Source organism: Cetorhinus maximus, chromosome 3 (assembly GCF_964194155.1).
Source record: "Cetorhinus maximus chromosome 3, sCetMax3.hap1.1, whole genome shotgun sequence".
NCBI lineage: Eukaryota > Metazoa > Chordata > Chondrichthyes > Lamniformes > Cetorhinidae > Cetorhinus > Cetorhinus maximus.
In genome coordinates, this window is record NC_135881.1 from 140,956,183 (window position 1) to 141,100,361 (window position 144,179).

General features: G+C 45.2%; 1 protein-coding gene and 1 pseudogene across 2 annotated transcripts; one reads left to right on the plus strand and one right to left on the minus strand.

Moving 5' to 3' along the window:
- Positions 1 to 492: 492 nt before the first annotated feature.
- lrrc3b (leucine rich repeat containing 3B) lies at positions 493 to 116,461 on the minus strand. 2 transcript variants are annotated; one of them, XM_078539054.1, is made up of 2 exons: positions 115,756 to 116,461; positions 493 to 2,167 (listed from the first exon to the last, which is right to left on the minus strand). In XM_078539054.1, the coding sequence occupies exon 2, from the start codon at positions 1,999 to 2,001 to the stop codon at positions 1,222 to 1,224; it is 780 nt and encodes a 259-aa protein (XP_078395180.1). In that variant the 5' UTR covers positions 2,002 to 2,167; positions 115,756 to 116,461; the 3' UTR covers positions 493 to 1,221. The 2 variants fall into 2 exon arrangements, with proteins under 2 accessions (XP_078395180.1, XP_078395181.1); XM_078539055.1 differs by lacking the exon at positions 115,756 to 116,461 and adding an exon at positions 115,627 to 115,715.
- Positions 61,058 to 61,778, plus strand: LOC144678943 (exosome complex component RRP41 pseudogene; annotated as a pseudogene).
- Positions 116,462 to 144,179: the final 27,718 nt, after the last annotated feature.

Genomic DNA, 144,179 nt, shown 5'->3' on the forward strand with positions numbered 1-144,179 from the left:
GCTGACTCCTATAGCTCAGTTTGTTATAGATATCCAGCAAATGAAGTAGCAGATCTATTCTTGCTATTCTCTGGTGAATGGTTTTAATGTAGAACTTGGCAAAAATATTTCCTACAAATAGTTACCCTAGACTTTTCCTTCTCATTGATCTTTCCTTTTCTTTGATTTTTTTTTCCTTCTCCATGTGATTCTCATTTGACCGCCTATTGGTTAACTGAGCTACTTCAGTACCAATCAATACAGTACCACATGTGCCCAATCAGCTGCAACTGGAAACAGGCACCACATCCACCTATCTTACAGGTGTCAGCTGTGGCTCAGTTCATAGCACCCTCGCCTTTGAATCAGAAGGTTGTGGGTTCATGTCCCACTCCCGGAAACCAAGAACTGTGATTGTAGTTGAAAGAGTTGCAATCTGTGATTGTTGATAACTCAAAAGAGTATCCACCTATCTTGATATATAAAACTATCAGGAGATGCAGACTGTCTGCAATGAATGAAAGGGTGACTTCCCTGAAGTACATTAAGTTGGTCTGTCACTTTTATATTTTTTTTACCCCATTGCCAGCTCATATAACACGATCTACATGTCAATCTGCAGGATAAACTTTGTATCTGGGATGTATGCTTGTGAGTAGAGGCAGAGAAGTGACATTATAGGGTCACTTCAAAATTACCTTTCAAATTAAATATTTATCCTCAGGTCTACAGCACCATCTTAAAATACATGCAGGACAATGATTAGTCAAATTAGAAAATTTTGATTTTCAAAAAGCAATCTTACATATTATTCCACCATGAACTGATTATAGCCTATAAATGACTGTCAGCGATATTGACAGCTGGATGCTTAGCATGTTTGTATGTCATTCCTTTGTTCATTATTTTAATAGAAGTGTTAATTCATACAGTTTTAAAATACCAGGCAGAGGAACACTATATGAATACATGAAGCTTATAAAATCCTCAATTGCTATATACTTAGGGCCTGACTCTTGATTTTCCTCCTACTAATTAATACCATTGTAGAGATGCTAAAAGAAGCTTTTGTTCTTTTTTTTCACACGCACCATGAGTTTTCGACCACCTTGAAGCAGTTGAGCTCCACTACCTTCAATTCCATTGCAGTTAGATTTTCTAGCCACTTTGTTGCAAAGTGGAGATGAATTAAATATACACTTAAGAAACTCCGTTTCAAAACTTTTTCTTTAATTGAACAAATTACAGTACAGTACTAATGTCATCTGATTCTTCTGGCTTCTTTTGCTTGCTTGGAAGCGATTTTAAATACTCAAGATGCCTTCTTGCATCTTCTTGGTTCTGACGTACATAATATACCACGTAGGAGATCACCATGGTAAACCAGCCAAACATAGTGACCAGCATGGCCACATCGGTTGTTTTTTTAGACAGATTACAGAAGTCAGCCTCATTTGCAGCGCTGACAAAGGATTTCCCAGTATGTTCCTTCAAAGCTGCTGTCTCGCAGATGATGTTGCTGGCCATTTCATGGTTAGAGGGCATGCCATGCAGCACCTGCTGGAGGGTGCAGTCACAGTGCCATGGGTTGTCAGAAAACTGCGCCCGGCCTTTGAGTTTGCTGAATGTGTCTTTATGTACGCTTTTAATCTTGTTGTTCGAAAGATCAAGAGTCTGCAAGGTGTCAGCCACCCCTTTGAATGCCTGTTCTTCTATGGACTCGATAACGTTTTTGGACAAATTAAGCACTTTGAGCTGGTGCAGGTCCTTAAAAATCTCATTGGGAACAGACCTTATTTGATTTGAATCTAAGTAAAGTAAAGCAGTTTCAGGAGGAAGGTCTTTAGGAATCTCTTTAAGATTCGCATTGCTGCAGCTTACATTTAAGCTACTGACATGAGAACACAAACAGCCTTTTGGACACATGCTGGCTGAGTGAAAGCACAGTATCAGGAGCACAAAACTCTGCAGCAGAAAATACATAGAGAGGGGGCGAGCTAGGAATAGGTCCATCAGCTTCATGCTGGGATGTCTGCATAATCACATGGCCAATTACTTCATCCAACAATTAACGTACAGTGTGTGATAATAATTCTTTTTCTCTTCAGTAAGCAATTTAGACACCATGGTAAAGTTGCACATGTTGTCCACATTTATATATCGTTAATGGTGTTCAGAAGTATTATACCTGAAAGAGAAATACACACATTTTATATACAAATTTCATGAAGTGAAATTTAAAGGAGCAAACTATCCAATATAAATGAATGTAATTTTGATTAAATGCAATCACAACCATTAGTCATTGTTCCAGTCTTCTGCTGAGGTATAATGAAAGCCACATAGTCATGCAACGCCTAGAAAACATAATTGCTTTTCTTATATTCAGTGCATTTTGCATAATTTTGTTACGATTGTAATTTTGTGATATGTTTTTCTGCTGTAAGTGAGAAAAAACTAAATATCTGTATGTTGTTAAAAAGCCTGACTGGACGTCATTTTCATCATAAGTGCTGCTATGTCGGAAATCTTGCCCTGATTTCTGACCCTGATCAGACAAAAAAATACACATTCACCTTCCTCTAATTTTTCTGGGCAATCTTCCAGTGGAGGATCCTGCAGAACTCAGTCAGCGCAGGAAACCTCCGAGAGAGTGACGGAGAGAATCCGTGCAGAAACCACGCCCCCTTTTTACACCACTAACTGTTGTATTCTGGTAAGTAAAGAGTTTAAATGTCCCAAAGCTTCTTTGAAAAGCTATGGAGAGAAGTTAAGTGTATAAGGGGGTAGGGTGGCTGAGGTAAGTGGGTAAGAGAGTAGCGTGAGTGAGGACGTAGAGTGGCAGCTAGGTAGGGTGGAAGGTGGGTAGGTTTGTGAGGTTGGGTCAGGTCAGGTTTGGGGGGAATCGGGAGATCAGGTAGGGAGTTGGGGGGTCAATGGGGGAGTTGGGTGGTGAGGGCTAGTCAGGTTGAGTTGGGAGGGAGTCGGGGGTCGATGGGGGATTCGGGGGGGGGTCAGTGTGAATGATTGGGGGTTTACTTGTGTAGTTACTCAGGTGTAAGACTAGGTTTAATCTAACATTTCTTCAGCAACAACCAGGTATGTAAGTCGGAACCTTTTGAAATCTCCGACTCTAGCTCATAGTTGGAGACTTTTTCGGAGGGTCCCGGGGAGCAGGGGAATTACCCATCAAAATCCTTGTCATAGCTACACATTTTTCCATGGCCTAGCTTTATCTTTGTCTGCAACCTCTTGGAGCCCTCTCTCCCAGCCTGCACAGTCTGCTCCTCCGACTCTGGTTTATTGTCCATGCTACCCATTCCCCCACCCCCACCTTTACCATTCAATGCACACCCTGCGGGCATCATGTCCCTGTTCTCTGGAGTTTTCTTTCTAAACTCCTCTGCTTTTCTCCATATGCCACCAACTTTGAAAGGCTCCTCAAACCTTATCCTTCAGCCACATCTATGAATGTCTCCTCTTGCTCTTTTAAGTCTTACTTGCTGGTGATTTCCTCCTGAGAAATACGTTGAGAAATTTTGCAATGTTAAAGGTGTGACAAAATGCGCATTATCAGAATGAATTTTCAGTCCCCCTGACTTCTGGCAAAGATCACTTTTTTGAGGAGAAATGCTATAAAACAAATGGAATTGGACTAATCTAACCCAAGTGAAACAAAACCAGTCATCCAAAAATAAAGCAATCACATCAGAGGCTGCACAATCCAGAGAGTACGGTGCAGTGATTACTAAAGGATGTCGTATGCTGGCAATTTAAGTTCTTTTCTGTTCTTAAGAGCGAGAGAAAGATGAGAAAGCAGAGAGGAAAGCAGAAGGGACCAGGGGTACAATAAAAGAAATACAGAAAGCCATAAAAACAGGTCAGGCGTGGGATATATTAAAAAAAGAGTTAGATTATCAAACAGCTCGGGGTAGGCTTACATTGCATGTATGTAAAAACATAAAGTATTCTGGATAAAGCTGGTGAGCTAGATGCACATTTTGAAATGGAGATATGATAAAATAGCATGAACAGAGATGCAGTTTAGGCCAGGATGGGCTGAGAGGTGAACATTTCTGGCTACAAAATATTCAGGAGCTATAGAGTAAGAAACAAAAGGAGAAGGGACATTGCAGGTTTGGCAGTATTTACCAAATATTTCATGACAGCATTAAAACATAAGGGTGATAAATGAGATCATGAAAAAGCTGAATCTACATGATTAGAGTTAAGGAACAGTTATGGAACTTACTATAGGTTGCCGAATAGTGGAAAGCAGACAGACAGAGGAACATGTTAAAAAGAAGTATATGAAGAAATAACAGGGTCAAATAATGGGTGACTTTAATACTGAAAATAGACTAAAGTAAAATCAATGTGATTGCTCAAGAAAAGGGAGGATTTTTACAATGTGTCCAAGATTGCCAATTGGCCCATTCTGCCTTCAACTCTTTGCTGGATTAATCCCAGCCCCCATCTTCTCTCTCTATAGCCTTGCATCTTCCTCTGCTTCAAATTCATTGGTCTCTGCCTCAATACTCATTTTGGCAAAGGATGCCATGCTCCAATCAGGAGTTAAGGAGAAAATCTGTAAAATAACAATCTAGTAAATTGCAGTCAACATAATACTAATTCCACTGTTTTGATCTTCCCCATGTTCTTCCTGTACTTCAAAAATCTATCCATTCTTTTCTTAGATGACGCAATGGTCTCAAGCATTCTGTGCAAAACCAATTCATGCTGTAAAGAAATAATGTTAACCTCTCTTTTCAAGCTGTTAATGACAATATTACAATTGTGACGCTACCACTTATGCCTTAACCAGATGGAGTAGCCTCTCCCCATTCATCTTATCAAAACGCTTCACAACTTTAAAAAAACTATTAGCTATGCCTTTTTCGCTCTACTGGATGTTAAGACTTTTTTGCTCTACTGGATGTCCCTGTATGCCAAGCCACTCTTCATAAATATGAGTACTTTCAGAATACTGGTGAACAATAATGTGACAAAGGTCAAAATTCAAATTCATTAAAATAAACAGGCAAGAGCTTTATTTAATTCTTAAAGAACCTCATAATAACATGAAACAACAAAAATGTATTTTTTCAACGGCAAATTTACAAAAACTGCTTTGTAGCACACACCCTGTGTTATTTAACATTCATTACTTGGGGCAGAATTTAATGTGGGTGACGGGTGTCCCACACACTGGCTAAAGGCCTGCCTCATTATGTGCCAACCAGGCACTTAACTGGGCAGTGGCGGATCTTTCCTGGGATCAAGGACCCTGGGGGCAAAAGTCCCCTCTGGGTGTTTCTGGCTAATCAGAGGACAACAGCTTTTCAATGCACAGCAGAGCTACTGGTGGTGGGGCAATGGGGTTGGCAGGAGGGTAGGTCTCAGAGGGCCCCAACCTTCCCGATACTGGATCCCTCGAACAGGCACAGAGTGCATTTGAACAAGGGACCACCTGCCTTGGAAGCCTGCAGACAACACTGGCAGGTTTTGCTTTTCAAGCTAACTGCCTGGTGAGTCCCTCACCCACTGCTGGGTGAATACCAGTGGTAGCAGGATGAGGCCCTTAAGTGGGCATTAACTGCCCATTTAAGGGCCTCAATTGGTGGCAAGTCAGGAAAGTCACGGACCTAATCGGGACAGAGACAGGAAGGTGGTAGGCTCCCCACCTATAACCACCCCCCTGCCCGATTAAATGCCCCCTGCCACCAAACTCGCCGTGGGGAAGGTCACTAAATTCTGGCTGTTGTGTCCTCCAGTAACCTTATAAGCATGCAAATAATCAACTTTTCTAAAAGCCCTCTATGCTGATAGAATGTCATTTGGAATCGTAACATGGGGAAGAATTTTCCTCCTGTCAGGGGGGAAGTGCAGGAGCAGGCACGTCTCCGATCAGCGCCCCTGCTTGGGGGCGTGCTCCATTTTACGTGGGCGGGCCAATTAAGGCCCACCCAACATGATGTCCACCAGGAAGTTCTATGCGCTCCCTGTGCGGGCGGGGGGGGGGGGTGGAATTCCTCAGCTGAGAGTGTGCTTTTTCATGCATGCGCGCGAAAGAGCGCACTCATCTTCCTGAGGCTAAGTGCTGCCTCAGGGAGATCGGCACCAAATTTAAAAATGGTGAAGGTGCAAAAATAAAATTTCCCTGACATGTCCCCTCATGTGACACTGTCACATGAATTGGGACATATCCATAACTTTAAAGCATACATTTATTAAAATTTTAAAAACTCTCATGAAACCTCATCCTGTCCGTGGATGAGGTTTCATGCTTTTTCTGAAGCCCGCCAGGGCTCCCGGCCTGCCCGCCAACCTTAAGGTTGCATGGGCAGGTTCATTAATTATCTCAATTGCTTTTTAAATGGCCTCAGTTGGCCGTTGACAGGTCAGCGGGCACACAGCTGATTCGGCTGTGCCCCTGCCAACCTGAACATTGAAATGACGCGGGGTGACATTGGGAGTTCTGTCCGACGTCATCCCGTGTCATTTTACGCGTCGGCGAGCGGGCCTTAAAGATCCTAGCCATGAATTGTACAATCAAACTTCCCTTCATATAAACTCACCATGTTAAATGAACATCTAAAAAAGGACACTGTGACACGCATTACTCCAATGATGGAGACTTCAAGTATTTGCTGCTTCATGATCATTAATTCGGAATCATTATGTTTTGCCTTTAAAGAAGCTTTCTTTATCCTAGATTTTCTAACGATCAGTATCAGCATCTCTTAAAATACCTCCAAATTGAAACATCAGCTGGTACACATAACATTCATCACAGAAATGTTAGTGATATTCAGGACACCATCTAAATTTTTGAACTGAACTTTAATCATGTCCCATTGTAATCAGCTGAATGGAAATGCTATCAAAAGGATGAGCAGGCACTACTTCAAAAGGGAAAGAAACAGGAACAGTCAGGAATTCACTTTCGCTTCTCGCCAAACCTGATAATAGTCATAAAATCCTTGGACACCAGCCGCAACGACTGTTACCATGGTTTTATTAGTCTTGTATCTTGCCACTCCTTTGTGACACATCCATTGCTTTTTCTCAGGGTTATTGGCTACACTCTGATCACATTCTTCTTCTATTAGGTTGTTTCAACTGTCTTCTAATGAATGATCTTAATTGTATTGAAGTTTGTTTTTAAATGTCACATACTGGTGTCCATCTTTGATAAAAACTAGAGTGTAACTGAACCATCACAAACAGAATATTGCTTCAATGTGCACGATGTTTTCTTAGTTACATCCATCATCTATATGGTATCAAATGATAAAACAATTCTAATGTCCATTACTTAGACATTCCTATCAGATTAATTTTAATCTTAATCACTAAAATCTCTCCAGTATTGAAAAAATACCCGTTTAGTCTCTCATTTCTGGATCATCTTGAATGTATGTTGAATGCTCTCTCTGGCCTTATCATGCTTTATATAATGAGGAACCAAAGCACAGCATTGTAATTATGGTCTAAACAATATTTTGTACCAACTTATCATCACCTTTTTACCCATTTATCATATGCCCCTATTTATTAAACCCAAAATGCTTTTGGACTTTCTACAGGTTTATCTACCTGCATTTTCAAGAAATTATGGCCTGGATTTTCACTCTCGAGGTGGGTGCGCAAAGCTGGGAAATCTCCTGCCCGCTGCACCTGCCTCAGGAAAAATTGCCCCAAATGGTGGAATCTTCGTCCCAGGAAGAGGTGGGTGTGGGATGGATTTGGGCCTGCCATTTCCGGACGCTGATCAGGGACAGCCACATGGGTTGCTGGGTGCCAAGGTGGGCTGTTTAACAGATCCATCTCGATTCCCTGGGACTTCGTACCAATTGTTTTCATAAACATTAGGCGCTTACGCCCTCACCCCTCACATCCCCACACTCTCCACATGCCCATACATGCTAACTCATGGCAACCCATGCCTCCCACCCACCCCTAGGGTCTCTTATATCCTCTATGCCAACTTAGTGCCATCTTATGCAACCCATCCTGTCCACCCGCGCCCCCTCCCCAATGACCCCTTATAGTCTCTGAGAAAGCTTAGTCAACTCATGCCAACAATGCTCCCCATGTCCATGGTCCCTTGTAGCTCCTATGCCAACTTAGTGCCAACTCATGACCTCTGACCCACCCCCATGGCTTCTTACAGCCTCTATGCTGACTTAGTGCCACCTCATGCCCCTTTGCACCCTCCATGCCAACTCACCCAGTATCCACCATGGGCAGACCTCAGGTGAGATGCAATAAAATAAGGTTCTAAAAATCTATTGGAGATTTTATTATATGTAAAAAACACTCATTCATGAAAGTCCATTCAATACATTTGAATCTTCACAAGTACTTAATCCCTTATAAAAACAAACATTTCTATTCATAACCTCACATCAAAGACAGATAATCCTGTAATAAACTCATTGATTTGTCAATCAAACTGTGAAAATGATAGACTGTGGAAAGCAGTAAAGCATTAATAATGCTAAAAAATAGCACTTAGGCTTATGTCAACAAATGGCTATTAAAATTTCTAGAACAGATTTTTGTTTCAACTCAGACACAGGCAGGAAGTTTTTTTTAATTTTTAAAGGGCAAGGGATTTAAATAACTTGACAGCTTGACACTTCTACAGACCTTATATGCCCTTCAAGCGCACTTACGTCTACTCTAAAGATTTGCAACTCACGCACTGCAGGACCCGGTCCTTGCTCCAGTGAGAATTGGGCCTGTTTGAACTCAGCACTGAGATCAAATGGTTTTGCTGAGTTCTAACTTCCTTCATATGAGTCATGTCCTGCCACCCCTCCCCGCTCCCCCCCCACCCCCCCACCGGCTGTACCCAGCAACCACACCCGCCCATCCAATGAAAGTGTTTTCTGCCAGATATGGGACCAGAATTTCCGGATCTGGGGTCCTTCCATCATGTTAGATACGCTACAGAATCTCCATGACTCCATGAAAATCCAGGCCTATGCATTTTAACTCCTGGGCCTCTCTGTTCACCCACATCCTTTAGTGATTTTCCACTGAGCATTCTTTGTCTTTCCTTATACTTGCTGCAAAACAACAAAACAACTTGTTTTTAGATATCACCTTTAGCTTAATAAAACAGAATAAAGGCACTTCACAGGAGTATTATAAAGTAAAATTTGACATTGAGCCACATAAGGCAGATGAGCAAAACCTTGGTCAAAGAGGAAGGAAGGCTTGGGGAGGAAATTCCAGAGATTATGGGCTTGTAAATTGAAAGTAGACCAGCCATGAATGGTGAAACAATTAAATTAGGGATCCTAAGGTTCTCTTTCAGTTGTCCATCTGAGCTGACTTGCATACCCACCCATGCACTGATCGCGCTCCCATGCAGAACCTGTGCCTATCCAACACGTGGCTCCGCTCACTTTCGGTTTGAGAAAAATGGAAGTCATCACGTTTCTGCTCAGCCCCCCCATTCGTTCCCATTCCCCAGTCGTCCATGTCCTTTCCCCCATCACTGTTGACCCCCATGGCATCACTTTCCACCTCCCCCCACCACCTATCAGCTGGAACCCCTTTCTTTCTAGGATGTCCAGGTGAACATGCACGTTCCTTACGTTCCTGAGAATTCCACCTCCATCTACATTAACCTCCCCATTTTCCTCCTTCCCATCCCCAGGATCCGTGTCTGTCTCTGATTCCCCACCAACTATTCTCACCGTCCCTTCTACCACTACTGGTAGAAGTCGCGCCCTCACCCTCCCACCCTTCTGGCTTACTCTGTCCCCTCTCATACTCACTATTCCCTCCTACCACACCCACCCTCAGTTTGATCCCCAGCAGGCAGCCATTGTCTGCACAGACCCCTCCCTTGCATGTTCATTTGGGCATCGCCCCCCCCACCCTTACTCCTTCCTCTACCCTTATTCCCTCCCCCACCCTTACTCCACCCTCCACCCTTACTCCTTCCCCTCCAAACTCCTTCCTCCACCTGAACACCTTTCTCTGCCTGAAGTCCTTCCCCCTGAACTCCTTCCCCCTCCAAACTCCTTCCCTTACATCTTCCTCCCTCTTACACCTGCCTCCCCACTTGTTGCATGCTCCCCCATTACACCTTCCTCCCCCATACTCCCTCCTCCCCTTTGCCAACTCCTCTCTTATACACACCTAGACCTTCCTCTCTCCCCCATCACCGCTCATCTGTGTCAGCCCAAGGCCAAGGCCATGATGTTCCAAAGCAGACCCGAGGCATCAACACGGAGACTTCCCATCTTCTGAGAGCTGCTTCGTGGCACAGCCATGTCTGCAAGAATCCACTCAGTGTGCGGTGCACGATCCGGGGTCCGGCAGCTGTAGGGCCCCAGCATTTTCTGCTCCTTGGATGTCCATGATGTGAGCAAGGCCCTAACAGTAAGTCCCAACCTCTGCTCATCACACTTATCCAGACGTGTTCTAAGCTGACGTGTTTTCCTGCCGGCGTAACAGTAATTCTGGTGTGGGGGGGATGATTCTGGTCGGACTTTACTTTGCATTGCATTAGCGGGATGTAAAGCGGGTTCACGCTGGCCTCCAGTGTGTTTGGCGTTCCACCATGGCGGAGACCATTGGATGATCCCGCTGTGCTTTCACACCAGCATGAAAATGATTTTTGGCCTTCTCACCATATTTCGCCTCCCCGCCAGCCCCACCAGCCATGACCCCTGACGCCAACTGGGCCAGAAAATTCCGACCTATGTCTTCGGCATTCGTCTGTCTTGGGAGAAGGTGAACTGCACCTAGGGTGTATGTCACTTCTGTATTGTGCATCATCTGTTGTGGCTGCAGAGGCTGATATGCGAGTGGCAATCCCTTCCGCAGCTGGCACAGATGAACTGTGTTGGCCCGAAGTTGACTGCTGTTTTTCCCTTCCAACTCTTTTCTTCTATCTGGCAATTTTGTTTGCCCTTTGCTTTTTCCACACCCTTCCTGGCTGCTTGTCTCCAGGCACTCTGGTCAGCAGCAACTACTCCCAATGCATCACCTCCGGTCCTGGTCATCTTGAGGTCTCGCTTACTGACGTCCTTGCATTACAGGCGTGGGAGACCTGTTGGTCTCATGCCAATAGCAAGCTCACCATTATCCATTCAATGTATATGACCTGGCCATTGGAGTCAAGAAAGCAAACAGGCTGGGAATCCCTGCACACTGGTGTACTTTTGTATTCAGCACTCTGTCCTACCAGGACGTGCCCAATATTCATCTGAGGCAATGGAGGTGGAAGCTGTTCAGTTGCTTTTCTTGACTTGCATAAGTTATCCATGCTTTTCTACTGTAAAGGAGGGAGTTGAGAACACAAGCTTGGCACTTTGTATTTTCTAGAGCTTTGTATTTTTGGTTAATTTGTTGTTGGTCCACATCAACCTGCAGAGTGAGGTTGTCGATGTTGATGGAAGGTGGAGTCTCTTATGAAGCGCACAATTTTGGTCTTCTTGAAGCTGATTGTCAGTCAAAACTCCTTGCAAGACCGGGAGAACCAATCTACAAACTACTGCAAGTGAGCTTCAGTATGGGATGCCAGTGCGGTATCATCAGCAAACAGCAAGTTACAGAGTAGGACATTACATACTTTGGTCTTGGCACGCAGTCTAACCAAGACTGTGCTTCCTATATCTAAGCCCAAGTAAATCATGAATCTATACCGAGAACAGAAATGAACCAAGAACTGACCACTTGGGTACATCCCACCAACCTTTCTCCAATCTGAGCAACATCTATTTATTCTAACTCTGTTTCTCTCAATCGCCCAACTTTCTATCTACGCTGATATATTCCCTCATTTATCATTGTAATTTTTTACATTTCAACAGTGACTACAATTCAAAGAATTAATTCGCCATAAAGAACTTTGGAACACTCTGAAGCTGAGAAAGCTGCTATACAACATAAGATTCTCTTTTTTCTCACACAGCTGAAATTTTCTAACCTGCCTCTTGCCAGGCACCTCAATTAATGCGTTTTGAAAATCGATGTGCACTTTATCTACAGTATCCTGTCTATCACTCTAAGCACCTGCTACTTCAAAATATTCTATTAAATTCTCAACATGACTTGCCTGAAACAAATGAATGTTGGCTTTCTTTGCATAACCTAAACATTTATAAATGCTCACTAATTTTATTTTGAATGGGGATTCCAACAGACAAATTTTTCTGGCCCCATGGAGACCAAGTTTGTTGTAATTGCACAGAGGAAAACTACACATGCTCAACTGCAGGCAGCATTATCGAACAACTTTATTTACAACAGAAAGGGCAGCAGAGAGGACTCTACACTACTCCCTCCTCACTTAAAAAATAAAATGGCATATGTACATAATTTTCCAGAATACAATGATAAACCAACATCAACAATACTTGAAAATTTCAAGGGGTTGGGCCGCTTATTTATTTTTACTGTAATCAGAACTAAAACACATATCTCACTGATATTGCCAGAGTAATTTAGATTTTTTAAAATAGTCTTCCTTAAATCAGTATGTGTTTAACAAAAATATAACCATTTGGAAAAAGTAATGAAAAGGACAACTTATTTCTCCTTCCATCCTACATACTTCCAACTAACCTATCTAGTTTCTTTCTCTTCCTGTCTGGGTATCTCTTACTATTTCCATTAGCTTCACACTGCTCTTTCAACATCTCTGACTGTGTTAAACCTGAACTTTGATTTTGACTACCAGCTCCACTTAATGGTTGGGACTGCGGCATTGATTAATTTGTCTTAATCAAAGACCCTGGCTCATTTTTCTCTATCGGTGGATTCTGTGATACTAGCAAACTTTCAGTTTCTTTGTGACTTTCACTTTCTTCCTGATGTGCACTTGGGGCTGCTCTCCCTTTGTCAGGTTTCCTCGTTCAAGCAAATGATCGACATGACACTAACGTAGTCTCTCTCCAAGCTTCACTAGCTATGTAAACATACCTAGTTTCTTTATAACTCTGATCACATCTCTTATCACGCCAGTGGTTTTTCAGCATCACCTTCTGACTAGCATTGAATTCTCTAAGTTTCATGCCTCATGTATCATGACTCATCTTCACATTGTCTTGCTTTTCTCTTAGTTTGCTATTGATGTCAGGCTTAAGCAAACTTAAACCTTGTTCTAGGATTGTGTTTAAACACTAATTCTTAAGGGGAGCAACCTGTTGTAGACGGTGGTTTATTCTGTATGAGAACAGAAAATTGTCTAGCCTGTGTTGAAGAGAAACATGGGAGCTCCTGCGTAGCTGTTACCTAGCAAATATTTATGCGAAGGCTTTTTCACGATCTGTACACTTCTTTCTGCAGCATCATTCGATGCTGGGTGATATGGTGGTATTAGGGTGTGTTTGACTCCATCCTTACTTAGAAATATTTCAAACTCTTTTGATGTAAACTGTGGACCATTATCTGACACCAACACCTCTGGCAACCCATAAACTGTAAACCAAAAAAAGAAAGGTGTTGGCATTTGTGGTAATGTGCATAGGCTCAACATTTATCTATTTGCTATAGCTATTGACCAAACTAAGGTACACTTTCCACTTCAAAAAAATCAACATGTACTCGTTCCCATGGTTTCCTCGTGTTTGGCCCTGAAATGAAAAGAACCTTGGTTGGGTAATTTCTCATTCTGAGATACACTTCTCAACTTTTCACCAACTCTTCGATATCTCTATCTTTTCATACCAAAAATAGCTTCTTGATACTGCTTTCTGACGGATTATTTATGTGTGCTCGTGGTGAAGTTCCTCTAACAATCTCTCTATACCTTGTTGGAAAAATGCCTCTTAAATCCCATAGGAAACAGCCCTGATCTACAATCAGTTCAGTTCTATATGGGAAATACTGCAATTGAGTGCTGTACTGAGCATCACTTCCTTCAGAGTTTTCTCGCTAATTTATCTGGGAGATACTGGCATGCCATTTGTGTATGTCAAGTTATTTACATGTAACGCAATGGCTAAGAATGAACCAGTCTTCACGGGAAATCTTGAAAAAATGTCTGCATTTTTAAAATTCATTCATGGGATGTGGGTGTCACTGGCTAGGCCAGTATTTATTATCCATCCCCAATTGCCCTTGAGAAAGGGGTGGTGAGCTGCCTTCTTGAACCGCTGCAGTCCATGTAGTGTAGGTACACCCACAGTGCTGTCAGGGAGGGGGGTTCCAGCATTTTGACCTAGCAACAGTGAAGGAACAGCGATATATTTCCAAGTCAGGATGGTGAGTGGCTTGGAGGGGAACTTCCAGGCAGGCAGTGGTGTTCCCATGTGTCTGCTGCCCTTGTCCTTCTAGATGGCAGTCGTCATGGGCTTGGAAGGTGCTGTCTAAGGAGCCTTAGTGAGTTAGCAGAGTGTATCTTGTAGATGGTACACACTGCAGACACTGTTTGTGGATGGGGTGCCAATCAAGCAGGCTGCTTTGTCCTGGATGGTGTCAAGCTTCTTGGAGCTGCAGTCATCCAGGCAAGTGGAGAGTATTCCATCACACTCCTGACTTGTGCCTTGTAGATGGTGGACAGGCTTTGGGGAGTCAGGGAGTGAGTTACTCACCATAGGATTCTTAGCCTCTGACCTGCTCTTGTAGCCAAGTTATTTATTTATTTATTTATATTCATTCATGGGATGTGGGTGTCGCTGACTAGACCTAATTGCCTTTGTTTAGAGAGCATTTTAAGAGTCAACCACATTGCTGTGGGTCTGCAGTCACAAGTGGGCCAGACCAGGTAAGGACAGCAGATTTTCTTCCCGAAAGGACATTAGTCCTTTTTGGTCATTAGTGAACCAGATGGTATTTTTACAGCAATTGGCAATGATTTTTTGTGGTCATCATTAGACTTTCAATTCAAGATTTTTATTTCGAACCCGGGTCCCCAGAGCATTACCCTGGGTCTCTGGAATACCAGTCCAGTGACGATACCACTATGCCACTGCCTCGCCCCCCGCCCTGCGCCCCCTTTATATGGCTAGTCCAGTTCAGTTTCTGGTCAATAAAACCCCAGGATGTTGATAGTAGGGGATTCGGCGATGGTAATCCCATTAAATATCAAGGCGCAATGGTTAGATTCTCTCTTGTTGGAGAAGGTCATTGCCTGGTACATGTATAGTGTGAATGCTACTTGCCACTTGTCAGCCCAAGCCTGGATACTTTCCAGGTATTGCTGCATCTGGATACAGACTGCTTCAGTACCTGAGGAGTCAGGAATGGTGGTAAACATTGTGCAATCATCAGCGAACATCACCACTTCTGACCTTATAATGAAAGGAAGGTCATTGATGAAGCAGCTAAAGAAGGTTGGGCTTAGGATACTACCCTGAGGAACTCCTGCAGCGATGTCCTGGAGCTGAGATGACTGACCTCCAACAACCACAACCATCCTCTTCTGTGTTAGGCATGGCTCCAACCAATGGAGAGTTGAATGAGGTCAGGAGCTGAGTGACCCTGGCAGAACCCAAACTGAGTGTCAGTGAACAGGTTATTGCTAAGCAAGTGCCACTTGATAGCACTGTTGATGGCCCCTTCCATCACTTTACTGATGATGGAGAGTAGACTGATGGGGCGGCAATTGGTTGGGTTGGATTTGTCCTGCTTTTCATGTACAGGACTTACATGGACAATTTTTCACATTGCTGGGTAGATGCCAGTGTTGTAGCTGTACTGGAACAGCTTGTCTAGGTGCGCGGCCAGTTCTGGAGCACAAGTCTTATTGTTGGAATATTGTCAGGGCCCATAGCCTTTGCAGTACCCAGTGCCTTAAACCGTTTCTTGATATCACGTGGAGTAAATCGAATTGGCTGGAGGCTTGGCATCTGTGATGCTGGAGACCTTTGGAGGAGGCTGAGATGGATCATCCACTCGGCACTTCTGGCTGAAAATTGTTGCAAATGCTTCAGCCTTATCTTTTGCACTGATGTGCTGGACTCCTCCATCATTGAGGATGGGAATATTTGTGGAGCCTCAGCCTCTAGTGCGTTGTTTAATTCTCCACCACCATTCACGGCTGGATATGGCAGGACTGCAGAGCTTAGATCTGATCCGTTGTTTGTGGAATTGCTTAGCTCTGTTTATTGCTTGCTGTTTGGCACACAAGTGGCCCTGAGTTGTAGCTTCACCAGATTAACACCTCATTTTTAAGTATGCCTGGTGCTGCTCCTGGCATGCCCTCCTACACCTTTCATTGAACCAGGGTTTATCCTCTGGTTTGGTATGGTAGAGTGGGGATATGCTGGGCCATGAGGTTGCAGATTATGGTTGAGTACAATTCTGCTGCTGCTGAAGGCCCACAGCACCTCATGGTTGGTTAGTCTTGACTTGCTAGACCTATTCGAAATCTATCCCACTTAGCACACTGGTAGTGCCACACAACAGATTGGAGGGTATTCTCAATGTGAAGATGGGACTTCGGCTCCTCAATGATTGTGCGGTGGACACTCCTACCAATACTGTCTTGGACGGATGCATCAGCGGCAGGCAGGTTGGTGAGGATGAACTCAAGTATGTTTTTCCCTTTTGTTGGTTCCTTCACCACCTGCCGCAGGCCCAGTCTTGCAGCTATGTCCTTTAGCACTTGGCCAGCTCGGTCTGTAGTGGTGTTACTGAGCCACTCTTGGTGATAGACATTGAAGTCCCCCACCCAGAGTACATTCTGCACCTTTGCCACCCTCAGTGCTTTCTTCAAGTGGTGTTCAACATGGAGGAGCACTGATTCATCAGTTGAAGGGATGGTGGGGAGGGCACGGTGCGTGGTAATTGGCAGGTGGCTCCCTTGTCCATGTTTGACCTGATGCTATGAGACTTCATGTGGTCAGGAGTCGATGTTGAAGACTCCCAGGTAAGTCCCTCCTGACTGTATGCCACTGTGCCACCACCTCTGCTGCATCTGTCCTGCCGGTGGGACAGGGCATACCCAGGGATGGTGATGGTGGTGTTGGAGCATTATTCTAAGGTATGATTCCATGAGGATGACTATGTCAGGTTGTTGCTTGATTAGTCTGTGAGACAGCTCTTCCAATTTTGGCACTAGCCCCCAGATGTTAGTAAGGAGGACTTTTCAGGGTTGACAGTGCTCAGTTTGCTGTTGATGTTTCTGGTGCCTAGTTCGATGCCGGTTTGTCCGTCCGGATTCATTCCTTTTAGACTTTTTAGCGGTTTGATACAACTAAGTGGCTTGATAGGCCATTTCGGATGGCATTTAAGAGTCAATCACATTGCTGCATATAATGCCAACGTGGTGATCCCAATGCCCATCGAAAAATTAATTCCAAAGAATTTGCCCATAACTCTATTAGACTAATAGGTCTGTCCTCTCGGGTAAATGTGAAAGATCTTATAGCACTATTGAAATAGCAGAGGAGTTCTATCCATTATCATGGTCATCATTTACCACTCGATCTATATCACTAAAAGCAGATTACCTGCTGATGTATCTCACTGCTGTTTGAGGGACTTTGCTATGTGCAGACTGACTGCCATGTTTCTTTACATCATCACAGTAGCTACACGTCAACCAAATTAGCTGGCTATAAAGGGCTTTCCAGATGCCCTAAGGTCACGAAAGGCATGATGTAGATTATTTCTTCTTACTTTATTTAGTCACCCAGTCTATCCTTCTCAGATATTACATTTTGTTTAAGGCAATTTGCAAAAGAAACAATGGTGACCTGAGAAAATCTTTTCTCTGCAGTGAATGGTTAAGATCTGGAACGCACTGCCTGAGATTGTGGTGGAGGCAGAGTCAATCATGGCTTTCAAAAGGCAATTGGGTATTTATCTAAAGTGAAAAAAAATTGCAGAGCTATTAGGAAAAAGCAGTGGAGTGGCACTAGCTGAGTAGTTCTTACAGTGAATCAGCATGGACACAGCAGGCTGAATGGTCTTCTTCTGTCCTGTAGTTATTCTATGATTCTATCTATTCTTTAGAACTATGAAACAATTTGCATATTTAAGGTGCATTGGGAAAAATACAGCCAGAGTTTTTTCTACCTCCTGTCTGAATTTGTTCAACATCCTAGGCATGCCATCAGTCTCTGACGACTTTTCATTCAAAGTTCTCCAAAATTTTTCAGAAGCAATACAGCTCTGGTCCAGAAAAAGCTATAAGCATGTAACTACAAAACTGTCAGTCTAAAATTAGTAGTAGGTCAGCTTTTAGAAGTCACTGCACAGATTAAAATGAATACTCCCTTAGAAAGACAAGGACAACAGCACGGATTTGTCAAACACAAGTCATGCCTGACATATTTAGTAAGAGTCCTTTGTGGAAACAAGAAAGTGTGATATTAAAGGAAATGCAGTGGATGTCAGTTAAATATTTTTTCAAAGGCATTTAATAATGTGCCACATAGGAGGCTCCATGATTAATTTTAGGCACATATTAAAGGGAGGATAGGACGATAGCTAAAGGACATAAAACAGACAGTAATGGTTACTAATTTTTTTCAGACTGGAGGGATGTTAACAGTGGTATCCCTCAGGGATTAGGGTTGGGACCATTTCTTTTTCCAATTTTCCAATATAGATAAATAAGCTGGAATTGTGTGGAGAGGGCACAATATTATAATTTGCAAATGACACAAAAATAGAGAACATATTTAACTTAAACAGCTCCAGGAGAGTGTAGACAGGTTAGCAGATGGGGCAGATAGATGTCAGATGAACGTTCTGCAGTGAGATGTGGGGTGATACATTGTGGGAGGAAAATAAGGTGGAGAAATAAACACAAAATGGTGAATCCTGAAAAGAAGATTAACAAAGAAGTCAAATTCTCCACCTGGCTTCCACTCTGACCTCTCTATCCTCAGCCTCCTGGAATGATCCAAAGAAGCTAGACTTCATTGTTTAAGGAGCAGCACTTCATCTTTCAATTAGGCACTTTGCAGTCATCCAGATTCAACACTGAATTCAACAATTTCAGTTAGTAACCTCTGCTCCCATTTTGTTTCCTTCCTCTTTCCTCACTTTGATTCTTTTTGGATGGCAGGTGTTCATGATGCTGTCATTCACACCTCCTTTAGACACATCTGTGTTTTTTTTACTTGTCTGCTTACCACTCTTTCTTGCCTTGGACCCTCAACAAGGATGGGCTTCCCTTGAACTGTGTTGGGACTGGGGTCTGGATGAATCGGTTAACTAAGACTGTAGAGGGGGCTTTAAGCTAAATAGTGACAGAGAGAGTTCACATGAGGGGACATTTAAAAAGTTAATGAGAAAGGTCAAGGCAATAGTGCAGGGTAGCGACATGGGTAATGGTAAGTAGAGGGTGACAGGAAGGGACAGAGTACACTAACAAACAACCAACAAATATAAGAGTGTCAGAGTAGGAAAAATGTTAAAAAGACAGAATTAAAGGCTTTTTTATGCAACTGCACTCTTGTTAGAATCACATCTTTTAAAACCGATTTTTCTTTTAAAATATGGAGACATTGCCTTATCTGGACATTTGGAGGACGACCTGGAGTTTGTTTTAGAAAGGGTCATAAATTCACTTGGAATCAATAAGCATGTCTTATCCAAGAAATCGCCTGATCAGAATGGTACTTAAGAGCTGTTATTTGTTTTGAACTGTAATCACTTTAATTGATAGGGGGAAAAAGACTGGTAAAGGCACGGTCAAGTGATTTATTGCAAATCACATAGCAGAGGCAAGCTTTAAGTTTTGAACCTGTCATTTTGTGAATTCAATCCTGTTGGGGAATATGCTGAGCAGAAAGGCTACCCTAACTGACTCTCTCTCTCTGCCTTGGATGAAACTCTGTGTGTGGTTACAAACCAATAACCAGAGAATCCGCATCTGAGTGTAACTAGTCTGCATTTTGCACCTGCAAAGCTAAGACAAGAAGAATTGGTCCAGCTCTATATTTTCCTCCACACTGAAGCCATTGGTGAGAACTTCCAGACATCTACCAGGACCAGCAGCCCGTCTTGACATGAGAGAGCGCCAGATCTACAGCATCTAGACCCTGAAAGCTTTATCCTTTTTTATACCTATCTTCTAAATCCCATCTCTGCAGAAGACCCTATCTGTTTGTCCTTTGTTTGTTCGTTTGCATGCATGCGTGCTGGGGTATTTTTGAAAGGGATAGATAGTTATATTTCCAGAGTGAGTACAATTGTGTGTTAACCAGTTCTTGCAACTGGTTTCAAAAAAAAAATTGTTTTATAATAAATCAATCATTCTGAGTTTATTGAAAGAAGCCTGGTTAAAGTCTCTTTTAATCAGTAACAAAGGTCAATAATTTTGATGAATGAGTTAAACTTTTAAACTAATGGTGCGACCTGCAGAGTAGCGGGGCTAGGTAAACTGTGCACTCCTCCTATCCCGGTCATAACGCTCTGCATTCGTAACAAGATAGATGAATTGCTGGTGCAAATAGAAATAAATGGGCATGGTATAATAGCCTTTACAGAGATGTGTTTACAAGATGGCCAAGACTGGGAACTGAAGACTCAAGGATATTTGACATTTCAAAAGAATAGGAAGAAAAGGAGGTTGGGTACCTTTGTTAATAAGGGATGAGATCAGTACAAGAGTGAGAAATGATCTTGGCTCAGATGACCAGGATGTAGAATCAGTTTGGACAGCGATTAGGAGATTTTCTGGTTGGCCGGGGGAGTGGGGCGGGTGAACGGAAGCGGGCGGACTCCGGCCCGATCGCCGCTTACGATCGGGTCCACGTCGCCATTTTACATGGTTGGGCCATTTAAGGCCTGCCCAGCATACTTCATGACTCCCGTGCACAATGGGAGTGGGCGGGCGGCGGCGGGCGCGCTCAGGCCACCAGGTCCAATGGCAACCCGGCGGCCTGTATAAAGGAAGGCCCTGGCAGCCTTGGAAAGGCTGCGCTCAGTGTCTGAACAAAGGGCTGTGCAGAGGGGCAATGAAGTTCATGCAAGTCCAGAGGGTAGGCCAACGGAGAAGAAGGGTGGGTCGGGGGGCGAATGTGCCCCTCATTTCTTGAATGACTGCCTTGTTGCCCTCCTCGAGGAAGTGGCAGCGCGGCGGGAGGTGCTGGTTCCCCAGGATGGGAGCAGGAGGACCATCACATGATGAAAAGTGCCTGGGAGGAGGTGGTGGAGGTGGTGAGCTCCCGCGACGTGGTGCGGCGCACCTGGATCCAGTGTCGCAAGCATTTCAACAACTTGTTGTGCTCTGGCAAGGTGAGTACCATGTTGGCATTGGTCATTCATTCAACAGGTCGGATTGCCCCCCTGGCACCACTACCCCCCCACCCCCCCTTCCCAGAGTGTAGTGACTGCACTGAATCATTGACGGCATGTATCCTTTGCTGGGTGGGCCAGCAGATATTGCCCATACCGAGGTCAGCCTGAGAGGGTGATGAAGAGATGTGTATTGCGCCCACAGCATGTGTTACACTGAGTCTCACATAACTAGTTTGGGGCAACCTGCAGGAGCTACACCTAGGCGCTGTGCTTGAAGTCCAGGACATGTCCAAGTTAGGATGATGACATGCTGGGAGGGGAGCTTCAAGGTGGCGTGGCAACGAACCATCTGCTGCCCTCTGTGCTCCACGTGATTGCATCTCCTTGCTATGGAAGGATATACCGTGTGGTGCCTAATGTGATGTAGGCAGCATGTGGCCAAGGGCGGGGTGGGGAGCAAGCCTAGGATCTGTGTGTGAGTGTTCGGCAGCAGCGGGGTGAGGAGACACTGGAGCCCTGATATGTCCCACTCTGGTTGGGGTGGGCCGTGCGCGAAGAGAGTCCATGTGCAATTTTCGCTAATCAATGCTCGTCTCTCATTTTCAGGAGAAGAATGCTCATAACACGGCAGAGCGTGTGGGGACTGGCGGCGGCCAGGTACAGATCACTATTCTTAGCCGCTTCAAGCAGGAAGCCCCAGATCTGGAGTGGCGCCATGCGCCCAGGTCCACTGGTGTTGGTGAGGCTGGGGTGCCAAGGTCAGGTATTTATGCCCAACAGTGAGGTCAGCATTGTTCTCCCAACAACCATGGCAGTGCTGAACGTTAATTGATTGAATTTTGCAACATGGCTTGACCATTGCTTAAGGAAGGTTGAGCACATAATGATCCGGGGGACAGGGATGCACTTTGTCATTATCTCCACGTTAACTGATCCAATGTCCTTGTTCTTCCTTTCAGCATCAGCGGAGCAGGGCCGGGAGGAGGAGCAGCAGAGGCCCCCTCTCACAACTGAGGGCCCTGAGGTCTCACCAGCGTCACACCATCTCTGCCAGGCAGGCACCAGCACAGATACAAGCACTTCGGTGGGAGTTAGAAGATTGGCTAGTGCCCCGGGGCACAACGGTGAGGGCACTTCACAGTCGCTGGAGGAACTGGCAGAGACAGAGAGTGCCCATGGCGCCAGCAGTCGGAGGACTGCAGGGGACCAGGTACATGCTCAATCGGTGCTTGATGATGTTCCTCTGGAGTCGTCTGTGACGCAGCAGAGGCAGGAAATGCAGTCGGGTGCGCGGGAGCATCTGGGGGAGATACATGAGGCTATGCTTGGCTTGGTTTCCATGGTGGAGGAGTCGACGCGGACATTCACTGAAGCAATGAGCTTCATGTCCGAGCGCCATGCGTCCTCCATGGAGAGAGTGGCGACTCTCGTGGGAGAGGCTCCTCCAGAAGACCCGTCAGGGCCTCCTGGGGATGCGCTCTGATCAGCAAGCCCTCACATCGGCATTGACCTCAGCTGGTCAGTGCCAGTGTGGGAGATGGTCTGGGCATCAAGTTTCCCAGCTTGGTGCCCATCTATCCACAGTGAGCAGGGAGGTCTGAAGCGACCTTATGACAGCGCAGCAGCTGCCTGGCATCTCTGTGGGAACCTCTCAGGGCGCTCCAGATAAGGGCGGCAGCTCCTCCACCCCTCCCCCAGTGACCGTTGCATCCGGTGAGGCTGCGGCGACTGGGGAGATGCCAGCTGTGGAACTGGCAGCTCCCTCCCAGGCGGGGTCAGAACAGGCTCCACGGGCCAGAGGACGACCGCCAAGGTCATCGAGGCCAACAGGACAGCAGAGTGAGCAGGCTGTCTCAGGAGCCACTCTGAGCAAGGGGTCAGCACCAAGACGTAGCACCTGGAAACGTAAACATAAGGCACCTTAGGCACACCACGGGTTTATCACTGGTGCTATTTTTGTTGGCCCGAGATGAAGTCCTTATGATTTGTTCTGATTTGTAACACTATTGTCTTTTTTTTAACATAACTTTGTTTGCTTGACATATTAAATTCAGACCTGTCACCTTGGCTGAGTTGCCTCTTTTCTTTTATAGGTGGATGGTTACCAACAATGTTATGAGTGATTTCTGGGACATTCAGCTTTATTAACAAGGACCTCAGTTACTGTTCCTAACCTGGCAGATTTTGCACTTATGTATCGAGTATGGAGCCTACACCCAGGCTTGTCCTGGAGATCCATCTGTGGTGTGCTAGCTGAAGATTAAAGCCTCTTGGGTGTCCCTGCCTCCCTGCAGTATGCCCGAGTCAGCTTCTACCTCCTCATCATTGCCCTGTGCTTGCTCATCCTCGGACTCACTGCTGGACTCATCGTGTGCAGCAGCAGCCACTGCGTCATCGTCCACAGCGTCCCCCCTTTCCAGCGCAAGATTGCGGAGAGTGCAGCATGCAACCACTATCAGAGACACATGATCTGGGGGTACTGGAGTGCGCCCCCTGAGCGGTCTAGGCATTGGGAGCGCATCTTGAGAAGACTGATGGTTCTCTCCACCACAGCCCTTGTGGATCCGTGGCTCCTATTGTACCGATGCTCAGCTTCTGTTCTTGGATGGCGGAGAGTCGTCATGAGCCACCTTCTGAGGGGGTAGCCCTTGTCACCCAGCAGCCATCCATCCATCCGGGCTGGAGCACTGGAGAGACCCAGTACCTGGGAGTGTCTGAGGATGTAGGCGTCGTGAGCGCTGCCTGGGTACCTTGCACAGACTTGTAGAATCAGCATCCTGTGGTCACACATTATCTGCACGTTCATGGAGTGGAAGCCCTTCCTGTTGACGAAGGCACCAGGCTCACCTGCTGGTGCCTTGATGGCCACATGTGTACAGTCTATAGCACCCTGGACGCGGGGGAAGCCAGCAATGGCCACGAAGCCTCTGGCTCACTGTGTCTGGCTTGCCTGGTCCCAACGGAAATGGATGAAGGTCAATGCACGGCTGAACAGAGCATCTGTGATCTGCTTGACAGAAGTGTGGGCAGCTGATTGGAGACACCGCAAAGATTACCCACCGAGCCCTAGAAGGAGCCAGAGACGTAGAAGTTGAGGGCAGCTGTGACCTTCAGAGCCACTGGCATGGGGTGTCCACCCACACAGTTATCGGAGATCTCAGACCCAATCATCTGACAGATATAGTTGACTGTCTCCCTTGAGAGATGGAGCCTCTTTTGGCGCTGCACCTCAGACATATTGAGGTAGCTGCTTCGCTGCCTGTATACCCTGGCAGCGGGATAGTGGCGACTTCTGCGGCCCCTTCTGCCTTGGACTACCTCTTGGCCCTGCACCCCTTGTGCCTGTGCCTGCCTCTCAAAGGTGGCTCCCCTGGAGGCTGAATGTGCACTCCTGGCCTTTTCCCCCTTCTTGCCCTTCCTTCCTCCTCAGAGGAGCTGCCTCCAGTGGACAGTTCAGCTCCCATTCCCAATCTAAGGGAAGGCTTCTAGAAACCTGCAGGCCCAGAAAAGATGACTCACTGCAGAGCGCTGACCTGTAGGTTAAGAGTCCAGACAAAGCAGCTGGTATGTGTTTTGAAGTATTGCAGATCACACAGGCAAGTATCAGTAACTTTGAAAAAAAACCCGACAGTGCACACTCGCAATCCCAGTGAGCCCTCTTATCCCACCCGTGGATGAGGTTTATACAAATCTCTCCTTCCCAGCTGTCCTTTGCGCCCTTGCGCTGACCTGAAGATTGCACGGGCGTCAAAAAATCGTCATCAATTGGTGAGTCAAGGGCCTGAAGTGGCCTGTTAATTAATGGTGGGCGCGCATCAGACATCATCGTGCGCCTGCCCAACAAAATATCGCGATGCTGCACAGTGACGTCGGGATGCTCGCCTGACGTCACCGCGCGTCATTTTATGCATGGATGTGCAGGGCCCGTCCCCACACGCCAACGGGAAAATTCTGACTTAGAAATAGCAAGGGAAATAAGTCATTGTTGAGAGTAGTTTATAGGCCCCCTAAAAGTAGCTCCACTGCACAAATGGCTTGGGTTGCAGGGATGTGATCGGAGGCCCTCCAGACAAACTGTGTAAAGTTAGTGGGAGCACACAGCTGTGGAGGTCAATGCCAGGAACCAAATCCCAAGGGCCTAAATGCATTGCTGTGAGAGTAATCAAGGGTTGCACCTTCAAATGTCATGTCTTACCAATTGCACCACTAGCCTCAGTTGCTACATAATTCACCACACACCTATCACTCATCTAACAATAATCTCTATCAATCCATACTTATGCCTAACATTCACATGCTTCACTGTACCCTCATACACTTAGCACCGCTGCAAGCCTCAGACCCACCTCTCACAGCTTGCACACATTGCCAGCTATTCATGCATGACAGCCACATCACCCAAACAAATTGTACGGCACTCACTGATATACTTTGCTCTCTTACGGGATGAGGTGGCACACAACTGGAGATAGCAGGAATGCTAATGCAGTACTGAGGAAAACTTTAAGCTGAGACTTTAAACTGAGACCCCAAATGCCCTGTCAGGTGGATGTAAAAGATCCTATAGCACTATTTCACAAAAGGGTAGGGAGCTATCCCCAGAGTCCTCGCCAACATTTAACCCTCAGTTAATATCACAACTGTTGTTGGAGCTGCATTCATCCAGGCAAGTGGAGAGTAACCCATAACACTCCTGACTTGTGCCTTGTAGATGGTGGACAGGCTTTGGGCAGTCAGGAGATGAGTTACTCATCGCACAATTCCTAGCCTCTGACCTGCTCTTTATATTTATAGTTCAGTTTCCAGTCAATGGTAACTCCCAGGACGTTGATAATGGGGTATTCAGCGATGGTAATGCCATTGAATGTCAAGGGGTGATGGTTACATTCTCTCTTGTTGGAGATGGTCATTGCCTGATACTTGTGTGGCGCGAATGTTACTTGCCACTTAGCAGCCCAAGCCTAGATATTGTCCAGATCATGCTGCATTTGGACATGGACTGCTTCAGTATCTGAGGAGTCGTGAATGGTGCTGAACATTGTGCAATCATCAGCGAACATCCTCACTTCTGACCCTATGATGGAAGGAAGGTTATTGATGAAGCAGCTGAAGATGGTTGAGCCTAGGACACTACCCTGAGGAACTCATGCAGTGATGTCCTGGAGCTGAGATGATTGACCTCCAACAACCACAGCCATCTTCCTTTATGCTAGGTATGACTCACTGACATTCTAAGATAAATTATGATTACTTAAAGTTATGGGAACTTATAAATCAAGCATTCAATGTGTTAACTTATTGTATTCACAGTTACCCTGGGATTCTTTAATAACATTTTTTTTTGTTGACATTAAGATGTGGCAGTACTGGACAATGGAACATATTCCCCTATTTTCAGCCTCAAACATCTAGACGTTTTATTGGCCAAAATGTTTCACTGTGCATGTCGTGATTTAACCAGTTCAGAAGAGTACCGCCAGCTATCCCTATGACTGCTCTGACTTTGTTCCAAATTTAGAAACTGTCGAAGATTTCAGGTTCACTGGTGTCAGTTTCACTAGTAAGCAGATGGGCCGGAGTTTTAAATGCCAGTGGGGTAGGGACCAGGTGCGGGCACCATTTCAAAGTCATGATCCCGGAGGTCATCTCAGTGTGCCCACACCTCCGGGACAGTCTGAAATTTTCAAAGTGTTAGTGGCGGGGGAGGGAACGGGTAAACTGCTCACCTCCAATTAATGGCTCATAAAGGAGCTTGTCAATGGGCCGGGGAGGTCGGCACTGCAATACTTAAAGGCGATTTTGGCAAACACGTACAGTCTGGTGCATGCTAATGTACAGTTATTAGGTTTGTTGCAGGGGTGATAAAGATAAAATTGAGATACTGGGTCGAGATCTAGAATTTATCCAGGTGTGAGATTCCTGACCCCGTTTTGAAAATTCGGCCCCACATCCCTCACATTCCAGAGTTGGCTCAAACTGCTGAATGTTGATTTATAGCCTAGAGGATATAAAAACCCGTCCCTCTTGATATATGAACTCGAAAACACAAATTTGACCCTGGGCTCTCCCTTTTTTTGTTAATTCTGACTTCAGGAGGCAGAATCGCAGCAGGATATTCTGGCAACTAGTCCAGTTGGGCTCAAATGAATGAAGTTACTCCACTGGAATAAGTGCCAAACTAACTAACATTTGTTGAAGATGTACCCTGTCTGAATTTGAATCTTTGAGCTGGATTTTCCAGTGGGCGCCAGAGCCCCGACATTAAGCTGATATGGGGGTGCTGAGTCTGCCCCACGTTAGCAGCACACACTATGCTCTACTAATCACAACAAGCAGACTCCCGAGGCTGAGGCTGAGCTGGATGCTGCTCAGGCAGGTGGGAAGGTGAGCATCAGGGTGCCTCAACATAGAGGCGCCCTAAATTGACTGCATATTAGTAATAAAATAAAGAGACCCAAAGTGGGCAGAATCATTGGGGCGGAGGGGAAATTGACCCCCGCAGGATTAGTGGCAGGTGCGTTGTGGTCTTCCAACTCCGTGGCTCCTCAATGGGACATGCAGGCTCTGACTCCGATGGCCACCCAACCTTCTGGCCCAAGGCTGCCTCATTTGAGCTGGTGGCAGAGTGGGTGTGGGCTGCTCCGACAGCGGGAAAATATCGGCTCATAAAATGGCCCCGAAGTGGGGGTTTATTTGGATTAATTGGCTGCCCACCTCTGTGGGGTGAGCAGCCAAACCTGTTCCTAACCTGGCTTTGGGAAAGTCTCCCAGAGGTGGGAATGCATCGAGGAGACATCCCTACCGAGCTCTCCCCTATTTTCCTGCACGTCCAGCCTCCAATGCTGCTTTCAAACCCATCTCCACGGGGTGGGAAAATCCAGCCCTACTTTTCCCAGCCCTGCTGCCCTGCAACTTTAACACCTTAAGAACTAGGCTTAATTCAATAGTAGGCTTTTAAGCACACATTACACCAAGAACATTGCTGTAATATGAGCTGAGGAGCAGGAAAATACAAAAATGAAGAACTACAATATTAGCATTGGTAGGGGATGCAATTATAGTGTGTCAAGTTTACATAGGCAGTTTCCATTAGAAATGTGGACATAGAAATTTAGAATGAGAAAGGGTGGCGAACACCAAAGTGCCAAATACATGGCAAGATGAGATAGGGTTTTGTAGGCTTGATGTTTTCAATATGGATGAACTTATCAATACACTTTTCAAACAACTTTCAATCTTATCAAAGACTGGAATCCTGGTAATTAAAAATGTCAGCAACAGCTGTACAAAATAGGAGGCTAATATTTATTTACATATTCTGATTTATGTTTTATTTAGGAGCACAGTGGCAGAAAGGCCTTGAAGATCACAGTGGCAGCTGCTTGGGGAAGACTAATGTTAATAGTACAGGTATGAGGAGGGAGAGGCATGACATGAAGGGTAATAGTGCTGGCCTGGGGGGGAGAAGAGTCCTCACACAGCACCCAAGGTAGATCAATAAACCAAAAGATGTGCTTCTGGTTTGATCAAAACCGGTTGATTAATTTTTAAAAATTCTGTGGGAGTGAAAGTCAACTTCTGTAGGGATGCATAATGGGCAGGAGTAGATCTGCCTTCCCTAATATAACACACCCAATTTCCTTTCCATTATATTCAACAGGACAAAAATCGGGTCGAGTGTATAACATGCAACCAATCTGCTACCACCAATTTTGTGCCCCCGCTGAAGTTGAATTAAAGTAGATGAGCACAATGAAAAGACTGTAGCAAAACTCTCCTGTTGATAATATTGATATGGAACATTATAACATGGCTCACTTCACTGAGCACGGACTCTTGCCTATTGTAATCAAATATCACTTGCAGTTATTGCCATCACTCCGTAATAATCGCTACCAAATCTCAATTTAATTAGTTTTAGTAAAAGAACTTACATTTATATAGCACTGCTCACAGGGGAGATGGTGGTTTGGTGGTAATGTCATTGGACTAGTAATCCTGAGGCTCAGGTTAATGCCCTAGGGACATGATCTCAAATCCTACCACGGCAGCTGGTGGAGTTTAAATTCAATTAATAAATCTGGAATATAAAGTTAGTCTCAGTAATGGTAACTATGACTGTTGTAAAAACCCATCTGGTCCACTAATATCCTTTAGGGGAAAGAAATCTGCTGTCCTTACCTGGTTTGGCCCTCATGTGACTCCAGACCCATTGCAATGTGGTTGACTCTTAACAGCCTTCTGAAATGGCCTAGCAAGCTATTCAGTTGAAGGGCAATTAGATGTTGGCCTGTCCACTAACACCCACATCCCATGAAAAAGGAAAACAAATCTCAGGACATGCTGAAGTGCTTTACAGTCAATTATTACTTTTGAAGTGGAGTAATGTAGGTGTTCCTGGTGCATTCTTTGAAGTCATCCACAATAGTGGGATGTCTATGTTGCTCAAAGTGCTGTTTTAATATGACATTGTTAGGAATATATTCTGGCAATCCATTTTTGCAGTTTTAGCACATTCTGCACCTGTTAGCTGTGCTTGGTGTATTTCGTTTAGCTTCCATGTGGTTTCTGGTAAGAAGAAACACAGCAGCGAATTTGCACACAACTAGATCTCACAAACAGCAATGAAATAATCAACTAAATTCCCTGTTTCATTAAGATGTTGGTTTAGGAATAAATTTTGACCATGACAGCAGGAGAACGTTCCTGCTCTTCAAATAGTGCATTAGATTTTCAAACCAAGTGGGTTCTTAAAAGCAAAACAAAAGTTTAATTTGAGGCAAAAAAATAAATACCGTGAAGAAAAACAGGTTGTCACAGTCCAGTTTATGTCACGAAAAGATTGCAGTGCACCTAACCCCAAACAGAGAAAAAGAGAAGAGTGCTGTAGCCATCATTAGTGTGTTGTCATTGTGGCAGGAAAAGGCTGCATCGGTGTGAAGATTGCCCCACCCAAAATGCCGAGTGCCAGTTATGCAACAAAAGAGGCCCTTTTAACTCCGTTTGCCACAATAAACAGCTTTCAACCAAACAATTAAAGGAAAAACAGCTAAGATCATGTACCATTCAGGAAATTGAAGACATTCAAGAAATTGAAGAAGCAAAAGAAGCAAAGTACCGTTCTTGGGAGAAATTACAGGATCAAATGGTAACTTTTGGAGTGCAGACATTTTGGTCAATGGACATAAAACCAACTTCAGGTTAGACACTGGAGCAGAAGTTTCAATTCTGTCAGATACAGAAGAGTGGTTAAAACCAGAGATGCTCCGGCCATTAACCATAAGACTCCATGGTCCAGGAGGCATTCAGCTGAAAGTCAAGGGACAGTTGACTGCTCAACTCCAGCACAGAGGAAGAGAAATCAAAGAAACCTTGTATGTGATTCACAATCAAGAAAGCTCACTGTTAAGCTACAAAGCTTGCACAGATTTACAACTTCTCGTTAAAGGAGGTGAATCAGAAAATCTTGAGGAAACCAGACAGAAGAATTCCTTGGAACAGGAGATGAAGGAACCAAACAAATATGTACAAGACAAACAGCAAACAACAGCAGAATGCACTTCCTGTTGGAAAGCCTGGACAGGAGAACATAAATCTTGTTGAAGAGGTGGAGTCATACAGCTCACTCATAATGAAATTCTTACCAGCAACCACATGGAAGCTGGACGAAATACACCAAGCACAGCAAGCAGATGAAGAATGTGCTAAAATCAGAGAATACTGCAAAAAATGATTGCCAGAATATGTTTCTAAGAATATCATCTTAAAACAACACTTCAAGCAACGCAGACCATCTCAGTATTGTGGATGACTTACGAATCTCCAATGAGAAGTTAATCATACCAATGGCTCTCAGACTTGGAAATCCTTCAAAGAATACACCAGGGACATTACAAAGTGCCGTGCTAGGGCACAAAATTCAGTTTGGTGACCAGGAATTTCAAAATCACTAGAGGGCATGAGTAAGGGAGGAGGAGGATGAGTATCATTCAAATCTGACAAAGAATTACAACCACTGCCATAGAGTGTAGGAGTTACCTGAACTGCAACCAAGCAAACCAGCCTGGATTAGAGACTAGAACAGAGAAGACCAAGTACTGGAAAAGACACAAAATCTAAGATCTTGTCTGATTGAAACAGAGAATGGAATAGTGAGAAGAAATAGAAGCGCACTCATATCAACAAGAAGATGACCATGAATTGAATGGACTTACTATCCATATGATCAGGAAGACAACTTGAACAGAGAACAAATAGTCTCTGAAGATTGACAAGCTTCTCAACAGAATCCAAGAGAGAACAGTGAGAACCTGAATCCTACGTGACCTCAGAGAGAGATTCGAACAAGGTCAGAGAGATTGGTTAAACCACCAATGCTTATCTCTGTTAACCATAGATGAAGACAGAGGCTTGGGGAGTGGGGGCGAGGTAGGTACATGTGGGATTAAGTAAATAGTACTTATTGAGTCAGAGACTTGGGGAGAGATGTAATATAAAGAGTTAAAGTTGTATACATAAATCTATTGGGCTGAATAATACGCTGGGGCGCCGAGGGCAGGTTCTGCACCCAGAGGTCAGTGGCCTTTCGACTTCCAGGCCCGCCTTCAGAATGCACCCAATAAATCATCAGTTGGGGTTTATTAATTTCCAGGGCGGGTTTGAGGCCGTCATCCCGCCCAATCAGTGTTGGAGTGTGGGATGTCCGGCCTCCGAGTTGGTCATGGTCTGCAACGAGGTCACGGCCAGTAGATTAAAGGGCCCCCTGGCATGGGACAGTGTCAGGAGATCCAGCAAATGCAGCATCGCTTCAAACTCTGTAGGATAACTTGTCATTGAGCAGGCTTCTAAAGTGAATGCATTTTATTTTGAGTTCTGCTGTCCCTAAAGCTTGGCACTGATCAGAGGTGACATTCTTCTTTAATCTGAACAAGTTAACCACTTATTTGCATGGAGGAGTTGTCTAGTTGTTGCATGTTTCCTTTCAGAGATATCTGCACCATTGGACTGAGGGGAAAGACTGGGGAGAATGGCCAAACTAGCCCCTAGATTCAATGAAGATTCCCTCAGAACTCTCCTATGTGCGGTCTCCGACCGACATGTGTAGCTGATGCCTACCCCTGGTAAGAGGCAGACACATGCAGCCTGGGGGGGGAGGTGGCCAAGGAGGTCAACAGTTTGGCTGGTCAGAAGGAAATGGTCCCCAAGCCAGAAAAGGGTCAATGACCTCATAAAAATGGCCAGTGCAAGTAAGGCTGTGCCACAGGACATGATCACGAACACAGGAGGAAAATGAGTTTGGCTGGACCTCAAAGACAGCATGGTACAAGAAGAATATGGCTGTCTTTGACGATGTCATTATGCATTTAAAGCTTTGGTCCAGTTGTAGGGTGGGTGGTTGGCAGAATGAGCAAATTATGGATGAGCACTGCATCCAGGCTGGCACGCACTTTGCTAATAATGGGGTAGGCAGCATGCTATAAAATAATTTGAAACTGTTAATGAGCGCACTTTTACACATTTTTCCAGGGAAGTGAAACCATAATGCCTATCTCTCTCAGATACTTTATAGCCCTGAGAAATGGCCAGGGACAAAATATAGCACTCAGCAGAGCACTCAGCTGCTGAGAGATGGCCTCTAACTCACATGATTTTAAAATGGAAAGTCTGCTCATTCAATTAAGCACTCCCAGTAGTAACAGATCTACTAACAGCTAAGCTGAGACTCATGGCTCAGCTGTAGCTTTTAAATGCACCCTAAAAGGTTGCTCCTTAAAAAAACAGGAACTACACATGGATTTGACTCTAAAGGCATATTATAACGTGCGCATTGTATTATGGTAGTCAACTGGGTCATTAGTGACCTTAAATACACTAGTAATTGACATTTACATAATGTGGGCGGTGCTCCGACTTTTAAGCCTGCCCACCTGCCATATTATACAAAACTAGCACGATGATGTCGGGAACGGTGGCCGACATTATCACGCCTGACAATATGGCCAGAATTTTTCCCGCGTCGGGCGGGCTTGGCGGGATTGGGCGAGGGCAGTCACTGAGCCAACCACAGCCTGCGATCGGCTCTGTGCCGTCATTTTACGCGGGTGGGCCAATTAAGGCCCGCTCAGCATAAGACGCAAGCGATAGCGCTCAGCGCTACCAGTTTGGGCGGGGGGAGGAGGGAGAGTCAGGGCCAGTGCCCTTTCGCGTATGCACGTGATAAAGTGCTTCAATCTCCCGGAGGCACGGAGCTGCCTCAGGGAGATTGAAGCGATTGTTAAAGACATTAATAAAACCAATGAAAATTTAAAGAAACATGTCCCCTCATGTGACTGTGTCACATGGGATGGGACATGTTTTTATTTTTCAGAAAAACTTTTAATTTAAATTTTAAAAGCTTCAGGAAGCCTCATCCCGCTCATGGATGAGGTTTCCTAAAAAGCGTGAAGGCCGCTTGGCCTTTTCGCCTGCCCGCCAACCGTAAAGTTGGATGGGCAGCATAAATAATAACATTAATTAATTCGTTAATGGCCTTAATAGGCCTATCAGTTATCGGCGTGCCCACAGCCGACTCTGGCGCACACCTGCCTCGCGAAACATTGCAATGATATCAGGATGCATGCCTGACGTCATCACACATCATTTTACGCGCTGGCGTGTCGGGCCTGCCCCCGCACGCCGACTGAAAAATCCTGGCCTATGCCTCCGGATGCAGGGAACACTCCTGATCTAGAAGCAAATTATTCTGCCCCTGGTCTATATCATTTGTGATGTAAGATCACATGATAACAGAGCATGGAGAGAGATAGCTCTATGTAGGCAATTGTGTGAAGGCTACCTTGTAAATGGTTAGCGTAATGTTAAATAAAAGATAGAGTTTGCTAACAATATCACCTCCAGCTTTATCAGGGAGTCCAGGATCACGATTACCACATGCCAGACCAAAACCAACAGTAACAGAGCAATCATCCCAAATTTACCACACAAAAAAATGCACCAGAATTATCTTCTTAAGAAAGCATCGGCCCCCATTATGGGCTGCCAGGAGTCTGATCCTCTGCCCCATTTTCCCAAGCTTCTGCCCCAAATAATTACTGCCACTATAGAAGTGCTGGTAGGAGCTGCAGGAAGGTATCCCTGAGGTGAATAGCACGTAATGTCTTCTTATGTGCTGTTAATAAATACTGATGCTTCTTTGACTGCACATAATTCTAACACTTTAGAGATTCAGTCATGAACTTTGCTGTTAGTTACACTCAGTCCTGTTCAATGTGCTACTTTGCAGTGTGATCATGGGTTTCCAAATAACTCTATTTTCATGCTATGAAAAAGGAAGAGAATAATTGCATTCAAGAGACTAGACTGGAGGCTCTTGGAACCAGGCTTCACAGAAAACATAAAACAAAAACAGAATTACCTGGAAAAACTCAGCAGGTCAGAAAACATCTCTTTCTTACATGCCCACATTTACTCACCAGGGTTGACTGCCTAAGGAAATACCATTTAGAAGACGATTTTAACCCTGCCCTCCAGCAGAAACTAAGCAGGTGGGCAGTTAAAATCACGTTGGACACTTAACTGCCCTGGAGCTGCTGGAAGCTGACATGCCACTATTTTAACCTCTGAGCATTTGGCAAGGTTGCAGTCTAAGGCCAGTAAGGTTCATTTAACACATGCACGTCAACTTCAATGATGTAATTAAAGAATAGCATTAGCATTTTTGGAAGATCAGTGTGGTTTTGAGTAAGAAAGGTACTTGAATGTTTATTGTGATTGCCCTTTGCAGAAGGGCATCCTCCTAATAGCCATATGTTGATAGAGAAAGAGATGAGTGAAGGTGAAACAAAAACAAAAATAAAAATACCTGGAAAAACTCAGCAGGTCTGGCATCTGCAGAGAGAAGCACAGTTGACGTTTCGAGTCCTCATGACCCTTCAACAGAACTAAGTAAAAATAGAAAAGGGGTGAAATATAAGTTGATTTAAGGGGGGGTTGGGACAAGAAGAGCTAGGTAGAGGGCCAGTGATAGGTGGAGATAACCAAAAGATGTCACAGACAAAAGGACAAAGAGGTGTTGAAGGTGGTGATATTATCTAAAGGAATGTGCTAATTAAGGGTAGAAAGCAGGACAAGCAAGGTACAGATAGCCCTAGTGGGGGTGGGGTGGGTGAAGGAATCTAAAAAGGCTAAAAGGTAGAGATAAAACAATGGATGGAAATACATTTAAAAATAATGGAAATAGGTGGGAAAAGAAAAATCTATATAAATTATTGGAAAAAACAAAAAGGAGGGGGAAAAAAATGGAAAAGGGTTGGGGATGGAGGAGAGAGTTCATGATCTAAAATTGTTGAACTCAATATTCAGTCCGGAAGGCTGTAAAGTGCCTAGTCGGAAGATGAGGTGCTGTTCCTCCAGTTTGCGTTGAGCTTCACAGGAACAATGCAGCAGGCTAAGGATGGACATGTGGGCATGAGAGCAGGGTGGAGTGTTGAAATGGCAAGCGACAGGGAGGTCTGGGTAATGCTTGCAGACAGACCGAAGGTGTTCTGCAAAGCGGTCACCCACTTTGCGTTTGGTCTCTCCAATATAGAGGAAACCGCATTGGGAGCAGCGAATGGAATAGACTAAGTTGAGGGAAGTGCAAGTGAAATGCTGCTTCACTTGAAAAGAGTGTTTGGGCCCTTGGACGGTGAGGAGAGGGGAAGTGAAGGGGCAGGTGTTGCATCTTCTGCGGTTGCATGGGAAGGTGCCGTGGGAGGGGGTTGAGGTGTAGGGGGTGATGGAAGAGTGGACCAGGATGTCACTGAGGGAATGATCCCTATGGAATGCCGCCGGGGGGGGGGGTGAAGGGAAGATGTGTTTGGTGGTGGCATCATGCTGGAGTTGGCGGAAATGGCGAAGGATGATCCTTTGAATTCTTGGGGTATTTGAGATAGTGCTGACTACCTCTGCCGCCTACACCACCCTATTACGGTGCCTGCAACTAAAAATCTTGCTCTGGGGATCCTACCTCCTATTATAAGGGGTGTATTTGAGAATTTGGAAGACTTTCCAATTGTCGAAATGCCTAGGGCTGCTGGTGCTATCTCAGCCCTTCATACAGAAAAATGATGCTGCCCTTTAACTGACTGCAGGGTCTCAGAAAATGTCACTAACTTTGTGTGTATGGGCTGGGGCGTGGGGCAGGGATGCCCAAACTGTGGTTCACAACCCCCGGACAAGAGTTTGGGGTCAGAAGCTCTGAGGCAGCAATGGCGGGCTTTGAGCTTGGGCTGAGCTTTGACAGCTGCAAGGCCCCTTTAAATGTTGTGCTTTTTTTCTGTCAGTGGGTGTGGCTTGTCTATTCTCTGAGGCCTGATTTCTGCTATAACCTCAGCCTGTAAAAAGCTAGATCTATGCTTTTTTCAGCAGTTTTAAACAACAGTACCACCCGCACCTCACCCAAAACCCCCCTAACCCCCCACCCCCAATTTTCACCTTGGGGTCACACTAAGTCTGAGGCATTAAAATGGTGTCACATCAGGAAAACATTTGGGAAGCACTGCTGTAAATCATGAAAGGGTGGGTGGAAGATGATTATGGTTAGAACCTAGAAACCCACTCATCTTATCTTGGCCCTGTGGCACCTATAGTTCAGGTGAAAAAGCAGTAAATTATGGAAATACTAGCCAGGTATGCTACATCTGTGGAGAGAGAAGCAGAGTTAACCTTTCCGATCAATGCTCAAGTGTATTTGCCAAAAATTAGGCTTGAATTAACCTGAGAAAGTTAATATCTTTATGTGACCTGGTGCAAAAATCAAGTTCATGGTTTATATGTTTTAGAATATAACTTTTAGCTTTAGGAATTAAAATTTCAACTGTAGGAAAATGGGGGCATCTGACTGAGAAACTGATAAGCGACCCTGAAGTAAATGCTTTTCAAACAAGCTTGGAGCTAATTACAGTTAAAAGCTAACCTATGTTGTGAGGTCAGAGTTGATAATGAAAAACTTGAACAATGAATGATGCGTATCTGAGCTTGTAATGTAGCCTGGAAGTCTGGGAAGAGGGAATTTACATCAGTATGAAATACATATTATTCTTATGGGTTGCAGAATCAAAGAGTTGTGTCAAAGGTAAAATAATTCATTTGAAATTGTCTGAATCATCCCAAAGCATGCCACATTGCCACGGAGATGGTTTAGCAGAGGATGGGAAGCTGAGGGCAGGTTCAGATAGGACAAATTCAGAGCAGGGAGTGGGAGACAGAAAATTAGCGAGTGACTCTGAAAAACAGAAGAAGCAAAGGTTAAGAGGTTTACAGCACAGGAATTTGGCAATGTTAAAAGGTATTTATTTAAACACAAGGAGAATGGCAAACAAAGCCGGTGAGCTGAGGGCACTGATAGACACATGGCAGCATGATACCATTGCTATAATGGAAACTTGAGCTTGAAGAGTGGCAAAAATGGCAGCTCAACATCCCTAGATACAGGGCTTTCAGGCAGGATAGAGAGAGAGCTAAAAAAGATGGGGGTGTTGCATTATTGGCTAAAGAATCAATTACAGCTGTGAGGAGGGATGATATACTAAATGAATCATCAAATGAGGCTAAATGGGTTGAGCTCAGAAATGAAAAGGGGGCATGCCTCAAGATGCTGTCTCCAGGGGCTGAAGTTAGGAGAAGTCACTTTAAATTCGACTTGTTCAGGGTATCGTGTTTCTTTGCCTGGGTCTTTTAAAATCTATGTGTCTTACTGTTGCCTTAATGAAAGTGTAACTGGGAGTTAGATTGATTAGGGGATTTAGAAGTTATAGGAGTAATTTGTAGATCTATGTATGTGTTTAAAATCATTTCTCTTATTAATAAATGTTTAATTTAGTTTTATAAAAACCTATAAGACTTGGAGGTCTTATTACTATTGAATTCAAGATACGCATCTTGAAATTTATACAAATTGAAAATTAGTTGTGACAGTTGTTTCAAGTTTCCCTCTGGGATTTGAACAGCTCAGCATTTACCATCTGCTCTGTCATAACAAGAGACAAACGATGTACCAGAGGACTGGAGGTCTATGAACATTGTACCATTATTTAAAAAGGGTGCGAGGGAAAGACCAAATAATTATAGGCCAATCAGTCTGGCTTCAGTGGTAGGCAAAATTATTAGAATCAATTCTGAGAGACAGGATAAACTGTCACTTAGAAAAGAATGGATTGATCAGGGGTAGTCAGCATGTTTTTGTTTGGGGAAGATCATGGGCTGAATTCTCCGGTCAGCGAGAGGGGGTGGGGCCTGCTCGCCGATGCGTAAAATGACGCACGGTGACGTTGGGCGGGCATCCCAACATCACCATGCGTCATTTAGATTTCCAATTCAGCGGGCACACAGCCGACTCAGCTGCACACCCGCCGAACTTTCCAAGGCCATTAAAAACTAATTACAGCAATTAAATGAGCTGCCCGTCCAACCTTAAGGTTGAAGGGCAGGCGAAGAGCCCAGGCGGCCTTCGCATTTTTCATGAAACCTCATCCACGGGCAGGATGAGGTTTCATGAAGGGTTTTAAAATGCTATAAAAATTTTTGAAATAATTCTTTGACATGTCCCAGCTCATGTGACAGTGTCACATGAGGGGACATGTTTTAAAAGTTTTTAAATGCTTTATTTCAAGGTTTTAAATGTCAAGCTGATCTCCCTGAGGCACAGAGGTGCCTCAGGGAGATTTCTGTGCTCTTTTGCGTGCATGCCCACCACCGGACAACCCCCCCAACGGGGGGAAAATTTTTCCCCATGTCTTACCAATTTAAGCAAATTTTTTGAGGCAATAACAGGCAAGATTGATGAGGGTAGTGCAGTTGATGATATTTATATGGACTTCAGTAAGGTACTTGACAAGGTACCATATGCAGACTGGTCAGAAGAATAAAAGCACATGGGATACAGGGGGATTTGGCGAGTTGGATCTAAAATAGGCTCAGCGACAGGAAACAAAGGGCAATGGTTGATGGAATTTTTTTGAATGGAAAATGGTTTCGAGTGGCGTTCCACAGGGCTCAGTGTTGGGTCCGTTGCTGTTTGTTGTTTATATTAATGAGTTGGACTTAAATGTGGATGGCATGATTGAGAAATTTGCAGATGACGTAAAAATTGGCTGTGTAGTTGATAGTGAAAAGGATAGCTGGTGTCTCCAGGATGATATCAATGGTTTGGTTGGTTGGGCGGAAAAGTCGCAGATGGAATTCAATCTAGAGAAGTGTGAATAATGCACTTGGGGAGGGCAAACAAAGCAAGGGAATACTCAATAAATGGGAGGATATTGGGAGGGTAGAGGACATGAGGGACTTTGGAGTGCATGTCCACGGGTCCTTTAAGGTTGCAGGACAGGTGGATAAGGCGGTAAGGAAAGCATATGGGATGCTTTCCTTTATTGGACGAGGTATTGAATACAAAAGCAGGGAAGTAACGATGGAAATGTATAAAACGCTGGTTAGGGCACAGCTAGAATTTTGTGTACAATCCTGGTCACCACATAACAGGAAGGACATAAATGCTATGGAGAGAGTGCACAGGAGATTTACAAGAATGTTGCCAGGGCTTGCAACTTGCAGCTATGAGGAAAGATTGGATAGGCCGGTGTTATTTTACTTGGGACAGGGGGGGTGACCTGATTGAGGTGTGCAGGATTATGAGTGGCCTAGATGGAGTAGACGGGGATGCCCTGTTTCCCCAAGCGGAGAAGTCAATTACCAGGGGGCACAGATTTAACGTGATTGGTAGAGGATTGGAGGGGACATGAGGGAAAGATTCTTCACCGAGAGGGTGATGGGTGTTTGGAATTCACTGCCTGGTTTGTTGGTGGATGTAGAAACCCTCAACTCATTTAAAAGGTACCTGGATCTGCACCAAATGTGCTGTAACCTGCTGGGCTATGGACCAGGTGCTGAAAGGAGTGATTAGAATGTGCAGCTAGTTTTTTTCAAATAGTTGTTTGGTAGCACAGAACTTGAGTATTACTGAAAAAAAAAAATTTGTTGAAGCTTTTCATCTTGCACTCATCACGACAATCGCAAGAGTACCAATGACAGAAGAAGCAACAACTTTATACTGTATGAGAAGAGAGTCCTGATTGGTTGGCAAGTAAACTCTGATTGGTAAAGGCATTGCCATGGACAATGCACCAGTTAATGGTGACTGACAGTTAACTACCAAGCAGTGTTTAAAATTTTAAACTAGGCAATTTGACTCTGATTGGTCGAGGCATTGCCCCAAGGAATGAACCAGCGAATGGTTATCACTTATTTTGTTTAGCTGAAACAGGCGCAATGTGTGTACATGTTCTTTCTGTATGCAAAGAACAGGGCCCTGTGTATTAATATATGTAGCTTCCAGAACACGCAAATGCACCACACTGCGAGCCCAACTGAAAATCTTAAATTGGTTGTCAGCATAGTTTTTAGCACACTGAGGATTATTTAGCAAATGCTGTCCAATCGTGGAATCACATCTAATGTTGGGCACCGTGTTTTGAGTTTTGTAAGTGTGGGCTTGTTGGGTATGGGCTTTACCTTGCCTGTTGCGAACAGCGGCTGGGACATGCCGTTTGATATGATCTACCAATCTTTGGGACATATGGCTTACATACCTAGAATCACACTGGCACTAAAATTCATATACCACATTACTCATTTGTGTGATAGGCAGAATGTTTTTTTGGCTTGATGACAGCACTTGAATACCACTCGTGTTGCTACTGCATAGTAACAGCGTGAAGCAGCTAACTTCACCTGTGGTTCAATTTTTTGAGATACCTTGCCCTTCCACGGTAATCTGAAGTAGACTGGGCATTTATCAAGGATGAAAGTGACAGCTCTAGGCCCATTCAGGAGTTTGGACAATGTACAGCGCGAAATGGTCTGATCAGGTTAGTCATCATCCCACAGGATGTCTTTGATACGCCCTATTTCAACATCAAGCTTGCGTGGTGAGCAAATGACCTGGGCCCTATTTAAGAGGTTGCCAATAAGGCCAATCTTATAGTGCATGGAACTGTAAGAATTGCAAAGCATGTATTGACCAGTGAAGGTAGGCTTGTGTTAGACCATGGTAGAGAACCCCTGGGCATATTTCTCAACTAGACATCCCGCGGAAAAATGGTTTTGCACGATCAGATCATTTTGCACTGTATATCACACCAACACATGAACAAGCCTAAGGCCGTCACTCATCGTCCCTGAAAAGTGCCCAGTCTACCTCAGATTACCCTGGAAGGGCAAGGTATCTCAAAAATTTTAGCAACAGTCTGTTGCTAGCTGTTTCATGTTGCTACTATGCAGTAGCAACACAGGGCGGAAGTTTCCCAGAATTGCACTAAATGTGGTAGTGGGCGGGTAAAATGGAGTCCTACCCGCCAACGAAAATGGTGGGTTTTCACGCCTTATCGTCCCGAGTCTGTCTCATTATTTATTCACTCTGATGAAACACGCCATTTTCACGGCGAGTGGGCTCTCATTTGCCCGCTCGCCATTACCCTGAAGTTGCACCACACCGGGCGCCATCTTTAAAAGGTAGCCACCAGCAAAGGGCTCATCACCACCAGCTCACCACTGCTGCCTGAGAGACATGGCCAGCAAAGGGAAAAATTCTGCAGCCCTCCGCTTCAATGGCAGGTCCCTTGAGTGACTGCTAGATGCCGTGGGGGCCCACTGGGATGTGCTCTAACCCCAGTCTGGCCACAGGATGGGCAGCAAAGTCAAACAACCCAGCTTGGGAGGCAGTGGCAGCGGTGGTCAGCGCAAACGCCCTGCAAAGGAGAACAGCATCCCAGTGCCGCAAAAGGATGAATGTTCTCCTCTGTTCCGCCAGGGTAAGCCACTCTTCTCATCACTCCCAACACACACACACAAACCCATCACACATCCACAGGGCCCTCACTCACTGCCAGTGCAAGGGACATCACCATTCACTCTTTCACACACATCGTCATTGTCCTCATCCCATCCATGGGACCACTCACCACCCACACAGGCCAGGCATACTTATCATCTGGTCCGACAGGCGTCTTGATACACTCTCCCCATCTCTATCCATGCAGGACAAACTGGTACACACCAGGAGGGAAAGGTCAGATAGGTGGGGGGATGCCGGAGATCAAAGCTCTGACAGAATTCGAAAACAGAGCCAGCCAGCTGGCTGGCGATGACCAGGACCATTCCTGTGCTGACAGTGAGGTCCTCTATCAAGTGAGGATCCAGCAGTGCAACATCCATCAGACAACCATGCCGTGACTGACATTTCCTCTTTCATAGGCCACTGCCATGCACTAATTATCCCCCCTTTCTCGCAGGCACATCTGCCAAACAGCCAGCAGAATCCATGACCCAGGGCCTCCAATCAAGCCCCAAAGAAACCTCCGAAGAGGAATCTGAAGGCACCCTCCCTGAAGGGTCATCACAGCGCTCACCCACACTCTTCACCAGCGCAGAGACACACGCCTCGTTGGGACCTAGCTTTAGAGCAGCCTCGGGATTACAATCTGGTGAGCATATTGCACTGTCTGATCCACAGCAGGTGGAGGCAGTGAATTCCCAGGTCCCCGGCGCTCGGAGGACAGCTGGAGGCCAGTACGTTGCTGAGTCTGAGTCAGATGATGAATCTTTGGACTCAGTCATGTCACAGTTGCTGGAGCTGCAAAGGCAACATCAGGAAGGGATGTCTGCTGCACTCCTCAGATTACAAAGCACAATGGAGGAGTCCATCTGTCTTCAGGATGAGATGATTGGAATACTCCCCACTTGCCTGGATGAGTGCAGCTCAGGCATTGTAACGCACCAAGGTCAACGCTGGCAGGCTGCAATGGAGAACTTGGTCCAGGATGTCACTCCTGTAATGCTGCACGGGCTTAACTCCATCGATGATGCCATAGTTGGCCTCCAACAGTGTGTACGTGAGAGGAGTGCTGGGTAGCTCAATCTCACTCCAGCCACCCCTTCCGCTCAAGGAGTCAGCCAGGGGCCCTCAGGCACCCATAGGGAGGAGGATCAGCAGATGCACACTCCGGGGACATCCACCCAGATGACTCTGGGAATGGCCAGCCCATCCAAATCCCATCTTCCTGCGACCTCTGCAACTCTAGCTCCACAGGCCGAGGATGGTGCCACTGCCACACAGCAGGACCCCGAAAGCAGGCCAGGGCCCTCCAAGTCTCAGCCCTCCAAAGGACGCCCGCTAAAGTCATCACAGACAGGGTGTCACAGTCAGCAGGCTGCCTCCACCTCCACTGTGGATATCCGGGGAGCACCAAGATTTAACGGCAGGGTTAGGACAGTTAGGTAGAAGTAGTTGCACAGTATGGCCACAGGTGCTGATCACTTGTACATACTGTTCACTGTTGTCAATAAACTCCCAAAAATGTCTCCCTGCCTGTGGCTCCTTGTTCTGATGAGCAGTGTTCTTGTCACTCAGATGTGAAACCTTGGTTCCTGCACAAGATAAAAGGCAGATGTCTCAGTTCAGGGCCTCTTCCCTGTGCTCTGTGTGGCCTTCAGACCACAGTGATGGTCCAGCCCCACATTCCCTGGAAACATTACTGATGCCTGCATCTCGGCAGTGCTGGTCATTGCTGCCAGAGTGTAGTGGGCAGGCACCACAGAGTTCTCTCATACTCTGTGTGCTCACAACATCTTTAAGGTGGGGCTGGTCCCCATCACACCAGCATCTGCGGCCAGTGATGCTGTGCACCAGCTCTTGAAGGGCTGAGGTGCTGAAGGCAGACACAGCATCAGATGCATCTAAAGTTTCATGGCTGCGTCTCTGAGATGGCCCTGATCACAGAGCGCAAGCGAGCTACCCTCAGCCAGACAGGAGTCAGACATTCTCAGAATGTTTGTCTGAAGATATATGGAGTGTCCTCGCTGCAGGTTGTCATCATCCTCCTGCCATGGAGCAACTATTAGGGCCTCCACTACATCTCCATGACAGGAGCACTCTTTCAGAGAGTATTGGTGCTGCCATAAGTCAGACTGGAGTCAAACGTTCACAACTGCGATGTGAGGATTATGGGGACACCTCACTGCATGTCGTCACCATCTTCCACAAATCTGTGAGGGCCTCCTGAGCGCGCCTGTCTCATCTAGCCAGTATAAGAGTCTCTTCCCTGTCATTGTCACCACCGAGGACCCCCTCACCCTCATCTCCGTCGGCACCCTCCTCATCCGTGGAGACCTCCAGTTCTTCCATCTCCTCCTCAGCCAATTCATCTCCCCATTTGAGCGCCAGGTTGTAAAGGGCGCAGCAGACGATGACGATGCATGACACTCTCTGCGGACTGTATTGCAGGACTCCACCAGACCGGTCCAGGCACCGGAACTGCATCTTCAGCATTCCAAAGGTCTGCTCCACCAAGTTGCGAGCTGCATGAGCCTCATTATAGTGTCGCTCTGCTGCAGCCACGGCCTCTGCAGGTAGCCCTTGTCCCCAAGGAGACAACCCTGCAGCCTTTGTGGACCCTGAAAGACTGCAGGGATCTGCAAATGACTCAGGATGTAGGCATCATGCACACTCTCTGGAAACCGTGCGCACACCTGCAGGATGTGTTTCTGGTGGTACCTTACCAGCTGCACGTTCAGCGAATGGAAGCCTTGATGAAGTCCACTGAGTGTAGCGACGGAGACCTGAGCGCCACATGAGTGCAGTCAATCGCACCCTGTACCTATGGGAATCTGAGATCAGGGCAAATCCAATGGCCATTGCATCCTGGTTGTCCCGATCCCAGGCAAAATGCACAAAGTTGTGTGCCATGGAGAAGATGGCATCCGTGACCTCATGGATGCATTTGTGGGTGGCGGATTGTGAAATTCTACAGAGGTCACCTGTGGAGCCCTGAAAGGAACCACTGGCATAGAAATTGAGCACCGCAGTCGCTTTCACAGCCACTGGCAGTGGATGCCCTCCATGTCCCCTTGGCACCAAGTCCTGCAGTAAGTGGCAGAAGTGAGCCACCAGGTCCCTAGACATGTGCAGTCGTTGGTGCCCCTGGCTCTCAGTCATCTGCAGGAATGGCAGGTGGTGTCTACAGACCCTGGGTGTCACCAGCCACGGCTCGCTGTCACTCCTGGGCAGTGTGTGCGGGAGCCCCTGCTGCCCCTTCTTCATGAGGTTGCTGCTCCTGCCTTTGGGCAGCCAGGAGCCTCAGTCACTCTCTCCTCCGTCTTCTACAGTCTCTGTAGGCCATCAGGCAGACAGCTAGGTCACCAGGATCCATGATCCTGACGTGGTCCTCCTGCAGCATGAAAGAGAGAGAGATGTGGTTATCATGGCTGTACTTAGCACCTTTCCTGGGCCTGTGTGACCGCCCCTTAATGCTCCCCGGAGAGTGCTAGTCACCCCTCGGAAGGCCAGAGATGAGTGCGCTGCATGGCTGCCCTGTCAATCTGTGGGGGACACTGGTCCAAACTGGGATGCTGAGATTACAAGGGGCTGTGAGCACCTCCAGCAGTGACTGCTACACGGCCAACGTTGGTGACGAGATTGTACAACGTGTGCAGTCCAACTCTTCTGCTGTCCAATAAAGTGGTAGCGGACTCGAAGCCTGTGTCGGGGGGTGTGCTGAGGGTGGGTGGTTAAGGCATGGAGCGCCTGGTGCCCTTTTGGTGCCACCGTGTCTTGAACAGGTCACGCCATAATTTCCAGGCATGCCACCTATCACGCCCGCCACCAGTGGGCTCGGGAAATTCCACCCACAAGTGGTCTTCACCACTAACTGATGCTGCCGTCAAGCCAAAAAGACATTCTGCCTTTCACACAAATGAGTAATGTGGTATATGAGTTTCAGTGCCAGTGTGATGCTAGATATGTAGGCCATACGTCCCAAAAACTGGTGGACGGTATCAAACAGCATGTTCTAGCCACTGTTCGCAACAGGCAGGGTACAGACTATACCCAACCAGCCCGTGCTTACAAAACTCAGAACACAGTGCCCAACATTAAATGTGATTCTGTGATTGGACAACATTTGCTAAATAATAATTTAAAGTTGTCAGTTGGGCTCACAATGTGGCAGATTTGCGTGTACTGGAAGCTACATATATTAATATATATATGGCCCTGTTTTTTGCAGAAAGAATGTGTACACACATTGTGCCTGTTTCAGCTAAACAAGATAAATAATAGCCAAAAAGCTAGTGGAAGGATCCCCGTGTAATTTGCACCTTGAGGAATATGGAATACCAAAGGACGATTAAAGAAAATTCCAGAGGACTTTTGGGTTGGTTCCAGGAAAAGTAAATGAACGTTCAAGATTTTGTAAGATAAGGGAACTCTTGGGGGGAAGTAAAAGCTGGAAATGAGTTTATAGCATAGGTCTTTATATAGTGTTAACCCGGTTTACATCAGTGCTATAGGCGGTTTTCTCAGTCAATTTAAAAAACTAATTAATTCATGGGATGTGGACTTCGCTGGCTAGGCCAGCATTTATTGCCCATCCCTAATTTCCCTTGGGAAGGTGGTGGTGAGCTGCCTTCTTGAACCGTTGCAGTCCATGTGGTGTATGTACATCCACAGTGCTGTTTGGGAGGGAGTTCCAGGATTTTGACCCAGTGACAGTGGCGGAATGGCGATATATTTCCAAGTCAGGATGGTGAGTGGCTTGGAGGGCAACTTCCAGGTGTTGGTGTTCCCATGTATCTGCTGCTCTTATCCTTCTAGATGGTAGTGGTCATGGGTTTGGAAGGTGCTGTTGAAGGAGCTTTGGTGATTTCCTGCAGTGCATCTTGTAGATGGTACATACTGCTGCTACTGTGCGTTGGTGGTGGAGGGAGTGAATGTTTGTGGATGTGGTGCCAATCAAGCGGTCTGCTTTGTCCTAGACAGTGTCAAGGCTCTTGAGTGTAGTGGGAGCTGCACTCATCCAGACAGAGTGGTGTGTGTTCCATCACACTCCTGACTTGTGCCTTGTAGATGCTGGACAGGCTTTGAGGATTCAGTAGGTGAATTACTCATCGCACAATTCCTAGTCTCTGACCTGCTCCTGTAGCCACAGCATTTATATGGCTAGTCCGGTTCAGTTTCTGGTCAATGGTAACCCCAAGGATGTTGATAGTGGGGGATTCAGTGATGGCAATGCCATTGAACATTAAGGGGCAATGGTTGGATTCTCTTTTGTTGGTGATGGTCATTGCCTGGCACTTGTGTGGCGCGAATGTTACTTGCCACTTGTCAGCCCAAGCCTGGACATTGTCCAAGTCTTGCTGCATTTGGACTTGGGCTGCTTCAGTGTTTGAGGAGTCGTGAATGGTGCTGAACATTGTGCAATCATCAGCGAACATCCTCACTTCTCTGACCTTATGATGGAAGGAAGGTCATTGATGGGCCAAGGACACTACCCTGAGGAACTCCTGCAGTGGTATCCTGGAGCTGAGATGACTGACTTCCAGCAACCACAACCATCTTTCTTTGTGCTAGGTATGACTCTAACCAGCGGAGAGTTTTCCCCTTGATTCCCATTGACTCCAGTTTTGCTAGGGCTCCTTGATGCCGCACTCTGGCAAACGCTGCCTTGATGTCAAGGGCAGTCACTCTCACCTCACCTTGGGAGTTCAGCTTTTTTGTCCATGTTTGAACCAAGGTTGTAATGAGGTCAGGAGCTGAGTGGCCCTGGTGGAACCCAAGCAGGTTGTTACTAAGCAAGTGCCGCTTGATAGCACTGTTGATGATCCCTTCAATTACTTTACTGATGATAGAGAGTAGACTGATGGGGCGGCAATTGACTGGGTTGGATTTGTCCTGCTTTTTGTGTACAGGACATACCTGGGAAAGTTTCCACATAGCCGGGTAGATGCCAGTGTTGTAGCTGTACTGGAATAGCTTGGCTAGGGGCATGGCAAGTTCTGGAGCACAAGTCTTCAGTACTATTGCTGGAACATTGTCGGGGCCCATAGCCTTTGCAGTATCCAGTGCCTTCAGCCGTTTCTTGATAGCATGTGAAGTGAACTGAATTGGCTGAAGACTGACATCTGTGATGCTTGGGACCTCTGGAGGAGGCTGAGATGGATCATCCACACAGCAGTTCTGGCTGAAAATTGTAGCAAATGCTTCAGCCTTATCTTTTGCACTGATGGGCTGGGCTCCTCCATCATTGAGGTTGGAGATATTTGTAGAGCCTCCTCCTCCAGTGAGTTGTTTAATTGTCCACCACCTTTCAAAGCTGGATCTGGCAGGAATGCAGAGCTTAGATCTGATCCGTTGGTTGTGGGATCGCTTAGTTCTGTCTATCATTTGCTACTTGTGCTGTTTGGCACACAAGTCGGCCTGTGTTATAGCTTCACCAAGTTGACACCTCATTTTTAGGTAGCCTGGTGCTGCTCCTGGCATGCCATCCTGCACTTTCAATTGAACTGGGGTTGATCCCCTGGTTTGATGGTAATGGTAGAGTGAGGGATATACCAGACCATTAGGTTACAAATTGTGTTCAAGTATAATTCTGCTGCTACTGATGGCCCACAGCGCCTCGTGGATGCCCAGTTGTGAGTTGCTGGATCTGTTCTAAATCTATCTCACTTAACACAGAGGTAGTGCCACATAACATGATGAAGGGTATCCTCGATGTGAAGGTGGGACTTCACCTGTACAAAGACTGTGCGCTGGTCACTCATACCGATACTGTCATGAACAGATGCATCTGCAGCAGGCAGGGTGGTGAGAATGAGGTCAAGTATGTTTTTCCCTCTTGTTGGTTCCCTCACCACCTGCCGCAGACCCAGTCTAGCAGCTATCTCATTTAGGACTCAGTCAGCTCAGTCAGTCGTGGTGCTACCGAGCCATTCTTGGTGGTGGACATTGAAGTCCCCCACCCAGAGTACATTCTGTGCCCTTGCCACCCTCAGTGCTTCCTCCATGTGGTGTTCAACATGGAGGAGCACTGCTTCATCAGGTGATGGAGGGCGGTACGTGGTAATCAGCAGAAGTTTCCTTGCCTATGTTTGACCTGATGCCATTGGACTTCATGGGGTCAGGAGTTGATGTTGAGGACTCCCAGCACAACTCCCTCCCGACTGTATACCATTGTGCCGCCACCTCTGCTCGGCCTGTCCTGCCAGTGGGACCGGACGTACCCAGGGATGGTGATGGTGGTGTCTGGGACATTATCTGTAAGATACGATAATTGTTGCATGATTGGATTTCTTGTTTAAATGTTAACGGTCCCTAACAGGATTGTAATAGACTGGACTATTTTCTAAATTAGAGTATCTGATATTTAAATTATTTTTAAGGAATATATACATTATATGTTTAAAATACACAAATGCAACTCATCACCACTTTATCAATTAGGGATGGACAATGAATGCTGGCCTTGACAGCAATTCCCAAATCCCATGAATGAATAACAAAAAAATCCTAAAATTTACTGTCAGCAATTTTAGTGGCTGAATACTCAATACGTTTTTATGACAGTCCTTTCTCAATTACTTGAGAAAGCCATTTGTCCATTTAAAATCTATTAATTAACAGCTCCATTAAAATATCAGATAACGGAATGTCAAAGGTATGCATTAAGCAATCATCCACTGATATTGCAAGCAATAATAACCAGGCAATTATCCTTTTACTAATATTAAATTGATACTTTCACTTCATAATTAGACAAACAAAATGTGTAATTTTTACTCAATTAATTGGCTCTAGCCAAGCTCACTCTCTATGTACAAATATGTCTTCTGTAAGTTACAGATAAAAAGATATTGCATCTACCAGTACCTACCTCACTGGCAACAACAACGGCTGTGTAATTCTGCTCTGTGGTGCCCTTAGTTTTGAATCTATGGGTGCTGACTTGGAACAAAAATGGTTTTTGTGCTGTGCACACACACCACCATTTTAGTGACAGCATTAACTATGGGCTTACATGTATACAATGGAAGTATGTAGAGTAGACAAATCATGATATCAGTGGGTGTGTAACACTGATTTGTCAGGAAAATATAATAATTATCATAATGTTATTGGAATTTATTGTAAAGTAGTGTATCTGTGTCTATATGTGTTTGTCAGTATATGTGTCTGTGTGTGTGAGACTTAATTAAGTTAAAGGCAGCTGGTCTGAAGGCTTTGATGTGGTAGAAGTTGAGCTAGGTTTGAAATGTTAAGCAGGTAAACATAGGTGTCAAAGGAACATTTGTATTTTTAAATAAACCAGATTAGATTGTTTTCAAAGGAGGGGTGAAATGTGTCACCTAGCCAGGTGAAGTTCAGGAACAGTGTGTTTATTTTTCCCAAAGGTTACTGGTAAAACTTAGTACTATGAGAGATTTTTATTATCAGAAAGGTAAAGTCTAAAGACATAGTGAAACAATGAGAATTTGCATTCAAAGGGGAAAATATGTATAAAGGAGCAAAGGCTGTGTGTAAGGGTAGGCATTTTAAAATCTAACAAGTGTGAAAAGCCTTCAGCATCTATGCCTCAAGCTGCTGAGTTCAAAGAACTGAAGTTAAGAAATCTCACTTTGAATTTGACTGGTTCCGGGTATTGGGTGTTTCCTTGCCTGGGCCTTTTAAAATCTATGTGTCTTACTGTTGCCTTAATGAACGTGTAACTTGGAGTTAGATTGATTAGGGGATTTAGAAGCTATCATAATAGTAATTTGTAGATCTATGTATGTGCTTAAAAATCATTTTTCTTGTTAATAAATGTTTAATCTAGTTTTGTAAAAACCTATAAGACTTGGTGATCTTATTACTACTGAATTCAAGGCACGCACCTTGAAATTTATACAAATTGCGAAACCAGTTGTGGCAGTTGTTTCAAGTTTCCCTCTGGGATTTGAACAACTCAGTATTTACCATCGGCTGTGCCATAACAGATTTGACAACAGTGTTGTATTTGTGAACTTGCCACTCTAACATCCTTTCTTAAACAAGCACAGCTAAACATACATTCAGCAGCAGGAAGGACCCTCCCCCCGCCACACACCATGGCTATACAAACATATGAATTAGGAGCAAAAGTAGGCCACTCAGCCCCTCAAGCCTGCTCGGCCACTCAATAAGATCATGGCTGATCTGATTTTAACCTCATACTCCTGCCTATCCCCGTTAACCTTTCACTCCCTTGCTTAACGGTTATAGGGGTAGACAGGAATGATGAGTTATTTAACGAGCTCATCAACAGCTCACAGAATAGTAGTTGATTACTCTCAGCTGACTCTCATTGAGTTTACAGAAGTGCTGTGTGTTTTGGGGAAATAGTTCAAGTTGATGAAGCCTGCAGAGTGTGTTGCTGCAAGTGGAGAAGGCCTTTACTGTGACTGCAAAGATTTTGGTCAGACCACTTGCTCCCAGTGGGTGCCATAGTTGCAATTTCCCTTGGGCTGAGATGGAGATGGGGCACAGACTGCAAAGAAGACAACTGCTCACAAGAAAGAGGAGGGGTGGGGAGAAGAAGGTTTCTCACCAGGAGGCCTTATCCATCTAGAGTCTTTTAGGAGCAATCCTCTTAACTGCAGCTAAGCCAGGAGATGTGTGTACATCGTTCTGCTTTACGAAGGAGATGCTTACTGAAATCCACCACCTTGTGCAACTTCAGAGCAGGTCGAGGGCAGCACTGTCAGTGACTTTAAAGGTGATTATGGCAACACATTTCTTTGCATCATGATCCTTTCAGGTGCCAGCAGGAGACAAATGTAATACCTGCCAGTTCACTCTTCACTGATGTAGAGAGCTAACAGATGCTTGTTATGCCAGGAGAAGGCAGTTGATTGTGTGGATGTGGTTTTGGCAGGATAGCGCGCTTCCTCATGGTGCAGGATGCCATTGACTACACCCACATGGCTTTCCAGTGGCTGAACTGTGTCACAGCCACTAAGATTACCATTCAATGAATGTACAGTTGGCATGTGACCAAGCTCAGCACACTATGCTATTGAGGTATGCCCACTATCCTGGTATGTTGTTCCCTCAATCTTTCAGCTACTCTGCCATATAAGGTGGCTGCTGAGCAACAAGGAATGTCCACTTCCATCTGCCTCATGACTCTCCTCCGCACCATAACACACTAAACCTGTGTGTGTATAATAAGAGCCATGCTGCCACAAGAAGCATCGTAGAGCAGACCATCATAGTGCTGAGGCAATGGTTCTGCTGCTTGGAGAGTTCTGGAGGAGCATTTCTGTACTCATTGAAGCATGTGTCCCATTTTTGCTGCATCATCCACAACTTTGCTTCATGAAGGCCCAGCTTTGGAATGCACCACCTTGGTATGAGCAGCAACAGTCTGGGCGGCTGATGGAAAACAAGGGCACTGGCAAGTAGAATCTGCAGGAGCATGAATTCTGTCATCTTATGACAGATCAGCAGGTTCCTGCTCCACGGAGCCCCAGTACTCAGCAATCCTAGAAATCTGCTGGAACACAAATTGTTGGACTGATGTGAGGCCCAGAAAGCCCCTTTAAACACTGGTATCTGCCATGCTGGTAGCAGTCTGAGCCTGCATGACACCAAGCTGAGCTTTCATGATTCAGTCTGAGCTGCCACTGCAGCGCTCAGATAATGAGTGGGTGTTGCTTGTGCTGCAATGGCAGCTGAGGCACCAGCCATCAGGCACTGTTGGGTCCACAAGTGTTGTAATGGAGTTGGCCACCACTTCTACACTTGAAAGGATGGTCTCTAACTTCTGCATGAAGCCCTTTGCAAAGATGGAACCAGATTCCCTCATGTTCCTTGACAGTGTCGGCAAGCTTTCTGGCAGGCCTGCAAAACACCAAGTATTGCTGTGCCCATCAACACGTTTCTGTGCAGAACTCACATGCAACCTTGCCCTTGCAGCAGCCACAGTATCCTTTTCTCCTTCCCTGGCTGCAGCCCACTTTTGCCTGGTAGCTCATCACCTGCAGCAGCTTTCCCTATGATACCCTCTAAATTTCACAAGGTGTCAGTGTCTGAGCAGGTGGTTGCAAGTGTGAGATCGAGTGTGAGATCAAGTGATGGCATTTCTTCTTTATTAGTCTCTGGTTCCTCCTGCACTTGAGGCTCCCTCACCACGGCCTGGCCAGGTGATAGTTCTTGAAAATCTGAAAGGATAAAGGCACAAGGGTAGAGTTGGCGTAAGAGGAAAGTGGGCTGGGGGCGCTGTGGAAGGGGAAGGAAGAGGTGCATGTTTACACTAACTGCAGCTTGTAAATCAGAAGAGATTGTTGGATGAAGGAGCGGGATGTGAGAAAACAGATTAGACGGACCATCATCCTCAATGTTTCATCCCTGCCACTGGCCACGGCCTCAGCTGTGGCCCCATCAACGATTGCCAAATCAGTCTCCTCCAATGGGGTGAGGACATGCAGCCATGCCTGTCCCCCATTGGTTAGATGCTGTTGTCTCCAATTATGCATCACCTTGTACCACAATGAAGAGGGAAGTATATCAGTGAGTGCCGTGGATACTTATAGGAGGTGAGGGATTGGGGGATGGTGGTGTACAAGGATGTGTGTGAAGCTAGTGGTTCACTTGTAAGCTTATTGCATATACAGATGCATTCAATGACCCTGACCACTTCTGTGAGGTCACTGAACCTCCTGCAGCATTACATCCAAGTCCTCAGAGTATACGGCCAACATTGACTGCAACAGCTACTTGCCCCAGTGCTTTTAAGTGTCTGCCTGAAGATCCTCCTTCTGAGGAAAGAAGATCTTTCTATTCCTGTCCACCTCCAACACCAAGGGTGCCAGCGTTGCATTGGAGAATACTGAGGCAGGCATTCTGGTCTGTTGCACCACTTCCACCCCTTCTGCTCATAAACTCTTCCAAAATGACCTCCACCACCTACTGCAGCCAGAATGTGCCTTGTCTTTAAAATGTGCAATCTGGCTTTAAGTAACGCTAACCTTGCATGAGCTTGGACCCCCTCCTGAGGTGTGCAGCCACTCAGCAGCGCACTTAGTGCTGGGCTACATGTCGTTGCCATTATGAATAGTAGGCAACATAAAGTTTGTGAGATGTCTGCATTTCTTTGTATAGGAAAGAGTTGAACGCATGTTGCAATCCCCATGTCTGTTTTCAGCAGCACTCCAATTTCTTATATCTCTACAATCAGTTGAGAGAGAGAGAAGTGCATTCTGTGTGATATTGATTTTTTTATGCATTAGCTGCTTATCTAAATTAAATGAAATCTGACTGGAACAGCTAGTGAAAAACTATCAGCTCTTCAAATAAAAGGTAAAAATGTTATTATTTTAAATGTTAAAGAATGTAAAATAATAATTTTCTTTAAATAAGGAAATTTCAAATGTTCTTCATTACTTATCTACAATAACTATTTACAATGCACACAGAAATTTTACATATGATTGCTTACATCTTTGGATGGGAGATGGTCACCAACTCATTTTTCCTGTATCAGATTGGCTTGACCAGGTTCTTGGCTCTACAGAAAACTCTGATTCAAATTCCTGATTTATCTAAGCCAGTGGTTCTCAAAATGTGGTCCTGTTGGTCCATGACCTGGTCCAAAATACAAGTCACTGACGTGCAATGCCATGGCTGAGGCCATGAGAGAGGCTAGGTCAGAATCCTCAACCCTGCTACTTGCGTGAGGTTGTAAACCAGACCTGCTCCTGCATGTGCGTCATGAGTATGAGCAACAATAATGTAGCTTTATAAGATGTATGTTCCTTTGATATTGTTTGATTAAAATAAATGGAAAAATAAGCATTAGTTTCTCAAAAGAAGATTATTGTGATGAATTCGTAATATGCTAGAATGTATCAAATAAATGCGTTCTCTTGTATTAATGTTTATAATATGAAAATGAACTTCCCTTATCTCGGCAGCCACCTCTCCCAAGGGACTACCATCAAGGACGAAGTCCAACAATTGTGACAACTGTGCCAGTGCTGCCTTCTTCGGGCTGTGCCAATGTGACTTTGACAACAGGGACCTTTGCAAGTCAACAAAGGTTCTGGTTTATAAGGCCATTGTATTAACCACCCTCCTCTACTGCAGCGAAACATGCTCTGTCTACTAACGCCACATCAAGATTCTTGAGACCTTCCATCAGCGGTGCTTGTGTTCAATTCTGGGGATCAAATGGGAGGACTGCCGGACTCACGTGAGTGTCCTCCATGAAGCTGCGTCTACCGACATTGAAGCCCTGCTCCTGTGGAACTAACTCCGATGGATGGGCCATTGCGTCTGTATGCCCAAAAACCGCTTCCCTTGGCAGGTTCTCTTCTCACAGCTCTCCATTGGCCAACGCTCAAAAGGGCAGCCAAAGGGAATGGTATAAGGATACGCTCAAGGTTGCCCTAAAGCATGGAGGCATTAACACCACTGGGAGCAGAATGCTGCCGATTGCTCAGCACGGCACCACCTAGTCCATCAAGGCACCAGCCACTTTGAGGTTCAGCGACTCGACAGTGAAGCGGAATGGCGGCAGCAGTGGAAAGAGAAGGAAGTCAACCCAGGCGATTTCCACACCCCTGCGCAACAACATGTCCCCATTTCAAATGAACATGTGGATCCAGGATTGGCCTCCTCAGTCATCTGAAGTCTCACCAAGCCTGACGGACGTCATCCTCGACTCTGAGGGACCGCCGCTGCTGACAACTTTTGTTTCTGGCAGGAACTAATGATTTACTTATGATATTTAATTTAAAAATGTACATAAATTTATTACATTTAGAAGCGAAAAAGCAGCAAAGTATTTATAATTTCTATAGTTCCCATTAATGTTTTTGTGATGGCAATTGAAAGCAGGTGGGGTTGGACGAGGAGGTGGTCTGCAGAATCATTTGCCCAGCCAAGTAATCAACAGACAATAAATTTGAAGAAGCACTCATCTAAGTAATTTGTTCCTGTGCCTCTCTGGTAACATGTATGAGTTTAGAAATGACAGTGATATCTTTGGATGGAGATGAATTATCTGAGAGCATAAGAATATATAAATTAAGGGTTAATGATATTAGAAAGACAACCATCTAATGAGTTTTATCAATGTGATGAAAGTATAATAATTTTCATAATATTTTTCTGGTTTATTGTGAAGTAGATTTATGGGGGTAAGTATAGTTGGGTCTGTCTGTGTGTGATTTAATAACACTTGGAGTCAAGTAGACTGCAAGCTTTAACTCATCAAAAGAAGCTAGGTGCTTGACATGCTAATGAGTAAACATGGATGCTTGCTTAGCATGTAAAGTGTGAAGGGATTTTGCATTTTTTAGATAGATGAAGGGAGATTTGGATTTCAAACAGATTTTAGTCTGTTTACAACTAGCCAGGTAAGCAAGGCTAAGGAATGTGTTTATTTTTCCCAAAGGTCACTGGCAATATTGGCACCATGAAAGTTTTTATGTTATGGTGAGTATACAGTTTCAAAGACATATGAAACAATAGAGTTTACATATTAAAAAGAGCGAAGCTGTGTGAGGAGAAGGCCATGTGAGATCTAACAGAAGTGTGTAAAAAAGCCTTAATGAAGCCTTCAGTATTTGTGCATAAGTCTGCTGTCTACCAAAAATGAAGCTGGAGAAAAGCCATTTGGAATTCCACTATCCAGGATATTGTGTTAATTTGCTGGATCTGTTTAAAATCTAAAATCTATTTTTGGACCGTTGCTTTAAAGAGTGTGTAACTGGGGGGTAAGTAAATTAGGAATTTTAGGAGTTATTGTAATAGTAATTGTAGTCTTATGTATGTGCTTGACATCCTTTATTTTGTTAATAAATATTTTAATTTAATTTGTTAAAGATCTCTAAAGGTCCTAGTGGACTTATTACCTCTGAATTCAGTGCATGCATCTCGTACTAAATACAAGTTGCAAAACCATTGTAATGCGCAAGTTTCCCTTGTGGATTCGGTCCGCCTAGCACACATCATCTGCTTTTTCATAATATCAAAGACTTGCTTTGTATTTTGAAATAAAGAAATGCAGCAAATCTGAAAAGAAAAATAGAAAATACTGGAATGCCTTTTCACTTTCAGTACTGATGGATCTCTTTCTTCCAACAATAATTGCAATAATTCTACTTCAATAAATGTTAGGTATGTTCCCAAGGATCTTCACTAAAGTAAACTGGTTATCGCCACCAGGCAACTTATGTGTTCAAAAATGATATACTACGAATGATAAAACACTGACTATCTCTTCTGTAAATGTGCTTAGCAGACTCTGCTTTGTGTCCCATCCCTTCTTATGGTCATCATCTTCCTTTATACAAGAGCCTGTGGTGCACCATACTATCACTGGCTTTTTTCACCCATACAGTGTTTTTTGCCAAGTTAATTCTTGCCACTCTTTTCAGATTATTGTATTACTCGTTCGCCTGGGTAGTCTGAAAAAACACATCAATCTTCTTGATTATTTTCGTGCAAATCATTCAACATTTAATTGATGCTTTGAGTGCCCAGAATGTAATTCTTGACGCTTGATACATTCCTTGTTTTGAGTTATTAATGCATATTCTTTGAATTTGGACTTTTCTAGGTTAGTTTTGTCCTGCATACATTATTCTTCACTTTATCATAGGCAATAACTAAGACTGGTTTGTTATAAAGTTAAAGGAACATTTGCTGAAATGTCAAATTAACATTTGATTAAACCAGTATATTACAATGCAGAATCATCACCAATGCAATATTCGTCCTATCAAGTGCATAAACTTTCTGTGACAGTACAATTCATTGAGTTTGGGCTGAAATCACACGGGTCATGGTTTTATGGGACATTTCTGAATCAAAATAAATAAATATTTGTAAAAATGTTTATCTTATCTTCTGTCAGTAGTTATGTTACTTAATATTCACCATGCATTGATGAAACAAGTCATTTAAAAATAGTTTGAAGGAAGATGAACAAATATGCAGTAGTTATCTTTCAAACTATTTATTTACAGATTTAAATATAGAAATGAGTTGTTAATCGTTAAAAGAACAATAGCTAAGCAAATTACCAGAAACAATCTCCACCATCCATGACTCAAATGTTCAACCATTTAGGAACATATGAACATAAGTAGGCCATTCAGCCCCTTCAGCTTGTTCCGTCATTCAATTAGATCAAGGCTGATCTGTATCCTAACACCATCTACCCACCTTGGTTCCATAACCAAGCCTAATATCTTTGCCTAACAAAAATCTATCAATCACAGTTTTGAAATGTTTAATTGATCTCTCCACAACAGCTTTTTTGGGGTAAAGGGTCTAGATTTTCACTACCCTTTGCGTGAACAAAGGCTTCCTGACATCATCTCTCAATGACCTAGCTTTAATTTGAAGGTTATGCCCCCATGTTCTGGACTTCCCCACCAAAGGAAGAAACAGTTTATCTACTCTATTGAATCTGTTCATTTTCTTCACCACTTCAATATATCATGCCTAATCTTCTACACTCAAGGGAATACAAGTCCAGACTATGCAGCCTGTCCTCATAATGTAACTCTTTTAGCCTTGGTATAATCTGGTGAGTCTGCACTGCACCCTCTCCAAGGCAAATATCTCCTTCCAGTGATGAACACAGTACACTAAATGGGATCTATCCAGAACTTTAGCATAACTTCCATCCCTTTGCATTCCAGCCCTCTTGAGATAAAGGCTAATATTCCATTGTCCTTTTTAATTATTTATGTACCTGTCCACTGGCTTTCATTTGCACATTTATAACATAAATTGAAGGAACTTTGTTGACAAAAAATCCAGAGTATCTAATTGATGGTTTCCGTAGTAATACAGCTTATAATAGTTAATTACCTGCTTTCCACTGGAATCCCTTTAACAGTATAAGCATTATGGGATAGCGTGACAAATTAGTGCTCACGACTTGTCCCTTTTTAGATACTATGGAACTAGTTAGAGCACAAAAGCAAACTACTATAAAGGCTGAAAATTCAAAATAAAATCAGAAAATGCTGGAAATACTGAACAGGTCTAGCAGCTTGTGTGCAGAAGGAAACAGAGGGCTTCATTCAACACAGCCGGCCTGGCTGGATCTCTGTGGGAAGCATGCTGAAAAAGCTCTCTGATCCACCTGGGACACTAAATCATGTACCTTCTCATTTAGGGCAGATAGCCCACCCACGAGCTGCCGACCAGAAGCCAGCAGCTCTCTTGTACTGACAGTACTACCGAGAGCGGTGGCAACTGCTGGTACTGCACTGGAGCCCATACCATGGATCATCGATGTAGCCCTAGGCAAGAGGTAAGTGGTGTGGAATGGGGATCCCAGAGAGGGAGGTGCTGGCAAGAAGGGGTGGGGGGGGTGCGTGGCTGATAAAAAGGGCAGAGCAGGGCTTCCCACGGACCCCCATCCTGATGCCAGGTCCCTCAATCGGGCACAGAGAGCCTGACAATGAGGGACCCCCATCCTGCCACTCGGCTGTGGGCAAATCTTACAGGTTGGCCCACATGGAGAGGTCTGCCGCTGGTAGAATGCCAGCAGGGGTGGGGTAAGGTCCTTAAGTGGCCATTCGAGGGCCTCAGTTGGCCTATGAGTGGGAAGACCATCCTTGACCCATCTTGCCCAGAGCTTGATTGGGTGAGGCAGTCAGGAGGCTGATAGGGTCTCCACTCCACACCTCCCCGCCTCCCAGCCCACCTCCAGGGGATAATAAAATTCCACCCAGACTGAGTTAATGTTGCAAATTTGTGGCATTTCATAATGCAAGATTGTCAACCTTAAACATTAACTCTATTCTCTCTCCACAGACGTTGCCAGGCCTGTTGAGTATTTCTTGCATTTCCTGTTTTTATAACTAGTTAGAATGATTTTCCTCAATTTGGGTTTTTTATATTCCTGCAAAGCTGAGCAAAAGGAACTATGCAGGGAGTGGGGAGTCAAGAGGAGGGATGCAATCAAGGCCTGGTAGGAAATAATAAAATGAAAAAGAGATGAAACATTAGCAAAACTAACACCTTCCAAGCCTCACAATTCCACAGTGCAAGGAAGGAGAACAAATGGTTTAATGAGAAAGAATTAGCCCGTGAAGTTGGAGTATTGATCAAATCATTATTGGTTCCTTAAGTTGATGTTCAGTGCTTTTGTTACATTTGTTCCTAGCATTTGTTTCAATGTGAGTTCATATTCTGAGTGCACATTGTGTATCTGTCATTTCATAGATTGTCAGTAGGAGTTTTTAATTGTTTTCCATATACTAAATGTAAAGAGGATACTAAATAAGGCTAGGAAGTTCCAGTCACAATACGGAGACCACAACATTCAGCCCATACTGCCAATATTTTCTGTGCTGCAGGTACTGTTGCAGGTCCAAAATGGTACCTGCAACCCTCATTTTTACACTTCTGATGTGGGCTGCGCCGGATGTGATTTTGGGTAGGTTGTCAGCATGTGCAGGGACCGCCTTCCAGGAGTATGCAGAGACAGCAAGACAGTGACGTTAAGCAGTGTCTAACACTGCTTTGATATCAGCAGTGTCATTTTCTTTACTTTTTTTCTTTTTGAGTCAGCCATTTTCTTTATTAATGCTCTGGCTATCGCCCTCTCTTAACCTCACACAGCTGACCAATCATTTAGCAGCAGGAAGGAATCCTCACCAGCACTCTTTAAAGGGATCATCAACTACTTACAGTTGTTGATTGATTTCCACTGACTGCTGTTGAATTAGTAGAAGTGTTTGGTAATTTGCACTGCTAATTAAAATTGTTGAAGTCTACAGGGAGTGGTGTTGCACGTAGAATCATAGAATGGTTACAACACAGAACTCGGCCCAATCGGCAGGATCTTATGGCCTCCCGTATGGTGAGTTTGGAGGCGAGGGGCATTCAATTTGTCGGGAGGGTGGCAGGTGGGGGCCCCTTACTGCTTCCACCCCAACTAAGTTCATGAGGGAAGGCCTGTTAACGATCTTCCTGCCCCTGCTGCCAAATGGGGCCCTTAAGAGGCCAATTAATGCCCACTTAAGGTCCTCATCCCATTGCCAGGGGCCATCCAACAAGATGGTGGCGATGGAGCTGCTGTTGGACCAGGGTTATTGTGTCAATGGCAGGAAACCCATCGAGCTGAGGAAAATCCAGTTTGTGCAGGCCAACGGCTTGGCTTATATTGAGCAGGGAAACACCAAAGCGCTGGCGGTGGTTTACGGCCCGCACGAGATAAGTGGTGCTCGTAGTAAGGCCCTTCACGACAAGGCGATGGTGAACTGTCAGTACTGAATGGCGACCTTCAGCACGGGGGAGCGTAAGAGGCGACCTCATGGTGATTGTAAATCTTCTGAGATGACCTTGCATCTGAAAGACATTTGAAGCTGCTATTTTAACTCAGCTTTACCCAAGATCCCAGATTGACATCCATGTGCAGATCCTACAGGCAGACGGCGGGAATTATTGTGCCTGTATTAACGTGGCGACTCTGGCAGTGATTGACGCGGGGATCCGCAAGCGAGACTATGTGTGCGCCTGCTCCATGGGCTTTATCGAGGACAGTCCCTTGGTGGACCTCAGCTACACTAAGGAGTCTGCTGGGGGCCCCCAGGTGACACTGGCCCTGCTCCCCAAGTCCCAGCAGATCGCTCTGCTGGAAATAAACTCGAGTCTACATGAGGACCACCTGGTGAAAGTGGTGGACACGGCGGCCAAAGCATGTGGGGATGTGTATGCCATGCTGGACTGCGTGGGCAGGGAGCACGTGCAGGTAGTTACCACGCTGGTAGGGGAGTGACGGACAGTAGAGACAGACTATTCCATGTTGTAGGGCTGAAGTTTGTGTGTGTTTGTGAGAGTTCCCCTCAATAAAATCGATACTTCTTCTTTATATAAAAAAAATTAACCTAGCAATGGGTGGGGTACTGCCATGTGGGAACCACGACAGGCAAACGTGGGTTTCCAGTGGCGATCCCTCATTCAAAGCCAGTGCCTGATCGCGTGACCTGGCATCAGGAAAGAAGATCCTGTTGAGAGCCACGCCCCTGCCCTTTCTGTTGACACCCCCACACCCCTACCCCTGTGAGCGCACTCCATGACCCCAACCCATGCCATCACTCACCTGTAGCTTGGGATCCCCTCGCTCTGAGGCTGTGGGTTGGTGTAGTACTAGTAGCAGCCACCGCCTCCCTGGTGGCGCTGCTCAGTACATAAAAGCTGATTGGCCTGCAGCTCTCGGTGAGCCGGCCTGTTTACTGCTTGATTGACACAAAAGGTGGCGGACCTTCCCTAGGCGAGGCGATGTGGGGGCCTTGTCGTTTCTCCAACCAGCAGCCGAGACCCCCCGTTACCTCCCCAAGATTTTGCCCATCGTGTCTGTGCCAGCTCTCTACAAGAGCACTCAGCTAGTCTCGTTTCCCTGAGCATTCCCTGTATCCCTGAAAATTCCCTCAATTCAGAAAATTATCCAATTCTCTTTTGAAAGTCATGACGGAATCTGCCACCGCCACACTCTCAGGCAATGCATTCCAGATCCTAACCACTCATTGTGCAAAAAAAACTTTCTCATGACACCTTTGCCTCCTCTGCCCCATTACCTTAAACCTGTGCCCTCTGGTTCTTGATCCTTTCACCAATGGGAACAGTTTCTCCCTATCTACTCTTTCTAGACCCCTCATGATTTTAAATGCCACCATCAAATCTCTTCTTCACCTTCTCTTCTCTAAGGAGAATAGCCCAAGCTTCTCCAATCTACACGTGACTGAAGTCCTTCATCCCTTGGATCATTTCTGCACCCTCCCTGATGCATTCACATCCTTCCTAAAGTGTGGTGCCCAGAGAGCGGCACAATACTCCAGCTGAAACTGAAGCAGTGTTTCCTAAAAATTCACCATAAGCTCTTTGTTTTATATGCCAAATTAAACATTGTTTCAACCTGACCTTCCACCTTCATTGATTTGTGCACATATACCCCCAGGTCCCTCTGCCCCTGCACTCCTTTTGGAATTGTACCCTTCATTTATATTATCTCTTCTACCTACCAAAATGTATCACTTCACACTTTTCTGTATTAAATTCTGTTTGCCATGTGTCCACCCATTCCATCCACCTGCCCACATCCTCTTGAAGGCTATCACTATCTTCCTCACAGTTCACAATACTTCCAAGTTATGTGTCATCTGCAAATTTTGAAATTGTGCTCCATGCATACTAGTCTAGGTCATTAATGTGGAACTAGAAACGCAGTGGTCCAAGTATCACCATAGTCCCCTCCGTAGATCACCACCTTGACATGGTGGAGAGGCATGTGTGCTCCAAACATCCCGTGAACCATGTCGTCTCTCCTACAGGATTTCCGTTTGTCTCTTTTGCCTTGTACACCTTCATTGTTTTCCATTTCCCTCCTGGTGTTTGACAAGGTGTTTCCAAAACTCACTTTCACAGCCATATTTCAGCCATGTTTCTCGGGCTGCTGGTCTCGCTGCATCCTGAGATCCCCTCTCAGTACAATGCGCCACCATACGGACACACTCGACTTCTCTCTCCAGCAGTACCAACTCACCCTATCTCAAAGCTGTCCTTGTCCCCAGTTTCATTTTATTCTTTGTCTCATCTGACGCCTTAACAAGAAACTTTTCCTCTTCCTTTCAGGTGCTAAGGAACGCAAGCTCCGACAACTCATTGATACCAATGCCCATCTAGGACTCTCCACCCCTTCCCATCCCTCTGACCCCATCCTGTCTTCTAATCCCAACCCTGGCCGTGTATTCATCATACCCCCTGACCTTCCCCTCTCTGATGCTGAACGTTCTGTACTCAGCAAATGACTCAGTTTCATACCCTTACACCCTCACCTCAATGAATTGCGGGCTCAGCACGATGCTGAACTCTTCTTCCACCGCCTTCGTCTCCGTGCTCTCTTCTTTGGGCAGGAGTCCTTTCCCCCAATCCATGGATCTTTTCACCCACCTCCAGTATTCTCCCTCCACCTAGACCCCTCCCTCTGGTCTCGTACCTGCTCTCGATCTTTTCATTGAGAACTGTCGGCGTGACATTGGCTGTCTCAATTTCTTGCCCCTCTCACCCACTCTACCCTGTCTCCTTCTGAACTTGCTGCACTCCATTCTCTCAGGTCCAACCCTGACTTTGTTATCAAACCTGCTAACAAGGGTGGTGCTGTTGTTGTCTAGCGCACTGACCTCTACCTCGCAGAGGCCGAGCGTCAACTCTCAGGCACTTCTTCCTGCCTCCCCGTGGACCATGACCCCACCACCGAATATCAAGCCATTGTTTCCAGGACTGTCACTGACCTCATCTCCTCTGGAGATCTTCCGTTCACAGCTTCCAACCTCATAGTCTCCAAAACCCGGAGAGCCCACTTCTACCTCCTACCCAAAATCCACAAACAGGACTGTCCCAGTAGACCGATCGTGTCAGCCTGTACCTGCCCCACGGAACTCATTTCTTCCTATCTTGACTCCGTTCTCTTGCCCCTTGTCCAGTCTCTTCCCACCTACATCCGCGATTCCTCTGAAGCCCTACATCATATCAACAATTTCCAGTTTACTGGCCCTAACCGCTTCCTCTTCACCATGGACGTCCAATCCCTCTACACCTCCATCCTCCACTAGGATGGTCTGAGGGCTCTCCGCTCCTTTCTTGAATAAAGGCCTGAACAATTGCCATCTGCCACCACTCTCATCTGCCTGGCTGAACTTGTTCTCTCACTGAACAATTTCTCCTTTAACTTGTCTCACTTCCTCCAAGTAAAAGGTGTGGCTATGGGTACCCGCATGGGTTCCAGTTATGTCTGTCTCTTTATGGGGTATGTGGAACATTCCTTGTTTCAGTCCTACTCAGGCCCCCTCCCACAACTCTTTCTCCAGTACATTGATGACTGCTACGGTGCTGCTTCATGCTCTCATCTGGACGTGGAAAAATTTATTAATTTTACTTCCAATTTCCACCCCTCCATCATTTTCACATGGTCCATGTCCGACATTTCCCTTCCCTTCCTTGACCTCTCTGTCTCAAGTTCTGGTGATAGACTGTCCACCAATATTCATTACAAGCCCAACGACTCCCACAGCTACCAGTGTGACTACAACTCCTCACACCCTCCTTACTGTAAGGACTCCATCCCATTCTCTCAGTTCCTTCACCTCTGTTGCATCTGTTTCGATGATGCCACTTTCCAAAACGGCGCTTCTGACATGTCTTCCTTCTTCCTTAACCGAGGTTTCCCCCCCCAAATGTGGTTGACAGGGCCCTCAACCGTGTCTGACCCATCTCCCGCACCTCTGCCCTCACACCTTCCTCTCCCTCCCAGAACCATGATAGGGTCCCCCTTGTCCTCACTTTTCACCCCACCAGCCTTCGCATTGAAACGATCATCCTCCTCCATATCCGCCAACTCCAGCATGATGCCACCACCAAACAAATCTTCCCTCACCCCCCATGCCAGCATTCCGCAGGGACTGTTCCCTCCGGGACATCCTGGTCCACTTCTCCATCACCCCCAACACCTCATCCCCTCCCCACGGCACCTTCCAATGCAATCGCAGACGGTACAACACCTGCCCCTTTACCTCCTCCCTCCTCACCGTCCAAGGGCCCAAACACTCCTTTCAGGTGAAGCAGCGTTTCACTTGCACCTCCTTCAATTTGGTCTACTGCATTCGCTGCTCCCCATGTGGTCTCCTCTACATCGGGAACACCACACACAGACTTGGTGACCGCTTTGCGGAATACCTCCAGTCTGTCCGCAAGCATGACCCAGACCTTCCTGTCGCTTGCCATTTCAACACACCACCCTGCTCTCATGCCCACATGTCTGTCCTTGGCCTGCTGCATTGTTCCAATAAAGCCCAACACAAACTGGAGGAACAGCACCTCATCTTGCGATTAGGCACTTTACAGCCTTCTGGACTTAACATTGAGTTCAACAACTTCAGATCATGAACTCTCTCCTCCATCTTCACCCCCTTCTTTTAATCCCCTTTTTTCTACATTCATTTTTATTTTTCATTCATTTTTATTCTATTTTCATTCATTTACCTGTGGTTTTATTCCATTTTTCATCCCTCCTGCTATCCCATTTTCTATCCTTTCTTTTCCCCACCACTGCCCCCTCCCCCCACCCCATCTCCTACAGGGCTATCTGTTACCTGTTCCATGTTGTTCTTTCACACAATGCTACCCTCGTTCTGCTATTATCATATTCGGCTTTCTTACCTTTATGCCACTGTCAGCACCTTTTTCAGCACTAACCACTACCATTAACACTCCCTTTGTCCTTTATATCATGACATCTTTGTCAATCTCTCCTTTGTCCCCACCTATTGCTGGCCTTCTATCCAGCTCCACCTGCCCAACTTCCCTTTAACAGAATAAATTTCATACATTTCCACACCTCTTCAGCTCTGAAGAAGGGTCATACATACTCAAAAGTATGTTTCTCTCTCCACAGATGCTGCTAGACCTGCTGTGTTTTTCCAGCAATTTCTGTTTTTGTACCAAAGAAAAATTGATAGATTAAAGTGAATGAGCAAAACCATGGCAAAAGGATTTCAAAGTCAGCAAATGTGAGGCCATCCAGATTTGGATATTAAAAGGATAGAACAGAGTACTTTCTATATGCCAGAAAGCAAGAACTGGTGGAGGTCCAAAGAAACTTGGGGGTTCAGGTATATAGATCATTAAAATTTCATGAAGAGGTATAGAAAGTAATTAAAAAGGGTAATGGAATGCTGGCCTTTATATCTAGAGGAATAGAATACAAGGGAGTTAAAGCTATAGTTCCGCTATACAAAGCCTTGGTTAGATAAAGCCTGGACTGCTGCAAGCAGACCTGGACACCACACCTTAGGAAGGATATATTGCTGAACTCCAGAGGTGAGGTGAGAGTGACTGCCCTTGGCATCAAGGCAGCATTTGACCAAATGTGTCATCAAGGAGCCCTAGCAAAACTGGAGTCATGGGAATCGGGAGGAAAACTCACCACAGGCCGCAGTCATACCTAGCACAAAGGAAGATGGTTGTGGTTGTTGGAGGTCAATCATTTCAGTCCCAGGGCATCGCTGTAGGTGTTCCTCAGGGTAGTGTCCCAGGTCCAGCCATCTTCAGCTGCTTCATCAATGACCTTCCTAAGGTCAGAAATGAGGATGTTCACTGATCATTGCACAATGTTCAGTACCATTTGCAGCTCTTCAGACACTGAAATAGTCCATGTCCATATGCAGCAAGATCTGGGCAACATTCAGGCTTGGGCTGATAAGTGGTATGTAACAATCATACCACACAAGTGCCAGGCAATCACCATCGCCAGCAAGAGAGAATCTAACCATCATCTCTTGCCATTTAATGACATTACCATCACTGAATCCTCCACTATCAACATCCTGGAGGTTACCAGAGACTGAACTGGACTGGCCATATAAATACCGTGGTTACAAGAGCAGGTCAGAGGCTGGGCAGCAAGTAACTCACCAAAGCCTGTCCACCATCTACACGGCACGTGTCAGGAGCGTGATGGAATATTCTCCACTTGCCTGGATGAGTGCAGCTCCAACAATACTCAAGGAGCTTGACATCATTCAGTGTAAAGCAGTTCATTTGCTTGGCACCCCATCCACCACCTTAAAGATTCACTCCCTCCACCGCCGATGCACAGTGGCAGCAGTGTGTACCAGCTACAAGATACACTTCAGGAACTCACCAAGACTCTTAGGCAAAACCTTTGACCTCTACAACCTAGAAGGACAAGGGTAGCAGATGCATGGGAACACCACCACTGCATGGTACCCTCAAAGCCACTCACCACCCTGACCTGGAAATATATCGCTGTTCCTTCACTATCACTGGGTCAAAATCCTGGAATTCCCTCCCTAACAGCACTGTGGGTGCACCTACACCATGTGAACAGCAGCGGTTCAAGAAGGCAGCTCACCACCACCTTCTCAAGGGCAAATAGGCATGGGCAATAAATACTGGCCTAGCCAGAGAAGCCCACATCCTGTGAATGAATAAAAACAAATCAATCTTTGAGGTAGTACAGCATAGATGTACTAGATTGATACCTGGACTCCAAGAGTTAAATTAGGGGGAGAGATTACTCAAACTAGGATTGTATTCCATGGAAGATAGAAGGTTAAGGGGTGATTATTGAAGTTTTCAAGATACAAAGGGGAACTGATAGGGTAGATAGAAACTATTTCCCCTGGTTGGGGACCCTAAGATAAAGGGCCCTAGTTTAAAAATTAGAGCCAGGACTTTTAGGAGTGAAATTAGGAAACACTTCAACAGAAAAGAGGGTTTGGAGCTCTCTTCTGCAAATAGCAATTGGTGCTGGATGAATTGTTAATTTTAAAGCTGATTTTGATAGATTTTTGTTAACCAAAGATATTAAGAGACGTGGGGCAAAGGTGGATAGATGGACGAAGGTCGCATATCAGCCATGACTCATAAAATGGCTGAACAGGCTTGAGGAACTAAATGGCCTACTCCTGTTTCTATGTTCCTATGGCTCACTGTTCTTCACAAGTGTCAAGCTTGTTCCATGTAGGTGCCTTGTAGTCAAGAGTGCAGAGCTGCAGGCAGATTCAAACCAAGCAAATAAGCAATTGTACATGATCATATGACTGAAAATGAAACCAAGTACCGTCTGCTCTAAATGGGAAAATCTCCTACCATGCCACCTGAAGGCATCACAGACAATTACAAATATAACAGGAATGTGGTCACAGTTAACACTGAAATCTCCAGAAGGAATGTTGATGGTTGACAGGACATACCAATTTCAATATATTGATATAGCGTGTTGTAACTTTTTCCATTCAAACTAATTATGAAAGCAAACATGTGAAATTCACACACAGTTACATGCTATAATTTCTTGTTGTGGTAATAATTATATAATTATTGAGAATAAATATGTTTGCAAAGTATTATTTCAGAAATTTATGGATGTGGCAAATCCATATGTAGTATTGATGAAATACCACTGTAAAACACAGGTCATAATTATTACCATAAGAAACATTATATCTGTCCAATTAGCACACATTGCATTGTACCACTAAATTAATACCATTTGATCGTCAAACAATAATTAATTATTTTAATAATGAAGATAAAAGCACAGACTATTGAAACAATAGATGGAAATCTTGTTATTCTAAAGAACATTGCAAGTTCTTATTTGAAGAAAAAGACAGTATAGTAAATATATCACTAAAGTAATTTAAATTTAAAGACTACATAACTTTGAACCTTAAAACAATTTGCATATGAATAATAAGAATGTGCAACGTGCCAACTAGAGTTGGCCTGCTGCAAAAGACTGTCATGCATATAAGCCCCTGCAAATATGATGGAACCTTAAACTTCATTGGCTCCACAGTTATGTTTAGGTGCTGACACACAGGATGAAGTTCTTTTCCCTGCAAGCTCTGTTTTTACTGTAGTGAGTTGGTGGGGACAGGGTATGAGCATACAAACAATAACGTACAGAAAAGACCCTCTGGTCCATTCAGCCTGTCCCACAGAATTGTGATACCTAGTGTCTCATAATATATATGTTCCCACCCCAACCAAAACCGTATAATCTCCTGGGACAGGCAAACAAAAGAGGTGAAAAACCAGATCCATTTGAGGAATAAAATCTCCAACCCCACCCTCCACCCTTCAAGGTAATTGCAGCTCATCCAGGATATCACTCTGGGATCGATATGTCTATATCTCTGCCCCAGTCAGTGACAGGTTCAGCTCTCACTTGAAGAAATTTAGTGAATCAGCATCCAGCTGATTCCAGCTGATCCCAGACACGCTACTCTCTTGGAAAAAATCCAAATTCTGAACATCTAACCAAATCTAGCCTCATATAACTAGATATTGCGACCCCTAGTCTTCCCCAACCTATTTATTTGAAACAAACTGTCAATTTGATCACAACCTATTCCCTTCATCATCTTATAGACCTCAATCAGATCAGTCACAAAGCTACAATTTTTGAAATTGCATTGTGGTAATGTTGCTGGACGGGTAATCCAGAGGTCTGGACCAACGATCTGGAGACACGAATTCAAATCCTATCATGCAGCTGAGGGTAAAATTTAATTTGTTTTTATTCATTTACAGAATGTAAGCCTCACTGGCTGGGCCAGCATTTATTGCCCAACCCTAATTGCCCTTGAGAAGGTAGTGATGAGCTGCCTTCTTGAATCGCTGCAGTCCATGTGGTGTAGGTACACCCACAGTGCTGTTAGGGAGGGAATTCCAGGATTTTGACCCAGTGACAGTGAAGGAACGGTGATATATTTCTAAGTCAGAATGGTGAGTGGCTTGGAGGGGAATTGCCAGGTGGTGGTGTTCCCATGTGTCTGCTGCCCTTGTCCTTCTGGATAGTAACAGTTGTGGGTTTGGAAGGTGCCACCTAAGGAGCCTTGGTGAGTTCCTGCAGTGCATCTTGTAGATGGTACACACTGCTGCCACTGTGCATCGTTGGTGGAGGGAATGAATGTTTGTGGAAGTAGTGCCAATCAAGTGGGCTGCTTTGTCCTAGATGGTGTCGAGCTTCTTGAATGTTGTGGGAGCTGCACTCATGCAGACAAGTAGAGAGTATTCCGTCACACTCCTGACTTGTAGATGGTGGACAGGCTTTGGGGAGTCAAGAGGTGAGTTACTCACTGCAGGATTCCTAGCCTCTGACCTGCTCTTGTAGTCATAGTGTTTAAATGGCTAGTCCAGTTCAGTTTCTGGTCAATGGTAACCCCCAGGATGTTGTTAGTGGGGAATTCAGCAATTTCAATGCCATTGAATGTCAAGGCACAATGGTTAGATTCTCTCTTGTTGGAGATGGTCATTATCTGGCACTAGTATAGCGTGAATGTTACTTTCCACTTGTCAGCCCAAGCCTGGATATTGTCCAGGTCTTGCTGCATTTGGATATGGACTCCTTCAGTATCTGAGGAGTTGCAAATGGTGCTGAACATTATGCAATCATCAGCGAACATCCCCACATGATGGAAGGAAGGTCACTGATGGAGCAGCTAAAGGTGGTTGGGCCTAGAACACTACCCTGAGGAACTCCTGCAGTGATGTCCTGGAACTGAGATGTTTGACCTCCGAAAACCGCAACCATCTTCCTTTGTGCTAGGTATGACCCCAACCAACGGAGAGTTTTCCCCCTGATTCCCATTGACTCCAGTTTTGCTAGGGCTCCTTGATGCCACACTCGGTCAAATGTGGCCTTGATGTCAAGGGCAGTCATTCTCCCCTCACCTCTGCAGTTTAGCTCTTTTGTCCATGTTTGAACCAAGACTATAATGAGGTGAGGAGCTGAGTGACCCTGGCCCAACCCAAACTGAGCACCTGTGAGCAGGTTATTGCTAAGCAAATGTCACTTGATAGCACTGTTGATGACCCCTTCAATTACTTTGCTGATTTATTCAATGAATAAATCTGGAATAAAATGTTAACTTCATTAATAATAATTATGAAACTACTGGGTAGTTATAAAAACCCATCAGGTTGACTAATGATCTTCAGGACAGGAAATCTGCCATTGTTACCTGGTCTGGCCTACACATGACTCCAGATCCACAGCAATGTGGTTGACTTTTAACTGCTCTCTGAAAAGGCCTGGCAAGCCATTCAGATGTATGAAGCCACTGCAGAAGAAAACAATGTAGATATACCTACACCACGTGCACTGCAGCAGTTCAGGAAGATGGCTCACCACCACCTTCTCAAGGGCAATTAAGGATAGCCTTGCCAGCAACGCTGACAGCCCAAGAAAGAATACAAAAAGGTATTAGACAGCACAGGTGAAGTCAGGAAGCTGTGTCCCTTTTGTTTGTCTTGGTGCTGTGAAGGATCCCTCGATAGAAGAGATGTCCTCCAGAGGCTGTTTTGTTTCATATTTAATCTTCAGCGCTGCTTTTTGTTTATAATGCTTTTTACACCTTTATCAGCTTCTATGTAATGAAGAACATTTGTAGCGCCTTTCACAACACAAGGACCTCCTAAACTGCTTCACAGTGACATACTAGTTTTGAAGAGAAATCATTGTTGAAATGTAAGGGAGTACGGCAACTGATTTGCAGATATTGAGGTCTCGCACACAGCATTGAGATCTATGACCAGATATTCTGCTTCCAGTAATGTTGTTTGAGGGATAAGCGTTGTCCAGAACATGAGGGGAACTCATCTCACCTCTCTTCTAAAATAGCACGATGGGATATTTTACATATTTTATGCCCATCTGAGAGGGCAGAACACCTTGCTCTTAAGTCTCATCTGAAAGACGACACCCCCAACAGTGCAGCACTCCCTTGGTGCTGCACTGACGTGTTATCCTACATTCCGTGCTCTAGCCACTACACGTGGGATCAGTGTGGCATCCATTTTTGTTGACCCGAAGGCTATTAGGTGGAAGAATAATCTGTGGAGATAGGACAGATGGGGTGAAATCGTCGCAGATTTGCACTAAGCGCAGTAGTGGGTGGAAAAAAAAAACGTTTTCCCTGCCGGTTGCAACTGCAGCTTTTCATGCCGGATTGTCTCAATCCCACCTAATTAATCATTTATTCCCCGGAATCACAGTGTTTTGATGGCGGCCAGGCTCTCATTCACCCGTCACACGTCCACTTTGCCCCTTCTTCTTTTGGGCGCCACATTTAAAGTGCAGCTGCGTGCACAGCTCTCAATGCTTCAAAATCAGGACTGCTGCAAAGAACACATGGCCCCGAAAGGCAAGAAGACAGCAGCAGGTTTAATGACGTGTCCCTCGATCACCTTGCGGACGTTGTAGTGACCCACCATGATGTCCTTTAACCCCACCCTGGGCAAAGACCAGCAAGCAAGGGAGGCAGTGACAGTGGTGGTCAGCCACCCAGTGCAGAAAGAGGATGAATGATCTCCTCTGTTCCGTCAGGGTAACTCACTCTTCTCATCATTCTCAACTCACACACTCACAAACCCATCACACATCCAGAGAGATCTCACACCTCAAGGAACAACACCACTAACTCTCACACACACCCTCACATCTCCATCAGGCTCATATCCTCTGGAGCTCACGTTCTCATCCCGTTCATGGCTCCGCTCACCACACAAACATTCCATTCAGTGCCATGTGTCCTGTTCACACTCTCTCCATCTGTTTTCATGCAGGAGAAGCCTGCTCACATCAGCAGGGAGAGACTAGTGGGGGCGGGTGGTGGAGTTGCCCACATTAAGCCCATCACTCACTTTGAGGGATATGGCGTCGCGCTGACTGGTGAGGGCGTGTGCCGTGCCTGTGACGGTGAGATCAGTGGCAAACACCCACATGAGGATCCTGCACCACATCATCCCTCTCTCAAAGCAACTGTGAGTGCTCTCTCTCCTGTAGTGCACTAATCATCTCTACTTTGGTTCACAGGGGAGCTCCGCCAAGCGACCAACACACTCAGCCAGCCAGTCCCTCAGCTGCATCCAGGTCCTCATCTCCCTCCAAGAGGACACCTCCTCCATTGAAGAGCTGGAAATAAGCAGCCTGGAAGACCCATCACAGCGCTTACCCACACCCTGCACGATGGCACAGCCATACACTTTGGTGGGATCTAGATCTAGAGCAGACACGTATCTGCAGTAGGAGGAGGCAAGTTCAGCAGAGCTCCCCGGCACTTGGAGGACTGCTAGGGAAGAGGCATCTCTGAGATCCGAGTCAGATGATGAGCCTCTGGATTCGGCCTTTCAACTCATCCTGGAGGGTCAACAGAAGGCAGGGGAAAATCACACAGAGCTGTTGGAAGCCCTCAAAAGAGTGGCACGCGAGTTGGAGGAGTGCACCTGCCTGCTCTCTGATGAAGTGGTGCCCACATGTGCATGTATGGAGGTTTCCATGGGGAGGGTGGCGGATGGCATGGAAGCCCTGGTCCAGCAGAACGTGGAGATGCATGCAGACCTGCACTCCTTCGCGATAGCCATGAGTGAGTTCCTGCAGTGGCCATGCAAGAGGGGAAAAGGGCACCTCGACATCTCTCCAGGTGCTCCTTTCCCTCAAGGAGTCAGCACGGGTCCCTTGGGCACCCAAAGGGAGGAGGAGCGGCAGCTGGACACCTGGCTCATCTACTCAGGAATCTCAGAGGCTGTCCTCACCCTCAGAGTCCCCTTTGCCTGTGACCTGCACAACCTCATCCTCTGTCACCCCAGAGGGAGTAACTGGCCCACAGGAGAAGAGCCATAGCAAGCCAAGACCCTGAAGGCCTGGGCTGTCCAGAAGACCCATGCCAAGGTCATCAGAGGCAACAGGGTCAACCATTGCACAGGCTGTCTCCACCCCTATTGCGGATGTCAGGGCAGCACCTTGAAGTCTAAGGCATAGAAAAGTTAATAAATTCTGCTCACAGTTGCACGGGTTAACACATTTTGTCACTTTACAATCTGAAAATATATTCACTTTCACTGGATAATCTGTAATGGTGTCTTTCAGCTTCATTAACAGGCTTCACGAGTCAGCCCCTTGCATCCCCCCCAACCCCTTACCTCTCCACACTAGCAGTTCAGCTACATGCAGCCAGCCCATGAGTGATTCTGGAGGGAGAAGTGTGTGTGTGGCAGGGCCTTTCGGAGCCTCGTGCAAGCACTCTCCCACGGAAATGGATCCTTCCCCCACTCACCTCAACATCCTGAGCATTTTCAATGCTGCTGCAGGGGTTCTCTTTCAGTTGTCCATCTGAGCCGACCTGCATCTCCGCCCACCCACTGATCACACTCCCATGCAGCACCTGTTCTCACCCACCACGAGTCTCATTTCGCCTTCAATTTAACAAGCGTGGTAGTGGTACAGTTTTTCTTGAGGTCCCCCATTCTTTCCCCTCCCCGAGTCACCTATTTTCTTTGTCCCATCACTGTCGACTCCCCTGGCATCACCTTCCACCTCTCCACTGTCACCTACCAGCCACAACCCTTTTCTTTCCAGAGTGTCCAGGTGAACATGCACCTTCCCTACCACCCTGAAAATCCCACCCCCCATCCACATTAACCTCCCCGACCTCCTCCTTCCCAACCCCAGGGCCCATGTCTGTCCCCGAGACCCTACCAACCACCGTCACTGTCCCTTTTACCGATACTGTCACACCCTCATCCTCCCACCCTACAGTCTCACTCTGCCCTCGGTTCCCTTGTACCATGCCCACCCTCAGTTCACTCCCCAGGAGGCAGTCATTGATTCCGCAGACCCCTCCTTTGCATGTTCATCTGGACAACCCCTCTCCAACTCCTTGCTCCTTTGGAACTCGTGCCGCACTTTGGAACTCCTCCCCCCCAGGACTCCTGCCCCCCTCACTAGTCCTTCCACCTTCCTGACTCCTTCCTTCACTCTTACTTATTCTTCCACTTTTGCTCTTAACCCTTTCCAGACTCCTTCCTCCAGCCTTTTTTCCTCCACCCTTACTCCTTCCCGTCTCCAGACTCTTTCCTCCCGCCGGACTCCTTCCTCCCTCTGGACACCTCTTCTCCAGAGTCCTTTCCTTCTCCGGACTCCTTCCTCCCCCTCAGACTCCTTCCTCCCCCTGGACTCCATCCCCTCTCTGGACTCCTTTACCTCTCCAAACTCCTTCCCTTACACTTCTTCTTCCCTCATGCCTACCTCCCCACTTGCCATATTCTTCCCCATTACCTCCTCTTCCACCCGCACCCCCTCCCCCTCAATCTCACCCCCCCAACACCTTTGTTTCCACCCCCAACCTCACCAGCCTCAAAATCTTCGCTCCCCCCTCCCAAACTCACCCCCTCCTCGACACCTTTGTCCTCCCCCCCCTCCCAAACTCACACCCTTGAAATACCTTCCTCTCCCAGTTGAATCTGGCCTTCCTCTCCCATCCCCAGTACATCTTCCTTCCCAAAACACAGCTGGACCTTCCTCTCCACCCCCTTGATGATCATCCATTGCAGACCATAGCTAAGACACTGAGCAGACCCTCAACGGTGACTTTCCACCTTCCGTGAGTTGCTTCGTGGCAGAGCCATGCCCATGAGAATCCACCCATGGTTGATACTGGTTCCTCCAGGATCCCGTTGCTGTCGGGCTCGAGCATCTTGTGCTCCTCGAATGTCCGCGATGTGAGAAAAGCCCTGGCGGTAAGTCCAGATTTCTGCACGTCACACTTGTTAAGACGTGTTCTTCAACGACATGTTTTCCCGCCGACGTGCTCGGATGATCCAACATGGGAGGATGATTCCAGTGAGCTGGGCTTATAATGATGTGCAGATATATTACAATGAGGTTCCTGACATCCGATGGTGGAAAACGCGACCTGCCACTGACGGGCAGAGCAGATGATTGCAAACTGGTTTCGCAATGTTGTGGCCGGAATTTCCCAGCCCCCCACATCGGTGGGGTCTTCCAGTCCCGCCAATATGAACAGAGATTTCAATGGCTCGCCAGCTCCGCCGTGGGGAAACCTGCCTCAGGTGGAGGAGGGGGGGGTGCTGGAAAATTCTGGCCTGTGAAACCGATTTTTGGCCTTCTTGCCATATTATCTGCTCATGCCGCCAGACATGCCCGACGTCAGCGGGCACAGAAAATTCTGCCTATGGTTTCACTTAATTAACATTTGTCTCCACTTAAACTGAAGGTAACATTATAATGAGTTTTCATAAGAGTTAAATGTTGTCCACGATTTGCTGCATGCAGGCACAGGCTGCTTCATTATCTAATGAGTCACCATTAGAATTGCACACTGTGCAACCAATAGTGAACATCTTTACTTCTGAACTTGTGATGGAGGGAAGATTATTGATGAAGCAGCTGAAGATGGCGGGACCTAGGACACTACCCTGAGGAAAGTCATGTCCTGGGATAAGGTGATTGACCTCCAACAACCACAATCATTTTTTTATTTGCTAGGTGTGACTCAAGCCACTGCAAATTTTCCCCAGTGATTCCCATTGACTTCAATTTTACGAGCGCTCCTCAATCACACACTTGATCAAATGCTACCTTGATGTTAAAGGCAGTTGCTTTCACCTCACCTCTGGAATTTAGCTCTTTTTCCATGTTTGGACCAAAGCTGTCAGGTGGTCAGGAGTCAAGTCGTCTTGATGGAATCCAAACAGGCATCAGTAAGCAGGTCATTGATGAGTAACTGCCACTTGATAGCACTGCTGAGAGCACCTTCCATCACTTTGTTGATGATTGAAAGTAGACTGACGTGGCAGTAAGATTCCATTTTGTCGGGTCGATGCCAGTGTTGTAGCTGTCATGGAACACCTAGGCTAGGGGTGTGGCTAGTTCTGGAGCACAAGTCTTCAGTATTACAGCTTGACAGTTGTCAGGGCCCATAGACTTTGCTGTACCCACTGCGCTCAGACATTTTTTGATATCACATGAGGTGAAGTGTTGAAGACTGGCATTTATGATAGTGAGACCCTAGGAGGAGACCAAGTTGGCTCATCCACCCGACATTTATGGCTTAAGATGGTTTAAAATGCTTCAGCCTTGCCTTTCGTACTGATGTGCTGGGTTCTGCCATTATCGTGTATGGTGATGACCATGGAATAACCTCCCCTAGTTAGGTGTTTAATTCTACACCACCATTCACGGCTGGATATCACAGGACTGCAGAGCTTTGATGTGATCCATTAGTTGTGGGATCATTTAGCTCTGTCTATAACATGCTGCTTTCGCTGTTTAGCATGCAGATAGTCCTATGTGGTAGCTTCATTTCATGCTTAGGTTTGCCTAGTGCTGCTCCTGGCATACTCTCTTCTACTCTCCTCATTGAACCAGGATTGACCCGATGGCTTGATGGTAATGGGAGAATGAGGAATATGACAGGTCGTGGTTGAATGCAATTCTGCTGCTGCTGATGGCCCAGAGTGCCTCATAGATGCCCAGTTTTGAGCTGCTAGATATGTTTTGAATCTATCCTATTTATCACAGTGGTTGTGTCACACAACACCATGGAGAGTGTGCTCAGTGTGAAGACCGGACTTTGTCTCCACAAGGCAGTGGTGTTACTAAACCGCCCTTGGTGATGGGCATTGAAGTCCTCCACCTAGAGTACATTCTGCACCCTTGCTACTCTCAGTGCTTTATCCAAGTCCTGTTCAACATGGAGGAGTACTGATTCATCAGCTGAAGCATGCCAGTAGGAATCAGCAGGAGGTTTAACTTGTGGATGTTTGACCTGATCCCATAAGATGGTATCTGTGGCATAAATTGGTATGCGTGGGGTCCAGAGTCAATGTTGAGAACTTCCTGAGCCATTCCCTCCCAATTATATACCCATGTGCTACCACCTCTGGTGAGTTTGTCCTGCCAGTGAGACAAGACATACCCAGGGATGATGATGGAGGAGTATGACACATTGTCACATTCATAGAATCATACTGTAAAACCAATATCAGGCTGTTGCTTCACCAATCTGTGGAACAGCTCTCCCATTTGTGGCACAAGTCCACGAGATGTTAGTAAGGAGGCTTTTGCAAGGTTGACTGTGTTTGGTGTGCTTTTGTCATGTTTTGTGCCTAGGTGAATTCCATGTGGACTATCTGGTTGTATTCTTATTATTCTTCTCCGTAACAGTTTGATACAATTGTGGTTTGTTAGGCTCTTTCAGAGGACAGTTAAGAGTTAACCATATTGCTGTGGCTCTGGAACCATGTATAGACCAGATTGGGCGAAGGTGACAGGATTCCTTCCCTGAAGGTTATTACTGAACCAGGTGTGCTTTCATACAATCCAGAAGAATCATGGTCACTATTACTAATACTAACTTCTTATTCCAAATTTATTTAATTAACTGAATTTAAATTCCCCAGCTGCTGATGTGGCATTTGAACTCATGTCTTTGGATCATTAATCCAGATCTCTGGGTTGCTAGTCCAGTAACTGCACTACTGTACCCCACAAAGAGTGCCTTGTGCCTCCTGTTTTGGTTATGTAGTTCATGTATTGGCTTTGCTGATTATTGCTCTGCACTGGCTTGACTTGAAGAGCATTGTGACTACTGAGAATCTAATATATCTTTAAAAGTTCATTCTTATCGATTTCAACACCATTTATTCAGGAAAAACCTTTGTGTAATGTTTTATACTTATCTGGAATAAATTTTTTCTTCCATTGTTCAGCCCACTTGCATTTTTGTATAATTTATTCTGTAATTTTTTGGGATGCTTTCTTCAATTCCATCGCCCCTTTGAATTTGGTATAATCTGCATATTTGACCAATTGATATTGAGCTTCAGTGATGTAAACCAGAAAGAGTAGTCCCATCACTGAGATCTCTGACACCCCAGTCAATAGCTCTCACCTTCCTGAAATTATATGTCTAACCAATACCCACCACTTTCCATCCTTCAGTGAGTTCTTTTTCAAATCCTGTTATTCCCCGAATCCCCACAGCTTTCAGCTTCATTGTAAATCTTTTACTGCTTAACTTTAACAAATGGATTTTGCCAGTCTAACCACATAACACCATAGGGTTTACCATAATCAATTTGGGCTGTTATTCCTCTGGAAAATCAAGGGTTTTCATCACCATCTAAAGTCATGTTGGCTGCTGTTTACTAATTCACTGATGATCCTCAAGTTTACACTTGATAATCAATTCCATTATTTTAATTGGATTGAAGTAAAACTAATGGAACTGTGATTGCCTGCAGGCTTTTCCATTCTCATAGTAGCTCTAGAGGCTTCCTCATAACACGTGTGAATGCCTCTCACTAGTGCCTCTACGCTCTGACATAAAAACCAACTAATGCTGGAAGCTTTATTTTAAGCACTTCCAGTTTGCCTAGAACTTCAATCTCATTGGAATTGAAGTTGTGAATTACAACCTTCTTCCTTTTTTTAGGAGGGCATGATGTTCATGTCTTCCCTTGTGAATACTTTGATGAAGTAATCATTCAGAATATTTACTATCTTCTGTTCATTATCAGTTACAAATTAATTTGTAGTTTTAATGTTTTCACCTGTTTCCTGCTTTTGTAAAACTGAAAAAAAATACTGTTATACGTTGCCTCTGCATCAACTTTTTTCTAGTTTTGTCTGCTCACTCTAAATGTTTTTCTGCATGATGATATGTTTATCCCGATGAGCTCCTTCTCTCTGAAGGATTTGTAGTCTATTTCCCTTTTAATTTGTTAATTCCTCTTGCATCAGGCTCGTTTAGGTTGACCTTAGCTATATTTTTGTTCTACACGTCCAGCATTATTTTTTAAGGATGTTCCATTTGTCTTCTATATTGAAATATCAACAAACATTGTCCACCAATCTATGTGTATCACTTATTCCCACATCTCTTTGAATTTAGTGATTTTAAACTTGGAAACCTGGTTCCTGATCTTCAGCTCCAGATCATGTTAAACTAATTCTGTAATCACTGTTCCTCAGGGATGCTTTAACCTTTGTGCTTTCTTGTACATTAGCTGGGTCTTTGGCCAGGTCAAGATGAGCATTGCCTTTAATGACTAGCCTGATGCACTGAGTCATGGCGCAGTCATGCACTACGTTAACAACTGCATTAACTCTGCGTCTAAGCCACTTGGGTTTCTAAGTCAGTACTGCTTTCTTCATTGATATTTTTAACTACTGACAAATGTGTAAACTGCAACTGACCCTTCTGTATCCTTTCCTACATTACAACAGTGACACACATCAAAATTACCAATTGATTGTACAATGCTTTGGGACATTCCTGAAGTCATAAAAGGCACAATACAAATGCAAGTCTTCCATTTCTAATATTAAGACAGGACAATTTTTCTGTATTTTTGAAAATGTAATGTTTCTGACAGACCTTCCAGGTGCCGGCAATGGTTGACCTTGGGTTGTCCTGGATCGGTGACATACTGCCACATTCTTTATATCCAGTGCAAATTTGTAGTCCTCCACCAAATTTATGCCCTCAAAAATTTAGAGTACCTTTTCAAAAAGTTGCCAGTTGGGGCTTCCACATTCTGAGCAGTGAAACAAGATATTACAATTCTTCATTCTTTTTTGGATAAATTTTGCACTGCATATCCATGAATAAACTTTGAAAATTTTATTCAGCAAATCAGGGTATCTTGTTTTTCAACTACAGGTTCAGTATCCTTTATCCCAAATCCTCGGGCCAACTACATTTCAGATTTTAGATCATTTCGGTTTTCGGACACTGCATATAGGCCTAGGCCTACTTACATTACAATGGCCGAAGCCTAGGCTAGCTATAGTCTAAAGTAAATAAAATGGCTAGAAGAGTAAGTTGTACCACTGAATAATAAGTGCAGTTACAGTAATAAGTTCCCACCCATGGTGCCATCTGTGATTCTACTTGTAGGAGAAGCTTCGCAAGGTAAACAGTGCAGACAAACAACTAGACTTCCCGTGCTAAAGGTCAGATGCGGTCAGCGAGGTTCATGTCGGCTCGGGTCACAGACTTCCTGTAGTAAAGGCTGATGAGATTCAAAAAAAGTGCAGGCTTTGGATGTGTTCAGTTTTTGGATTTACAGATAAAGGATACTTGATCTGTATCTGCTAAGTTAACCGTGCTGATTTACTCATCAAGACGAGTGCGAAAAAACTACCAATCACACCACAAAACCATCGAAAGTCAATAAATCAGATAATTCAAATCTTTATCAATGCTGCCAGTTGGGAACCAACAATGGGAGCAAAATTAATCAAATTGCTCAAATTATAGATAGCTAACCACACATAAATTTAAAAATAATACAGTTTATAACATAATTCAATACAAAAAGTATTTACCCTTATCCAGAAAATTGACCAAGTCTGGTTAGAAATCTGCCAAACAAGTCTTGCCTGCAGAGTTAAGTCTCCCTTTCTCCTGGAACTTATATTATTTCCTAGATGTTGAGAAATAATATTTTCAGGGCTCCACTCATCAGCAATCTCACTGTCCCTGCTCAGTTTTTCATTCTTAATGCTTTTCTACATAAAAATAAATAGCATTCTGTCCTCCAAGGCAGCTGTCATTTCTATATTTGCTCCTTGTGTAGCTACAGACACTATTTGTTCTCCTGTTGTGGTTACAGCCACTGTATGTGCTCCAGCTGTGTCTGCAGCTGCTGCCTATATCTATACCCTCGGTGTTGTTGTAATCTATTTTCTTTTAAGGGCTAGATCACCAGGCTTGGTCCTGATGGGTTTGTAGCTATTTTATATGCTTTACTTCTCTGAAATTCTTTCTGAACCCATGTTCCCTCCCCAAGTGCTGCCAAACCCGATATCCTTCTGCAATCACATTTCAAACACCAGTGCTCTAAAAGCATCTGAGTCCGGCCAGCAGACCACCCCCATTTGCAGATAGTGCATTCACCCCACTAAATGCTCCCAAAGTTCAAACTCGGAATTGCTCCCACATCCCGAGTGAATCCAAATTTTAGCCCAGCATCCTGAATAATCCAAAATCTCAGTACCTCTAGTACTGACAAGCTCAACATCAGAAACCCCGTCAACTTTACCCATCATATGGTCAAAGATTCCATGTCCCTTAGTACTAAGTCCCACCAGCGCTGAGTTTACCCAAACTTTAAGCCTCAGATCTTCTAGATCCTATGTCCCATGGATACTCCAACTCTCTCAATCTATTCCATTTTCTCCAACTAAATCCCACACCCTGTGCCCCCATGTTCCTTGGTTTCCACAAGACACCCAACATAGCTGTATCTCTACTCACTTTTAGGCTGAGTCCCTAACAGTCTACTTACAGTCTCATTTGAATTTATTCCAGCAGGTCTCAAGCTGAATCCTAATCTTTACCTCTAAAAGATATTACATTCCTACATATCCTATGCTTTAAAAAAAAGATGAGATTGAAACTGGGCATATAAATGAAGATGAATATGTGACAGCCATAGCAACAAATTGGGAGAGTTACAGAGAAAAGATTGCAAAAAAGATTCTGAGAACAATAGATATCACAATGTAAAAAAATGTCTGAGATTCATACAAAAAAAATAGAGAACAGAGAGTGGAAGACAAACAGAATGACACAGAAAGAATTAAGGGAACAGCAAATAACACAAGGTAATTGTAAACATAGACAATTTGGTCTTATCTTCCTCTGAGTGCAAAAGCACAAGAGATGATTGGGGTGAAATGGGATTGGTAGTGCCCATTGCTTGGGTACTATGGGTGCCAAATGGGGACCAAAATTGGTGTCCACAGCACGGGCACACACTTTTGGGGCAAGTCGCACCGGGCACCATATTGGTGAGGATATCAGGGCATGTGCAGTGATCAGCCACCAGAAGTATGCAGAGCAGGTAGTACTCCAACTAATGCCTTTTCTTAACTTGTCCAGCTGTGCATGCACTCAGAAGCACAAAGAAACCCCATCAACACTATTTAAAGGGATCAACTGCTACAGGTTAGTTGCTAGTTGATTTCCTATGTTCGATTTGTTGCAATTGTACATGTGTTTGTTACAAATTTCAACATGGAGTGATGTGGCAGGTATTCAAGGGGTTGCTGATGATTGCACAGTGGAGGGAAATGGGCAGAGACCACACAGAGGGGGGAGGAGGAAGAGGGACGGGGGGAGGAGGAGGAGGAGGAGGAGGGGGAGGGGGAGGAGGAGGATGACGAGGACGAGGACGAGGACGACAACGACGACGACGACTCCTCAGCTCAGGCTGTTCAGGGAGCAATTCCCTGACCTGTACCTCAGCAAGGAACAGTGTGTGCAACATCTGTGCTTTGATAGGGAGGTCCTCACCTGAAATCTGCAACCTTCTGCAGCCACAACTTCAACTCCAGAGCAGGACAAAGACTGCATTGCTGGTGGCTATGAAGGGATCATGAAAATGAACTTTTATACAACTGGTTCCTTCCAGGCCAGAACTGGGGATATTTACAACATCTTGCAGTTTGCCACCCACTGTTGCATAAGGGAGTTCACTAATGCTCTCTGTTCATTGAGAACTAAGGATATTTCTTTATTTCTTGCTAGAATGAAGCAAGCAGTGCAACAGATGACTTCACGAGGATTGTGGGTTTTCCCATGATGCAGGTTGCTACTCTCTGCATGCACATTACTTTGCAGGCGCTGGCTGTTGATTTTGCCCTATGCCACAACCAAAAGGGATTCCACTCCCTCAATACCCAGTGGATATGTGAACATTGACAGAGAATAATGCAGGTTGTTAAATGGATCCAAGCCAGATGGTGAAGTACGGAAACAGATATAGATCATTTCCTTGGTATTCACAGGATGTCGTATCACAGATCTCTGCCTCCTAACTACTAACCCAGTGTTTCAACCATCTCTCTTTATACTCTTTTGAGTATATCAATTAAAACAAATTAACTAACAGCCCCTTAAAGGCCACTGTAACAAGAACAAAACTTTAAAATAAAGGCTCCTCTGGGATCTGTTGCATGTTCCCTCAATGAAATTCCCTAAGCGAGAATCACACCCTAAACCAATGAGCCGGTAGCCCTAATTCTCTTTATACTGCTTTGTCTAGCCAATGAAATAAACAAATAAACTAATTAAATGGACAGCCCCTTAAAGGGGCACTTTAACAAAAAACAAGGAAACTTAAATTAAAATTAAATTAAAATGCTTTTTCCAGGGCTGATGATGCACAGCAGCTGCTGCGGTGCCCACCAGTCATGGAAGGCCTCATACGTACAGGTGGGCATTGAATGCTCCCTCTCCAGGGACACCCAGGCGGAAAACATAGCTGCGGAAGAAGGGCAGGCAGTCAGGCTGGATGACACCCTCAACCGCCCTATGGACTATTAATGGCCACCTTGGCCAGGCCCAGGAGCAGGCTAACAAGCAGTTCCTCCATCCTGCCTATTCCCCTCCATAAAGAGTAGTCAAACATCAGGAGCATGTGGCTGAAGTATGATGAAAATTTGAGGAGCAAATTTGAGAAAACGAGAAACTGAACTGGACAAGCCATATAAATACTGTGGCTACAAGAACAGGTCAGAGGCTAGGAATCCTGTGACGAGTAACTCACCTCCTGAATCCCCAAAGCTTGTCCATCATCTGCAAGGCACAGGTCAGGAGTGTGATGGAATACTCCCCACAGCTCCCACAACACTCAAGAAGCTTGACACCATCCAGGACAGAGCAGCCCTCTTGGTTAGCACCCAATTCACCACTTTCAACACTCACTCCCTCCACCACTGACACACAGTAGCAGCAGCATGTACCATCTACAAGATGCACTGCAGGAACTCATCAAGACTCCTTAGACAGCACATTCCGACCACTACCACCTAAAAGGACAAGGGCAGCAGATCAATGGGAACACCACTACCTGGAAGTTCCCCTCCAAGCCACTCACCATCCTGACTTGGAAATATATCATTGTTCCTTCACTGTCGCTGGGCCAAAATCCTGGAACTCCCTCCCTAACAGCACTGTGGGTGTACCTACACCATATGGACTGCAGCGGTTCAAGAAGGCAGCTCACCACCACCTTCTCAAGGGCAACTAGGGGTGGGCAATATATGCTGACCTGGACAGCAATGCCCACATCACATGAATGAATTTTTTTAAAAAGCAAATAACCAAAAAGGAGCTGCAACCTCGCACAACCTATATATACATGGAACACAGACTGCTCAAGGCCACAAAGACACAGGTGGCCTGGGGGCCCAAGAACCACCATCAGTTTTTATTGCAGGGGACTGCTGTGTGCAAGATCCTCCACACCAAATCGCCGATGGTAAAGTGGAGGACTCCCACATAGAGAGCCCTCCACTGGCGGCCCTGCCAGCTCCAGCCAACTCTCTCAATATGTGTTCTCAGTCCTTAATCAAGATGAATTACTGCCCCATCAACCTACTCTCAATCATCAGCAGAGTAGTGGAAGGGGTCGTCAACAGTGCTATCGAGCAGCACATGCTCTGCAATGACCTGCTCACTGACGTTCAGTTTGGGTTCTGCTAGGACCACTCAGCTCTAAACCTCATTACTGCCTTGGTTCAAACATGGACAAAACAGCAGAACTCCAGAGGTGAGGGGGGAGTGACTGCCCTTGACACCAAGGCAGCATTTGACTGAGTGTAGCATCAAGGAGCCCCAGCAAAACTGGAGTCAATGGGGATCAAGGGGAAAACTCTCCACTGGTTGGAGTCACCAGAAGTGTGATGGAAACGCTGACCAATGATCTCCATGATAGACCTCTCCGCCACCCAAACCAAGTCCACATGCAGAAAACCTAAAGCAATTGTCCTAGGCCCAACCACCTTCAGCTGTTCCATCAATGACCTTCCACCCATCATAAAGCCAGAAGTGGGATCTTTGGTGATGATTGCAGGATGTTCAGCACCATTTGCGATTCCATCACTGAATCCCCCACTATCAACACCCTGGGAGTTGCCATTGACCAGAAACTGAACTGGACTAGCTATATAAATACTGTGGCTACAAGAGCAGAGAATCCTGCAGCGAGTAACTCACCTCCTGACACCTCAAAGCCTGTCCACCATCTACAAGGCTCAAGTCAGGAGTGTGATGGAATACTCTCCACTTGCTTGGATGAGTGCAGCTCCAACAACGCTCAAGAAGCTTGACACCATCCAGGACAAAGCATCTACAAGATGCACTGCAGCAACTCACCAAGGCACCTTAGACAACACCTCCCAAACCCACGACCTCTACCATCTCAAAGGACATGGGCAGCAGATGCATGGGAACACCACCACCTGCAAGTTCCCCTCCGAGTCACATACCATCCTGACTTGCAAATATATCACTGTTCCTTCACCGTCACTGGGTCAAAATCCTGGAACTCCCTCCCTAACAGCACTGTGGGTGTACCTATACCACATGGACTGCAGCAGTTCAAGAAGGTGGTCCTCCATCACCTTCTCAAGGGCAATTAGGGATGAGCAATAAATGCTTGCCTAGCATGCAACTGTCACACTTCTTGAACGAATTAAAAGAAGAAACCATGTCCATTGCCTGTGCATCTTTAACAACATAATCAACCAACCATTAACACAGGTCAATGCTGGGTTTCCCAGCACTAGTCATGATGTCCTCATTTTGGAGTTGGCCGCTGTGTCAGGTGCATTTCGGCCACATGGTAAAGCTAAAGTGGGATACTGGGCAACTTTGGTAGGCAAAACATGTACAGGTACACAGCATGTATACAATGAAAGCCATGCTGCCATAAGAAATGTGATAGAGCAGACTCAACCATGCTGGAGAAATCCTGCAGTTCTCGGCAGAGTAAGTATCAAGGTTCATTATGGTCTGCTGCATGCTGTACAATCTCATGACGGGATAGCCCTCACCACCAGCTTTACAGTGAGCAACTCAGGAGCAGGACGAGAAGGAGACTGACTGGGCTTTCCATGAAGAATTCATCTGATTGCGATACCAGGAATCACAACCACAATTCCACATTCACCAAGAGTCCCGCATCTTACCTTCCCTCTGGCACTGACCATCACAGCGCCCACTTGAGCATAATGTAAAATTACACAATTAGCCCTGTGGCTGCAGCATGGCTGCTGGAAGGCTGCTAACTTCCAATGGTGGTGACTGCAGATGGCCTAGCAGGCTGCCCTCAAGGAGCTCTGGGTCTTGAGGGTCTGGCTTTGTAAGTCTGTCTGGGCTGGCTGTGTAAAGCCAACAGCAAGGGCACTAGCAATAGTGGGAACACAAATGCTGCCATGCCTAAGGGAGGACACCAGGTTCATGCTCCATGGTGCCACTGCAACTCTCCGAGAAGGCAATCCTAGTAATGCGTTGGAGAACACGGCCACAGACCAAACCTGTATGGTTCCAACCTGGGCTTGGAAGGCAACAAGCTGAGATTTCATGACCTCAGTCTGAGCTTTCATTTCAGCATTTAGGCATCGAGTGGTTTATGCCTGTGGCACAATGGAAGCTGAGACATCGGCTATCAGACACTGCACAATGCTTGGGTGCACAAGTTTCTCAAGGAGTTGGCCACTATTTCCACACTGGAAAGGATGGGCTCCAAGCTCTGTGAAATGCCCTGTACCAATTTGGAGGTGGCCCTCCTTGATAGTGACAATGAGGCTTTCTGCCAGGCCTACCAATGCACAAAGTATTTCTGGGTACATGCTCATCTACCGTTTTGTATATGCCACCCCATCGACATCATCTTCTGTTTACCCTGCTGTAGAATGTGTGCATGAATTTGCCCTCCGTTGAGCTGGCACCCACACAACCCTTTCCGCTGGCCTGTCTCTAGCCCATTCGTGCCCACTGACTCACCACTATGCCTCTACCTTACCCTTTAAAGTTTGCAGAGTGCCAATATCTGAGCTGGCGATTGTGAGTGTCAGATCAAGTGATGGTGTTTCTTCCTCCTCAGTCTCTTCATCATCAAGGCTTTCAGCCTCCCACACCACTGCCTGGCCAGGTAGCAGTTCTTGAGTATCTGAAAGCATACACTATATCAGATTGCAGGATGAGGGTGAAGTAAGATTTAAGAAAGTGCATTAGGCAGACACATACAGCCACCTTCATGGCTTTCAACCATGACACTGCCTCAGTGGCGGGTATTCCACTGATGGCCAGGTCTCTCTCCTCCATGCCTGTTCACTACTGGTTTTCTGCTGCTGCCATCTGTTATGGGGTACCTTGTCCTGCAAAAGAGAAGGAAGTGTGTCAGTGAGTGTGGTGCAATGTGTTTCATTGATGTGTCTGTCATATTTGAATAGCTGGCGTGTGAGAATGTGAAGCTGGCAGTAGTGCTATGTGTGTAAAGGTGAGATAAGGCTTTGGATGAATTGTTTAAGCCATGGCTGGTAGAGATTGTTGGGAGGTGAGCAAAACGGGTCTGGTGAATGCAGCAATGTATGAGGCTGGTGGTGCAGTGGTAGGATTTAACATGTGAGGAAGCATTCGCTGACCTTGACCACTTGTGTGAGGTTGTTAAACTTCTGGCAGCACGACATTCAGGTCCTTGGGGCTAAAGTGCTGGCAATGATAGCAACAGCTATTTGCTTCTACCATCTTCTGGGTATATGTCTGGAGGCCTCCCAACCTCCTGGGGGAAGTGAAGCTCCTCCCTCCTGCCCATCTCCTGCATCAAGGCCTCCAGTGTGGCGTTTGACACCTTGGTGCATGCTCTCTGGCCAGCTGCACCATTTCTGTAGCTTCTTCCTGATCTTCTCAGCTTCAATCACCAGTTTCAGCTCCTTTTGCAGCCAGGCTGCACCTCGCAGAGATTTATTCCAAGGTTAAATTCAATTTCTGCGAATACTCAGAATGGAATGAAACAAGCTTATCAAAATTCTTGATGGCTTAGTGGGTTTAATGTGATAATGACTCATACAAACAGAAAGCTCCAGGCTGCATCGAGCAAACTTAACCCAGTGGCAGGACGATAAAGTTGGCCTCAGCACCACTAAGTTAATGAGGTGAAAAAAACACTTAAGATTCACATTTTTAATAGCTATCCAGTAACTCCCTGCTGGAAAGTTCATGGGTGCAGATGCCCAGTGGGAACATGATTAGACTTGACAATGAAGTCTCACATTCCATCCAATACTGAATAACTTGCCAACACTATTAGCAGCTACATGACTAGCCTCATGCATGAAGAATTATTACTGAAGTCAGATATGGGAGTTTATTGGCACTTAGGAATGGTACCTAACAAAAAGTATCAAGAGAGGAAGAAAGAACATTTTGGGGAAAAACTTCTATATTAAGCTAATATTCCAATTTCAAGGCAATAAAATTTTGTGGCGAGATTCAAATCCATGATCTTTGTTCCATAATATCTACAGTTTCTGTCATTAACAACCATCACCTACGTTTCAAGTGTTACATTCCAGTTAGGGACCATTAACGTTTAAAGAAGAAATCTAAACAACCAGTAATTAACTGACAGAATTATGGCACAAGGTTTTATGTTTTAAAACCAAAGCAAACTTCACTGTATATCAAAAAAAATTAAACAAAGTAAGTACTATTGACTTAACATGATAGCTCATTAAGACTCATGATAATCAGTTCTACTTTCTATTCCCTTCAAAGAACTCCCTTATTTTGCAAAATCTTTAAGATTTAGCCACTTTTCCTGGGATCAACTCAAAAGGCATATCACCACTCTCCAGAGCTCACTCTGATTTCATTTTGGTGTTCTAGCTATTCGCCAAGGTACAAGATTTCAGGGGGTCCATCTACTATCATTTGGCTAAGCAACCCTCAAATTTCTTTACCAACCTCACGACTCAGGATTCCACAACTCAAGCATGACTCTCCCTGTGACTCCTGTGCAGTGGCTTAAAACATTCAGAAATACACCTTGCTTTCTAAAGGCCTTCTGGTTTCAAACTGCAACCAAGCTGATTACTTCCAGAACTCCAACTGCAGCAAGGTTAACTGCCTTTTATTGAGAGGATTACTGTAGATTTCTTCCTTTAGCTTCCAGCTAAACAAATCTTCTGGTTACTTTTCCCCTTTCCTATTTTGCCTTATACTGAATACCAGCTCCCACATGCAGGCTGAGTCATGGACGATACATCTAGCATTTACTCTACCTCAGGTGTAGGTCTGGTTTTATCTCTCAACTTCCAAGGAGCTACAAGCTATATAAGACCGAAAGCTAACACAGTCTCTTCGCTGCTTCTCTCAACCAATCTTGCTGGCCATGTCCCAACTCAAAACAAAGAATCTCACCAAGCTCCATTCATCTCCATGGCAATGCGACACATGGCAGAAATGCAGGTAGAAATCCAAGTTAATTACCTTCTAATTCCTGGGCAGAATTTTACAGCCCTGTTTTGGCGGGGACAGGGCCGTAAAACGTGGCGAGACATTCTAAACCTCATTGGCTTCGGCGGGAACGTAAAATCCCGATGCCGTAAAATTTCGCCCCCTAAGTTTTCCTTAATTCTGGGAAACCATATGAATAGCTTCTCTTTTGCTGGAATAACTGCAGACTCAAGCTCTTTAGCTAAGTAAGCCCACCAGCTGTTTACAATCTTACCTTTTCACTTTGACTTTATCCAGTAAACACAAGTTACCTTTCAAATTGTCATTATCTTAAGTCTGTGTGGTTTGCCAGCCTCTAGATGTTTACTAGTGTTTTTCCCACTGAACTTACATTTAAAATTCAATTAAGAACTATGGGCGGAATTGTCCATGCCCACTGGCGTTGGGTGTGTTCGGTGGCGTGAGCAGACAATATGGCGAGGAGGCCAAAAATCAATATCACTATGTTGTGAAACCGCTTTGTGATTGTCCGCTCAGCCCGTTAATGGTGGGACACGCTTCCCGCCATTGGACGTCGGGAACCTCATTGTAACACATCAGCATATCATTATAAGGCCAGCCCGGCGGACTCATTCCCCACCACCCACCCACCCCGACACTATTTCACAACAGCAGATAAAAAGAGTGCACTTGGCAGGCTGCACTTTGAGGGGAACTCAGAGGTGAGCGCACAGTAACGTTGCGGAGTGCTTGCGAGAGACGCCTGCTGGACTTCAAGGCTGAGGCGTGTTGGGAGGGGAAAAGGCTGCCCTACGGTTGAGGTGACTTTGGGGGGTGGAGCAAAGGCTGCCCTGCGGTTGAGATGACTTTGAGGGGGTGGGGCAAAGGCTGCCCTACGGTTGAAGGTAGCGCGCGAGCACGTGCGGGGTTTAGGGCAGGGGGGTGGGGGGTGGGTGAGGGAAGCGGCCACACATTAGGGAAATTTTATAGAAAGTGACCATTCTTTTGCAGCTGAGACAGTTCAGGCAAAGCCACATTGATATGACTGGAGTTGGGCCTCCAGCTTAGCTGCCCACTCAAACAACGCAGACACATCAAAGTGCCACCAAATGCTCCAGAGCTTTTCACCTCTCAGACACAGACTGCAACCTAATGAGTGTTTTAGTGGACTGCAGAACAGCTGGATGACTGGGCACATTGTACAATCTCCTTGCTAAAGCTGGCCATGGAGCAGTCACTGGTGCAATGTCATAATCCTGGTTTGGACCAGTCTCCCCCATGGTTCAAGCTAACAGTGCAGCCTTGCAGCGCGGGTTAGGAGAATGCCTGCACCTGAGCTGAGAGCACAGCATGCAGTCCAATGGGCAAAGCTGCTGCCAATCGGTCAGGTGGAGTGGGACGGAGGAAGGTGGGGTATCAGGCAGCCATGCAGCACACTAATCTCTGGCCATCCAAGTGGTGGCCAGCACTCTCCGGGATGCGTTAAGGGGCGATCAGACTTAACGAAGAGGTGTTTTTAGTACACCCAAGCTAACCCACGAGACTCTCTCTTTCATCCTGGAGGAGGAGTACATTAGCAGCATGGAGCCTGGTGAATTAGCTGCATGCCTTGTGGTGTACATAGAGCAAAGACGACGGAGAAGAGGGTGACTGAGGTACCTGGCTGCGCAGAGGTAGGAGCAGCACCCTTTAGAAGAAGGGGAGGCTGGAGCTCCCACACACACCACCGAAGAGCCACAGTGAGCCGTCGCTGGTCAACGCCTAGCCAGACCCAGAGTCTGTAGCCGCCGACTTTCATTCCTGCAGATGGCCAGTGTCGCCAAAGACTGCACATCTCTAGGGGACTGGTTGATCACATCTGCCAGGTACTGCAAGATTTGGCACCACTGGGACAGTGGCTGTGAAAGTGACCGTGGCGCTCAATTTCTACACCAGTGGCTTCTTTCAGGGTTCCACAGGTGAGTTCAGTGGGATATCATAGGCCTCCACCCACAAATGCATCCATGAGGTCACGGATGCTATCTTTGCATGGGCACGCAGCTTTGTTTATCTCACCCAGGACCAGGACAGCCAGGATGCAAGGGCGATTGGATTTGCCCAGATCTCGCATTTCCCACAGGTGCAGGGTGCCGTCGACTGCACTCACATGGTGCTCAGATCTCCATCACAACAAGCAGTCAACTATATAAACCGCAAGGGATTCCATATGCTGAATGTGCAGCTGTTGTGTGACCACTAGAAACACATCCTGCAGGCGTGCGCACGGTTTCCAGTAATTGTGAATGACTCCGAAATTCTCAGTTGGTCACAGATCCATGACATTTTCCAGGGTCCACAGGGGCTGCAGGGATGGCTCCTTGGAGGCAGGGGCTACCCGCAGAGGATGTGGTTGAACTGCAGCAGAGTGAAGGTATAATGAGGCTCATGCTGCAACTCACAACTTGGTGGAGCAAACCATCGGAATGCTGAAGATGCAGTTCCGGTGCCTGGTCTGGTGGAGCTCTGCAATACAGTCCGCAGAGGGTGTCACGCATCATCATCACCTGCTGCATCCTTTACAACCTGGCGCTGCAACGGGGAGAGGAGCTGGCTGAGGAGGAGAAGCAGGAGCTGGAGGTCTCCTCCGATGAGGAGGTCGTTGATAGTGATGAGGGTGAGGAGGTCCTCGAAGACGACGATGACAGCAATGAGGCCATCACACTGGCCAGACAAGGCAGGCACACTCAGGAGGCCCTCATAGCTGCTTGATTTGTGGAGAATGATGACGGCGTGCAGTGAGGAGACACTATAAGGTCCTCATATTGCATCTGTGAATGTTTGACTCCAGTCTGGCTTATGGCAGTGCCAATACCCTCTGTGAGAATGCTCCTGTCATCGAGACGCAGTGGAGGCTCTAATAATCGCTCTATTGCAGGAGGACGATGATGACATGCAATGAGGGCACTCCACAGACCTTCACATAGCCTCTGAGAATGTCCTCTTGCGGCACTGGGTGGCTGTCCTCTTCTGTAGGGCATTGGCGCTGACCATCGCTGCCACCGCCTCAAGCCGGATTAGTGAGGTTGCTGTCCATCCTGTGGCCAGAGCAGGCATACAAGGCATCACAGCGCGCCTCCACTGCATCCAAAAGGCACTCGAGGGACATGTCATTGAACCTGGGGGCTGCATTCTTTTTGCCTTTTGAGTCCATGTCTTCCATGCAGCCATTGTGGGCTGGATGCACTGAGAGGTGTGCCCGCAGCTGCACTTTAAATATGGTGCCCGGCGTGAGGAAGTGGCGAGATCATGGTGTGGCAGACGAATGAGAGCGCACCCGCCATGGAAACGGCGTGTCTCCCGGGAATGCGAGTTTGGGACGATACGGCATGAAAAGCCGCCAATGCGGCCAGCGGGTAAAACATCATTTTACCCGACTCACTGCCACACTTGGTGCAAATCTGGGACAATCCTACCCTATACCTCTAAAACATATGAATTATGACATTAGGCATACAAGCTTCCTCAGGTATCTAAGGAATCTTTTTCTCCAAAGTCCCCAATTACGTAATTGTTCTGGCCTTGGATAAGTCTTAATTGATCTGGAAGAGTGGAGTTCTGATTCATGATTACAAATTTTAAAATGTAAGCTCAGCTTTAAGAAGCTGGAATTAAAGATAGCGCTGCAGTTCATTTGAAGACAAAGGGTTTACCCTTGCTTGCTGGTTTTGTAATGGCGCTTGCGCTCAGCCGTGAAAAAATTTTAAACAATGGCAGCTTGGATCAACTAGCTGCAGACTTCTCCGTTTCACTGCTATGCTTTAGGGTTATGAAAATGCGAATCCTGGCCTTTGCTGGTCTTTAAAGCTGATTCTTTAGTCGCAATGCTCCCAAATTATTATTTTTTTAACCGGGCTCAGATGCCACATTTTCAGGCACCGACTTGGGAATCTGGTTTTTCTGACGGAGTTTTTAAACAACAATTTCTGACCACTTGGCTATTTAAAAGTTTCTCAGGATTTGCATTGTCCTGGAGTTTAAAAGTTTTAGCTCACCCCCGCTAGATCTGCTGACTCTGTACTATAAGAATTGAAGCTGGACTTTCAAGAGATCCTATGGAGTGTTCTGCTGCAGTGAGGAATTTTAAATTTCTGCCTTCAGCTTCCAAGCCTTTCTTTGGAACATTTCCCTGGCGATTTTCCTCTGCGCGTCTGCTTCTCGAGCTTTCCTTCACATCAGAATATATCTTCGAATTTTTCTTAGCCTTGCAGGATTTTAGTTTTTTCTGCATTTTTTTTGCGAATTTTGTTTTTTTCCATTCGCTGCTGCTATGTTGTAGGGTGTTGGATACCGTTTGGTAGGTCTTTATGGAGTCTTCTTAGTCTTAAGGAGGTTAACTGTATGTATTTGTTAACTACAAGACCTATGTACAAATATACAGCAAAGGGTTCAAGCTAGGAGATTTCTCCCTGCTTGCTTGTGCATACAGCTCTGTCCAACATGAGAATGGCTCCTAGGTGTGGGTCATGTGTTCTCTTGTGTGGGTGGCACTGTATTCAGTCCCATGTTAACCCTATATGTGCCAGACCCTTATACTACAGATAGTGCATGAAAAAAAGGGACACAGTCAATTTTTGAGCTAAAAAGGTTGAATGTTTTGGTCACATTGGTTCCTGCTTTTCTTCTAAGTACAGCTTTTTTTTTAGTTGTTGGACTGACACTGTAGAATGTTTCTATAATTGTATCTCCTTTGGTACAAAAACAGCACTGTGTCAAGAGTATCACTGTAACAGGAGCTAGCTGTTGATTGCTGTTATATGATAGTTTGATTGAACAGTGAAAAAAGTATATTCTAGTTCTGCTAAACTACTTCTACCAATTTCAAATTGCTGCATTCTTACATTTATTTGCTTCTTTCCTGCATTTGAACTGGAATAAAAGTTTTTTAAAGTCAATAGAAAAGATTTATTCAATATATAGAAATAAACACGTCATGATTGGAAGTGCGTTATCCAATTATTTTGTCAGTAATCATTTCACTTATAGACTAAATAATGAAAGATCAGTACTTAGGATTTTTACTGTGCATGAGTTATGTTTTCTAACCGGATATCTCTTTCAAAAAGGTGGCACAGGTATGGAGGATTCATGGGGACACATAGAGGTGGCATAGGATGGCATAGGGTGGGAGGGGGTGAGGGGTGAGATTTAGGGGGTCAAATGGTATCCTGTGCTGTGCCATTCTATGATTCTATAACAGGAGTGGGATTATTGCGCAGAAAAGTGAAGAGAAATTTCCAGAATCCATAGAATTTGTGTGTTGAATTCTTTTTGATATATTTTTCTCTACATATCAAATGCTTTGCTTCTGGCATGCATCCAACATTACATCATACTTGAAAATACACTTCACATTTTCAGGCTAAGATAAAAGCAAAATACTGCAGATGCTGGAAATCTAGAACAAAAACAAAAATACCTGGAAAAACTCAGCAGGTCTGACAGAGGGATACAGTTGACGTTTCGAGTCCGTATGACCCTTGATCAGAACTAAGCCAATTCTGAACTGAACGGACAGGGAACACACTGATGAACTAAAAGTACTGAGGAGATGCAAAGCACCAATCAGGCACCAACAACTTTAAAAACGCTACCAATAGAATAACTAGCAAGGAGAAAAAGAACCAGTGAACCACTCATAATACCTTGTTTGTCAGTAACCAGGAGCAGAATTTTCAGGTCGGCGGGCGGGTGCGATCGGCGGGTTCAGGGATGGCCCGCCAGCCACGATCGGCCCCCAACCACGACTTCACACTGGCTGGCCAACTAACAGCCAGCCAGCATGAAGCATGCACTGAAATGCTCAGTGTTGCTGAGGGGGCAGGGTGCGGAAGGAGGGTGGGCGCTGACATAAGCTCCGGCGAGTGCAGAATGAAAGCTCCCTGCGAGCAGAGAGCTACCTCAGGGAGCGGAAGACTTCAAAAATATTAAATAAAGATTTTAAAATCAGAACAAAAATGTCCAAGCATCACAAACAGTCACCTGAACATATACATTATAAAAATGCCGTCCATAGATTTTTATTTTTTGTTTAATAACGGAAACCTCATCCCAACCTTGGATGAGGTTTCATGAAAAATGCAAAGGCCGCCTGGCCAATTCGCCCATCTGCCAACTGTAAGGTTGGGCGGACCATGAAAAATCCGGGACAATTACAACTTTAATGGCCTCAACTTAATTGCCTCCTTAATTGTCAGCGGGCGTGCTTCCAACTTTTGCGCTCGCCCGCTGACTGAAATATCCCGCGAGCGCAGGATGACATCGGGATGCCCGCCTGACGTCATCACGCTCTGTGTTTTGCTCGGGCGGGACTGGTGTGCCTGCCTGCCGACCTGAAAATTCTGCCCTAGAAGGCACAGTACTATGGACAAAGTGGGGGATTGTGAGGGTGAGATTGGTTTTGGAGGATAACAGGTGAAAGCAAACTGAAAGCTCATTTTCCATTCCGGCAAATTTTCTTTTTCATTGAAATCAATTGAAGAAATAAATCCTGCCTGATTGCCTATTGAATGCTCTTTACTACGGCTCAAGATCAATTTCACCCCCAGTTTCTATCATAATAAACACAGAAAAAATTGCAGAAATGCCCTATCCTCTGCTCTCCACTTCCACTCACCGCTGTGTGCTGTTCCCTGGCTCAGATTGAGACTTGTCTAAATGTCACAATTGTGCTGCAGACTAGAGACTACCAGAGTGAGCAAAACAACAGGAAGTTTGCTAGTTATTCATTTGTTATCTGACTAAGCACACAAAGTGCAAAGAAGAACATTTATCACAATCCCGCCAATGCATCATGCTTTCCATTTCACCATAATTCTCATCAAGTTCCTGATGACAAGCTGACCTGAAAATATGAAGAGGCTGAGGACACATTTTTGTGAGACTAAAGATTAGTCTATAAATGGGGCTGTGTAGCACCCATTCTTCAGGTACTTGCATGGAATACTGAAGCTCCAAAATGGTGTTCAGGAAGCATTTTCAAATGGAAATCTCCAAACACCATTTTCGGTAAGGGCAAACAGAGACGTCCTTTATCCATTTCCTAAAGAGGTATTTGGTGCTTTGCATATGCTGTTAAACTGGAGCCAGCACATTTGTATCCCAACACAGACGTACTATAGATTACACAGTTCAACCTGAGACTTTATAAAGGTGTCTCACATCAAATCCATATTACTATTCTGTGAATTTGGTGCAAAAATCCCAGCTGTATGAGAACACTGAAGAAAAGGTAGCTGAAAATAACTGAGAATGTGGGTGTATGGAATAGCTGAGACTGGATGTGTGAGGTCCACCAGCAACTGAAAATAGAAAAGGAATATATTTTATACCACTGCGGTATCTTTGCTAGTATGCACTGCCAATGAACAATCCTTCTGATCTTTTGGGTTTGAAGCAGGAGGTTTCAGAAAAGTTATGACATGGATAACTGGCTGATGGTGGCCAAGGGTTCACAGCGACATCCCTTTTTGATCCTTTGATGTTGGCTCTTCCTATTATTGTGAAGCAGAATTCACCAAGCGTTGGATTGTTCACTCGCTAATAGGGAACATGAGCTGAGCTTAGACTGTTATGAGACAGGCTAGTTTTCCTCTACTGATTCTTGTCATGTTGCAATAGTAATCCTGCCCAGTATGAGAGGAACCACAGGTTCAGAGGTTTGGTGTATGCATTTGGCTCAGGAGCCAATGGTACAAAGCTACCATTTGTGGCATTATGACTGAACGCGTCTAAGAAATACAATTCTGGATTTCTAATTTGAGTCACCAGAGCTGCAAACAACATAACCATTGCAAATAGAATATATCATGTCCAATTTCAAGATAAGCAAGTTCCACATACTTTCAGGTCAAGTTGAAATGTTGAGGACTGCCAATAAGTTAATGATTATCAGCAAGATTCTATTTAATAGTAACTTAAGTAGTTAAAACAGAGGATGAAACTAGCCATGGGCTTTTAAGTGGCATTCACCTCCTTCATCCCAGTCCCTCTACACTCAATGGATAGAACATGACCTTACCCTGTTGGCAGGTATGCAGGCCAAAATTCCTTGGATGAGTCTTCCCAACAGGCTCCCACTCACACTGACCTCTCCGCAACTTTGCAGTGGGACAGGTGAGTCCTAGGCCGACGAGCCTGCCCTTGCCCCAATTGAGGCCCTTAAGTGGCCAATTAATGACCATTTAAGGGACATTGCACACCAAGCTTCAATTTTCAGGCTAACTAGAGGAATTCAGGGCGGGGGGGAGGAAGCCTGGAGAGTGACCCTGCTCAGGCCTTGGGTGGGAAGGTGGGTGGGCGTCTCCATCAACAGCCTTTGTATTTTCGACAATGAGCACCTTCCTCAAGGTTTGACCCGTCTGGGTGCTCCCTCCACCATGCCGCCCCCCAGCCCCCCCGTCTCTCCAACACCCCCCATACCCTGCTCTTCCTACCTCCTCTGGCCTCACCTCCTCTCTTCTCCTGACACCTCCACACTGGATTCCCAGGACTTCAAATCTGGGGTCTGCTTGCAGTCCCAGTGCTGTCCACTGCAATTACTGGCACTGCTGGGACTCGTGAGTTGTTGGCCAATCTGATTGGCCGGCATACCTCTGAGGCGGCTGAGGGGCAGAAGTCCCATCTCTAGTCAATTAACACTCTTAGGTATCGGCGAGGTTGCGTTCGATGCTGATTCTTCAGATGAAGGGAAATTCCGCCATCCCTAAAATCCTGGTCAGTATCCCCAGCGCTAACAAATCAAAGAGTCACAGACATATATGTGACTGAGACTGTGGTACATTTCCCTCCCCTCCTCCCCCATCTTCCTTTAAAATGCCCACACCATTTGCCTCTAACGTCTCACCTCCATCACCTAAGGGGCTCCCCTTGCAAGGTTCCATTCATAGCCATCCAAATGCAACCAGAGCATCTCCAGTAACGGCTTCTCCTCTGTCCCTGCACCATTATCTGTGGGCTCCCCAGGGATCTAACCTTGCCCCATAACCCCTCCGCACTTGTTCCCCTTGGTAATGCTATCCACAGGCAATGGGTCAGCATTCAATCTTATACTGATAGTGCAGTTCACAACTTTTCCTGATCTATGTCTTTTTATGCAGTGGCAGACCCTCCTATGGGTATCTGGGTAAGTATACCATGTGTATGGTACTGCCCCATACTGTCACAACTCACTGGTGATAGTACGCTGCAATATCAAGCCCACTGCCCCTTGAGCCACGACAAATGTGAAAAAGTTTGATCAACCCACTCAATTGTTTAATTTAGGTTAACAGAGCACCAGGTTTGTAAACTTAATAAGTAAATAACTGTTTATTGAACAAATTGTCTTTAACCAGTGGCTAAAGAAAGAAATATGAACTGCTAATTTCTAACTCTATAACCTAAACTCTACCCCTTCTTAAATCCCTATACACACACAAACGTGTGGGGAGGCGGTGGCATAGTGGTATTGTCACTGGATTGGTATTCCATAGACCCAAGGTAATGCTCTGGGAACCTGGGTTTGAATCCCACCATGGCAGATGGTGAAACTTGAAATCTGGAATTAAAAGCCTGATGATGACCATGAAACCATTGTTGTAAAAACCCATTTTGTTCACTAATGTCCTTTAGGGAAGAAAATCTGCTGTCCCTCTAGCCTACACATGACTCCAGACCCACAGCAATGTGGTTGACTCTTAAAATGCTCTCTGAACAAGGGCACTTAGGGATGGGCAATAAGTGCTGGCTCAGCCAGTGATGCCCACATCCCATGAATGAATATAAATATATAAGACACACAAAAGGGTCAAGTTTTATCGATGTTTTCCAAATTCCTTTCAGTTCTTTGTTGATGACACCACGAGATGGTCTTCCAGCATTTTCAGTCTTTAGTTCACTGGTTGAGCACTTGCCTGTGAATGTCTCTAACAGTGATTTTCCCCTTTGCCTCTTGACAGGGGTTTTCAGAGAGAGAGCAGGTTATAGAGATTTGAGGAGAAAAAGCCAGCTAGATATCATTGTAGAATTAGTGGAATCTGACACATAGCAGCAGGAGGTTTTAGGTCTCTTCCCTTTTGGGATAGGAGCTATTCTGCTGCACAGCTCTCACAGAAACCCTGGTCACCTGATCAGCAGCCAATTAAAACATTGTTGGTCGAGCAGTTCCCCATTAGACCAGACTCCTCCTCAGCAACATCCTGCCTTTCATAGCATATTTTATTCCAGGACACACTGTATATACCCCTCACACTGTTCTAGTAGACATGTCCTTCAAGCTGCAGCCATTGTAATTTTGATCCACAGTCCAACAGAAATAAAAAGATATGTTCTTTACAACACAGACCAGAAAAAAGTTTGGTACCTATATATTCTGTGTTTCTAATCTCAACCAGCACAGTGGTAATAAAAGACAGAACTGAACGTTTTCTACCCTTGGGATTCCCACAGTGCTCTAAAGCTAATTAATTACTTTTGAAGTATAGACAAGGTTGCAGTCAACTTGAGCATAGGAAGATTTTACAAACAAAAAATGAGATAAATGCCCAAGTTAGTCTTTCTTAAAGATGTTACTGAGGAATGAATATTGAAGTGGACATTGGGAGAACACCACTCTTTTTTTTAAAACTGCCACGAAAATCTTTAACAAAAACAGAATTACCTGGAAAAACTCAGCAGGTCTGGCAGCATCGGTGGAGAAGAAAAGAGTCGACGTTTCGAGTCCTCACGACCAGTTCTGTTGAAGGGTCGTGAGGACTCGAAACGTCGACTCTTTTCTTCTCCACCGATGCTGCCAGACCTGCTGAGTTTTTCCAGATAATTCTGTTTTTGTTTTGGATTTCCAGCATCCGCAGTAGTTTTTTGTTTTTACGAAAATCTTTACGTTCACCCACAAGGAATGTTAGGCCTCCTTACTAAAGCGCCCCCATTCCCAATTGTGAAATGCTCCCAAAACCCCATGATGTGCCCTAGTGACAGGGACCATTCCTTGAATCCCGGCCAGTGGCATTCATTGTTCCTTTTTAATTCATATTTAATCATATCCAAAAAAGTTTTGAGTTAGTTGGATCCCATGCACATATGAAGGGTTAACCCACTCAGATATGTCACCAACAAGTTAGTTTTATTTGTTTACAAGTGCTATATAGATACATGAAAAATTAAAAAGTGCAACACTGAAAATCTAACTGAAAATGCATTAGATAATCACAGAGCACGGGAGGAAGCCATTCGGTTCACTGTGCTTGTGGTCGGCTCTCTGAAAGAAGGATCCAATAATTCCTACTCCCCTTCCTTTTCCCCACAGTCCTGCAATTTTTTCCTCTTCAAGTACATAGCCAATACTCTTTTCAAAGTTATTAATGAATCTGTTTTCATCCACATTTTGAGCAAGTGCATTCCAGATGACAACAACTCGCTGCAAACAAAAACCCCTCACCTCTGTTTCTTTTGCCAGTCATTTTAAATATACATCCTTGGATACCGGTCCTTCTACCACTGGAAACTATTTCTCCCTATTTATTCTATCTAAATCTTTCATGATTTTTAACAGCTCAATTAAAACCCCCCTTGACCGTCTCTGTTCTAAGGAGAACAATCTCAGCTCCACTAGCCTCTCCACATAACTGACGTCTTGCCATGTGTTTGAAAATTTCTGGATTTCGTCTTCTCCAATGCATAGGGTGGGATTTTCCAGCCCCGCTCGCCGCTGGGATAGTCCGTTCCCACCGAAAGTCAATGCACTTTTGGCTGGGCTGCTGCATCCTCTGCAGTGGGTCCCGTCACGGCAGAGTCGGAAAATCCCGGCCATGGTACCTACAATCTTTCATCCGCTTCTCTGTGATATTCAATGTACCATTGTTAATTGACAAAGTACTCTACAGTAGAAAAAGAAAGTCTAGCATTGTTGTTGTCTCTTCAACACTTCAAAGTTTATGTCCAACACGATAACAAAGAAACACTAATCTACACTGAGCACAATTCACTGGCGTTCATTGAAAAGTTTAAAACTCAAAATGTGAGGCTGTTTAGATAGAGTCTATTGTTTCAACCACTCAATGTAAAGATTGTTCAGTGCCAGTAAAGATAATGTGATTGCAGATGCATTGACCTGGGTGTAAAATAATAAATTAAGTTAAAGGGGTAAAAAATGCTGAAGATTGTATAAGGGGGAGGAAGGATGAGGGTGAGGGGGTGCAGAGGGGGGAAGGGATTCTGGTGGGGGAAGGGGTTCCGGGGGGTAAGGGTTCCGGGGGGAGGGATGTGGAGGGGTGGAGGGGTGCAGAGGGGTGAAGGGGGGCGGAGGGGTGAAGGGGTGCGGAAGGGGTCGTGCAGGTGAACATGCAGGGGAGTGGTCAGATGGGTCCATATCTGCCTCCTGGGGAACGAACTGAAGGTGGGCGTGGTATGGAGGAAGGGTGAGAATGACCGATGGCAGAGTGAGGTGGAAGGGTGGAAGGTTGAGGATTCGACGGTAATGATAGAAGGGATGGCGAGGGTTGTTGGTGGGGACCTGGAGGCACACATGGACCCTGGGGATGGGAAGGAGGTGGTTGGGGAGGGCAATGTGGATGAGGGTGGGATTTTTAGGAAGGAAAGGAACGTGCACGTTCACCTGGACAACCCCAAAGGAAAAAGGGTTGTGGCTGGTAGGTAACGGAGGGGAGGTAGAAGGTGGATGCTGGGGAGAGTCAACTGTGATGGGGGAGAGGAAATGGGGGACTGGGGAGGGTAAAGGATGGGGGAGCGAAAGTAAAACCTAATTAGCGCCATGCTGTCCAAATGAAAATTGTAACGAGAGTCGTGTTGGGCGAGACCAGGTGCTGCATGGGAGTGCGATCAGTGGATGGGCGGAGACAGGTCGGCTCAGATGGACAACTTAAAGTGAACCCCAGCAGCAGCATTCAAAATGCTCAGGACATTAAGATGGGTGTGAAACGTGAAGGGTCCGTGTGCGTGGGAGAGTGCTTGCACGAGGCCCCTAAAGGCCCTGGCACACATACAATCTTCACTCCAGAATCAGTTGTGAGCTGGTTGCTCCCTTTATGGTAATGGGTCTTCCAGGCTGCTTATTTCCACCTCTTCGCTGGAGGAGGAGTCCTCTTGGCTGCAGATGAGGATGTGGGTGGAGCTGAGGGACTGGCTGACTGAGGGTGTTGGTCCCTTGGCAGGGCTCCCTATGAACCAAAGTAGAGATAAGGAGTACATGTCAGCAGAGTCAAAAGCAGGAGAGAGAGCACTCACAGTTGCGTTGAAGGTGGGATGATGTGGTGCAGGATCCTCAGGTGGGTGTTCGCCATCGACCTCATGATCGCCACAGGCAGGGTTCACATCCTTACCAGTCAGCACGATGACACACTCCTCAAAGTGAGTGAGGGGCCTAACATGGGCCACTCCACCTGCCCCCCTGCACCACCCCCCCCCCCCCTCCCCCCCCCCTCCCGGTCTGGGACCTCTCCCTGCTGATGTGAATCAGCTTCTCCTGCATGAAAACAGATGGAGAGAGTGTGAGTAGGACCCATGGCACTGCGTGGAACATTTGTGTGGTGAGTGGAGCCATGGGCAGGATGAGGACGCGAGCTCGAGAGGATATGAGCCTGATGGATATGTGGGTGTGTGTGTGAGAGTTAGACGTGTGATATCCCTGTGGATGTGTGATGGGTTTGTGAGTGTGTGAGTTGAGAGCGATGAGAAGATAGAGTTACCCTGGCAGAATGCATGAAACCATTCATCCTATAGCGGCACTGGGTGGCTGTCTTCTTTTGCAGGGCATTGGCACTGACCACCGCTGCCACCGCCTCCCAAGCCTGGCTGGTCACACTGTTGCCCATCCTGTGGCCAGAGCGGTGGTAGAGGACCTCGCGGCAAGCCTCATGGCATCCAAAAGGCGTTCCTAAACCTGGGGGCTGAAGTCTTTTTACCTATCATGGACATCTCCCCTGCAGCAGTCGTGGACTGGAAGCACTGAGATCTGTGCACGAGGCTAGACTTTAAATATGGCGCCCGGCGTGATGAAGTGGCGAGGTGTTGGCGGGTGGGCAAATCGGAACCCACCTGCCATGGAAATGGCGTGTTTCCCGGGAATGCATAAATAATATGGCGGGTTTGGGTTGATACCGCATAAAGAAAAATGTTGTTTTACCCACCCGCTACCGCACTTAGTGCAAATCTGGGACGATTCCGCCCAGTGTTTTTGAAGAATATGTTTTCCTTTAACCATTGCTGATACATGGATTCATTTTTTAACAAGTTATTTGAAGTAACATCTCTACGAATTTCCTGCAAATGTTTTTTTTCCCATCATCTTAAAAATGTCTCCAAGTTTACGCATAGTTTCTTTTTTTAAAAATTCATTCACATTATGTGGGCTTCGCTGGCTGGGCCAGTATTTATTGCGCATTTCTAGTTGCCCTTGAGAAGGTGGTGGTAAGCTGCCCACAGTGCTGTTAGGAAGGGAGTTCCAGGACTTTGACCCAGCGACAGTGAAGGAACGGCGATATATTTCCAAGTCAGGGTAGCGAATGGCTTGGAGGAGAACTTCCAGGTGGTGGTGTTCCCATGTATCTGCTGCCCTTGTCCTAGATGGTAGAGGTCATGGGTTTGGAAGGTGCTGTCTGAGGAGCCTTGGTGAATTTCTGCAGTCCATCTTGTAGACGGTACACACTGCTGCCACTGTGTATCGATGATGGAGGAAGTGAATGTTTGTGGATGGGTGCCAATCAAGCGGGCTGCTTTGTCCTGGACAATGTCAAGCTTCTCAAGTGTTGTTGGAGCTGCACTCATCCAGGTAAGTGGGGAGTATTCCATCACACTCCTGACTTGTGCCTTGTAGATGGTGGACAGGCTTGGAGGAGCCATTGCCTGTTAACTCGAGTCTCCACAGGTAAGTGTAATGGAAACCTGCATGAACTGAAACTTCCCATATATGCTTTGAGAGACACATTATTAAAGGAGCTTCAAAGACACATGACTGTATCAATAAATTAATCCTGGTTGTGTGCATTTTGTAATTTTTAATGTCATTTATTATGTCACAAACCTTATTTCTAGTCATAAGCACTCAGCTGCATGGATAAAATTGGATTGCAAATGTCAGCAATTTTCAAAAATACTTCCATCAATTCAACGAGTTCAGCTTTCCTTTTTTTTTAAATGACAGATTTTGCTGACTGTTCAGACTGGATCTATTTTCATACATCTATAGTGGTTCCCCAATAGAAGCTTTTCCACTCATACCAGCCCTCCCTCCCTAAGGTGCGACATTTTGCTCAGTTCTGAGTGTGTAACTTCAACCAATCAGGCCCAATTATCATACATAAATCACAATTTTTCATTTGGCACCAAAATGTGAGGCCAAAGTGTGGCAGACAAAACACGCGCTACACATAGGAGCATAATTTTAGCTTTTACGCCCCTGGGGAACTTTTGGGATCAGACTGGCTGCTTATCTTACAATCTGCTCAACCTTATTCTCCATTGGCATCAGTGGAAAGTAAAATTGGGCAGATTGTAAGAGGAGTGGCCAATCTGGTCCCACCAACTTCCCACCAGGTGGATTAAGGTAAAATCACCCCCGCCCAACATTTTTAATATTTACTAGAAGGGTGCCTTGGCATTGTTGATCATGAGTGAAATTAAGAACATGTCTCCTATTTAGTTTGAGATAACTTGATCACCAACCAACAGTTCAAATCAGCTTCCTGAGCTCTGCTAATCATAGTCCTTTAGAATCACTGATTTTATGTATTTCAAAAGGATAGTTATTTAAATATGTTCTTTCAATTCTTTTTGAATACTTTGGCAAACTTTATTAAAACAGATTGTGTATAAAAAACACTGTAAATGCTGGAAACCTGAAATAAAAGCAGAAAATGTTGTAAATACTCAGCAGGTCTGGCAGCACCTAGGGACAGAGAAACAGAGTTAATGGCTGGAATTTTCCATCCCTCATACCGGCGGGATCGCAGCAATTTCAGTGGCTCGCCGGCCCCGCCGTGCGGGAACCTGCCACGGAGGGGTGGGGTTGGGCTAGAAAATTCCTGCCAACATTTCAGGTCTGCAAACTTTCATTCGTGTTCAACTGTTCTCTGGAGCTATAAAGCATAACCCAGTGACAAAACACTTTATATTTCTATAGCATTTGTCACATAAAGGAGAATATCTCAGAGGTTTATAATTACTGGAAAAATGGGAAAAGTGGAAGAAAGAGGAAAAAATCAGGGTTGGGGTGGCAAATCTTTTCATTGATGAAAAGATACTTAGAATCAAGTCACAATGCAAAGATATTCTGGAAGAAAATCCCATAGGATAGGGCATAGTAGCTGAAGGAGTAGCTTCTGATGGTAAATAGGAAACAAGTACTAATTTGATCTTTAGATCTCAAAAAATGGAAAGAAGATTGAAGGTATGCTACATGTTTCACAATTACTCTTCTCATGTCCTGGCAAAATACATCAATTTATAATTTTCTTTGAATTGATAATTATCCCATATTCAAACCCATAATCAGTCTAATAGCTGAATGTAGAAGAGTCCTTTCATGGATCATTATCTATATCCATAATCTATTCCAGTGCTCTTTCCAGACACTAAATTCTAATAATTCAAATGCACACAGTCTTTCAAGCATCATCACAATTAGATATAGCTATACCTTTCCGCTTCCCCTCAAATGTGATCACATTATAAATTAAATAACCAGACCTGTTATACATTTGCACAGGACAAGATCACATCCAGTTTTATATGAGCTTTACCCAACTTCTTAGCCACAAATATTTTGTCAAAATTTAGCATTATTTTGCCAGACTATTTTTCCAGACATAGCAATCTTGCTCTCATACATGGCAATTTGCAGGTGCCTTTCATCACACCTTTATCTTTTAACCCAAAATCAGTTATGCCTGTTTTTTATTCTCATGATCTCATCACCATATTTTTGTCATCTACATAGATTCGAATTCTTATCTACTTTAGCAAGAAAAACACATTTTCAATGGCATTGCAAAGTTCATTATTTACGAACATATGAACACACAAACACATGAATTAGGGGCAAGAGTAAGTGACTCTGCCCCCTCGAACCTGCTCTGCCACTCAATAAAATCATGGCTGATCTGATTTCTCCACATTCCTGCCTGCCCCCTATATTTCCTGTACTCAGCAATGTTGAAAATTGCCCTGGTATGTCCTGTACACAAAAAGCAGGACAAATCCAACCCGGCCAATTACCATCCCATCAGTCTACTCTCGATCAACAGTAAAGTAATTGAAGGGGTCATCAATAGCACTATCAAGCTGCACTTGCCTAGCAATAACCTGCTCACTGATGCTCGGTTTGGATTCCACTGGGGCCACTCAGCCCCTGACTTCATTACAGCCTTGGTTCAAACATGGACAAAAGAGCTGAACTCCAGAGGTGAGGTGAGAGTGGCTGCCCTTGACATCAAGGCAGCATTTGATCAAGTGTGGCATCAAGGAGCCTTAGCAAAACTGGAGTCAATGGGAATCAGGGGGAAAACTTTCCACTGGTTGGTGTCATACCTAGCACAAAGTGAGATGGTTGTGGTTGTTGGAGGTCAAATATCTCTGTTCCAGGATATCACCACAGGAGTTCCTCAGGGTAGTGTCCTAGGCCCAACCATCTTCAGCTGCTTCATCAATGACCTTCCCTCCATCATAAGGTCAGAAGTGGGGATGTTTGCTGATGATCGCACAATGTTCAGCACCATTTGCGACTCCTCAGATACTGAAGCAGTCCATGTCCAAATGCAGCAAGACCTGGACAATATACAGGCTTGGGCTGACAAGTGGCAAGTACCATTTGCGCCACACAAGTGCCAGGCAATGACCATCTCTAACAAGGGAGAATCTAACCATCGCCCCTTGACATTAAATGACATTACTATCGCTGAATCCCCCACTATCAATATTCTGGGGGTTACCATTGGCCAGAAACTGAACTGGACTAGCCATATAAATACTGTATCTACAGGAGCAGGTAAGAGGCAAGGAATACTGTGGTGAGTAACTCACCACCTGACTCCCCAAAGCCTGTCCACCATTTCAAGGCACAAGTCAGGAGTGTGATGTACTCTCCACTTGCATGGATGAGTGCAGCTCCAAAAACGCTCAAGAAGCTTGACACCATCTAGGACAAAGCAGCCCCCTTCCACAAACAGTCACTCCCTTCACATTCAACATACAGTAGCAGCAGTGTGTACCATCTACAAGGTATACTGCAGAATCTCACTAAGGGTTCTTAGACAGCATCTTCCAAACCCATGATCACTACCATCTAGAAGAACAAGGGTAGCAGACACATTGGAATACCACCACCTGGACTTTCCCCTCCAAGCCACTCATCATCCTGACTTGGAAATATATCGCCGTTCCTTCACTGTTGCTGGGTCAAAATCCTGGAACTCACTCCCTAACAGCCCTGTAGTTGTACCTACACCACATGGACTGCAGCGGTTCAAGAAGGCAACTCACCATCTTCTCAAGGGCAATTAGGGATGGGCAATAAATGCTGGCCCAGCCAGCGAAACCCACATCCCTTGAATGAATTTTTTTAAAATTCTGTTTATCTATGTTATGGTATTTCAGCTTAGCCTTTACTAATACTAATTTGTCATGTTAAAGGAACCAAATCAGTCCTGTCACTTTTTTTTCACCCTGTTGTTTTGTGCAGATCCTGTCCAATATTTCACAGCTACATGCTGTTATCCTTCTTCTCTAGGCAGCTCTTTCTGTGTAATGGTCTCCGATCTTCTCCATGTAAACATATGTTAACACCCTCCAAATTGAAAAGTTGCAACAAGCTATACAGAAGGCTGTTTTGTACAAATTGCATTATTTAAAAATATATATTTCCCATTGATAATAAACTCAAGAAAATCCTTGAAAAACATCCTTTAACTATGAAAGTAATTTGAAAGCAAGTCTGTGTAAATTGGCTGGCCCCTGGCTGACTCCTTGAGCTGGGGTGAGCTCGAGATGCCCGGCCCACCCTCTCGCATTGACACTGATGGATGCCTGCAAGTGCCTCAGCGATGGAGCACAGCTCCTGCAGCTGTGCAGGACCAATGTCCTGGACCAAGGCCTCCATGGCAGCCGCCAGCCTACCAGTGTTGACCTCAGTATGTTGGCATACCAGTGCTATCAACTTAGACTGAAGGTGGATGGACTCCTCCATCATGCCTTGAAATCTGAGGAGTGCAGCGGACATCCCTTCCTGTTGTTCCCGAGCTTGCCTTCCAGCAACCTAGGTATGACCGAGCCCAAAGGCTCGTCCTCTGACTTGGACTCAGCAGATTTCTGGCCTCTAGCAGTCCTCCGAGTGCCGGAGACCTGGGAAGTCCCCGCCTACTGTGGATCAGACAGTGTGATGTGCTCACCACATTGTGACCCCGAGGCTAATCTAGAACTGGGTCCCACCAATGTGCATGTCTCTGTGCTGGTGGAGAGTGTGGGTGAGCACTGTGATGGGTCTTCAATGTCTGCGGATTCCTCTTCCATGCTGTCCTCGGGGCTGAAGTCGAGGACCTGGCTCGTGGGCTCTCTTGGCTGCTTCCCAGATGTGCCTGCAAACGCAAGGAGAGATAACTACTGCATAGCAGGGGACTGTGGAACAGGGGACCTCACTCACAGCATGGTTGTCTGATGGATGTTGCACTGCTGGATCCTCACTTGCTTGAGTGCCACTGACCTCACCGTCAGCACAGGACTGGTCCAGATCGTCACCAGCCAGCTGGATGGCTCTGTTTAGAAAGTCCATGAGGGGCTTGATGTCAGGCATTTCTCCGCAGGTAAGTAACTTCTCCCTGTTGGTGTGTGCCAGCTTGTCCTGCATGAATACAGATGGAGAGAGTGTAAGCAGGACGCCTGCCAGGCCAAATGAGAAGGATGCCTGGCATGTGTGGGTGCTGAGTGGTGCCATGGATGGGATGAGGACATGGTCTGCAGGGCAGATGATGGTGAGCGTGAGAGTGAAGGTTGATGTCCCTTGAACTGGCAGTGAGTGAGGGCCCTGTGGATGTGTGATGGGTTTGTGAGTGTGTGAGTTGAGAGTGATAAGAGTGACTTACCCCGATGGAACGGAGGAGATCATTCATCCTCTTTCTGCACTGGATGGCTGTCCTCTTTTGCAGGACATTGGTGCTGACCACCACTGCCACCGCCTTCCATGCTGGATTGGTAACCTTGCTTGCTGGTCTTCACCCAGCCCAGGGGTAAAGGACATTGTGGCAGACCTCCATTGTGTCCAGGTGCCTGAGGGAGGTGTTGGAAAATTTGGGGGCAGCATGCTTCCTCCCTTTGGCAGCCATGACTTTCCAGCAGCTTTTGATCCCTTAGAGAGTACTAGCTCTGTGCAGGGGCGTCCTTTAAATATGACACCTGGATTACTGAAGATCTGAGGTGATGGTAGGATGGGCAAATCAGAAGCTGCTCCATCAGCGATCCAATGTGAAACCTGTGTCTCTGCATTTTTTAAACAAAGTGCCGCACAATACGATGGAAAAAGCTGCCATTGCCATCAGCAGGTCATATGCCACTTTCCCTGCTTGATATAGGACTTTGCCAATTTCTGGGACAATTCCGCCCTATACCTCCAAAATGTGTTTCACTGGCTCTCCAAATCTCTTTGTTTTTCCATCTCACTCATTGCACCCTCCACAACGTGGGCGTGTGCCTCTTTCTTTGTCCCCCAAATCTCTGTTGTCTGTTTTGCTTATTTCTTTCTCTCCTATGTGTGTCTTTCTGACCCTCACATTTCTCTTTCTCCCAATCTCTCTCTCTCCCCTTTGGCTGTGTATCTCGGTCCCTCCAACGTCTTTTACTTTGTTCCCCGAATTTTTCTCTTTTTCTCTTTCCCTGCCATCACCCGTTTTTGTTTCTCCGGTGATCCAATTTGTCTGTAACCCTACAATCACTCTCCAATAATGGGGCTGGAGAGTATTTTTGTTGGAAATGAATTGGCAGGGGATAAACCAAGGATCCATACCCAGTCAAGCATATGTATCCTGCCATAACAATGAACCAAACATTGCTTCACCTAAAATTGTCACTGACTTGTGCTCCAAGTGACATCTACCATGTTTTAGGCACTGTTATGAAACTGGCACTTCCCTTTACATCTCTCTCCTTCAATCTGTAGCAAAGGACTCCTCAAAATTGTCTCCGTGTCCTCAATGTTTTGCACGCAGCCTAATGCAGGCTGGCTGCCACCTAAACAGAAGCTCATTTGCACAGTATAATTAGCAAGAGCCCAGAAATGCTAGCAATGAGTGCCTTGGTGTACAGTTGAGTTGTTGAAGCAAAGTAATCTTTTGGTGCTTGTGCTTAGCTACAACCTTTTCAGGAGTGCAACATGTCACGTAGCATCCAGATGATCAAAACTTCTGCTTTTAATCAAAACTTATCTTCTGTTGCTTTTTAACAATGGATGCAAAGGGCTTTGGGATGCCCTAAGGTCATGAAAGGAGCTATATAAATGCAATATCTTTCTTTCTACATGCCTAATCATCGTGGATGAACCAGATCAGCCCAACAAGTTGATTCGGAAATCATTTGTCTTATTAAATAATGATTAGTTGTCTATATTTTTGCTACATATATAAAATAAAAATCAAAGTGCAAACATTATTCTAAAAGTTAAAGTCTTTATTTTATTTTATGTGTAACCTAATGCATTTCCAGCTTCGTTATTATGGTGATTAAACTCCATTACCGTGCAAAGAATGGAAGCTCCAAGTTTTAAAACATTAACACTGACGTTGGATGCTATGTTATTCTTTCAAACTAAGTACAAGACAAAAAGGCCTGGAGATCAAATCCATTCCAATACATTCTGGGGATGTCGGCATCTCTAGCAAAGCTGGCATTTATTCCCCATTCCTAAATGCCCTGAGACAACTTCTTGAGCTTTTACTTCTTGAACAACTGTAGTGATTTTGTACAACTGAATTTCTTGCTATTTTACCTCAGAGGACAGTTAAGTGCCAAACATGTTGGTGAAGTCATATATGGCCAGACTGGATAAGGATTGCAGGCTTCCTTCCTTAAAGCACACTAGTAAACCAGTTAGGTTTTTACCACACACTGGCAGTCACTTTTACTGATACCAGTTTTTACTTCCAGAGGAATTCCTCCCTCCAGGAGTCAGTGAAACATGGCCTACTTGGCTGTGCCTCAGTCATCTCAGGGCTGGTGTTGGCCCTTATTCAGAAGTGGGAATACAGCCAAACAAATTCTCTCAACTATAACTGTGGAGAGGCATCCCAAAAGATGAAATATCTACTAAACTGCCCTCTACTACCAGAGCCTGATGTCTGAAGGTCTTCAACTCTTGAGCCGGAGCCTGCATGGAACAGTGGCGAGGGAAGGTATAGCGAGACAACAAGAAGATTTCCCTTTTTTTTAAGAAACATAATTCAAATAAAGAACTGTCATGGTGCAATTTAAACTCACATTCTCTCGATTATTAGTTCTGGTCTCTGGATTATGAATTCAGTAATCTAAATACTACGCTACCATATCCAATAATATAAATTATCGTAGTCAAGCATATCATGTGCCTCACCTGTCGAAAAGGTTACCAGCCACCGAGATGAAAGGTGCAAGATGAGAATTATTCAGGCATCCATTTGCTGCCACCTTATTTCAATTTGCCCTGCAATGTTATATTTACAGCAATATCCATTGGAGCAGGACTTTGGATCTCCCGTGGGTGCATCAAAGGATACTCTACTTTATGAAAGGTTCTCTCACGCCCTCCTTAAATCTCAGCCTCTCTACTTCTCTTTATGGCACTCATTAAAACCCATTTCTTTGAAGACACATTTGGTCATCTGATCTATCTCCTAATATAACTCAGTGTCAAATGTTGTTTCATAATGTTTGTAAAGCACCTTGGGATGTCTTATTCCAACAAAGTTGCAATATAATGCAAGCTGTTGTTTTCAAAAATTAGCAGTGGGCAAAATGTAATGGGGAATTTATTACATGAAATATGTGTGGAAGTATGTGATAGTTACAGAAATGTGCCTTGTAGGCAAAACTTTTAAAGTTGCAGATATTGCAATTAAATAAGAGTTACAGTATGGTTTCTTAGTAGCTGAGAGAGTAATTGCAGCATTACGTTTCACTGATCAGGAAGGTTCCAGTTTGTATTTGAGTTTAGGCCAAGTTAGCTGATGTAAACCTGAACTGTGTTAGCTACAATTCATCGTGTCCTTTGGCTAGGAAAAGGAAACAAATCAGGCGGTGTTTCCACCCTAGCTAGCTATTCAGTGATTACTTCTTGTTTTTGGTAATGGCCTTCATTGTGATGCTCCCCATCATAGAATAATCAACTGACATTAGGGGATGAATTTCACGCTTGGTGTGTGTGTGAACCGGTGGGCCCGGAAGTGGATGGAGGAAATTAGATGATTATTTGAAAAGAAACAATGTGCAAGGGTAGGGGAAAAGGCAGGAGAATGGCATTAGGTGAATTGCTCATTTGCGGAGCCCTTGCAGGCTCGGTGGGCCGAATGGCCTCCTTCTGTGATGTAACAGTTCTGTGATTCTTTGCTGTCAATTGCTTAGGGACATTCGCTCTCAAAATATATGGAAAGGCATGGGTTTCTTTCCAGTGCTGTATCCTGAACAGTTCCACTTTTGAACTTTTCCAAGATGAAACTCATGTTTTCTGGAATTCATTCTTTACCTGGTGCGGTGCTGCTCACACCTCATGTACACTCTGTCATGATGATTGCGTGTATCACTAATTGAGGCTGCACAAATTAAATCAACTCGGCATTATTATAGGATAGTTTGAAGTGTTTGTCTCCTTACTTCTCCCCCATTTTAAGTCACATGTATGCCTCACTACTAGTAGAGCAGTAACAGAGCAAAATAGTCTGGATCGCGCTGCAATCGATTTCACTGCATTACCCTCAACCCGAGTTGCAGATTATGCAGTGTTCATTATATCTTCAATCTAATATCTGCTATACTCATCCAGCAGGACTGGCGGATCTGAATGTCACGAGCCAAGAGTGGAGTATTTGACTTAATCTATTTAGAGATTTGCTATTATTGCCAATTCCCAGCAGAATCTTGGTACAAACGGCGGTGAAATATTAACACTGATCAGAATTGGAGTAAAAGCTCCTGCACCACCTCTCTTCTCCCTCGATCACGTACTAGGGGGATGGCATGGGGAGGGGGGCGGGTAATAGTTACAAATTCAAGGTACAAATCTGTGAATTGAAATCAGAAATGATTGAGCAGGGTAATTAAACCCTAACACCTCGTACCAGAAACTGGCCCCGAGAATCCTCACCATGAAATCCATTGGGATCTTTAGTGACAGAAACAAAAACCCATTCCGAGTGATCTAACGCGCTTGAAGGTGGGGGAGACAGGAAGAAAAAAGTTTCGTCCATGCGTTCAATAAATTTCGACAACGCAACTTTGAACCGATCGTATTGAAATTGCTGCTCCATTAAACTAATTCCAATGCAGCCGCTTGCAGGAGATGCTGTGCTCACTACGTGAGGTAAAGCAGCCACACAATCCGGTTTAAATTTCAGTGCCAATTCACTAAATATTATTCAAGTATTGACAATGATGAAAAATTGGCGACTAAACAGTTAAAGCTTCTTCACGTGAGTTAAGTCATTTCAAAACCACTGTTTTGCAGAACCGTGTAATGTATAGTTCCTGCATTAAATATTTGAAAAGCATCAGTGCAATCAATGATGCCCATAATACAATTATAATTTTGAGCTGCAATATTTTTTCTGTTAATTTCCTTTCGAGCAATGCAACGTTTTTACCTCAGCGAATCTCATCTAATCCCACGATTGCGGACTTGGGAGCCGGTCTCGTTCCCTCAAATTGCAGCTTTGGGCTGAGCCCCTCACTATAAAGAGCACACCCTCAGTACCTACAATAAAGTGTCAAAGCATAATAACTCACAGCTCATCCAAAGCCATTGCTAAACATCAGGAAATTAAAGATCAGGCATCAGGAACAGCGATCACGGACGTCTCACCCCTTAGCGAAAGGTGCATGACTTTCAGGAGCAACAGGCAGCTCATTGCTTACCAATGTGGCGGGGGAGGGGTGGGGGGAGACCCCAAGAAGAAGCTGTCCTCCGTTTCCAGGGTTTCTGCTCAGCTCAGTTTCCTCGCATCGTTTCACCTGCGCGGAAATAAAGCACTGTTTGCGTCTTTAACGAAAAAAATTCCTAATCGTCACGTTTCAGCTTGTTGCGAACAAGTAGTGGATGAGAAAGCACCGCTCTCCTCTCCATGGACACACCTCGCGATGACATCTGCGGGAGGCTGTGCTCCGGAGGAGAGGGTTTCATCCCTCAACTTGGAGAAATCGCTGCGTGTTCCATGGTATCGCTTTGAAGCGCTTCCAGCAGCTCCTCCATCTCTCACAGGAGGAAAAGCTTCACCTTAACATGCAGCAGATCACAGTGGCCGTCTTTCAAGCAAAACAAATACCACTGCGGCCATAGCTTAATGTCACAGCAAACTAATGTCCCAAAGCACAGCCCCATAGTCGAACTTAGCTATTTATGGATGAATTATTATCTTGAAATAGGCTTTTACTTGGATATTTATCCATCGCCGGCTAAGAACACACCCCCCTGGACTGATTGCAGGACGAGAATATATTTCAGTGAAAGGAAGCCTTGAAACATTTGCTCACGTTCCCAGTGGATCGTGGGGGCGGCCTGGATTTCCCCACTCTCAGCATTGGGAAGCAGGTCATGTTCCAACCCTCTCTCCGGTTACTGGCTGCAAACTATGTTACATAAGTTAGAAATTTTGCTTAGGCTGTTGCGAGGGGGGTGATTATAAATGATACATGAGGTAAACAGCAATTGAAAATGACCGTGTCTTTGGAAGGTGGGCACGTAGGGCAGCGCTGGGAGGTGAGGCCCTGTGGGTTGGGGGGTGGGGTCATGGGCAGAGCACTTGTTGACAGATCTGGGGGGGGGGGGGGCGAGGCCTTGTGGGCGGGGCCCTGTGGGTGGGGTTGGGGGTGAGGCCCTGTGGGTGGGGTTGGGGTCGGGTCCTTTGCATGGCATTGGGGGTGTGTGGTCCTGTGGCTGGGGTTGGAGCGGAGCCCTGGGGGTGATGTTGGGGGCAGGGCCCAGTGGGTGGGATTGGGGGCGGGGCCCTGTGGGTGATGTTGGGGGCAGGGCCCAGTGGGTGGGGTTGGGGTGGGGTCCTTTGGGTGGCATTGGGGTGTGTGGTCCTGTGGGTGGGGTTGGGGATGGGGCGGGGTCTTGTGGGTCAGTTTGGGGTCATGCGCAGGGCACTGTTTGACAGGACGGGCTGTGGGTGGCTGGGAGTGGGATCAGGGGTGAGGTCAGGAGTCGTGTTCTGTGTGGCAAGGCCCTGTCGCTGGGGGCAGGGAGTGGGGTCGAGGTCAGTGGTAGGGCCCGCATGCCCAGGAGGGGACAGGGCCCTGTGACAAAGTCAGGGCCGAAGATGGGGCCCATGTGATGGGGTGGGGCTGGGTGCAGGGCTCTTTGTGTTGGGGAACTGGATCAGTGTGTGCGTGAGTGGTGCCCTGTGATGTAAAGGGGGCAGAGCCAGGGAGCAGGAGGCGAGTACCAGGTGCCAGGGGGTGAGGCTCAGAGTTTTTTATTTATTCTTTCTTGGGATGTGGGCTTTGCTCGCAAGGCCAGCATTTGTTGCCCTTCCCTAATTGCCCATGAATTGAATGGCTTGCTAGGCCATTTCAGAGGACAGTGAAGAGTCAACCAATTTGAGAGGTCACTTTTAAAACTGAATCCATCTGATATCCATCACATGTCCAGGTGGATTTGGAGTTGCAAACATCTTCTACTTGCAGGGTTTGCTGTACCTAGATGCAGATGCATCAATGTGACTTTTAAAAACATCGTGGAATGCCTGAAGCTCTAGAAAGTGTTCAAGAGGAGAGGATGTCCGGCACAGCTATCACTCCTGTCTGCGGCACTGCTGCTGACACCGCCATTGAAATGGAACCATGTTGTGACCATCCATCTTTACGACCCCCATATTACAACTGTAGATTTGCCAACTTCTTTTGCCAGGTACATCAAGGTGACTGTGAACAGCACTGAAGTCAAGGACCCAGTCAGGATTTGGACCAGCAAATGGCAGATCAATGTGACCTTGTGAATGCCAAGGGAACCATCCTCCACCTTCCCTCCAGCTTTGCTCTCATGGGAAGTTGGGGCTACTTGGTCTGCACACGGCAGCCCGGAGTTTGTTGTACCTGCAGCAAACCTGGTGACATGTCTGCCATCTACAGCATGGTCATCTACAAGAACTTGAAGCGGGACAGTCACCAGACAAGGACTGCAAGCAGAGTAAGAGCTGTAACCTGTGTGGTGTGGCAGGTCACCTCTACAAGACCTGTCCAAAACCCTGCCTATATGCACAGGCAGCGAGGACCAAGGTAGGGCACGAGGAAGGAATGGCAAGCATTGCTCCTGCCAGGAGACCAGCAATCCTCTCCCCACCACGTCCCCCAGTGAGGGAAACATGACAAAGAAGGACACAGAGAGGGACAAGGTGAAGGAAAAAGGTGTTGCAGGCAAGCAGAAACACTGTCCCCTGAGGCTCCTCCTCAGTAGGCAGAATCAGTGGAAGAGGAGCCAGCAGAGGGGACAATCTGATGAGTGGTAAGTGTTTAGGAGGAAAACCATAAAGTAGAAGGCCCAAAAAAGTGAACAAATGACCCAAAGTAGTGGCAAGAGGTGGCTCATGTCCGAAACGGTTTACAGCGGCTGCTCCTCATCAGATGAGGCAAGACAAGAAAGATGACACCAACAAAATAAAGAGCAAAACACAAAGGAGCTAGAGAAGACCCCCTGCCCCATCCCCACCTCAACCAGCTCCCAAATATTGGAAACACTGAAGTGCCCAGCATGTCCCAGCTTCGGGAAACTGAGAGTAGTAAAGTGCTCAGCACATCCCTACTCTGGGAAACTGGGAATAGTGAAGCGCCAACATACCAGCTCTGGGAAGCCAGGAGTAGTGAAGTACCCAAATCTGGGAAGCCAGGAGTAATGAAGCACCCAGATCCGGGATGCCGGGAGTACTGAGGTAATCAGCACATCCCAGCTCCAGGAAACCAGGAGCAGCAGGATCCTTGATGAGGAACAGAGGGGAAAAACAGCACCAATAGAGAACAGCCCAAATCTCCCTGTTTGCACATCCACCACCCCCGTGCCCCACCATCCCTGCCCCACATCCACCCTGGGTAGAACAGCCCTATCGAACCCTTTGCCCAACCACAGTGTAACAATTTGTGAATGCTAAAAGTGTGCAGGAACATACCCAAGGGCTGGGACTAGCCCAGACAACTTAACAGAGTGTCATTGCTATAGTAAGCAATACACATTTTTAATGGGTATAAAGCTTGCCTCAATTAACATACATAACCTTCATGTTTGTGTCCTGACTGTTCACGATTAGATTGATCAGCTTCAAGCTGGTGGTATTCTCTGACTTCTGCCTCCTACTACTGTCCGATTGTCACTTACGGGAAGATCAGAGGGTTAGCAGGGCGACATGGAAGCTGCATGTGAAACTGTTGACTCTGGAAAACATCAAGGATCTCAAAAAGAATTTCAGAGGTTGGAGAACTGTGAAACTCATCTCTGAGTCCCTGACACATTGGTGGGAAGTGAACATCAAGAGGTTCTTCATTCTTAAAGGTATTCAGAAGGTGAGAGAGAGGGAGGAAAATGTCCCACCTCCAGAAAAACTTACAGGATCTGCTCCTGCTGCAGTCATTGGGGATGAATATCAAGGAGGATCTCCAAGAGGTGAAAAGCCAGAAGGTCTTGCTCTTTGTCACAGAGGCCAAGATCATCTTCTGGTCACAGTCCGCTCCATGGAGCAGGATGAGACGTGCTCACTTTTTTTCTTCCAAAAAGGTACACAGAGAGAGCTCTGAGATCAGCCTGAAGGAAAAGGATAGTCCACTAACGTCATCACAGCTTGACATATGCAGGATTAGCAAATCCTTTTTATCTCGGGCTATATGATGTGAAACCCACATATAACATGGCCTTCCAGTCCTTCCTGTCCTCTATCACAAAACTCTTAAATAACAGTACGCTGGAGAGTCTGGACAAACCACTAACTCTGGGTAAGCTGACAAAGGTTGTCAGATCCTTTGATACAAGTAAAGCTTCCAGAAGCGATGGCTTACCAGCAGAGTTGTATTCAACTGTCTGAGGCTGGATCGGTCCAGACCTACCGGAAGTGTACAAGAATATGTTGCTGGCCAGCAGCATGTCAGAAACTATGAGAAAAGGAATCATTACCCTCATCTATAAGTAGAAGAGGGAGAGAAAGAAAATCATAAATTAGTGACCCAGTTCATTGCTTGATGAGGACTACAAAATTCTGTCCAAGGTCATCACTAATCAGGCCAAGTCTGCTTTGGAGCTGGTTATCCATGATCAGATCTGTGCTCTACCCGGCAGGAAGCTCTCTGGTAGCATTGCGCTACTTAGGGATATCATCACTGATGTGCTGGACAATGGGATGGGCACCTGCCTCATTAGCTTGTACCAGGAGAAGGCCTTTGACAGAATGCCACACACCTACATGATGAATATACACTCCAAAATGGAGTTTGGGGAAGGAATCCGTAATTGGACCCAATTGTTCTTCACAAACATCTGTAGAACAGTTTCAATCAATGAGTGGGAATTGGAAAGTTTTCAGACTAAATCTGGAGTCAGGGAGGGCTGTCTTCTCTCTTCTGCCTTGTTCACATCTCTATGGGCTGAATCTTCCCATGAATCTATGGGCTGGGCCCGACACGCCCTCGCGTAAAATGACGCACGATGACGTCGGGCATGCGACCTGACATCATCGCGCATCATCACGATATTTCACTCGGCAGGCACATGCCGGAGTCGGCTGCGCACCTGCCAAAATGTCAACGGCCTATTAAAGCCATTAAGAAAGTAATTAAAGTATTTAAGAATGTTGCCCGTCCAACCTTAAGGTTGGCGGGCAAGCAAAAAGTCCAATCGGCCTTCATGTTTTTCAGGAAATCTCATCCATGGGTGGGATGAGGTTTCCTGAAGCTTTTATAAAACAAGTAAATAAATTTTCCCACCTTTACAAACATGTCCCAACTCATGTGACAAAGTCACATGAGGGGACATGTTTAAATGAATTTTTTAATCGATTATTTAATATTTTCCATATGCATTCAATCTCCCTGAGGAAGCTCCGTGCTCAGGGAAATTGCTGCGCTCTTTTATGCGCATGCGCAAAAGAGCGCAGGCCCCAACTCTCCCTCCCCCCACTAGCCTGCACAGGTGCTGCTGAGCGCTACCAGCCATACAGTACGCTGGGCGGGCCTTAATTGGCCTTTGATCGCTGACGGCAATTGGCTCCGCACCCACCTGCGCCTACCCCCGCCCGCTCCCACCAAGCCCGCCCTCCATAGGAAAAATCCTGGCCTATCAAACCTTTTGTTGAGTTCATCAGGAAGGATGCAGGTGTAAGAGCTGTGACAAATCCGGGCAGTAGATGTACTCAGGTCAAAGCCACCCTGTACATGAACAATGTTGCCGTCTTCTGCTTGAATCCACTGTCGGTTCGCAAAATGATGAGTGAACTGATCAGCATCTATAAGCAATTCGGACTGGCTTTGGGAGCCAAAGTAAATCGCAGCAAGAGGAAGGTCATGCTCTTTGGGAACTGGGCCAACTTACCCTTTGTCCCTCACCTTCAGACTACCCGAAGGTGCTAAGGATGTGATTTGGACGGGCCAGGGGATACGGCAAAAGCTGGAAAGTGTGTATACCAAAGCGATACAGAAACTGGGTTTGTGGAAGTGACGGTCCCTCTACATTGCAGGTAAGAACCTGGTCATCATTCTATCCATCTCCAGTGCTGTAAATGATGAGTCTGGCCAAATTGCCATGGAATGGTAAATTCCGTTGGACCATGCCATATCACCTGTCCCTCGCGGAAAAGTTCATGCACAAAATCCCTTTAACCAGAAGTCCATCAGGCAGTGGTATGTCCATAATGCCCTCGAGACCCTGCGGGAAAAGGAGATGGTGGACCCTGTAAGGTAGTTCACTGAGCAGACTGTCAAACTCATTTGGCTCAGCTTTGCTGGTGGTGAGAAGGGCCTTCCCCATCAGATCCTTCCTGTATGCCTAGAGTCCCACCCACTTCACACATTGCCCTCAAGGCGGATGTAGTGTGGAAGACACCATTGCCCACCTGCTTCTGGAATGTGCCCCTACAAAGCAGGTCTTGAAAAAGATGTAGTGTTTTTGTCGAGATTCACCCAGTGCAGCTCCATAATGCAGGACTCTGTGTTCTACAAGCTGTTCCCAGGGACGCACACTTAGATAAGCATCAACTGCTGCTAGAGGACCATCATCTCAGCAAAAGACACTCTTTGGTCTGCCTGAAACTTGGTGGACTTCTAGTACAAAGAGCTGGCAACAACTGAGTAGTGCAGACCGGCGCATTCCAAGGTCCAAGCAGGCATTAAAGTTTGTGGCAGCCACCGCAAAGGCTCAATGGCAAAAAAACCACAAAAAAACCACAGGCTAGGAATTTCCTACCATTGTAACTAAGGGGCTGGAAACCAGGTAAAACCCTTTGGACTGTATGCACAAAAGAGTGGTTAACATGAAATGTAAATGTGCATTGTAAGTATAATACAATGATATCATCCAATGGTGGTGGACAATTAAACAACTCACTGGAGGAGGAGGCTCCACAAATGACCCCATCTTCAATGATGGAGGAGCCCAGCACATCAGTGCAAAAGATAAGGTTAAAGCATTTGCTACAATCTTCAGCCAGAAGTGTCGAGTGGATGATCCATCTCGACCACCTCCGGAGGTCCCCAGCATCACAGTCTTCAGCCAGTCTTCAGCCAATTCGATTCACTCCACGTGATATCATGAAACAGCTGAAGGCACTGGATACTGCAAAGGCTAAGGGCTCTGACAATATTCTAGCAATAGTACTGAAGACTTGTGATCCAGAACTTGCCACGCCCCTAGCCAAGCTGTTCCAGTACAGCTACAACACTGGCACCTACCTGGCTTTGTGGAAAATTTTCCACGTATGTCCTGTACACAAAAAGCAGGACAAATCCAACCCAGCCAATTACCGCCCCATCAGTCTACGCTCCATCATCAGTAAGTTGATGGAAGGGGCCATCAACAGTGCCATTAAGTGGCACTTGCTTAGCAATAACCTGCTCACTGATGCCCAGTTTGGGTTCCGCCAGGGCCACTCAGCTCCTGACCTCATTACAGCCGTGGTTCAAACATGGACAAAAGAGCTGAACTCCTGAGGTGAGGTGAAAGTGACTGCCCTTGACATCAAGGCAGCATTTGACCGAGTGTGGCATCAAGGAGCCCTAGCAAAACTGGAGTCAATGGGAATCAGGGGGAAAACTCAACGCTGGTTGGGGTCATACCTAGCACAAAGAAAGATGGTTGTGGTTGTTGGAGGTCAGTAATCTCAGCTCCAGGTCATTACTGCAGGAGTTCCTCAGGGTAGCGTCCTCGGCCCAAATGTCTTCAGCTGCTTCCTCATTGACCTTCCTTCCATTATAAGGTCAGAAGTAGGGATGTTCGTGGATTATTGCACGATGTTCAGCACCATTTGCGGCTCCTCAGATACTGAAGCAGTCCATTTCCAAAAGCAGCAAGACCTGGACAATAACCAGGCTTGGGCTGACAAGTGGCAAGTAACATTCGCACCACACAAGTGTCAGGCAATGACCATCTCCAACAAGAGAGAATCCAACCATCATCCCTTGGTGTTCAATGGCATTACCATCACTGAATCTCCCACTATTAACATCCTGGGGGTTACCATTGACCAGCAACTTGAACTGGACTAACCATATAAATACTGTGGCTACAGGAGTAGGTCAGAGGCTAGGAATCATGTGATGAGTAACCCACCTCCTGACTCCCCAAAGCCTGTCCACCATCTACAAGGCACAAGTAAGGAGTGTGATGGAATACTCCTCACTTGCCTGGATGAGTGCAGCTCCCACAATATTCAAAAAGCTTGGCACAAAGTGGCCTGCGTGATTGGCACCACATCCACAAACGTTCACTCCCTCCACCACCAATGCACAGTAGCATCAGTGTGTACCATCTACAGGATGCACTGCAGGAATTCACCAAGGCTCCTTCGACAGTACCTTCCAAACCCAGGACCACTACCATCTAGAAAGACAAAGGCAGCAGATAGATGGGAACACCACCACCTGGAAGTTCCCCTCCAAGTCCCTCACCACTCTGCTTTGGAAATATTTCACCGTTCCTTTACTGTCGCTGAGTCAAAATCCAGGAACTCCCTCCTAACAGCACCGTGGGTTTACCTACACCACATGAACTGCAGCGGTTCAAGAAGGCAGCTCACCACCACCTTCTCAAGGGCAATTATGGTTGGGCAATAAATCCTGGCCCAGCTAGCGAAGCCCACACCCCATGAATGAATAAAAAAATCGGCAATGGCAAGTATAGTGAGGCACCTCATGTATTGTATTTAAATATGAACATATGAAATGGATCAGAAATAGGCCATTCAGCCCCTCGAGCCTGCTCCACCATTCAATAAGATCATAGATGATCTGTTTGTGCTTTGAATTCCCCATTCCTATCTCTCCCCAATAACCTTTCATTCCCTTGCCTAACAAGAATCTATTTACCTCCACCTTAAAAATATTCAATGACCTCCACTGCCTTCTGAGGCAGCAAGTTCCAAAGTCCCACAACCCTCTGAGAGAAAAAAATTCTCCTCATCTCTGTCCTAAAAGGGCAACCCCCAATTTTAAAACAGTGCCCCCTAGTTCTGTGCTCACCCACAAGAGGAAACATCCTTTCAATGTCCACCTTGACAATACCGTTCAGAATCTTATATACTTCAATCAAGTCACCCCTCACCCTTTTAAACTCCGCTGGAAACAAGCCCAGTCTTTCATAACCTTTCTTCATAGGACAGCCCACTCATTCTCGGTATCAACCTAGTAAACCACTTCTGAACCGCGTCCAATGCATTTACGCCCTTCCTCAAATAAAGAGACCAAAACTGCACACTATATTTGAGATGTAGTCTCACCAATGCCCTGTATAACTGAAGCATAGCATTCTTACTTTTGTATTCAATTCCTCTCATAATGAAGGATAGCATTCTATTAGCCTTCTTAATTACTTGCTGTCCTGCATACTAACTTTTTGTCGCTCATGCACTGGAATACCTGGATCTCTCTGCACCTCCAAATTCTGCAGTTGTTCTCTGTTTAAGTAATTCTCTGCTTTTTTATACTTCCTGCCAAAGTGAACAACTTCATATTTTCCCACATTGTACTCCATCTGCCAGATTTTTGCCCACTCACTCAACCTAACTATATCCATCTGCAAAATCCCTATGTCCTCTTCACAATATACTTTCCTACCTATCTTTGTGTCATCTGCAAATTTAGCTACCATGCCTTCACCCCCCTCATCTAAGTCATTGATATAAATTGTAAAAAGGTGAGGCCCCAGCACAAGCCCCTGCTCGACTCCACTCGTCACATCCTGCCAATCAGAAAAAGACCCATTTATGCATACTCTCTGTTTTCTGCCAGGCAGCCAATCCTCTATCCATGTCAATATGTTATCCTCTACACCATGAGCTTTTATTTCCTGTAAAAGCTTTGATGTGGCAACTTATCAAATGCCTTCTGAAAATCCAAGTACAGCACATCTACAGGCCCCTTTATCCACAGCACATGTTACTCCTTCAAAGAACTCCAATAAATTGGTTAAACATGATTTCCCTTTCACAAAACCATGCTGACTCTTCCCGATTACCTTGAGTTTCTCAAGGTGCCCAACTATAACCTCCTTAATGATCGATTCTAACACCTTCCCCATGACAGACATCAAGCTAACTGGCCTATAGTTTCCTGTTTTCTGACTCCCTCCTCCTTGAATAGAGGGGTTATATTTGCTACTTTCCAGTCTGATGGAAAGTATATTATCTACTATTAACTCCCCATTCTCACTCTCTAGAGGACAAACACACACCTTACTTATCATTTTTCTTTTTAAATACCTGTAGAAACACTTGCTGTTTTACATTTCTAGCTATCTTCTTCTCATTCTCTAATTTCTTTCTCCTGATTAACCTTTTATTCATTATCTGCCGTTCTTTATATTCTGACCAATCATCTGACCTGCCACTCATATGCCACTGTGCTTTTCATTAAGTTTGATGTTTTCTTTAACTTCTTCAGTTAACCATGGATGATGGATCCTACCCTTAGTGTTTTTTTTTATATAGTAGGAATATACTTATTCTGAGTATTCTGAAATATCCCCTTAACTGCCTGCCACTGCTTCCCTATTGATCCCCTATCCCCTAGCCAAGCATCCCAGTTCACTTCAGCTAGCTCAGCTTTCATGCCCATTTAGTTGCCCTTCCTTAAGTTTAAAATACTAGTCTTAGACCCACTCTCCTCCCTTTCAAACTGGATGTAAATTTCAATCATATTGTGGTCGCTGCTACCTATGGTCTCTTCACTCTGAGATCATTAATTAATCCTGTTACATTACATGATACCAAGTCAAATGTTACCTGCTTTCTGGTTGGTTCCAGAACATGCTACTCTAAAAAAAACTATCTTGAAAGCATTCTGTAAACTCCTCATCCAGACTACTACTGCTAATCTGATTTTTCCAGTTTATATGTAGATTAAGATCACCCATGATTATTACTGTCCCCATATCACACGCACCCAATATTTCTTCCTTATACTTTGTCCTACATCATGGTTACTGTTAATGGGCCTGTAGACCACTCCCACTAGTGACTTCTTTCCCTTACTATTCCTCATCTCCACCCAAACCGATTCTACATCCTGATCTCCTGAACCAAGGCCTAACTATTACACCAATACCACCCTTGATCAACAGTGCTACCCCTCCACCTTTACCGAGCTTCCTATTCTTCTTGAATGTCATATAGCCCTCAATAGTCAGGACCCAATCCTTGTCATCCTGCAGCCAGTCTCCGTAAACACTATCAGATCATATTTGTTTATTTCAATATGCGCTATCAATTCATTTACTTTGTTATAAATGCTACACACATTCAGAGCCTTTAGTTTTGTGTTTTTGTGGTCTTTGTAACATCAAGTCTTGACTATTGGTGGATTCTTAGATTTTATTTCTTTGCCCCTTCCTGCTATTCTATGATCCTCATTTCCCATATTACTATCATGGTCTCCTGCCTTGAATCTACCCCTTGATCTACCCAAGCTTGATCCCTCAGCCCCATCCTTTGTCATGAGGCTATGCCTTTTATTTTTTGAAAATATGATTTTTCAACTTTCAACTGACTGGAAATTTTGCAATTTGAACTGAAACAGAGCAAACTGCTTAAAAATGCAAGGCCACATTTCAAGGTGAAAGTGAGAAACAAACAAATCACCCTCAGGGGAGTGTGAACAGAGAGACGTTTCCTATTAACCAGACAGCCATCGGAACTCATAACTGTTCAAGGAAGAGACATTAAAAATGAAAGTACTGGATATTGAAACAATGGCTTCCCCAGACAGACATGCCCAGAACCTCTTGGAAATGAACAATGGGTGAAATATTTCAAGGCAAAACTGCCCAGCCACTTGAGAGAGATTGCAAATGACAAGAAAGTCTTCAGCAGAAGAGACAGGCTGAAGGCTACTCTCTCTCTCTCTTTTGGAATAAGTGCATCGCCTGGTTCAAGAAGCGAACTCGGCCAGAAACCCACCAGCAAACTGCGAAATCACAGTAATTGAAACATCTTCTACATCTGACCGCATCCAAGAAACCAGCTAACCTAAATGAGCCGCAGCGTTTAAAATCTACACCTCAAGGACAATCAAAGGACACTTACCATATATTCTTTTACCTTTTTTTTATTTGGACTCTTCTGAAACGTGTGTGTGTGCACGTGTGCGTGCATTTGCACATGCATGTATGCACACACACACCTAAATAACTACATGAGGGCCCAATGCCTTATTTTTCTTAAGTTTAGTGGTTAATAAGTTCGCTCTTTCTTTGACTCAAAAAACCCTGGGGGGTGTCTTCCGGCCCCACCCGCCACCGGGATAGTCTGGCCCCGTCGAAAGTGAATGCATATTTGGCTGGGCTGCCAAATCTCCTGCAGCGGGTCCCCCCACGACGGCGTTGGAAAACCCCAGCCCTTGTTTGATTGGCTCCTTATTGCTCACAGCTTAAATAGTGAAACACATTCTGATTTGGAAAAGAATCCTCATAAAGAAGAAACTTGGACCTTTGTTGTGACCAACCGAGGAGGTTAAATAGAGGGGAACCAGTTCTCTCCTTCTCATCTGATCGTAACATATTAAAAGAAACTGATCTGTATTGCACTTTATGTAGTTACAAATTTGAACTGTTAGCAATTTTACAAATTTTCTGAATGAAGTATATTTTTGGGAAAAAATATTCAGGATCCAGCAACCTTATGTCACTGGTCAACAACAAAGCTGCAGGACACACAGAGCAGACAGCAAAAATCGAGGTGCTGGTTTAGCTTACGGCACATTAGAGTACATTAATTGTTAAAACATTCATGCTTAAAACTACAGGGGGAGACGTCACCATGCATCATTTTACATGTCGGCGAGCAGGGCCTGCCCCCGCATGCTGACCAGAAGATTCAGGCGCAGATGTACTTTGTGTTACTTGATGCATTTTGTCCTTTCTTGTTTTGCTAGAAGAACTTGTTGGTAATTTACATTCACCTGGCATCTTTCAGATATTTATATGTTCAAATATATATTTTTGACAAAGCATTCGCTGAGCTCATATTAATGTAATTAAGATACATATTTGCACTGCTTAGCAATCCTTTCAAGATAAATCTTGTGTGTTTTATGCACTAAAAATGATGCTTGGCATTGTACTACTGTTATGACCGATGCAGTTGGTAATGCTGACTTATTTAAAAATCCCAGGGGGCAACTTTAAGCAGCTGTCATAACCTATCATTTTAAGTGTTTGAAATGTGACTCTAAATTCAGGAATCAGACCACCAGTTCTTGAGGTTTTACATTAAACTAAATTAAACATTTTATTAATTTACACAGGTTAAAATATATACACACATGGTTACAAATTACTACTATCATAACTTTTAACAAATTCCCAAACTAATCTCCATTAAGGCAACAGCAACCCATAGACTTAACCAAACACTGGACAAAACATTTTCACCTTACGAATCCAAAATTAGGTTCTTTTCACTTTGGTTCCTGTGGAGACATTTGGACGCCCACAGCTGCCTTTTGATCTCATATTGCTTCTGCTCTGCACACCCGAAGACTGCTGAAATTATACCTACCACCACCCATTGAATGTAAATTCCCATTGTATCACCAGCCTCTTCTAACAATAAAACCCCTTTCTAGTACCAATTTTACTACTAATATAAACATATGGCTTGGTATCTGCTCGATAGGTGTCAGTTTTCACCCGACTTCTTGAATGCGCTATTCGAAAAATGCAAATACACGCTATCTCTCTTATGTATCAAAACTAGTACACATCAAAGCAGCCAGACTAGCTGGCTTTAATCCAATTAAGACACACCCACAGACCAAACCTCTATTTTAAAAGAAAAGTATTTCCTAATAATATTATATACATTAATAGCTTCATGACAACTAACAGCTCCATCATGAGCACGGTCTTTCTATATACCAGCACAGATCCTCTCTCCCACCTCAGCTTTCATACCTACTCCTTTTCTACACGTGTTGTCTGATCTGCGGTCCCTCTATTCACCCATATGTAGAATGCTATCTCACACTTGATCCATAACAACCAGCACAAATTCATGTAGGCCTATGCCTGCTTCCCCAGAAGCTCTCTCAATCAGAAAATACTTTAATAAGATTTGACTAGATCACATGATAAAGGCCGTTCAGACCATCTTAGTTGATGTTCCAGAAAGACGGTACATATTGCCAATCTAGTCTCAGGAATGGTGACCATGAAACTATCATCGATTGCTGTAAAAACCCATCTGGTTCATTAATGTCCATTAGGGAAGGAAATCTGCCTGGCTTACATGTCACTCCAGTCTCATAGCAAAGTGGTTGACTCTTAACTGCCCACTGAAATGGCTAAAGAAGCCACTCAGTTCATGGGCAATTGGGATTGGGCAACAGTTACTGTCCTTGCCAGTGACATACACGCCCCATGAAAGAATAAAAAAGAAATCACATTACCCAATTACTTCTTAAATGATTCCATGGCCTGAATTTTACCTTTGGCGGGTGCGCGCAATTGGGGGGCCCGGGAGTGGTTGGTAAACAGACCCCCCGCCATGATCTCACACTGGCTGGCCAATTAACGGCAATTAATTGCAACATTGGGCATGAGTTATCAAGATGGCCTACTAATGGAATACAAGTTCTTTCCATTGCAGTTTGTGTAAGTCTGCTCAGGATTTGAGTGACAATAAGCTTAAAGATCAATGGCCTAGTACATTAATTCACCAATATTATTGCACAAAGTGGAGATGAATAAATTGTAGATGAATAAATTTCCTCCCCCCACTTCTCAAAAAGACTAAATGGGGTCCATCCTGTGCTTGGTAAGTTTGGTTTGACCACACACTGTGTTTCCAAGCACTAAAGTGAAGTTGTTGACTTGATGTTCTTGATGGGCCATCGGTACTTCAATTATTGTTTTTTCTCCCTGATTCTCAGATAACTGGATACCTTTGCTACTAGAGGAGTTTGCATTGTATGCTAACTGCAACTGTATTCTGAATTAGAATTGTCTCAGGATTAACAGGTCCAGTGCTTCCCTGATGGCTCAGTTGGTAAATGCACAGCCCAATGTATGATTCCTGCTGAATAATGTGTGTGATTGTGAAGTGAGGTTAGGATTAGGCTTGGTTGTAATGCCTTTCATGCCTTCCTTAGTGAAAGTCAGCTGACTCACACAGTCTAGATTCACACTTGAAAAATGATCAGTTGGGGATGGTATGAGAGGGTACCTGTACCTCAGAAAAAAGAGAAATTGGACAGGAAGGAAAGAAAAGTAAAAATTTGCCTGTTAAAGCAATTCTAATTTTTGGAATGAGGTGGTGGCAATATCACTGGTTTGTTTTGTAATCCACCTTTTGTACTGATTTATTTCAGTTAGAAGTAAAATTTGTCCAATAGAGTTCCTGATGCTATTATTCCCCTGGAAATGAATGATCATTTATCTGATTACTTATGGATGAGAAACAATGGTTATGCTCACGCTGAGGTATTAAGTAGATGATATAAATAAAACACTATTAAGAGGCTGTTGGTGTTCTGCAGCTGTATACAGAAGATTTGCAGTTATCTGGGTTTAGTTAACACAGCAGGGCTGCCGCTGATTGGTCCAATAAATGTTGTATTCTTTTGGATGTTGTTGGAATCTCAAAACCTGCTACATGCAGCAAAGTAAAATCCACAGTAAAATTAAAAACAAATGACCTTTATCAGGTGATTATTGTATAAGACCCACCAAGGCACTCAACCTGGCTTCCCATATTTGATTCAATTGCAATATTCCTATGGGGCAGAGAGAGCAGCTGTACAGTAGTAAAACCACTCAACCCATTAAAATATCAACATAGATTCCTAAGCCAAGATAACTGCAAATCTTCTGTATACAACTGCAGAACGCCAGCAGTCTTTTAATAGTGTTTTATTTATATCATCTACTTGATGCCTCAATGGGGAACAGACCCAGCACAACAGGTTGATGCACACTAAACTGAGACCGAAGAAGGCACACACTGAATTACACAGAAACATACACGGAATTGCAGTGACTGTAATGTGGGCAACATTGATAGTTCCCCAAATGGCATTGAGATGAATAACTAGTTGATCTGTTGTTGGCTTTTGTTGAAGATGCTGAACCAATATCTCCCACTCTTCTTTATGGCGTGGGATCTTTAACATCCATCTGAACCATCCAGAAAGATAGAAGGGCATCGGTTCAATGCAACACTCATTCAGTACTATACTGGAGTTCATCTTAGATCTGAGCTCAAACTCCTGATGTGGGCACAAGACTGTATCCTTCTGATGCATAGGCAACAGTGCTAGCAACTAAGCTAAACTGATGGGTGTATGACAACAAATTATACATCAACACTGATAATTAAGCCAACATTATTATATGCTGCAGCAAGTGGATTAAAGCCTTTTTATGCATTTGTTACCGCATTATTCTGAAAGGACATAAAAAGATATATGCAAATAATTTGCAACTGCCATAAATCAAACCATCTTCTACACTAGAATATTAAGAACCAGGACCAATAGGACATGTCAAGTACTTATGAACACATTAAAAGCCTGACTGTTCCCAAGAGCCCATAAATATTCCAAATAAACAATCTGACTATTGACAATGTTTATACAGCTGCTCTGAAGAGTCATACTGTTTATTTGGAGTGTTTATGGACTCTTGGAAGCAATCCAGCTTTTATAATGGAGCTTGTGGCTTCATATGATCAAAAAGTGGTTAAGGGGTGGCAATGGGGGTTAGGGTGGGGGCTGAGGTGTTTGGGGTGAGGGGAAATATATTTAAATTTTTAAATATTTTTGAGATACTTTTGAAATTCTTTTGGGCCGATGTATTTGTGAACGGACTGGAAGTAGGCCTTTTAATTACTTCTGTTGATGTGATCCACCTTGAGGCCAAGTAATGCCCCTGGTGCTGCAAAATTGCACTCTCCAGCAGCCTGGAGTTGGAGGCAGGAACACAACTGAGGCTTAGTACCAACTCCCGATTCCCACTTCACATGCGCATATTGGGCTTATGGCCAGAATTTTACCTTGTCGGGCGGGCTTGGTGGGGGAGGGTGTGAGTGTTAGGGAGTGGACCGCCACCCACGATCGGGCCGGAACGCGATTTCATGCTGGCAGGCCAATTAAGGCCCTCCCAGCGTGAAACGCATGCTTCAGCGCTCAGCGCTGCCTGTGTTGGGGGGAGGAGGGTGAGAGCGCAAGTTCGCGCGTGTGTGCTAGTGCGCACTGGAAAAGCTGCCTGGGGCACAGAGCTGCCTCAGGGAGATTAAGAGTTTTGAAAATTAAAAATAAAGATTTTTAAAATGTTAAAAAAAACATGTCCCCTCATGTGACTGTCACATGAGCAAGGACATGTTAGAAATTAGGATGAAATTTTTTTTTTTTAAGTTTTAATGACGGATCGAAACCACATCCTGCCCGTGGATGAGGTTTTGAAAAAAATACAAAGGCTGTTTGGACTTTTTCCCTGCCCGCCAACCGTAAGGTTGGATGGGCAGCAAAAATTTAATTAAATTACATTGTTAATGGCCTTAATAGGCCTTTTAATTGTTGGCGGGTACGCTGCTGACTCCTGTGCGTGCCCGCCGACTGAAGTATCGTGTGAGTGCACAATGACGTCAGGATGCTTGCCCATCGTCATCATGTGTTATTTTACACTCAAGCAGGTTGGGCGCGCGCCCACCCACCCAGCGAAAAATCCTGCCCTATGTCTCTCATGCTCCATTTATCAGAGGACCATAATTATAGAATTATATCATCTCCACATGATCTAGTTTGAACAAAAAAATTAATTTGTATTGTTTCAAATTTGCGCAAGCTGATTCTAAAGTTAGCTGTTTCATCATATTCAATGTTAGAATTTGAATTCAATGTGAATTTTTGCACATCTGCAATAATTACCTTAATGCACATTCAGCTTTCCAGTGCCATTGAAGAGCTGACAGCAATTATACTTGACACAAAAAATGTTATCTTGGAAGGTGGAAGGAACTGATGATGACAGTAATAACAATAATGGCCCTGAACATCTGTGGGAATTCTGTGGGGTTTCAGCTGATCATAAGATCATAGGAAATAGGAGCAGGAGAAGGCCATTCAGCCCATGGAGCTGTTCCACCTCCAATAAGATCATGACAGATCTGATTGTGGCCTTAACTCCACTTTCCTGCCTGCCCTCAATAACCCTCGTCTCCCTTGTAGATCAAAAATCTGTCTAACTCAGCCTTGAATGTATTCAATGATCCAGCCTGCACCATTCTCTTTGGAAGAGGTTTCCAAAGATTAATGACCCTCTGAGAAAAGAAATTTCTCCTCATCTCTGTCTTTAATGGTAGACTCCTTATTTTTAAACGGTGCCCTCTAGTTCCAGTTCTCCCCCCACCAGAGAGAAAACATCAAATAGTATTTAATGGAGGCGATGGGGGTTTCATCCACCAGCTGGTGAGCCAGCGAGAGCCCCATGTGGTGTCTTTTAGGGAAGGCCTGCAGAATTATGTGCCACTCAGGCACTTAACTTGATCAATCAGAGCCTGGCAGCTCTATTGAACAGCACCACCGGGGAGGCATACAAACATATGAATTAGGTGCAGATGTAGGCCATTCGGTCCCTCGAGCCTGCGCCGCCATTTGATAAGATCATAGCTGGCCTGATTGTGACCTCAACTCTACTTTCCTGTCTGCCCGCTATGCCCTTTGACTCCCTTGTCAATCAAGAATCTATCTAACTCAGCCTTAAGATTATCCAACGACGTTGTCTCCACTGCTCTTTGGGGAAGGGAATTCCACGGACTAACAACCTTCAGAGAGAAAAAATTTCTCTTCATCTCCATCTTAAATGGGAGCCCCAGTTCTAGTCTCTCCCATTAGGGGAAACATCCTCCCTGCAAGTCCTCTCAACATCTTATATGTTTCAATCAGGTCACCTCTCATTTTTCTAAACTCCAATGAGTATAGGCCCAACCGGCTCAACCTTTCTTTATAAGATAGCCCCTTCATCCCAGGAATCAGCCTAATAAACTTTCTCTGAACTGCTTCTAATGCAAATATATCCGTCCTTAAGCAAGGAGACCAAAACTATACAACAGTATTGTAAATGCTGTCTCACCAGTGCGGTGCACAGTTGTAGCAAGACTTCCCTACTTTTATACTCCATCCATTTGCAATAAAGGTCTGACAGAACCTTGGGATAGGCACCCAGTTGTGCTGGCTCTATCCTCTTTATGAGATTCTCCAGCCTGCCTACAAGGCAAATGTCTTGAGCAGGTAGAGCAGGGACAGAAATACCCTTTGCTGGGCTCATTATTTACTTGGATTAGTGCTGGGGGTTCAGGACTCCAAACGAGGAGAAGTGCGTGGGCCCCATCCAACTAACCCACACCAGTGAAGGAGGCCCTCCTCCTGAAGCAGCTGGACAGCAAATATTGCAGCTGAATGAAGGAAGCAGGCTCCAGTGGGGTGCACCCATACTGGAGCTTGTGCCTGCCTACCCCATGCAATTTCTTCCACTGACCCCACAAACTCTGGCAAGGTTAACACTGCAGGGTATCAATGAACACGATCCCAATGTGACCTTGCAGATTGCATCCTATAAATTTGGCTTAATGTTCTATAAAATGATGACCTAAAAGCAATAACATTAATCTATGAACAAACATGGTGGAATGAGCACAAGCTTTCTGTTGTCCATATCACTGAGGTACACAGTGCTACTTTAAATTTAATCAAGATTAATCCCATATAATCTGTTGATAGGTTACAGTTTCAAAGTAATCTGTCACTAATCTTTAGATAAAACTGGCTGTTGTGGATTAGTACACAGAATATGTTCTGCACCAGACTGTTAACATCATTACGCCCACACCATAAACTGAACTTCAACATGAATTGGGAGTTAACTGTTGACATTAAAGACAGTTAATTTTGTAAGCAATTATCTCCAGCTCCACCTCATTCCACATGAATTTCAATTTACGTTACCCCTTCATGATTAGGATCTAGCCTATATCATTGATATCTCCATGATATTCAGTGTTCCTCAAAGCATTGCTTTTATAGGATTACATAAGATATATGGCACAGAAACAGGCCATTCAGCCCAATCAGTTTATACTAGTGTTTATGCTCCACTTGAGTCAACTCCCATCTTTTTTCATCTAAATTTATCATTATAACCACTAACCATCTATTCCTTTCTCCCACATATGCTTGTGTAATTCCCCTTAAACGCAACTATACTATTCACTTCAACCACTTCCTGTTGTGAATTCCACATTCTTACCCCCTTTGGGTGAAGAAGTTTCTTCTAAAACATATGCCTGATCTCATTCCCTGCCACTAGTGTGATGTCTGCCAATTTTAAAAATGCTGGAAACCTAACCTAGAGCCTTACCATATTCTTTGAATAAAATTCCATTATTTTGAGCGAGTTAGAAATGATTATAAATTGGCAGAATAAATTTGATTCATATTGTGGAGTGATTTAATTTTCTTTCTTTTTAGAAAAGATCGAATATCTGTTCAACACTGAAAGGAAGAATGGAGCACGGATACTTCAGAAGCATAGTGTACAAAAGGAATGAGATAACCTTGTCACAGACTATTCACACCCACATTGTAATAACCACAGCAAGTTACCAATTCAGAAATAAAAGTTTGTGTTCAGAAAGCCTAAACAGCCTAATCAATTTTCTTATTTCCTTATGCTAGACACAGCTAAAAAGTGTAGCGCAGCTAGCAGTTTCTGCTTTACAGACAGTAAAAGCCGACATTCATACAGTAGACAGTTGCGTTTGAATTGAAGGTGGACTGACTAATGCGCAAGAATAGCACGCTGTCATTTCATATCAGAGAAATTAACTTGAATCCAGTCCAAATGGATGTAATGAAAATGTGCTCTTTATGTAGACTGTCTTTACTCAAAATGGTTTTGGATTATTGAATCTGCTATGTCAGTTTGAACTAGATTGTTTACAATCCTGGTGTCTTATTCAACCCTGAGCTGAGCTTCCATGCCTATAACCTACAGACACCTCGGCCTGCATTTTACAGGGGAGGCAGGGGGTGCGGGTGTCTCACCCTCCCCCTCCACCGCAGCCGATTTGCTCCGTTAAAGCCTGCCCACAGCCATAATCACTGTGGATGGGCTAAATTGGCTCACAATGGGACTTCTACCCTTCACAGGGGAGGAAATCCTGCCCTCAGGAGCTGCTGGCTAATTGGATTGGCTGGCAGGTCCAGCAGTCCCGAAAGTGTCAAAAGCTCAGCAGCGGCCAGGCGCTGCAATCAGTCCCAAGAAGAAGGCCCAGTGGATCCGGGAGTGAGATAAGTCTGGGGTATTGGGTGGGAAGGCTTGGCCAACTTAGAGAGTTGTCGGGAAGTTCGGTGGGTGCATTTTGGAGAGCAAGCGGGTAGGAAGGAAGGATGGGTCATGATCATAGGGGGGCTGCCCCCAATGCGCAAAGGGCACCCCCTGAAGATAGGACCCTCCCTTCCTTCCCACCCTTTTAAAAGCTTATTAAAAAAAAGCTGCCCATTCCCACCCACCTGCCCAAGCCAACCATATTATGGCATAGGCAGTGTATTATTGGGATCAATTAGCTTGTAAAAAAATGATTTGTTTACATACGACGGGTGGGCTGTCGATTTTGTGTGTTTCCACCCCTTGTGTTTAGGGGTCAGCTCAAGGGTGGGTAGGAAGGTGGTGGGCTGGGAATTCACCCTAGTTTATGTGCCCCTCCTCTGAAAATATCCCTGGCGGGTGCATGTAAAATCCAGCCTCATGTCTCAGCTCCATAACGTTGCACATCTCAGCCCCTGCCTCAGTCCACCTGCTGCCAAATCCCTTCTTTGTGGCCTTGAGACTTGGCTGTTCTGATATAAACAGAAAATACCGGAAATACTGAGTAGGCAAAGCAGCATTTATGGAAATCGCGACAGAATTAAAGTTTCATGCAGGTGACCTTTCACTGGAACTGGAAAATTCTACAAATGTCATAGGTTTTGAGTAAGCACAGGGGCAGGGAAAGGAGGGGCAGCAAAGGAGGAAGAAGCAAAAGGGAAGGTCTAGTGATAGGGTGGAAGGCAGGAGTGATTAAATGAGCAGCAGAATCATTACCAACAGCTGCTAGCCTGAAAAAATAAAAGCAGTAGTTATGAACTGAAATTGTTGAACTCGATAATAAAAACAAAAAGTACTGGAAAAACTCAGCAGGCCTGGCAGCATCTGTGGAGAGACAAAAACGAATTGCAAGTCCAATATGACTTTTCTTCAGAATTAAAGAGTGCTAGAAATGTGATGGGTTTTATGCTGTTGATAAAGCGGGGAGGATCAGGTGGGGCAAAAGGGAACGTCAGGGATTGGTTAGATGATGGCCGGGAGATTAAATTACGAAGATGTCATGGAACAAAAGGAAAAGAGAGTGGGAATGGTAATAGTAAAAGAACAAAGCATTGGTCCAGAGTAGGTATTAATAGCAGAATGAAGGTAAGTGTTGTCTGAAAGTAAAACATGAGAACAAGATACAGACTGGCACGAGGAAAAAAATACAAAATGGAGGATGGAATTTATGGTCTGATGTTGTTGAATTCAATGTTGAGTCTAGAAGGTTGTAAAGTGCCTAATTGGAAGACGAGGTGCTGTTCCTCCAGTTTGCATTGGGCCTCATTGGAATATTGGAGCAGGCCGAGGACAGAAATGTGAGCATGAGGGCTAGGTGGTGAATTGAAGTGGCAAGCAACTGGAAGGTCGGGGTCATCCTTGTAGACTGAGTGAAGGTGTTCTGCAAAGCAGTTACCCAGTCTGTGTTTGGTCTCCCCAGTGTGGAGGAGACCGCATTGTGAGCAATGAATACAGTAGACTAAATTGATAGAAGTTAAAGTAATTCGCTCCTTCACCTATGAGGTGTGTCTGGGGCCCTGGAGAATGAGGAAGGAGGAGGTAAAGAGGCAGATATTATACCTCCTGTAATTGCATGGGGAGGTGCTGTGGGAAGAAGATGAGGTGTTGGGGGCATTCGAGGAGTAGACCAGGGTGTCGCAGAGGGAACAGTCTCTTTGGAATGCTGACAGAGAAGGGAAGGGGAAGATGTGTTTGGTGGTGGCATCATGCTGGAATTGATGGAAATGGTGGTGGACAATCCTTTGAATGTGGAGGCTGGTGGGGTGGAAAGTGAGGGCAAGAGGGACCCTATCATTGTTCTGGATTGGATGGGAAGAGGTGAGAGCGGAAGTGCGGGAAATGGGTTGGACACGGTTGAGGGCTCTGTCAACCATAATGTGGGGGGGGAATCTTCAGTTGAGGAAAAAGGAAGAAATGTCAGAAGTTCTGTTGTGGAAGGTAGCATCATCAGAATGGAATAGATGCCATGGAGATGGAGAAACTGGGAAAATGGGATGGTGTTCTTACAGGAAGCATGGTGTGAGGAAATGTAGTCAAGGTAGCTGTAAGTTGGTGGGCTTGTAATGAATATTAGTAGACAGTCTATCCCAGAAATAGAGACAGAGAAGTCAAGGAAGGGAAGTTCAGAGATGGATCATGTGAAGGTGAGGGAAAGGTGGAAATTAGAAACAAAATTGATGAATTTTTCAGTTCCAGATGAGAGCAGGAAGCGGCACCAATACAGCCATTGATATACCTAAAAAAGAGTTGTGGGAGGTGGCCTGTGTAGGACTGGAACAAAGGGTGTTCCACATACCCCACAAAAAAGAGAGGCATAACTAGGACCCATGTGGGTACCCATACCTACACTTTTTATTTGGAGGAAGTGAGATAAGTTAAAGGAGAAATTGTTCAGTGAGAGAACAAGTTCAGACAAGTGAAGGAGGATAATGGTGGATGGGGATCATTCGGGCTTCCGTTCAAGGAAGAAGCAGAGAATCCTCACACCATCCTGGTGGAGGATGGAGGTGTGGAGGGATTGGATGCCCATAGTGAAGCGGAGGTAGTTAGGGCCAGGAAACTGAAATGACATAAGGCATCAGAAGAATCATGAAGATAGGAAGAGACTAGACCAGGGTGGAAAAAATAGAGTCAAGGTAGGAAGAAGTAAATTCAGTTGAGCAGGAACAGGCTGAAATGATGGGTCTACCAGGGCAGTCCTGTTTGTGGATTTGGGGAAAGAGGTACAAGCAGGCTGTACCTGGTTGAGGCACTATGATGTTGGCAGCTGTGGAGGCAGTCCAAATCGAATGTGCCATGTTTGATTTGAAGAGGTTACATAGAAATACACCCTTAGACTCAGGGTTGCAGACACAGCTTGCCCAACCAGCTCAAGCGCAAGGAGCATGAACAAGAAGACCTCAGCTGTCTCATCAAAACTTAACCCATCACCTTGAGTTACCCCTAAAACTGTACCTAAATTGTGGAAGTGCTCGTTGATTTACAACACCATGTCCAGCTCAAGGGGAAAAGTGTAATTCATGTTTGAAGTGAATCACTTTGCAAAGGCCTGCAGGGTGAAGAAGAGGAATTCATCAGTTCGTAATTGGAGGAGCCTCTTCCTGAGAATGAGATAGGGCATGTGTATACCATCAGAAACAGTAAAGCACCAGGTCATTTCAAGGAATGCTCAGTCAGGACTGCAGGAATCTCAGTGTCGCTTCTCATTGATGTTGGCATGAATGTACCTGAAGAGGGTATTCCCTCCAATCCTGCAACTACCACATAGGGAACTACCACACATTGAAGAGGAGAAACTACAATCCCCGATCACACAGTGACCACAGAGACTCAGGCTTCCTTTCACCGGTTTATTCAAGCATATGCAAGGGAGCCGCAATCATTCCGGAAATTGACCTAGCTCCCAGATTGATTACATTTCATTACTTTTGTACTTTTTCTTATCATAATACATTTGAATGCATTTGAATACATCCAATCAGTAACCGACTCACAGGTATCATGTTAAAACTATCCTATTGAGTACATAAACGTGTGATTTTGCTAACCAATTATTCTAAAGGGTGTATACATAATTATATTATCAAATCAAAATTAAAATACGTACGCAAAGACCTTGGTTCTCACAACTCAAGGCTGCTTGTGTTTCATCAAAGCCCCCTTTGTCCTTTGTCTGTCTTCCCATGTCTAAGCTAAAACCATCTGCCCCTTCTCTGTGTGGGAGGGGAGTACACGTAATCTATTTTATGTCCTCCTTGTGTCTTCAGCCTGACTCTCAAAGCTGTGCAATGTTCATCGTCATGCCAATGTAGGATATCAGCCTTGCTCCACTGGTGGCATCTGGAGATAGCTTATTTAAGATAGCTTTGTGAAGACCGTGGAGCCATGAAATGATGAAAAAGTTCTTGGATTGTAATGAATAGACACTACTTATTTAGAACGGTAGCTTTGTTGACTGCTTTAAGATCGATGCATAGTATAATTTACCATTTTTCTGTTGTGCAATGACTTGGTTTGATATCTACAGTGATGAGTCAATTAGCTCAATTATACTGGGCAGAATTTTCAGGTGGGCGTGTGGTTACGCGCACTACCTGCTTGAGCGTAAAATAGCACGTGATGACGTCAGGTGAGCAAAAATGGTAACTTATACTATGCGTCGATCTTAAAGCAGTCAACAAAGCTATCGTTCCAGATAAGAAGTATCTATTCACTACAATCCAAGAACTTTTTCATCATTTCATGGCTCCACGGTCTTCACAAAGCTTGACATTTAAGCAAACTATCTCCAGATGCCACCAGTGGAGCAAGGCTGATATCCTACAGTTTTGTTACCCACTAAGATGCATTTCAGTACCACAGAATGCCCTATGGAGTAAGTTCAGCACTCATTGCATTCCAGAAGATCATTTCTTTAGTCTTGTCAGATGTTGAGGATATCCTCAAATTACTTGACAATGTTGTTGCCCATGGAAGGGACAAAGCAGAACACAATCAGTGGTGCTCACTTGACTTGTACAACATAATTTAATGCTCAACAAGGACAAATGCACATTTGCAGCACCAGGGATTGACTTTTTAGAGTGCAGAGTAACAGGAGCTGGAGTAAAGCCTACACACAATAATGTCAAAGCCATTCATGCACTTCTCACTCTATCCAGTGTGAAAGCGTTGCCATTGCCCCTTAGTACTACTGACTTTGCTCACAAATTCATTCATTAAGTATACAGCGATCACAGATCTTCGGAAGCTTCTGCACAAATATGAACCAATTGGAATGGACAATTGCACAGCAAATAATGTTTGACACATTAAAGGCAAAGATAGCATCTCCACCAGTCTTCGCGCATTTCAATCCACAAGTGGAAACATAGGTCACAACAGATGTGTCAGGAAATATGATTTGAGCTGAACTGTCACAGCACATTGAAGGAAACGAGTGACCAATTGCTCAAGTGTCATGCCCGTTGTCAGAAACTGAATACAAACACTGTACCAGAGAGCAGGATGCACTAGCCTATATCTATGCTCCTGAACATTGGCACATGTATCTCTCTGGTGGAAAGTTCACTCTCTGCACTGATCACAGAGCGCTGGCTACATTGTTAACCATGTCAGAATCTGGTCATTGACCTCTATGCATCTACAATTGGTCATATTGTTTTCATCAGTACGACTTCGAGGTTGAGTATCTCGCAAGTGCATGTAACAGAGTAGCTGACATGCTTAGCAGACAGCATTGATAATAGTGAAGCCACTTGTGACAAAGACTATACGATTGTGATGATTTTGCACACGTCTACAAATCTTGTTGGTGAGACGAGTTGAAAGTAGAATTGGCAACAGACTGCACTACCGCAGAAAGTAAGCCTAAAAACCTAGCGGCTTTGCAAAAAAGAACTGACCCTGTACTACAGAGGCAATGAATTTGCATTGCTTGATGACAACAGTATCGCATATGGAACTCGAGCAGTCTCCCAAAGCGCTACAGCAATGTGTATTACATCTTGCCTGTGAAGGACATCTGAGTATTGTTAAGATGAAACAATGATCCCGTGAAGCAGCCTGATGGCCAATAATAGATTGCCACGTAGAAGAGTCTATTAGAATTTATGTAGCTTGTACATTCAGTAAAATTTTTTAAAAACATGTCCTGCACCTCTACAACTGACCCCATGGCCAACAAAACAATGACAATAATTTGAAGTAGATATTTTTAGAGAAGTGCAAGCAGTCTCTAGCAATCAACATTTTTTGCTTGTTGTTCCAGAACCACATAGCAAATAGCCAGAAATTGCTCCAACAAATTCTGTAACCACCACTTTGGTCATTGACATTTTAGACAAGCTGTTTACAGAATGGGGTTTGCCAGAGACTATCACTACAGACAATAGACTGCAGTTTGGTTCATGAGGTTTCTAGCAAGCTACAGAATTCACCACAGTTTGACATTGTAATACAACCCGCAATCGAATGGTGGATTGGAATAATTTTACAGGGTAGTTAAAGACAGTCTGAGAGCTAGTATGTCAGAGGAAAACAAATGTTGAAGAATCCATTCATATCCTATTTCGCACATATCGATCCACCCCACTGTGGTAAAGTGGAGTACCATGTACCTATAAGAGAATGCAAATGGCTAACCATGTGACTGTACTGACCAATCACTGTACAATGCGGGCTACTGGTTGGCTACTGGTTGGTCTAGAGCTGGAGGTGGTTGTGGGAGCATACAAGGATTTAGTGCTCTGCCTTCTGTTGCAATAAATAATCAGTTTGTTCTTATGTTGGTCTCTCTCCGTTATTGATAGTGAGCATCGACTAACAAGTGTACATGAAGGTGTGCAATTCAAGTTTAGTTGACTAATGAACTCATAGACTCAAGACATAAAAGCCACACTCTCTGACTACCTCCACCAGTGCAGAGACACACACCTCGGTGGGACCTAAATCTAGAACAGGCTTGAGCTCACAATCTGGTGGTCACCACACAGACACGTGTCCGTAGCAGGAGGAGGCAGCTTCAGCTGAGCTCCCTGGCACTCGGAGGACTGCTGGGGCGGAGGCATCTGTGAGGTCCTTGTCAGATGACGAGCCTCTGGTTACAGCCGTACAACTCACCGTGGGGAGTCAACAGAAGGTGGGGGAACATCAAGCAGAGCTGTTGGAAGTGCTCAATAGGGTGGTACGCCTGCCTGCACTCTGACGAAGTGGTGCCCTCATGTGTGAGTATGGAGGTCTCCATGGGAAGAATGGCGGATGCCATGGCAACCCTGGTCTAGCAGAACGTGGAGATGCGTGCAGACCTGCATTCCATCGCGGTAGACATGGGTCAGACCCTGCAGTGGCAACATGAGAGGGGCACGTCGACGACCCTCCACGTGCTCCTTCCCCTCAAGGAGTCAGGTCGGGGACCTCGGGCAACCGAATGGAGGAGGAGTGGCAGCTGGACACCCCTGGGTCATCCACTCAGGAATCTCAGAGGCTGCCTCTGCTTCCAAGTCCGCTTTGCCTTTTACCCCCTCGATCTCATCCCCTGTCACCACAGAGGGAGCAGCTGGCCCACAGGAGGACAGACAAAGCAAGCTAGGGCCCTCAAGGCCTCAGCTCTCCAGCGACATATGCCTAAGTCATCAGAGGCAACAGGGCCAACCATTGCACAGGCTGTCTCCACCCCTGCTGTGGATGTCAGGGCAGCAACTAGAAGTCTAAGCCCTAGAAAAGTTAAGAAATTCTGATT

What these genes read in the sequence shown, in the direction of transcription:
- lrrc3b (XM_078539054.1), bottom strand. Translation starts at nt 2,001, where the DNA reads ATGAAGCTGATGGACCTATTCCTAGCTCGCCCCCTCTCTATGTATTTT.